This window comes from Prionailurus bengalensis, chromosome D2 (genome assembly GCF_016509475.1).
Source record: "Prionailurus bengalensis isolate Pbe53 chromosome D2, Fcat_Pben_1.1_paternal_pri, whole genome shotgun sequence".
NCBI lineage: Eukaryota > Metazoa > Chordata > Mammalia > Carnivora > Felidae > Prionailurus > Prionailurus bengalensis.
The window spans coordinates 30,780,799-30,922,198 of record NC_057351.1 but is presented as its reverse complement, the minus strand read 5'-3'; the positions used below and the strand labels follow the sequence as shown (position 1 = coordinate 30,922,198).

At 51.5% G+C, this 141,400-nt stretch overlaps 3 protein-coding genes across 5 annotated transcripts in view; 2 read left to right on the top strand and 1 right to left on the bottom strand.

Moving 5' to 3' along the window:
• EIF4EBP2 (eukaryotic translation initiation factor 4E binding protein 2) overlaps positions 1 to 3,075 on the bottom strand; it is a 20,583-nt gene extending 17,508 nt beyond the window's left edge. The window contains exon 1 of the mRNA XM_043596542.1: positions 2,649 to 3,075. Within this exon, the coding sequence (XP_043452477.1) occupies positions 2,649 to 2,793 (145 nt within the window). The 5' untranslated portion in view covers positions 2,794 to 3,075. The remainder of the gene's footprint in view (positions 1 to 2,648) is intronic.
• Positions 3,076 to 28,644: 25,569 nt separating this feature from the next.
• On the top strand, positions 28,645 to 115,767 carry LRRC20 (leucine rich repeat containing 20). 3 transcript variants are annotated; one of them, XM_043596539.1, is made up of 5 exons: positions 28,645 to 28,734; positions 34,317 to 34,461; positions 69,960 to 70,109; positions 90,223 to 90,390; positions 113,263 to 115,767. In XM_043596539.1, the coding sequence occupies exons 2-5, from the start codon at positions 34,380 to 34,382 to the stop codon at positions 113,415 to 113,417; spliced, it is 555 nt and encodes a 184-aa protein (XP_043452474.1). In that variant the 5' UTR covers positions 28,645 to 28,734; positions 34,317 to 34,379; the 3' UTR covers positions 113,418 to 115,767. The 3 variants fall into 3 exon arrangements, with proteins under 3 accessions (XP_043452474.1, XP_043452475.1, XP_043452476.1); XM_043596540.1 differs by lacking the exon at positions 69,960 to 70,109 and having other exon boundaries at positions 28,650 to 28,734; XM_043596541.1 differs by lacking the exons at positions 28,645 to 28,734; positions 34,317 to 34,461 and adding an exon at positions 56,456 to 56,561.
• Positions 115,768 to 139,033: 23,266 nt separating this feature from the next.
• Positions 139,034 to 141,400, top strand: part of NPFFR1 (neuropeptide FF receptor 1) — a 5,305-nt gene continuing 2,938 nt past the window's right edge. Inside the window, exons 1-3 of the mRNA XM_043596106.1 lie at positions 139,034 to 139,051; positions 139,148 to 139,202; positions 139,398 to 139,862. Coding sequence (XP_043452041.1) covers positions 139,034 to 139,051; positions 139,148 to 139,202; positions 139,398 to 139,862 — 538 coding nt within the window. The remainder of the gene's footprint in view (positions 139,052 to 139,147; positions 139,203 to 139,397; positions 139,863 to 141,400) is intronic.

The following is a 141,400-nucleotide window of genomic DNA, read 5'->3' as shown; positions in this document are numbered from 1 at the left end:
TTGTCTGTGGTCCTCTTTTGTGCAAAGCACTGCACGAAGCCCACAAAACTCATTTACGATACCTAACCACATTAATTCAGGTGCCTGGAAGAGACCAAATAACCAACTATCTTATCCTGGTTCAATTACATGGCGGGAGAGAGAGGAATGTAACAAGAGAGATGAACAAACCTTCAGAGGATGGGAAAATTTCCAAAGGGGGGAAATTTAATTAGTAAGTACTGTACATCTAAACAGCACTGAGTTAATAAGTGATTAAATCCAATCCCAACAGTGCTATATCCTATAAACACATTATGTAAGTCTTTGTGTTAAAAATCCAAAGAAGGGGCGCCTGGATGGCTGAGTCAGTTAAGTGTCCGACTCTTGATTTCGTCTCAGGTCATGATCTCACGGCATCAGACAGCCCCGAGTCAGGCTCCTCGCTGGGCAAGAAGCCTGCTTACGATTCTCTCTCTCTCCCTCTGCCCCTATAGACGCGTTCTCTTCAAAAAACAAACAACAAACATCCAAAGATTACAACCTGCTCTACCAACAAATGCAAGTTCAATATGATAAATAAGCCAAGATGACAAGTATTTAAATGAGACAAAAAAAACTGTGGGTATCGAAACTATCTGGAGACAGGCTAAGCGATATTTGAGAAAGCAGTAGTGGCTGTGTAAGTTGGGAGGAAGGGTAAATGAATCAGTATTTCTGGCGGACTCTTTCCAAGCATTTTAGGAACTAATCCAGACTATGAGACAGGCTTCTATCTTTAAAGCAATTCTTAAGGACTATGCCCTTATTTTTAAAAACATGGTAGCCTGGTTGGTTGAAATACGCCCAAAGGGTACCCCCTCTGTAAGTCTTCCTTCAGGGGAAAAATGATTAATATATAGCTAAAAGTTTAGTTCCTCTCCCACACAACTAATAGCTGAGTGCAGTTGTTACCATGACATATGTTCTCAACTGCTGAAGGCACAGGCATTTACTGACAAATAGCACAAAGAATCCTGCAAGAAGCCACATATCTCTATCACCTTGGAAAACAATACCCATTTCTTAAAAGCTGTCAGTTCAAGTTCAGGACAACTCTATATGGAGCAGATACTGGTCTGCAAAAATCTTTCAGGATCAAAAAGCAAGACCTCAGCACGCCCAGGGGCTGGCCTTGAACACATCAGGTCAGGAGAGAGGGTTGTCCAATGAGGCAAGTGGCCTCGCCAAGTCAGCTGACTGGCCTGCAAAGTTAAAACTTCTTTACTCCACACATATTGAGGAACTCCTCCTGTTTGGGTCATTTTAAAGTCTTCCATGCCCCCCTCTCCCCCCACAGTGGCCTGGATGGATTCCTCAGTAGAGTGCTCTTCCCAGATTTTTATCCCTTGTTGTTGGCAAGAAGGCCTTCCTACTCTATGGGCCTTGCTATGGTGCAACCAATTCAAGGATCGCCCAGGCCTAACTGCACCGGGTTGGTTGTAGTACAGCTGGTGAGCCGGCCCACGGGAACGAAGCTAGCAATCTCCTAGGGCAGGGGCTGCAGCAAAGTTCAACCCTCTCGAGAGGCCACGCCATCACCAAAAGAAGGCAAGGTTCCGAAGTTAAACTGAAGCGCCATTCCCTTCAATAAGGTCCCACGAGATCGCTCTCTAGTCTCCTCCTCCCTCTGGAGAACAGCCCAGGCAGGGTACAGACAACCTTTGAGCTCCCTTTTCCCGTGACCAATTCAACATGCTTCACCTCTACCCCAGTGTTCTTCCTTGTAAACAGTTCCTGGTCATACTTCCAAAAGCAATGCTCAGGAAACTCTACCTGCACTGCCCTTGCCCAGGGTCAAGCAATCCCATCGATCCGAATGCCCTTCCTGACAATGCCCTCTTCGTCTACCCCCAAAAGCGTCACCGCCAAAACCCTATCGTTAGGGCTGCCAAGTGCTCCACTACCCCCTTGGCTATTACTTGAGTTATTTCTTTAGCATTCTGTCATTCTCCCCCCCTAGCCTGGGGACTCCCCTCCCACCCCCCTCCGTGGGGCCTCGTCCAGCAAGTAAACAATGCTGTCAAAGCAGGATAACGCTGGGCGAGGCGTCCAAACACTGCATTCCAGCCTCCTCCCGCTGTTCTAAAAGCAGCAAAACAAGTCATCTCAGGGTCCCAGGAGCGAATTACTCTGCCCAACTTCCTTTCTAAAAAAGCCCGGGAGAGAGCTCCAAAACCAAGCCCTGGTGTGCACAAATGCACAATATGCAAGAAGCAGAGGCAATGCAGGGTGAGAGCAAGGCCAACTATAGACGAGTTTGCCCAGGAGGAGGCAGAGAGGGGGGAGAAAACTGGGTCGAGCGCGTAAAGCTGCCACGAAGCGGGAACAAGGGCTTTTTTTCACCGCCCCCCCCCGCCCCCAGCGACGGGAGAGCCACGTTCTCAGAGTCGGCGGCGCTGAATCGAGTTGCAGCCAAGAGATAATGCGAAGTTAAGGTTCCCAAAAGCAGTCTCCCGGGGGGCTTCCGCGGAGCTGGGGCGGGGGGGAGGGGTTGGGGGACTCCGGTAGAGCTGCGGTGGCCGAGGTGGCCCAGCGTGGACACGCCCTGAGTTAAAGGCCCGCGGCGGGAGAGCGGCGGAAGAAACCGGCTGCAGGCTCGGGGCCGCGGTTGGGCGGCCGGCGCTCACCTCCCGGCGTGGTGGAGAAGAGCGTCCCCCCGGGCGTGGTGCAATAGTCATGAGGTAGCTGCGCGGCGTCGCTGATGGGCACGGTGCGGGTGGGGATGGCGCGGCTCTGGCTGGGCTGGTGGCCGCTGCCGGAGGACGAGGACATGGCTCTGGGCGCGGGCTCTCGGGCTTTGTCCGGCGGGCGGGCGGGCAGGCGGCTGCGGCGGCGGCGGCGGCGGCGGCGGCGGCGGCTGGGGGCCGGGGCTGCTCGGGCTGCTCCGGCGAGCGGAAGGGCGGGCGGGGCTGGGCGCGCTCCGCTAGCTCCTCGCTCGCTTCCTCTCGCTCCCTCGTCCCGCTCCGCTCCCGCCGCCGCCCTCTCAGCCGCCGCCGCCGCCGCCGCCCGATCCTCCGGCCTCCGCCAGCAGCCTCAGCAGCAGCAGCAGCGGCAGCAGCGGCGACGACGACGACCGGAAGCGGGCGAAGGCGGGAGCCAGAGGGAGTTCGGGGAAGCGGATCGGCGGAGGTGACGTCGCGGGGGGCGGGGCGAGGCGGCGAGGGGCGGGGCGGGCGAGGGGGCGGGGCGAGGGCGAGGAGGGACCGAAGACAGGCGAGCCGGACGCAAGTGGGTGGGAATCTACGCCAAGCGTTTGGCAGCGGCTCGAAGGTCGGCCCGGAAAACTTAGGTGTTGTTTGTTGTTGTTGTTTTGTTTAGTTTCAAATTGCCAGTCAACACTACTTTACTTGAGCCAACTTCTGTTTTCTAGCCACGTAAACAAAAGTGTAAGTTTACTTTTAATTGCTTCGTATTAAATATAGGCAATGCCCGCACTATGTATTAGGAAAAAAATCAGAGCTGGAAGGTGAAGTACTGTCTCCCAGTTTCCCAATTTCCCTTTCCCGGGTAAACCATTGGTACCAGCTGTGTACTTGTGAATCCTTCCAGAGACAGTCCTTACACACACACATAATGCAACATATAAACATTAACAAAAGAAACATTAATAATTCTCCGTGTCGCAAGGATTATTATTATGTTAGAGAGAAAGGAACCGAAGCACAGAGAAAGGTTGAGAACACGAGGTACCTGAAAAATCTCGATTTGGAACGCCATTCTTTCCTCTAGGGGTTCTCAAACTTTTCAGTCTCAAAGTTTACATTCCTAAGAATTATTGAGGATCCTGAAGAGCTTTTGTCTGTGTGGATTATATCTGTTTATAATTGCTATATTAGAAATTAAAACTGAGAATTTTTTAAATGTTCATTAGTTTATAAAATAATGTCATTACATGTTAACATGACATGTGTATTTAAAAAAAATTCTATTTTCCAAAACAAAAAGAAATCACTGAGAAGCGTGGCATTGTTTTACTTTTTGGCAAACATTTGAATGTGTGTTCCATAGAAGTCAGCTGGAGCCTCACATCTGTTTCTGTACTCAGACTGTTGTGATGTATTATTTTGATTCGAGTCTGTGAAGGAAACCCAGACTCCTACAAGTATGTCCTTAAAAAGAGGAAACTTCACAGAACCTTGGAAGGGGTCTCAGGGACCCCCAAACTTCCAGACCACTCTTTGAGGACTGTTGCTCTAGGCAGCATTGTCTCTACCCGCAACATATCCAAGATGGAATTGAAAAGAGAATCATGACTACCATCAAATATCTACCATCATTCCCATTTTGCGAATAAGGAAATTGAAGCTACAAGATATTAAGTGTTTAGCCAGAGTAAAACGGCTACTACCTCACTACTGAGAGAGCCAAACAGTTGCTTAGTAAAGATGGAAACAAACAAACTTACATAGTGGAGCAAATACTGTGATTGGTGGTCAGGTTGGGCCAGAGCATGACATGGAACCAATTTTGTGGTGAGTGTCCAAGAATTCAGGAAGAAGAACCTTTGACGGTCCCCAGGGCTGAAGGGGATTGAGCTCAACCTTGGAAGTTCTATGGCTTTGCATATGTCAAGAAAGGAGGCACTTTCCAGGGGAAAGAAAAGGTGAGATACTCGTTTACATCTGTATAAAACAAAGTGTGTGATTACAGCGTGCATCCCTCCTCGATCTCGCTTTTGATGATAGATATTGGGATGTTCTGAGACGAACAGGGAGATGTTTCTGGCCAAAGATTGGGTTGGAATATGGAATGAAATGAAGTAAATAAGGTTGACACCAGGGTTCAATTTTGAAATTGCAGAGACAGGGAAGTATCATCTGTTTTTTAATTCATCTTGACAGGCAGGCTGGAGTGCAGGAAGGAGCTCTTCCATTAACAACTGTGTGACCCCAGGCAAGGTACTCACACTCTCTGGGCCTCATTCATGTTAACACCTTTACCTCACTGAGTAGTCCTGTGAATGAAGCATATAAGGTGTTTAACGAATAATCGTCTCCTAGGAAGGTCATATTGAAATTAATGGAGGTGTATTATTTTCCTCTTGGGAGCTCCGGTGTCTTCATTCCCCAAATGGAAGGTATCATAGCCACCTGTCCTGATTTCAGAAACCCCACAAAACTGCTTTCGTAAGGCTTTTGAAATTAAATGTGTGTGTGTGTGCACGTGGTCGTGTGTGTGCATGAATGGCTGGATATTATCACCTCTAGAATACCCTAAAACACACACACACACACACACACACACACACACACACAAACCCTCAACTAATTTTTTCACACCCTTTCGAAAAACTTGCTCTTTTTTGTGTGTAACAGCTTTATTGAGATATAATAGTTTACCATAAAATTCAGCCCTTTAAAGCTGTTTCAGTGGTTTTTAGTATAGTCACAAAATCATTCACCTATCATCACCACTGTCTAACATCGGAACATTTTTTCACCCCAAAAAGACATCCAGGATGCATTAGCCGTCGCTCATATTTACCTCCAACCTCCTCAGCCCTAGGCAATCACTACAGTACCACTACTAGGTTTCCCTATTGGGACATTTCATATAAATGAAATCAGAGATCATGTAGCCTTTTGCAACTGGTTTCTTCCATTTAGCGTGTTTGAAAAAAATTTGTTGTCAATGTTTATTTGTTTTTGACAGAGAGAGAAAGAGAAGGAGCATGAGCGGGGGAGGGGCAGAGAGCGAGGGAGACACACAATCCGAAGCAGGCTCCAGGCTCGGAGCCGTCAGCACAGAGCCCGACGCAGGGCTCGAACTCACAGACCGCGAGATGGTGACCTGAGCCGAAGTCGGATGCTCAACCGACTGAGCCACCCAGGTGCCCCTTTAGCATGTTTTTAAAGTTCAACTTTGGGTAGCATATATCAGTACTTTGTTCCTTCTTTTTTTAGACTCTTTTTAAAAAATGTTTATTTATTTTTGAGAGAGTGGCAAGAAGGGGAGAGGCAGAGAGAGGGGAACAGAGGATTTAAAGTGGGCTCTGCACTAACAGCAATGAGCCTGATGCGGGGATTGAACTCACGAACCCCGAGATCATGACCTGAGCCGAATGATGCTCAACCGACTGAGCCTTCCAGGTGCCCCAGTACTTTGTTCTTTTTAACGACTGATACTGTTCCGTTGCATGGATATACCTACCACATTTTGTTTATCCATTCATGAGTTGATGGAAATTTAGTTTGTTTCGATTTGGGGGCTGTTAGGATCACACTGCTATGAACATTTGTGTGCAAGTTTCGTGTGAGTATATGTTTTCAATTCTCTTGGGTGTACACCCAGGAATGGAATTGCGGGCTCATATTGTAACTCTAGACGTAACCATCTGGGGAACTGCCAGGCTGTTTTCCAGAGTGGCTGTACCATTTCACATTCCCACCAACGATGTATGAAGGTTCCAATTTCTCCCCATCTTTGCCAATACTTGTTATTATCTGTCTTCTTGATTATAGCCATCCCAGTGGGTGTGAAGAGGTATCTTATTATGGTTTTGATTTGCATTTCCCTGGTGACTAATGACGTTGAGCATCTTTTCATGTTCCTATTAATGCTCCAAAGTATATCTTCTTTGGGGAAATATCTCTTCATATAATTTGGCCATTTTAAAATTGGGTCGTCTTTTTATTGAATTTTACATGTTCTTTATAAACATTCCCAAAACTGCAACCTTATCAGACAGATGATTTGCAAATAATTTCTCTCATTCTGTGGGTTCCTTTCACTTTTTTTGATGGTTTCCTTGGAAGCACAAAAGTTGTTAATTTCAGTAAAGTCCTATTTATTGATTTTTTCCCCCTTTAGTTGCTTGTGCATTTGGTTTCCTAAGAAACCATTGCTTAATCCAAGACCACAAAAATTCATGCTTGTATTTCTTTCTAAGAGTTTTATACTTTTAGCTCTTACTTCTGGGTCTTTGCTGCATTATAAGTTAATTTTTATATATGGAGTGAGGTAGGGGTTCAACTGGCACCATTTGTTGAAAAGGTTATTCTTTCCCTGTTGAATTGTCTTGACAAAAACCTGCTTCTTAAACTAGCATTCTGTGGGGAAACGTACTTCTGAATGAGGAACTCGAGGAAGTGGGACCATTGTAGGTTGGCAGAGTACTTTTAGAATCAACAGAGCAATGACTGTCACCACAACTCACGTCCAATGTCTCACTCTTTTAAGTAATTTATGTATACCACTGCTTCATGTATTCCTGACAACAACCCTATACAGTAGCCTCCATTATTGTGTCCGTTTTACAGATGGGGAACTGAGGCTCAAAGAAGTAGAATAACTTCCTGTATTAGTTATATATTGCTGTGTCACGAATTACTCCAAAACTTGTGCTTAAAATTATGCATATTTATTTTTTTAATGTTTATTTATTTTTGAGAGAGAGAGAGAGAGAGAGAGAGAGAGAGACCGACCGAGCAGGGGAGGGGCAGAGAGAGAGGGAGATGCACAATCCGAAGCAGGCTCCAGGCTCCCAGCTGTCAGCATAGAGCCCGACACGGGGCTCGAACCCACGAACTGTGAGATCATGACCTGAGCCAACGTTGGACGCTCAACTGACTAAGCCACCCAGGCACCCCAACAATGCATATTTATTATCTGTCAGTCTTTGAGGGTCAGGAACGTGAAAGCCACTCTCTCATGAGGTTGCAAATGAGGATGCTTGCCAGGTCTGTAAGTATTTGAAGGCTTGACCGGGGTCAGAGGATTTACTTCCAAGCTCATTCACATGGCCAGAGGCAAGAGGCCTCAGTTCCTCACCATGTGGACCTCTCCAGTGTTGCTTGTGTGTCCTCATGACATAGCAGTTGGCTTCTCCCTGAGTGATTGAACTGAGAGGGAATAGGGAATGAGTTACAGTGAATCTCTTGACCTGACCTTGGAAATCACGTATCATACCGTTACGTCTGCCACATTCTATTCATTAGAATCAAGTCACTAAGTAAGGCCAGCATTCTCTGGGGAGGGAATTAGGCTCTACCTTTTGAAGGGTGACATATCCAAGGATTTGTAGACATATTTTAAAACCGTGACACTTGCCCAAGCTCACAAAGATTATAAGTGCTTTAACAAGAGAAACGCACTGTGCAAGCACTGCTAAATCCCTGCTTGCACCACACTTGTTAATGTCCCCTTGGCCAAAGCAAGTCACGTGGCCAAGCCCAAAAACAATGGGGAAGAGGACAAGAGCCTCTCAACTAGGAGTTGGAGTTCACTGGGGGCCAGCAATATTATAGTCTAGATAATGCACTTTTATCTCCCTGAAATGTTGGAGTCTTCTGGAATTGTCTTTTCCAACTTGCATTGTCTCTATTTCCTTGCGTTTACTTTCTCTGCCTGTTTTTAAGCCACCGTTTTTCAAGTTAGAAACATTCCTCACATGCCTGATGATCTTTGGCTCTCCATTCATGAAGGACTAAAATACTTAAGGAAGCCCTGGGGTGGAGAGTGAGGCTTGTCTCAGAAGGAGATTCTCTGTATGGTAATCAGACCCAGACCTGCTGTCTCATAGGACGGGGGGTGGGGGGTGGGAGTGGAGGAGAGTGGAGGGGTGGATCCCCAAACGTCAGTATCTATAGATGTTTTCTCTTCTGCTGGTCAGTGTTCCCCAAAAAAGCAGCCTCCATATTCCTGCCAGGGGAATGGAAGTCCAGGCCTGGGTTCTGAAAACCAAGCTGGGGCCAGGCAGGGAGTAGGGACTCTCTCCATTCAGAATGCAGACTTTCACTTGCTTTCAGTACAGCGCCTTCCCTAGGCCACAAGGCCACGCCTGGAGTACGTCTCTGAAGACCCCGGTGTCCCCCAAACCTCCTGTATCTATTGTTCAACCTCTCTCAGAGGTAAACCTCCCATCATCTGTGGGTGTCACGGAGGGAAAGGTGCGGTGCTTGGCTGGGCAGGATAGTGAAAGAGATTTGGGGGTCCCAGCTGTTCCTTTTATTTTTTTTTTTTATTATTTTTTTTTTTATTATTATTATTTTTTTCAACGTTTATTTATTTTTGGGACAGAGAGAGACAGAGCATGAACGGGGGAGGGGCAGAGAGAGAGGGAGACACAGAATCAGAAACAGGCTCCAGGCTCTGAGCCATCAGCCCAGAGCCTGATGCGGGGCTCGAACTCACAGACCGCGAGATCGTGACCTGGCTGAAGTCGGACGCTTAACCGACTGCGCCACCCAGGCGCCCCAACAGCTGTTCCTTTTAAAGACTTTAAGCTAGTCCTTCTCTCTCCAACACCACCTTGCTCTCCAACTTCCAGAATGTTGTAACTATCACGGGTCCTCTGCCGTATCCTTTCCTGACTTCTTAGTCCTTATGGATTTATGCTTTAAAAAAAAAATTCCTCTGCTCTCATTTAAGGGGGAATCTAATGGGAAAACATGTAAATAGCTAAACACGTATGTTTACATGGTTTCATTTAAAGAATACAACATGTTTTTATCTTTTTAAATGTTCATTTGTAGAGAGAGAGCAAGCAGGGGAGGGGCTGAGAGAGAGAGAGAGAGAGCAAGCAGGGGAGGGGGGGGAACCGAGGACAACATATGTTTTTAAACAGCCTATCAGTTAGGAGTCAGTTGTAGTAACAGAAGAGGTTTATTCAGAATAGTAGGTGCTTAAAACAAACTGCATGCACTAGAGGAATGGTTTCCAGGCTAGGCCTCCAGGGATGACCCTCAGAACCCTGCAGAACTTACCCTGCAGGAGAGCTGCTACCCGGACCAGAGTCAGGAAACTGGGGAGTAAGCAGCTGCTGTCCCAGCTGCCAGCCCCACCTTAGCCACGATGAAGGATCCGAGAGATGCCGTCAGACCGTTGGCCTCAAAGCCACACAGAGCTCACTAGATCCATCCAGAAAATGGATGCCTGGAGCAACAAAGCCGCCCCCCCCCCTCTACTTAACTCCATTCTGAATTCAAGTCTTGTGTGAAGGCGTCTGACTGGTGGAACCCCAACCCCTGACACGCATCTGGGGGGGCTTGCCATCTTTTAGCTTTCCAGCCCCTGCAGTGCAAGAAGGCACAGCGGAAAGAAGTTAGAACAGGTGTTGAGTGTACCAATCTACCTATCCACCACAAAGGGTAAGAAAATGTGGATATCTGTGTTGTAACTGGACACTAGGATTCATTCCCTTGTTCTTCTCACCTTACCTACTTCCTTCCTCCTAGCCTTGAGTTAAGGATTAAACTCCAGGGGTGCCTGGGTGGCCCAGTCAGCTAAACAATAGACTCTTGATTTCAGCTCAGGTCATGATTTCATGGTTCGTGGGATCAGGCTCCGCTTTGGACTCTGCTCTGATAGCACAGAGCCTGCTTGGGATTCTCTCTCTCCCTGTCTCTGCCCTTCCCTCACTCGCGTGCATGCTTGCACACACACACACACTCTCTCTCTCTCTCTCAAAATAAATAAATAAACTTAAAAAAAGGAGGGGGATTAAACTCCAGAAGCGTCCCCTCTTGCCTTTGGTCGGGGGTTAGCAAACTTGGAGAGTAAATACTTTAGGATTCGCAGGCTAGATGGGCTCTGTCACAAGTATTTGACTTTATTGCTATGGTGAGAGGGAAGCCATAGACAACATGTGCACAAATAAGTGTAGATCCAGTAAGACTTTCTTCACAGAAGCAGGCAGCCAGCCGGATTTGGCCTGCGGGCCATAGTTTGCAGACCCCCGTGTTTGCTGTTACTGTCTGTTGACTCAACAAATCCTTACTGAGCATCTACTATGTGTCAGGTGCTTTCTGGAGGAGGGGATATAGCAGTAAACAAGGCAGAGACGCCCCATGTCCCATAGAGTGAACATCCTACCTGGAGTAATTGTCTCCTCCCCTGCCCCTTCCCTGCCTAACACACACTCTTATTTAACACTCCATTTAAATGTTTTTTTTTTAACTGTTTGTTTTTGACAGGAGGGCAGGGAGGGGCAGAGAGAGAGGGAGGCGCAGAATCCAAAGCAGGCTCCAGGCTCTGAGCTATCAGCACAGGGCCCAACACAGGGCTCAAACTCACGAACCCTGAGATCAAGACCTGAGCCGAAGTCGGATGCTCAACTGCCCGAGCCCCTTTAATACTCCATTTAGGTCGACCTTCCTGGACTTTCCTCTCCCCAGCCAGGGTTGGCACCCTGCCTCTGAGCTCTGGCAGGTCCCTGTGCACACTGAGGTCACTTGTACCGACCTTGTGCAGGAGCATTGTCTGCTTCTGTATCTGGTCCCCTGCAGAACTGCTAACTCTACAAGGATAAGAACGTCCTTGCCTCAAATCCCACGGGGCCTGGCTCAGAAGCAGCCTGTGGTCCCTATGTGCTGAACTGACCTGAAAAACCTTTTGTGGAAGCTGAGAGATAAAACAGCAGACATAGTTGTGGGCACATTGGTCTGGCGTGGCCCTATTCAGATGAGAACTTTTGTTTCTCAGTTGAGCGATGGTGTAATTGACATGCTCCCTTCTCAAGTATGCTTGCTTATGAGTTTGGTCAAATGTTTCCATTCTTGTGAACACCACCACAATCAAATGTAGAATATTTCATCATACCCAGAAGTACCCCTGAACCTTTTTGCAATCAGCCATGCCCCTGTCAAAGCCCAAACCCCAGGCAATCACTGATCTGCTTCCTATGGCTGCTGATTAACTGTGTTCTAAAACTTTATATACGTGGAATCATACCGTATGTATTATTTAATGTCTCGCTTCTTCATGCATCACAATGTTTTGCTTGTATGAGTAGTCCGTTCCTTTTTATGGCAGAGTAATAGTCCACTTATGGACATACCACAGTCTGTTTGTCAGATGAGAATTTAAAGATATCTCTGCCTCTTCCCCCCAGAGCCTACCATGGGGGACTAGGAGAGTCTCATGTGGCCTCAAATGTACTAGTTGGGTATTATCTCTGAATGAGGTTATCTAGATAGTTGGGATTGGAAAGCTGCAGTGCAGTTGTGACCCCCCCCCCCCCCCGCCGCTGGCCAGATACAGGACCCCTAGGTCCATACCTGAGTTACTGCCATTGACCATGCAAATTATTGATGAAACATGCAAAATATACCACATTTCGGCAGCTCTTTCTTGGAATGTTTAACATTTGATAATATAATTGAAGTTGCAAAAAAAAAAAAAAAAATGGAAATGGCCTGGGTGTCTCTGACCCAGGGATACCCTCCCTGTAGTCTATTATTGTGGTTAGCCACCGTGGCTTTCCAAAACTCATTCCTTCTCCCTACATTTATCTGGTGCCTCTGTTCCCTCTAGTTCTGTCTCTCCCAAGGGTGGAGGGAGGCTGGCCCCACCTCCTGTAATGAGGCCATCCATACAAGATCTGTATCACCATAAGGATAATCACCCCTTATCTTTGGATAACACTTTTCCACTTTACAAAGCACTTTTGGACCATTATTTCACTTAAGCTGAGCCACAGCCCTGCGATGGAGGCAAGCTGCTTATTATTCTCACCTACGTTTTACAGATAAAGAAACTGAGGCTCAAAGAGGTTATGACTTCTCTGAGAGGCCAGGGAGCTGGGACTAGCGTTCCCGCTTCTGGCTGGCCATCATGTGCATTTTCTCCTGCCCCTGTGGCTTCCTGCATTGTAAAGAGGGCAAGATGTCCCTTGGGTTCCCATTCTTTTTTTTTTTCTTTTTTTTCAATGTTTATTTATTTTGGGGACAGAGAGAGACAGAGCATGAACGGGGGAGGGGCAGAGAGAGAGGGAGACACAGAATCGGAAACAGGCTCCAGGCTCCGAGCCATCAGCCCAGAGCCCGACGCGGGGCTCGAACTCCCGGACCGCGAGATCGTGACCTGGCTGAAGTCGGACGCTCAACCGACTGCGCCACCCAGGCGCCCCGGGTTCCCATTCTTTATCGTCACATTTCTGAATTCACTGGGCAATGAACAGCATCCATTTCCTGAGCTCCTGAAACATAAGAGACAGAATGTGTTCAGAAGGTGATAACAATCATAGATAATTTTGTAGGCATGCAGGCTGAGTCAGGTGCTGTACTAGGCCTTCTAGGGATCTTATCTCTGTATTCCCAACTGCCATACAAGGTAGATATTATTATGCATGTTTTACAGATGAGGGAGCAGCCTTAGAGAAGCTAACTTGCCCAAGGTCACCTGCTATATATCTAGAAATTCTCTAGCCTCTTGCCGCGGTTGGGAACAGTCTACTGTGCCTAGGCTTTGACATGCCTTGATTCAAATGCTGGCTTTCCCCCCTGCTTCTTATATGATCATGAACTTTGAAGCTATTCTGTCATCTGAAAGATGGGAGGACGAACCCCTCATTCACAGAGTGCTCTTCTGAGGATTACACGTCAGGCCCAGCCACGGTTCGGCCAATGAGAATGGTGGTTAGGCACCAATCTGATCCAAGAGGGTTCCAGGGGCCACGAGGCTGGAAAAAGAGGGGCAGGAGGCATAGCAGCATGTGTGACTGTTGGGTATGCCAGAGGGGCCATATTTCAGTCTCAGCATCTCCTCTTTTGGGAACCTCTTTTGGAGGTCTTGTCGGGTGATGCCAACAGAAGCTTGTAGTTGTCGCCTTCAGAGAACGAGGTTTGGTTTGTTCAGGGTCACTGCAGCGTAATAAAGTCCTCCACCCAAGGCGGTGCATTACCTGCCTGTTTGCTACAACTCAACACCTGGAGCTCCTGCCTTGCTCCCTCCCCATTCCAATATTAAGTGGAAGATTCTTCCTGGGTACAGCCCTCCCTGGATTCCCTGCAGGGGGAAAGAGGGCAGTACACTTAATGCCTCACCACATCTTTTGAAATGGAAAGGTACTGTCACCCAAACAGCGAATGGGGCGCCATGCCCTGTGCCCGCCATAGCCCAAAGGCAAGGCACATGGCGTACAGAGCCCGAGAGCCAAGAGTGGGTGCTTGCCATGTTGAAGCAAGAAGTACTCTGCCCCGAGGAGCTCCTGCTCTCTCTTGGGTGGAGCCCAGGGTTTTCAGGGGGAACCCTTTCATAATGACGAGGTAGGTGCTGTCAGATTCAGGGTAAAGAGTCTGACTCCGGGAATCTTATTCTCCACGTGGGTTCTAGACAAGGTACCTGACTTCCATCTCTCCATCAATTAATTCACTCAGAAGTATGTACCCCAGATGCTGGTATGGTCCCAACTCTGGGTTCGGCAGTAAACAAGGGCAAAGCTAATGGAGCTTCCATCTAGCTCTGGGACTCACCTGCCTTGGTGACAGCTCCTTGCACCCAGGCCTTCTGGCTGGATTTGCGTGGGGTTATTCATCCATCCACTCTGAATTCAGCTCAGAAGCCCTGGGGTAGCACCGACTGCCAGCGTATGTTGGATTACATCACCACCGTCCCTTCCGTGGCTTCCTATTATTCTTAGAATCTTGAGCGAGGCCTTCCATGGTCTCGCATCAGCCCCTACGTTTCTCCCTCTCATTTTCTGTGCTCCTGTTCCTCACATGGACCACACTCCCTCCCGTGTGCTTTTGCATGTGCTGTTCCCTTTGCCTGGTTGTTCTCTGTGGTGAACAGATTTTAAGGTGACCCCCATGATGTTCACCTCCTGGCCTTCACACTCTTGACTGTGGGGGAACCTGTGACTTGTTTCTAACCAACAGAATGTAGCTATGGAATGCTCCAAAGGCTATGGAATGTCACTCCTGTGATTAATGTAAGACTCCATCATGCTAACAGACTCACTTTAGAGCCCCCCACCTCACCCCTGCCTCTCTCACTCTTGCTCTCACTGGCTTTGAAGGAGCAGGCTTCTATGAGTTCTGCTGTGACAAGAAAATGAATCTGCCAAAGCCTGAATGAGCTTGGTAGTGGTTCCTTCCCCAGTCAAGCCTCCATGTGAGAATGCAGCCCCTGCATCACACCTTGATTACAACTTTGCAGAAGATCCAGCTAAGCCATGCCAGGACTCCTGACCCACAGGAACTGAGAGATAATAAATGCATTAAGTCACGAAGATTTTGTTTAAAACAAGGAAACTATATAAATGTGCTACTATTTTCTGTATGCGGCATAGAAAACCAATGTATTCTTTAATATTAATCTAGCTGACTTCTACTCATTCCTTTTCATCCCCATCCCCCTCAGATGCCTTTTCTCAGGGCAGCCTTCCCATCCCTCTCTGCCAAGGCCCAGTCTCCTGTTAGAGACTCTCAGGTCACTGTATGCCTCGCCTGCACATGATCTGTCCAGGTGTAGTTGTGTGATCAATTACTATGTGCCCCTCCGCTAGACTGTAAGATCCATGAAAGCAGTCTATCATGGTCTCTGCTTCTCCCCACAGACTAGCATGGTGCCTGGCACATGAGTGTGCTCAGTAACCATCTGGTGAATAAATAAAAATTTATCAGGAGGAGTCAGGATGAGTGCAGTGAGAGATGGGGATTGTGCAGTGGTTAAACTCGGGGGAAAGCAGATAATGGCATCCTAAAAACTCACTTTTGTCATGACTTATCTGGACAACGGAAGCTAACCTTGTATGTCGGGGCATCCTTGGTGGGAATAATGTTCCATACAGCAGTCACACTGAGCCACCCCCAGGGCTTGGCATGAGTGTGTTTCTCTTGGAAGTTTCAGACTCCTTCCTTCTTTCAGAAGAACATTTTGTATTTTGATCACCAGGCAACTCTCTTAACAATGCTGTCCCTTTGAGTTTCTGCTTTGAGGATGGAAAACACAAGGGGAGAGAAGAGGGACAGGTCAAGCAAAGGGAGCTTCACTTTGGCAGTTCGGGAAGGCCCACGCAATGCCAAATAGCCTGCTCCCATAATAGATAAACGGGCGAGTATGTGGCGCGAGGTGCTGGATGTGTCCCCTTTCCCCCCAATCCGTATGTTGAAGTTCTAACCTCAGGCACATGTTGTATTTGGAGATGGGGTGACTATACTTGGAGATGAGACCTAGAAGGAGGTAACCAAGGTTAAAAGAGGTCATAGGGGTAAGGCTTTAATCCATAGGGCTGGTGCCTTTATAAGAAGAGGAAGAGATACCAGAACTTTCTCTCTGCTATGTGAAGATAGAGTGAGAAGGTGTCCATCTACTGTCAGGAAGAGAGACCTCACCAGAAATCAAATCAACTGGCACCTTCCTCTTGAACTTCCCAGCTTCCAGGACTATAAAACAACAAACTTCCGTTGTTTCAGCCCGTCAATCTATGATATTTTTGTTATGGAAAGCTGAGAAGATTAAGACATGGAGTTATCCAGAAGGCTCTACTCTATGTTGTAAAAATAAGGTTGAGGAGCCTCAGAATTTAGTCTTGTGTTCTCCTGTATCTTCGACGGGATTTTTCCTGTCTCCTCGGGTGCATCCAAGTTTAAACGTGCCCAAGTCTCTACGGCTTTAAACACCCCTCTCTGGGGCCCAAGGCCCTTCCTCGCTACGGCCATGTTTTCCTCCCTACCTACCAGCCAAGCTTCCGGATTGTCTACACTTGCTGGCTTATCATGCTGTCATTTCCGTTTATTCACTCTTCAGTCGCCTCAGTGAGGCCTCCACCCTGCAGTAGCTCAGAAGCTGCTTTGATGTCCCATCCAGCAGACACGTTTTGGTCCCCGTCTGACTGTTCTCTTTTTCTCCGCCCTTTCTCCTCCTTTGAGTTTCTGGACACTGGTCCCTTCTGCTTCCTTCTGTCCCTTCCTGGAGTCTCCTTTGCGGTCTTTATCTGCCATCGGCTACTCTTCTGCCCTCATGGAAATGTTGATGTTCTCCAGGTTTTGCCGTTGGTCCCCTTCCCTTCTCACCCCACACCTCTGTCCATTAAGCTCCCCCAACTCCTTTATGCTCCAAGCATCCACTGCGGGCTGCCAAACCTATAGCTTCGGTCCAGATTCCTCACTGAACTCCCGGCCCAGATATCTAACTGCTGCCTCGGTGTCCCTCAGGCACCTCTAACTGTACATCTTGTAAGTCGAGCCTGCCGTCTGCCCCCTCCTCCCTCTCCACATCCTCCCCGCTCCCGCCTGCCCTTTCCCGGAACATGAGACCATCATCTTCTGCTCACTCCGGCCAGAGACTAAAGATCAGACTCCAATTCCTCTTTTCCTCACTCCTCAGCTCTAGTCAGTCCCATGACCTACCTTTTCTGCCTCCTAAATGTTCAGGTTCATCCACGCATTTCTATCTCCTCTGCCTCTTAATCCAATATGGAGAGCCTGAAAGACTCTGACGTGCCTGTTGCCTCCGTATGGCATTATTTTAACAGCCAAAGGGAAAGGTGCAATAGAGGTACCGAGGAAGAGGTCTTTGCTCCTTCTAAAGCTGCAGGAGAGAAGTGGATTGTGGGGTTTAGTGGATTTTTAATGAACGCTGCGTCATTGGAGGCACTCAAGGCAAGGATACTGTAGTGTGGTCTACTGCTTTGCGTGTGACATGGGGCTGGACCAGAGGTGGCACTCTGGTGACCACGGCTAGCTCACAGATGCATTCCGTTTGGCTCATATGTGGTTCAAAGTTGTTAACGAGTTTCCAATATTAAAGAGCTGGAGAGTTCAACATAAGAAAATGGACGTCTAGCTTTTCTGGAGAAATCCGATTTAGCAATTCTGGGCCCAGAGCGCAGGATCCAGACGGGTTGCTGACTGAGAGCTGCTGCATCCAGTGGCCTGTTCTCCGTGGTCTCCCCCTGCGGCTTTGCCTACTCATGCTACTGCCTGGACTCTAGAAGCATCCGAGTTTATTAAACCTGAGCTAGGTGTTCTCCGGTGTCCATCCAGCCTCTGCTTTTACACTATCTCATGTCAGCAACGGAGGAAGTTCCCTTGGGATTTTCTCTAGGCTCCGCTATGTCACTAATCCTGGAAAAGCCCCTTCCCTACTCGCCGCAGTAGGAAGCGTTACTGGACCTGTCTGCTTTTTCCTCTGCCTCCACTTCCCTTTCCTGTCCACCCCGCTGGTCTTAGTGCTTCGGATACACTTGTGGTTCAGCTCTTCGGTTCTCTGCGGCCCATTCGGTTCCAATATTGCATCTCTTCAAAGCCCGGCCTCTTCAGGCATTTCGGTAGAGGATGTGTGCCCGTGTCTCGCCATTGCTCTGGAAGTGACATGACTTGTAGAATAAGACATGGGAAGATAGGTGAATGGGAAGTTCTCATATAAAGGTTCTGAATGTCCCCTAACAGATGCAGAGGAACTAACAGCTGTCCAGGGAGATGCTGGGCTGGTTAGAAATGCTTTCAGCTGCAGATAAGAGGAAAATGTCCTCAAAATCCTGAATAAAAGCCATGTAAGCAGGTATCCAGAGCCTTGAGGTTGCTGGAGTTGGTTCAGGGCCCCTGTCACAGTCAGAGAACTATCGTAGTCACATTCAAGGCCGGAAGAAAGTTGCCTAATCAGGAAAGTAAATACTTTCCCGAATACCCCCAGTTGATTTCTGTTTTTATTCCACTGCTGTCACGGGTGTCCTTCCAAAAAGGATACGTTGGTATTCTAAGCATCAGTACCTCCGAAAGTGACCTTATTTGGGGATTGCATCTTTAAAGAATCAGCCAAGGTAAAAAGACGTTGTTAGAGTTCGTCCTAATCCAGTAAGACCGGTGTCTGTGTAAACACCAGGGGAATTTGGACAGAGACAGACACGCACAGAGGGAAGGCCACGTAAGGAAACAATGGAAGAAGGTGGCCATCTACAGGCCGAGGAGAGAGGCCTGGAGCAGAGCCTCCCCTCAACCCTCGAAAGGAACCCATCCTACCAACACTCTGCAGGTCTGTGAGACAAGAAATGTCCACTGGTTAAGCTACCCAGTCTGTGGTACCATGTTATGGCAGCTCTAAGACAGTAGGGTCAGGCAGACCATGACATATGGCTTCCTCTGGTTTCAAGAGAGACAGAGAAAGTAAGTATTTCATTGACATAGTGCTGCCCCAAACAAAATGGGATTCAATTGACTGAGAAGAAAGAAGGCAGCAGAATTTGGAATGGCCACCTATTGCATCAGCCAATATCCTGGGGAGTCAGAGATAAGAAAAGCTGATCCATAAGAAAGACTGCAGAGAAAGGATGCATTTCCTGGTCTGTTGATACACAAACAGTTGGTTAATAAACACTCCCTAAGCACGTAGGCTCTCCAGCCCTGTGCCATTTAGAGGCTACTTCCACAATCAGTCTCTGCCCTTCCCTCAAGTAGCTTGTAAGTAGACTATAAGTAGCTTGTAAGATAGACACAAAATCTGTATTTATGGATCATATTTTCTTGGGCCCCAGTAGTCTGCGCGTGAAAAACAAGATTTATTCCTTTTTTAAAGTTTTTTTTTTTTTTAAATTTTTTTTCAATGTTTATTTATTTTTGGGACAGAGAGAGACAGAGCATGAACGGGCGAGGGGCAGAGAGAAAGGGAGACACAGAAACGGAAACAGGCTCCAGGCTCTGAGCCATCAGCCCAGAGCCCGACGCGGGGCTCGAACTCACGGACCGCGAGATCGTGACCTGAGCTGAAGTCGGACGCTTAACCGACGGCGCCACCCAGGCGCCCCTATTTATTTATTTTGAGAGAGAGTGAGAAAGTGAGCACGAGCAGGGGGGGTGCAGAGAGGGAGGGAGAGAAAGAATCCCAAGCAGGCTCCGCACTATCAGCACGGAGCCTGACATGGGCTTGAACCCAGGAACCGTGAGATCATGACCTGAGCTGAAATCAAGAGTCAGACATCCAACCAACTGAGCCCAGCACCCCAGCATTTATTTCTTTGGCTTAGTCCCCACCTACTGAATTGTGGGAACCCCTACCTCAAACCTCCCTCTGTTAGAGACACTAGTTGTTCCCCAGTATCCATTGTCAGCTTCTTCTTTTCCATAATACAATTCACAAGTTTTAGTTCAGCATATGACCCCTCAGCCATGGACTGTATTTACCCCAGCCTCCCATGCAGTGAGGTGTGGTCCCATGAGCAAGCCAGGGCCGTGGGATGTGAACAAAAGCGATGCATGAAACATTCGGGTCATCTCCTTAAAGGCAAAGTGGCTTGCTCCGGACATTTTCTTTTCTCATTCCTGCCAGCTCAGAAATGTTCCAACTCCTGGAGCAGCCTGGGACCCAGAGGTGGAAGAAGCATACTGAGGATGACGCAGGAACTGGCCATCTGGTTTTTAGATGACCTTTGGAGCAGGCCTGTCAACCTTCCCTAGGTTACCGGTTTCAGGAGAGACAGAAACAGGTATTTTATTTCAGTGGAAGTATTTTTGGGTCTTTCTTAACAGCAGCCTAGCTATACCCTACTTGATGTACCCCCTGAGAATAAAGTGGGGGCATCCCATGTGTATTTGCAGACATAGTACGTTTAATGCAGTGTGCAGTGTGTGTGTGTGTGTGGGGGGGTGCCCTCACTGTGACATGTCTTACATGTGCTTTGTTCCCAAGTCACATAGCAGGCCTGTCTCTGGCTTTCGGTTTCTCACTAGGACCCAGGAGTTAGGGGCGGGACTAGGGTAAGGCCGCACCTAAAGAGGTACTTTGAGGCTGTGCAAGTGTGGGATTGGCAGTGGAGAGTGAGTGGCTCCTTAAATTCTGTACCCTGGGGGCCTCTGGCACCACTCCCCAGTCTAGGACTGCCAGAAGCTATAGCTTCATTGGGGCCACCCTCTTTGTCTCTGAGGGTTCTTCTCCTGTCACATGCTTTCGACCAGGGCCTTGGACTGGTGAGACTGCCTCCCGAGCTCCAGCCCTGGTCTGTCTCTGGACCTCCTGACTCTATCTCCAAGACCTTGTTGGAGAGCCCCCAATGGATGTGCTTCTCAATGTCCCCTGAATCTCCCTCATCTTTATTTACCCCTAGACCGCATGTCCTTTGTTCTGTACAGGGCATAGCCTGGTCCCCCACACCTCAGCTCTCGCCCACACACTTTTCTCCTTCATCTCCACATCCTTACCAAGTGCTGCCCAGTCTCTCTTGAAAGCGTGTCCTGAATCTGTCCCTTTTCTGTTCTCTCGACAGCTACCTTACATCAGGTCCTTGTCTTCCTCACGTGGACCACCATCTCACATGGGCCCTTCCAGAGTTTGGTCACTATACAAGCAGACTGTGGAGTTGGGCTACCAGAGGTTGAATTTGAATTCTACCACCGTGTGACCTCGGACAAGCTCTTTAACTGCTCTGTGCCTTAGTTTCCTCCTCTTTACTTATTTATTTTGTTTTGGTTTTGCTCAAGATGACTTTAAATTTTTTTTTTAATTTTTATTATGATTATTTTTAAAAATTGAAATCCAAGTTAGTTAACCTATAGTGTAATAATGATTTCAGGAAGAGAATTTAATGATTCATCACTTACATATACCCCCACCCAACAACCCGCCAGCAACCCTCAGTTTGTTCTCTGTATTAAGGGTCTCTTATGGTTTGTCTCCCTCTCTGTTTTTATCTTATCTTTGCTTCCCTTCCCCTTGTTCATCAGTTTTGTTTCTTACATTCCACATGTGAGTGAAATCATAGGATATTTGTCTTTCTCTCACTGACTTATTTTGCTTAGCATAATACACTTTAGGTCCATCCATGTTGTTGCAAATGGTAAGATTTCATTATTTTTGATCGCTGAGTAATATTAAATTATATATATGTATATTTTATATATATATATGGGTATATATATGTGTATATCTATATGTGTATATCTATATCTATATCTATCTATCTATCTATCTATCTATCTATCTATATAACATTTAGATGTTATGTATCTGTATATCTCTATCTCTCTCTATATATATATGCCCAGCACATTTTCTTTATCCGTTCATCAGCCTGTGGACATTTGGGCTCTTTGCATAATTTGGCTATTGTTGATAGTGCTGCTGTAAACATTGGGATGCATATGCCCCTTCAAATCAGCATTTTTGTGTCCTTTGGATAAATACCTAGTAGTGCAATTGCTCGGTCATAGAGTAGTTCTATTTGTAACCTTTTGAGGAACCTCCATACCGTTTTCCAGAGTGGCTACACCAGTTTGCATTCCCACCAGCAGTGCAAAAGGGTTCCTCTTTCTTTGCATCCTAGCAAACATCTGTTGTGTCCTGAGTTGTGAATGTTAGCCACTCTGATTGGTATGAGGTGGTTATCTCATTGTGGTTTTGATTTATATTTCCATGATGATGAGTGATGTTGAGCATTTTTTCATGTGTCCGTTGGCCATCTGGATGTCTTGTTTGGAAAAGTGTCTATTCATGTCTTCTCATTTCTTCACTGGATTATTTGTTTTTTGGGTGTTGAGTTTGATAAGTTCTTTATAGATTTTGGATACTAACCCCTGATATGTCGTTTGCAAATATCTTTTCTCGTTCCGTTGGTTGCCTTTTAGTTTTGTTGATTGTTTCCTTCGCTGTGCAGAAGGTTCTTATCTTGATGAGGTCCCAATAATTCATTTTTGCTTTTGTTAGTTACCCTTGCCTCTAGAGACACGTCATGTAAGAAGTTGCTGCAGCCGAGGTCACAGAGGTTGTTGCCTGTTTTCTCCTCTAGGATTTTGATGGCTTCTGTCTTACATTTAGGTCTTTCATTCATTTTGAGTTTATTTTTTTGTATGGTGTAAGAAAGTGGTCCAGTGTCATTTCTCTGCATGTTACTGTCCAGTTTTCCCAACACCATTTGCAGAAGAGACTGTCTTTATTCCATTGGATATGCTTTCCTGCTTTGTGGAAGGTTAGTTGGCCATACAGTTGTGGGTCCATTTCTGGGTCCTCTGATCTGTTCCGTTGATCTGAGTGTCTGTTCTTGTGCCAGTACCATACTGTCTTGATGATTACTGCTTTGTAATACAGCTTGAAGTCCAGGACTGTGATGCCTCCTGCTTTGGTTTTCTTTTCTTTTTTTTTTTTTTTAATTTTTTTTTCAACGTTTATTTATTTTTGGGACAGAGAGAGACAGAGCATGAATGGGGGAGGGGCAGAGAGAGAGGGAGACACAGAATCGGAAACAGGCTCCAGGCTCTGAGCCATCAGCCCAGAGCCCGACGCGGGGCTCGAACTCACCGACCGCGAGATCGTGACCTGGCTGAAGTCGGACGCTTAACCGACTGCGCCACCCAGGTGCCCCTGGTTTTCTTTTTCAAGATTTCTTTGGCTGTTTGGGGTCTTTTCTGGTTCCATACAAATTTTAGCATTATTTTTTCTAGCTCTGTGAAGAATGCTGGGGTTATTTTGATAGGGATTACAGTTTCCTCATCTTTAAAATGGGGCTGCTAACAGGTGTGTGTGTGTGTGTGTGTGTGTGTGTGTGTGTGTGTGTGTGTTTAAGACAGAATAGATAACATAAAGTGCCTGGTGGAAAAAGTGACATTTTAGGTATAAACTGTTTAGGTCTAAACTATATCCCATTTAGGTATAAGCTGTTGTTGTTGTTGTTATTATTTCACATCATCCCACGCTCTGTTCCTTCCTCCCAGAGTGCCTCTCTAATCAGGTCACTACCTTGCTTGTAGGTTTTCAAAGCTTTCCATTACGTGCTGGGGGGGGGGGGAGGGGGGATGGTTGCAGTTACGGTTGCAATGTGTTTACTCCTCTCTGTATCTACTCCCTTAGTGGCCCTGCCATATTGTCTCTGTGCTTGGCCATGTTTTGGCCAATGAGGTAATGGAAAGTTTGTGCCACTAGGCAGAGGCTTGAAAGGTGCTTTCACCATGGGCTTGTCTTTTAGACTGAGCTGGTCCCCTGGGTCGTAAGAGACCACGTAGAGCAAAGGTCCCAGTCTGTCCTCACTGAGGCCCCTCCACCAACAGCCTACCAGCGTGCCCTTCTTGGCCTTCTGTGCCTACTGGAATTCAGCTCCTCCTTTAAGACTTCTTCAAGGGGAATATTTTCCTGTGGTTGGTGGGAAAATTGGGAGCAGCCTTCCCCTGAAACAGTTTACTTGATATTGCTGAACCCCCAGTTCTCCATTGTAATAGGACAGTCTTTCCCAAGGTGGGAGCTGTACTCTTGGAGGTCCAGGAGCACTGCTTTGAGAGAGGGATTCCCTTTTTAAATTTCGTCCAATCATTGTGAATTAACCAAGGCACTGCCGCGTCTTTACTCTCTCCCTAGCACCTGCTGGCCTCCTTTTATAACAAAGAGAACAGCCTCTGGAGCAGGCCGTCAGCAGGCAACAATAATGCTATGTCATTTCAGTCATTTCATTATATGTAACATGTTTTTCCAGTTTTATTGGGATATAACTGACTTCACCATATTTATTTTTCTGGTTACTCTCTATCTATGACAAATGATACTACTTTCCATGTGTAGTAAGGATACAAAGTTTTCTTTTAAAATAAACATTAAAACATGAGTCAATTTAAAGGGGAAAAAAGTAAATCGTAGTATCGTGTGCTGGTAAACCACCTCTCCAAGAAAAAAAGTCCCAATTTAGAGCGTGTGCTGACTCCCATGGTATAAACCCTCCCATCATACAATTTCCAATAACGAAGGTGGCACCACTGAGTGCAGAGCTGGAAAGGAATGTGCACAATGAACTCTCTGAGTCTGTACAGCTGGCTCAAGTTCACTACCAGGCGGGTGGGTTCAGGGAAAGCAAATATCGGCCACAGCTGAAGCTTGAGAAACACTTTATTAAAGTCACTTTTGGGGGGCACCTGAGTGGCTCAGTCAGTTAAGCATCTGACTTTGGCTCAGAGCATGATCTCACTGCTTGTGAATTCGTGCCCCCGTGTCAGGCTCTGTGCTCAGAGCCTGGGGCCTGCTTCGGATTCTGCGTCTCCCTCTCTCTCTGCCCCTCCCCCCTCACACTCTGTCTCTCTCTCCTTCAAAAACAAAAAAATAAATAAACACCAAAAAAAATAAAGTCACGTTTTGTACCAATCGTACTTGTCATGGCAGAGTGCTTGTGTCCTGAGGGAAGCGACTGCTTCCTGCTCCTCTTTGCAAACCTTGCAGTCCTGGAGGGGTCCCCACGGTGGGTACCTCCGACCAGGCTGAAACTTCTGGAAGAGGGTCTGGGTGAACTGCTCTTCCGCTTAGGATGATAGTGATGTGTTGGGACCTCGAGTTCCTGCCTGTTGCTAACTCAGCTCCAGGCAGGGGCATGGCCCACCGTGGAGGACTCAGGAAGGCACAGGATGATACGCAGGCTCTGGCTCACACAGGTCAACGGGACTTCAGGTTTTGTTCCTACCTAAATGTACTTTTCCCTCAAGGGGTGTACAATAAAGACAAAGATGGGGAGAACCGGCTGGAGAAGGAGACATTAAAGGTCTTGTATTGGTTTTCTAGGGCTGCTGTAACAAAGTACCACAGTTGTCTCACAGCTCTGGAGGCCGGGAAGCGTGAAATCAACATGTTGGCGGGGCTGGTTCCTGCTGAGGGCTGAGAGGAGATCTGTTCCAGGCCTCAATCCTTGGCCTGTAGATGTCCCTCTTCTCCCTGTGTCTCTTCACATTGTCTTCCCTTTATGCATATTTGTTTGTGTCCAAATTTCCCCTTTTTATAAGGACACTAGTCGTATTGGATTAAGATTCATCCTACTTGACATTGATTGTAGTAATTTCTTGATGGGAAGTGGTCCCCCATTAGGGCTCTTAGTCATTGGAGTTGAGCTGCTGGCTTTGGCCACAGGATAGTGTCCACAGGTACGCTGAGAATTTATCCTGCTGAGCAAGGGGCACCCCCTCAGGAAATAGCCAGATAACGATTTGCCATTGCACAAGAGGTTTCCTATCTGGCAGGCAGCTGGGAGGCTTTCAGGAAAGCCACTGGGCCGTTTTTGAGCTCTGGCAAATACCCAAGCCTCTCTCTGTTTACAGGTGAAGGTGTATGGCTTCCATCTGGGTGACCACACTTGGACCAGGTCTCTATGGGGCCCAGACCTCCAAAGATGCTCTGTTTGGGAGCAGGAGCCTGTTTGGGGCCAGCTGAACTTCTTAACTGAGAAGCTTCAGTGGGGCTTTCCCTTGCCCAGCCTCGACCCTCTCATTTGTTATGCTGAAACTGAAGGTGGCAATGGATATCTTGTGAGTGAGAGATAACATTTTACCAATTCGCTGTGTTGAATGAGATCAGTAAACATCACGATTGAAAATCTTAGCACTGCCGATCGATATTGACCGAGCACCCACTGTGTGCTGGGTATCATGGGAATATTTATTGAGCACTGCAGTAGAATGCAAAACTAGCCTTGATTCTCTACCTGCCCCTGTAACCATGTTCCTTGCAATGGGACATTGCTGCTCTGGCCATCAGAAGATGGAGTCTATTTCCCTGCCCTTGAACCTGGGTTGGACTTGTGACTTGGTTTAGTCAATACGACTATGGAAGTGTTGTTTATGCCAGTTTTGAGCCTAGACCTCCAGAGACCTTCCTTGCATGATTCCACTCTTGCTCTAGGAACTACGTGGCTGTGTGTTAACCAGCCTGGGCTAGCCTGCTGGTGGATGAGAGACCTGTGGCCCAGTTACCTCAGTTGAGAGTGAACCATCTCCCCAGAAGCAGAGGCCTCTGGCTGCCTAGCTACTCTCCCCGGATGCATCAGGGAATCCAGCTGAGACCAGAAGAACTGCCCGGCTGAGCTCAACCTAAAATGCTGACCCGTAAAATCACGAACTAAATAAATATTTATTGCTTTAAGACACTTCTGCCTGTTGCGGTGCTTTATTAGACACGAAAACAAAGTGCTGACTGATACAAGCACTTACCGTGTGCCAAGCTCTGGTTGATTTGAAATCAGGCAGAGTCTTGGGAGAAAAGACTGGTGCAGAGATGGCAGAGTAATGGGCATGGCGCAGTAAGTGCAGAAGACGTGGTGTTTGAGCTGGGCAGGAGTCTTGCCCGTGTAGAGTTGGAGGGTCCAGGATGAAACTCCTGGGAGATGGGACTGAGTATGATAAGGCACGAATATGGGATGCCTTAGGCTGGGACCATCAGCCAATGGCATTTACTGAGACCTTACTATGTGCACAGAAGCACCGCACTGGCAATCTCAGATCTGTGTATGGCCTGGCAGGGAAGAGTAGACATCCACGTGTGGAAATTGGCCAGAGATGTAAGGCTGGTGGCTTTTTTTTTTAAAGTAAGCTTTATGATGATACCCAACATAGGACTAGAATTCCTGACCCCAAGATTAAGAGATGCATAGTCTACCGACTGAGCCAGCCAGGTGCCCTGTAAGGGTGGTTTTAAGTGAAACAAGTGGCTGGGGTTGCTCTGTCCAGAGTAGTGAGGATCTTGGCTTGGGCAGAACAGGACTTGATCCAATTATTATTTGTATCTTGTGCCTTCTATGTATGTGGCAGGGATAGAGTGATGACGAGTTTGGGGAAAGACTTCCATAGACAGTCTTCCTGAGAAGGAGTCAGAAAACATGGCCACTCAGGCATCCACCTGAGTGGTAACCCCTTGAAGGCGGGTCTGTGTCTGTTTGCTCTTGACATACCCTGAGACACAGGATCCTGCATACACAAGGCATTCAGGTTGAAAGACTTTCCTTGGAGGCATTTCTCCTCCCCTTCCCTTTATTCCTGCTCATCCATTGTATTCGTTTCCAAATTACCACAAACTGTGTGACTTAAAAGAAATATGTTTTCTCATAGTTCTGGAGGCTTGAAGTCCAAAATCAAGATGTCTGCAGAGTTACTTCCTTTCTTGCTTCTTCCTACCTTCGGGTCCTTGCCCACACAGTCCTTGGGGTTCCTTGGCTTCTAGGCACATCACTCCCATCTCTGCCTCTGTATTCACATGCCCTTCCCCCTGTGTGTGTCTGTCTTTTCCTATAACACCACTCACACCCTACTCCAGTATGATTTTATCTTACCTAGTATCTGCAATGATCCAAATAAAGTCACTTTCTGAGGTACTGGGGGTTAAGACTTCAGGATACCTCTTTTTGGGAAGACAATTCAACCGGTAACATCCATCAAGACCCAGGGGAATGTGTGTTCCTTATCTGACTGCCCCAGTCCCCGGAGGCCGAGTTGAATGTTCTTTCTTCAGAACTCCTACATATTTAATACACGCTTTTAGAGCATTTGGCATGTTGATCATTGCCATGGGTTGAGTCAGGAGCCTCGCTTCTTTGGTCGTCTCCATAGTGCCTTGTAAAGGGTATATGGTGAGTCCTCCATGAATAAAGACCTGTGAAGCAGCCACCTTTCCCTGAGCTGTCATGCTCAGCGCTGCCCGGAACATTTCATGTATTAATCCTCACAGTGATCCCCTGTAAAGTATTTATGTATTTTAATTCCTACTGTATAGAGGAGAATGCTGGAATTTAGAAAGGTGAGATAACTTAGTGCAGCCACAATTGTCTCTAACAACCCGAATGGGCAGCTGAAGTCATCACATGAAAAGTTTTCTATCCCCCCATCTTCACGTTTCTCAAAGTGCCCCTGATCTGGCTAATTCAACTCTATTCTGTCGAGAAGAATCTGGAGTCCTATTTATTGATTTCGGGGTCTGTGCGACACGTTCGAACCGTCTACACCCACGTTCGTTGTTTTCCCTCCAGAAGCCGCACACAAAGCGGATCCACCCTGCGGACGAGAGCGCGCGGGCCGCTTTTCCGCGCGCGCCGCTCCTGGGCGCAGCGTGAGGACCGGCTCACTGATTGGCTGCGCGCGGCCCGGGCCCGCGGCCTGCTCCCGCCCCGGCATCTATGCCCGCGCGGCGATTGGCCGAGCGGTCGTGCGCGCAGAGCCCGCGGTCCCGCGCTCCGCGCCCCGCCCGCTCCGGCGCGCCGCTGTTGCATGGGGCGCCGCCGGCGGCCGAGGGAGCGTGACTGCGCTGCGCAGGGCGCTAGGAGGCATTGTCGCTGTAAGTGGAGCAGAGAGCGGCCCAGAACGGGTCCCCACGCTTCGTGCCCCGCAAAGTAAATGTAGTCTGAGGCTGAGCGCTGGAGGGCTGGGGGCGAGAGGGAGAGAAGTGCCCCCGTTTCTGCAGCGTCCTCACCCCTCCCCCAGGTCACCGGGTGGAAAGAGCAGCGGTGCATCAGCTGCGGCTTCTGCAGTGCCAAGGGGCCCGGCGACGTGCCGGCTCCTGTTTGCAAACTGCTGCTGGACCCCGGTTGGCTCGCGGGAGTGGGCGCAGCGGTGGCAGGGAATAGGGAGCCGGGGGAAGCGGTGCCGGGCCTTGGTCCCCGCGGGAGGCGCCCTTGCCGGTAGAAGCTGTTGTGTATTTCGTTCCTGAAGCAGCGTTTTCTGGGCTTGCTTCCGTTCTGAGGGCCTGCAGACGCCTGCCTCGGAGCATGCCTCCTGGCCTCCGGGCAGCGCGGGAGTCCTCGGCCCTCGGCTAGCATCAGCGTTCCCCCACTGCCTGCTTTATTCTCCCAGTCCCCGCCTGCCGCGCGAGCCGGGGGCCGGCGACGAGGAGCCATTGGCTGCGGGCGCCGGGGGGTGGGGTAGACGAGTGAGGCGTTCCCCTTGTGCCAGGCGCGGGGACCCTGGCCTGGCTCCGGCGCACACACCTTGGAGACGCCGTCCCAGGGTGCCTGGGTGCCCGGAGCAGAGCGCGCACGGCGCTTCGAACCCCAAGGCTCAAAACCAGGCGCCGGCCCGTCCCGCTCATGCCCCAGCGGACTGCTTTCCCTTGGGTAGAAAAGTGGGTCAACCCTGTCCAGGTCTCGAGGGCTTTTGGGGCTATTTGGATACCATCCAGCCCTCAGCCTCTCACCTTCCCACCTGCTCCCCCGCTTGGCGTGGCCGGAAGGACCCGCAGGAGCCAGCGGTGGGGAAGCTTGCACACATGGCTCAAGAGGCTCGAGTTGCCCTTTGGAGCGGCTGCCAGGCTCTAAAGTTCCCAAGTGACCACACCAGTAACTAAATATAGGAGCAGCTGGTGCGGAAGGGGTGTCGCAGCAGCTCCTTTGCAGGGATCTCGGGGCTCCAGATAAGGTAGTATTCTCACTGGTGATGACAGGAGCCCCAGCAGCCGGCTGCAGTCAGGGTTTGAGCAAAAATCCTCCCTCCTCCAGACTTGTCTCCGGGTGAAGCTAGGTTATAGATCCAGGAGGGCCTGTTGCCAGCTCCCACAAAGGAAGACAACTTTTCTGGCATTCGGTTTATTATATCCTAACTTACCGTCTGTACTTGTTCAATCACCAACTCGTCATGCATCAGTGTGGGAAGTGCTTAAGGTTTGCAAAGACCTTTCTAGAAAATTATATCTCATTTTCTTTTCAAAACCCAGCAAGGGAGGTGGAATTTCCGTTTTACAAATGCGGCTGCTCACACACACTGATAACTTTCCAAACTCTGGTCTTAGGCTGTCCTCAAAAAACTTTCCCTAGCTCACTGCAGAAAAACGGAGGACAGAGTTCTAGGAGGTCCTACAGCTCCCTCCCCCAGCAGTCTGGGGACAGACAAATTAGCTACCTGTTCCCCTCTTTCTCTCATCTCTTTGGGTCCCTTTGCTCAGACCATGTCTCTCTCCCCTTCGTGCACGGGGCACACATGCTCCTTGGGCCTGGCATCATGGCCCTGCCGGCATCTGGCTCATTCTTCCTTTTGTCACTAAGTTTCTCCTAGTCAGGGGAGGCTCATTCTGGCGCATGCCCTGTGTCTGTAACTTGACTCCCCCCTGTGTGGGCCTTTTAGGAGGTGCCCAGAAGATATTTGCTGGATTTAAACATTTCCTGAGACTGTGATGCACACTCTGAGGAAAGGGGAGGTGGGGGTGTATGGAGAGGAATGTGTTGCTGGGGTAGCAGCAGCGAGTATGGCTTCGGACCCTGTGCTCCAGGGTCTCCACGATTTGGAGCACTCGCCTTGAAATTAGCTAAGGCTTCCCTTAGCAGAGGCAGTCCCTTGGGGACACTCTGACTTCCTTCTACCATCACCTCTGCCTGTGGGGTTGGCCAGATGCCTCAAGGAGCCCAGACTTGACCCTGTGGGGCTATCCTGGGGTCCTGTAGGTGGGTTCTGGTTCCAGGAGGGCTCCCTCGCATGCTGATTGCTTCCGCTGGCCAGCAGAACATTTCTTTTGTAGGATTGCAAGAGATTTGGTGGCCAGAATGGTGCTGACATGCAGATTTTGGCTGACTCATGTTGTTTATATAGACAGGGGCCCTGATACCCTGGGGGCAGCCATGCCCAGGGCCCTTTGCATTCAGTTAGAAGTAGGTCCATAGCTCTCTGTGCCACTTATGTGACCCAGAAAGTTTCCTATTTTTCTCAAAAACAGAAAACAGGAGCAACTTTATTTTTATCTCTACCTCCTTTTGGGGGTTGTTATATGCTAAATATATCTTCCTTTTTTTTTTCTTTTTTTTTTCTTTTGTCAAAGAGGACTAGTATTGGGTTGGATCTAAAGGGAGCAGTCAGTGCAGTTGGACAACCTTGCAGTGCCCTTTTAGGGACCCAGTACTGGCTCCCATCATCCCATCTGGTCTTCCCTCAGTCTGGGCCCGTTGCTCCCATCTTGGGCCTTCTGCCATACCTGGCCCCGCCAGGCTCCTATTTCACAGTCCTCTCTGTGCCAGAGGGACAAGCCTTTGTCGTCTGACCTGGGAGAGGGACAATCGGCTGGACTTTATGAAGGAATTCTCCCTTGAGAGGGGAGGGGAGGTGAGGGGAAGGGGGTTTCCTGGCCAGTTAGTGAGGGTGGCGATTTTAGGCAGCAGGAACTTCTTGGAGGTCTAGGGTACATCTGTGCTACCCAGAACATCCTCTGGATTGTACGGGGCCCTTCCTCCTAGTTACCTGCTCTGCCTCCCAGACTTTGCAGGTCACTCCTGTTCCTGCTTTGATGCCCATTCTCCGACCCACACCATAGAGTGTCTTAGCTTGCCACCAGGGGTGAGGTTTTCAATTTGACTGGTTTTCATCAGTGGGCTCAATGGCCTATGGCACCCCCGCCCTGTCCCCACCTTACCTGGTGACAGCTAGTAGAATTGTAAGTATAGGGCCTGGTTGGAAGTAAATCAGCCTAGGGAATCCCACTCAGGGCCAGCACAGACCCTGGGCGGCTTAGAGATCTACCTTCTCTTGCCCTTGTGCCGTGTGGCCAGGATTGCCTCGGTATGTTTCCTAGAAAGCTCTCCATGAAAATCACAAGTCAGAGCTATGTCCTGTATTTCTGTCCTCTTCATTCTTATGCCCGATACCTTAGTGGATGCTCAATACATGTTTGTGATTATTGATGACAAATACTGGAGATAGGGCAAGGAAGGAACATGGAACAGTAGGAAGACTCCTAGGCTGGGATTAGGAGGCCTAGGTTTCTGTTTGCATTTAGCTCATTTACCTCCCTTCTGGGACCCTCAGTTTTCCCATTCATAGGGGTTAGAGTAAGTCGCCAAGACCCCGACGACATTGCTATGACTCAGGCTTAAGGGATGGTCCTAAGGGCAGCATGGTGGAGGTGTTGGGTTTAGTCTGCCATAGTCACCACTATTCCCCACTGTCCCACCCTGGCCCACCTTATGCAAGTTGCCTACCTAGCACTTGTAGGCATTTGACTATAGGACCCTTCTCATTTAGACAGTGCCTTAGATTTATTATAAGAATCCACTGGCTTGTATGTAGATCTGAAACCCAAATGGTGGCTGTTGATCATCATCATCACCACCGAAGGATACTAACTAGGCATCTGTATTCAGCATGTGGTATAAAAATGCAGGGGGAAAGCACAGTGTAGATCTGCTCCCTGTCTCAAGCTGCACACAGGCTGACTGGGGAGACAAATATGTATACTGTAAAATGCTCATAAACAACCCAAGTGGCTTGTGCTAAGACCTTAAGTGCTGCTGAAACTCAGAGGGCGGAGAAAGCACTGAGGGCCGAGGCAATCAGGGAGGACTTCCTGGAGGTGGAGGGGGAGATTCTAGTCATTCCTCAAAGATGAGTTCCACTGAGTTGTTTGTTCAAAGTCACATGGGTATGAAACTGGGATTAGAGACCAGTGTCATGTCTGCATGTGTACTGTTTTATTCTCTTTATAAGTTGTTCAGACCTACATGTCCTGGGCCCTGGGCCCAGGAAAGATGTATGTATTTCTGTTCAGTCCTCATATGAATCCAGTGAGGTGGGTGTTACTAAGATCTCCTTCTCAGATGAAGAAACTACAGCTGAGAGTAGTTAGGAATCTTTCCCAGGGCTTCTGAACTAATAAATGGCAGAGTTGGGCACTAGACCTGTCTTCAAAAAACGGTCTTTTTCCGCTGCACTGGGTGTCTCAAACCTTCAGTGTCAGCCTCCTTGGTGAGATGCACCCGTACACGGAATTCACCCCTGTCACTCAGTGGAAGGGGGGCTTGGCCAGCCCCAGCTCAGCCTTGCCTGCCCTGCCTGTGTAGCTGAGCACATAGGGCCTTTTTCATGGTCTCTGTTAGCAGCTCCGAGCACTAGCCTCACCTCCTTCTCTCTGTCCTCACATGCTTCTGCCTCTGACCGTCAGGGCGAGTTCATTGAGCAACCTAGCTGTCTTTGAAGCTGGGAATGGGCACTGACCTTGGCCCCAAGTTCATTCTGTCCCTGGGGTGCTGCTGCCGGTGTTGGGGGCAACTTTTGTAAAGAGGTGAGCACTGGATGTGGAGCTGGGCTGGCCAGATTGTTGCCATTTACTCTCTTTGACCTTGGCCAGGTCATCTGGTCCCTCTCTGTGCCTCAGTTTCCTTCTCTGTAATAAACAGGGAGTTGGAGACCTGTCTAGTTTGCTCCTTCATGTCTTTGCCACCTAAGAATTTTGACTGTGTTCCACAACCTTCTTTAAGCCTTTTCTCCCCCAGTGATCCAATTTCCCTTCTCTTGTTTCCTCACCCCACCCCCTCTTTTTCCTTCTGGCTCTGGCGGATAAACTCTGCACCAGGCTGATCATCAGGTCTGCTGGCTAAAGCCGCATAAAACCGTAGCCTTCCCTCCATGTTGACAGGTGGGAAGGGAATTCTTAGAGGCCACAGACCAACCAGACTGAGCTCTGACTGGTCACACCGACTGCACTTGCCTCTGTGTCCCCACTCCCCAGCAAGCAAGAGGGACCCCGCAGAGGTACCGGGTGAGGTGAACTGGGAGCTAGGGGACCTGTCCTGGTGGTCGTGGACAGGGCACCAGCCCAGAGCTGTGCTCCGCCTCCTCCCCTCTGCTCCGCCTGTTAAGTGAGTCACAGGCAGCACATACCTGCGCCCTCACACCCGCCTGGCCACTGTTTCAGGCGCTTGCCCTGTGTTCGGTGAGGTCACACGTGTGGATCCACCCTCTGATGGGCACATCGGCTGCTCCGAAGGCCGAGCTGCATGTGGCCTGGTCTCTGGGCCCCTCGGGAGGAAGTGAGTGGCCTGGGCCGTTCCCTGCAGGCTTTCTGCAGCCTGGGTCCCACGGGAGGGTGGATTCAGGGATGGGTCCCTGGCTGGGGGGGTGGGGGGTGGGGTGGGCGGGCGCTTCATGGCCCTGTGTCTTCCCCAGGCACAGGCCCCCTTGTGAGCAGCAGACCGGCCTGGTGGCCGGCAGCAGGACCCCCTCGCCTGCATGCTGAAGAAGATGGGTGAGGCCGTGGCCAGAGTTGCAAGGAAGGTCAACGAGACCGTGGAGAGCGGCTCTGATACCCTGGGTGAGTGAGGGCACCCTGTAGGCGGTGTGCGAGATCAATTTAGATGTGAAATCGAAAGAGAAGAGCAAAGAGACCGTGTCCGTGTGCGCCCTCGTCACGAGGAGAAGCGTGCCGGGGAATCTCATTGTGGTCATTGTTCAGTTTGTGTATACCAGGCCGCAGTGCGAGACTTATCGTGGCCGCGGACAAAGAGGCTTGAAAAACACTACGTGAGGGCTCCCGCTTGCTGGGAGCCGATCTGCCTGCCCTGGCACTGCCGCTGACTCTTGAGTGTGTTATGTGCCCTTGACCCAGGTGACAATAGCTGGCACTGCCGAGTAGCCCCGTGTACCAGGCCCTGTGCAGGCGCCTCACGAGTGGTGCCGTATTGACTCTGCACAGTGGCCTTGTGATAGAGCGGGCACTCGCCAAGCATGACCAGCCTTGGTCTTCAGATGAGGACGTGAGGGTCGAAGGCAAAGTGGGCTTTTCCCAGGTCCCTCAGCCTGCAGGCCCCTTTTCACGCCACCGTTTTACCTCAGTTGTGTCTTACGTATTTCTTGCTTTGACTTGGTCGTGGCATTTTAGGCCAGACAGTTATGCCAAGACTTCAAGCATCTAAGCAAACCGTCCTATGTGACTGAATTCAGCTATTTATTGCCTGTTCGCGTGTACAAGGATTGTGTGCGTGTGCATGTGTGTGTATGCGTGTGTGTCTCCCGCTGGCATGTGTGTGCCCCCTTAGAGCCACTGACATGTTGTGAGAACCCAGAGGAGGGGAGCACACTCCTGCCTTGGGGATGACTGCATACACAGAGTGGGATTTGAGTTGGGTCTTTGGCACCCAGAGACGAATTCACAGGTAGGTCGGGATATCTGTGCCCATGCGTGTCTGTGTCTCTCCAAGGAGCGTTTCCATGGAGGTTATTGGCCGACCAACAGCCCAGGGACTGGGAAGATAGAGTATTTCTGTGCGCAGCCGTTGGTCCGGCGTGTCTGAGGCTCCCGGACAGGGCGTGGTAGCCCAGAAAGTGGAGGGTCACTCGGCCTTCAAGGTGAGCTAGGTCACTGCCTCTTTCAGGAAGCCCTCAGCCCTACACCATCCACCCCTGGCTCCCTTCTTCCTCTGTAGCAGTCATGCAGTGTCCCTAGAGGGCAGGGACTTTTGTCCCTGTGCCGCCAGAGCCAGAGCCATGCCAGACGCCTTGTGCGCACATAGCGTTTGCTAAACTGAGCTGAAGGGGGAGAGGCATCATCTGTGGCGGACGGTCTTGCGAGTTGTCGTCGGTTTTGGAGTCAAAGTTCTGGGGGAGGCTTCAGCTGGTGAGCTGATGGCCACAGGCCCTCAGGAAAAGCAGCCTGGATTGCTGTGCTGGCCGCTGAGGCGGTTGTACTTAGCCTGGTGTTCAAGACTCGCCACCTGTCATATGGCCTGGATTGGAATCCCCAGTCTACCACCAAATAGCCCAATACCCCAGCAGGCTGCTTAACCTCTGATTTAAGCTGGTTTTCTTCATGGATGTAACGGGGGTGTTAACTGTGCCCACCTCGTCAAGGGAGTTCAGGGGAATGGGGGGGTCTGTAAGGTGTTGCCTTCGGGTAGTTCAGCGAGTCTCTGAGGGCTAGGGGCGGGGCCTAAGTCCCTCTCGGCCACAAACACGCCTCCTGCAGCCGTCAGCCGGCCACCAAGCTGGGTGTCTTCACGCTGTCTTCAGATGGGGAGTTCGGTGCAAATCAGCAAGTCTCTGCAGTGAATAACCTACCCCTGCCTTAAAATGCTGCCGGGGAGAGGGACACGTGTGCAGCTCAGCCTCTTCCAGATGCGTCATGGGAGCAAGGATGGAGGGGCGGCAGAGGCGGGAGGACAAAATTCTGACTTCCTGGAGTCGGTGTTGTTAGCGCAAGGACTTTGGGAGGCTGATGTCCCAGGCAGCGCTGGGATCTCATGCATGGCAGCACCACAGAGTTGCCCCCGTGGCATGGAGGAGCCGGGGGGACGGTGCCCTGCAGCTGGGGAGCCTGGAAGGCCACATGGAGTCTCGACTTAAATGTCTGTGGACCAGAGACTGCAAATGCAGTTCTCTGTGCAGGCCAGGTGCGGATTTCTGTGAAGAGTGGCCGCCCTGCAGGGGTGCGGCGCACAGGGCGTCTAGAGTGGGGTGTGCTGTGACCAGCCCCTTTGCACTGCCTGGCGCCGTGTCCGTTAAAAACCCCGAGGCAGGCGTCTGCTGCCCTGCCTGGCTGCTATGGTACTGGGATTGAAACCCTGAGTGTCCGACCCCAGAGGCCGGGAACTTTCCCTGCCACGCTGTGTTGGGGTGGGGACCTGGGCAGTTGCTGGTCCCCGGCGTTGTGCACGCTGTAAAGCTTTAGTCATCTTGGGAGGGGAGTCGAACCTTTCAGCCTTGGCTGTCTTGACTGGAGCTCCAGACTTTCACGGGGAGATGACTGTGTCTTTAAAGTTAGGCTGGTTTATTACCTTTTTGGTGCCCAGTGAAGAAGCAAAATGTCAGACCAGGCCACTGGGGCACCTGCAACCCGGGCCCTTTGGCAAGTGGAGCTCATTGGGCTCCTGTGGTCTGAGGGGTCTGGAGTCTAAGCTGTCCGTATGTACTGATCATCCACTGTGTGCAGGGTGCTGGGGGGTTCCCTAGGGTTCTGTGCAGTAGAGTCGTGGAGTCCCAGCCCACCACTGTGGGACAGATTGCAGTGAGTGACACAAGGGCTCCATGCTGGCCCTGGTCAGACACACACTGCAGGTGGTTGGAGTTCACAGGTGGGAGATGTTGCCAGGTGTTGAAGGCATCCAGGAAGGCTTTCTGGAAGAGGTGGGAATGGAAGTGGGTCTTAAAAGATGCGTGAAGGAACCCAGTGTGGTTCTCATGTAAAACAGCAAACAACCTGAAACAGCCTAAAAAACCAGCAGCGGGTAATCACTTTAATAAATTTTGTTACAGCTGTACAATGTAATTTATGTAGCTGTTAAAAGTGGTGCATGAAATTTCATTACGTGCTTGAATGAAGACTGGCAAATCTTTCCGTATAAGATGACTTGGAAAAAAGCAAGGATCCCAAACGGTACAGACAGATACCAGTTATGTTAAGTGTGTGTATACTGGAAAAAAATTGAAAGGAAATAAAACGAGACACAAAATGGATGTTAGAAAATACTATCGTGCATTTTCAGAACATTCTGTGATACGCATATTACTCTTTTAAGTAGCGAAGATCGATTTTAGGGAGAGGACCACCCCCTTCCCAAAAACAGATGAGAGTTACGGAGGTAGCTCCTTGTGTAAGCCCTTGGGTGTGGAATGGGCTTTTCTGGCTTCTCCCTTCTGCTGGGTTCCCCTCCCTTCCTCCCCATGCGCAGGTCCGGGATGCAGCCCTGGGATGGCTGCTCAGAAGCCGCAGGTGTCTCTCTGCAGAGTGGAAGGTCCCAGTAGAGACCCGGCCGGGAGAGCTCAGTTACAGGTTCTCACCTTACTCGGGTAGGTCACCCTGGAAAGCACCGCACACGCTCGGCCAGGCGCCTGTGGCTGCCCTCCGGAGCCAGGCTCGCTCCTCCTGCAACCTGAGCTGGGGTTCCCAGCCCTTGTCTCCCCACTGCAGGCCTCTTCATCCTCCAAGAAGTGGGTTCCTTTCCCTCTGGCCCCTGGTCTGCCCCTCAGCTTGAGTCGAAGCCACTTTTCTCCAGCCCCTCACCTCTCCTTAGCATTTTCGATTGAGCTTGTGCAGAGTCAGGAACTCAGGCTTTCCTCTCCATCCACTCCTTGTGTCCTCAGGTTAGTTCTTTCTCTTGGTAAAGGCCTCATGCACATCTGGGCTTCCTGGGTCCTTGAACTCCTGGGGGCCTCTGTCTGACCTCACTGTTCCCTCTGGCCAGTAGACTGGCGGGCCTCGATGCCCTGCACCCCACTTCTCTCCAGGGGAGAGAATCCCAGGCCTTTGGGGATGACTTTTAAACACTGATCCTCATTGCCAAGGAACGGGGCTTGGAAAGGCCCGGCAGAGTGTGGGAAGGGAGGGCATGGCCGGCTGGGACAGAGGCCTGACAGAGCTGGCGGGAAGGCGTGCCCAGCACGAGCTGCAGAGGAAGGAGCCAGCGTTGCCCGGGGCCCGCTGTGTGCCGGGCACAGGTGTCTGAGACCACCTTTCTGTGGTCTTTGGTACTTTCTGCCTGCGGATTCCCATCTGTGTTCATTTCACAGAAGTCCCAAGTCATTAGCTCAGGGTGTGTGTCTGCCCCTTATCCCTCGGGGTCTCTTTGCCTGCACTTCCTCTTGGGGCTTCCATTCTGTGCGTCCGTCTGTTGCACTAGTATATTTCCTTTCTCTTCCTCTCTCTGCTGCATTTTGAGATCTGTCTGCTGGTTCACTATTTGCTTGTCCATCTGTGTTTAGTCTGCTCTCGAACCCCTCATTGAGTTTTAATTTTTAAGGCTACCTACTTTATTTTCAAAAGCTCTGTTTGGTTCTTTAAAAAACCTGATTTCATATACTCTGGTTTCTCTTCAGATCTGATAAATCTTTTACCTTTTCTTTTAAAAAAATCTGACTTAAGGGAATAATATCTTATTTCTGTTTTATGTGTTTAATCTCTTTTTTATTTCTTTAATCATTTGACTATACTTGTCTTTTTTCATCTTTTGTACTATCTTTATCACAGGGAGTTCTCAGCGGCCCACATCTCCTGCTCCTGTTGACTCTAGCTCACAGTGGGTTGTTCTGGGTGGATCTGATATAATAATTTGGGACTCTGTACTCCTGCCTGATGGAGCCTGGCCTGCATGACCCTGGACTGAGGGCATGTGCTTCTGAAGGGTTGTGTTTGCTTGCAGCAGATGCCTGCCTGCCGCTGGGTTAGAAACACATCTTTCTCGGCCCAAGGGGTGTCGGGGCCTCTAGGGAATTGAATATTCAAACCCTACACCCACCTGTGGTTTCCAAATCTCAGGGGGGTGATTTGTTGGTTGTTGTTTTTGGTTTTTTTAAAGTAGGCTCCGCGCCCAGCTCAGAGCCCAACGTGGGGCCTGAACTCACTACCCTGAGATCAAGACCTGAGCCGAGACCACGAGCTGGTGCTTAACCGACTGAGCCACCCAGGTGCCCCTGTTTTCTTTTTTTTAATTCAGTGCCCAGGCAAAGACAAAGCAGCCTTCTAATTATGAAAAAGCCGGTCTTATCCCTAGTCCAGTCTTTCTCTGAAGGGAATCCTTCAAAACCCCCGCTTTCCGCGGGGCTCCTGGCTTCAGCTTCCCTCAGACAGGCCAAGCGCTGCATTCCTGACCTCTTCTAGGCCTTTCAGCCTGAGCCCCTTGGGAATGCCGGCCCTGGCCAGCAGAGCATCGGTAGCCTCCTGCCCCCGGGTCTTTGACATTCCTCTCTGACTCGTGCAGCTTGCTCTTGTCACACACCAGGCCGGGTTGCCGGCTCGTCGTTGCGCCATTTAATCCTCACGCTGACTTTGTGAGAGGGGTGATGTTAATATCCCCGTGTTACAGATGCAGAAACCAAGCCACAGACCTTTCTAAGTCCAGGGTTTCTAAGTGTTTAGTAGCACGGAGGCATTCAGCTTGCCCCTCCGCCGTGCTGCTTTTGAATTAGGAGTTCCCTTGTTTTCGAGAAGCTGGAGCTAAGGCTGAGGGCGTGACACAGGTGTTGGGAGGTGGGGCCGGTTTCATCACAGCTCTAGGTGACCCTTCCCACTGAGGACTTGGGGAAGGAGATGGGGAGAACGTGGAGCCCCTGCTCCCCCTCATGCTGGCCTCTGGCTCACACCGGTTGGAACCACAGCGGGGCCAGCCCTGTTCCCTGAAAACGAGGAAAATTATCAGAGGCTAATATCTGCCTGGTCATTTAAGGTGTCGCCGGTGGTGATGGGGACAGCCGCCATGGGCTGCTTCTGTTTACATACAGATTCATGGAGCCCACGCTAGAGCTTTAAAGGTGACATCCCAGGGTGGGCTGGGTGACCTGCATTTTAACACGAATCCTGTATGATTCTCCCCTGCCTTGAATTTTGAGAACCGGTGGTTTATGAATTATATTCTAGAACTTCCTTCTCCTGGTAGGTTCTGGGTGGCTGGGCAGGGAAGGGCATTGTCTGGGCTGGCCTGGATGTGTGTGTGTGTGTGTGTGTGTGTGTGTGTGTGTGAGAGAGAGAGAGAGAGAGAGAGAGAGAGAGAGAGAGAGAAAGGGAGAGAGAGAAAGAATGAATATGAGTGTGGTGTGACCCATCCTCGGGGAACTGAGCAGCTGGGCCATGAGCTGTGAGATGGTCAGGTGGGCAGACCAAACTAGTGACAGAAGGGACACATCCCCCCTCTCCTACTTCCCCTGTCTCCTAGGCTCACCCCTACTTTGCTGGGGTGAGTGCTTGTCTCCTCCTGCTCCCACCAGCAGATGGCGCCCTGTCACCAGCCGAGAGCTGAGCGTCAACTGAGACCCAGACTTGACCAGAGTGTTCGCTGGGCATGAGTGCCTATGTCCTGGCGTCCTGACGGGGCTTCCACTCAGCCCAGCTCACGTCCTGTATTTACATTCCTAGCTGACTCGCACAGGATCTGAGTTTGCAGCTCCTTTCTTGAGCAGGGGTATTTAGGAAGCACTTAAATATACTCACTAAATCTGAAGAATGCCTTCTCTCAGGTCAGATACTGCCCCTTTTTAAGAAACACCACATTGAGCACCTACTGTGTGTATCTCACTTGGAGGAACCAAGTGGCCCAGGAGTGGCCAGTGCGGAGGGGAGGAAGATAGACACATGTAATCTCCCAGGCACACTGTCAGGGAGGGGAGTTCACGGCCCTGAGCCCAGGAGGCTGATGCTGGTGGAGATGACGGATGTGTGTGTTGCTCACCTGTCTCCTGGCCTGAGGGTCAGCCAGGCACAGGTCAGATGTGTGGAAGAGGGAGTGGGCCCTCACAGGGGAGCCCTCAGCCTGGCCGGGGCCACCTGTCCGTTCGCTACGAGGGCTGGAAGCCTCTGATCTGCTGTCCTCAGCTTCCTGCCTCTCAGTTGGGAAGGCAGGGTGCTATAGCTATATACATTTGATTAAAACACACAAACAAGAAACGATAGGTGTTACATGTGCCCAGTGTGCAACACATGAGACCCACCAGGTAAACAGTGGGAAGCCAGGCTTCCTCCGGCCCTGTCCTCTGTACCCTGACCCCTTCCTCCCTGGCATAGTGTCTTGTGGGAGCAGAGGGGGAGTTGTAAGGCCCTGCTGGGGTTACATTGGCAAGTTCTGGAATTGCTAGGGGTAAGGATGGTTAGCTGGTATCCTGAGGCTTTTTCAGGACTGTTTCTAGCCCTGGTGGGAGAGGACCCCAAAGCCCAAACGGATGTGGCCCAGGTCTCTCTATTGGGGTTCCCCAAATCCCCTTCTAGAACTTTGGGAGCTCCAATGACCAGAAGTCCCACCTGCCCCCACTCTAGCCCCACGGGGGATGGATGCCAAGAGTGGGGTTCACTGGTGGGCAACCTCCAGCACAGCCAACCCGTGTCTTGGGTCCCCAGTCACTGTGGTGCTGACACCGCAGCGCCCAGAATGCATCTGAGGGGTGGATGGACAGATGCCCTCAGCCTCTCAGGTGTGGGTGCAGAACACTTAGTGCTCCCCACTTAGTCCTCTCCCCTCATTCTTCTGTCTGCAGAAAGGAGATTGCCCATCTTGAGAGCTGGTCCAGCCCTGAGCGGCCTCTAGGGAGGCCCTGTGGGAGGTGGAGTGCCCTGTACAGGAAGGAGGCCATGAACGTATGAAATACTTGCAGAACGAAAAATGAATCAAGTGAGGAGGACTTCTGCCTCTCCTGTCTTCGGGTGTTTATGCCCTGGGCATTGCTTAGCGCCCGTGCTAAGGGGATTGCACGGAAGATGTGGCATTGTGGCTGAACCTTAAAGGATGGAGCAGGTTTAGGGGAGTGGGTGTGGGTCACGCATCAGGGGAAGGCCATCCTAGGTGAGGTGTCTGTGTGAGCAAAGACATGGCAGCATGCAAGCGGGCACTTGTGACAGGGACAGCCAGGCTGTGACACGGGAGGGTAAAGGGAGCCGAGGGTGGCTTCAGATCTGAGGGCCTCGAGTGTCACCTAAAGTAGTTTCTACAGTGGAGTCCTGTTGAGGCAAAATGAACAAACCTTTAGAAACTCTAAAAGTAAGAGAGAGGGGGCGCCTAGGTGGCTCAGTCGGTTGAGCGTTGAGCGTCCGACTTCGTCTCAGGTCATGATCTGGCGGCTCGTGGGTTTGAGCCCCGCGTTGGGCTCTGTGCTGACAGCTCGGAGCCTGGAGCTTGCCTGCTTCAGATTCTGTCTCCCTCTCTCTCTCTGCCCCTCCCTGCTCATGCTCTCTCTCTCTCTCAAAAATAAGTAAACATTCAAAAAAATGATGCGGGGCTCGAACTTACAAACCATGAGATAATGACCTGAGCCAAAGTCGGATGCTTAACACCCAGGCACTCCAATAGGAATGTGACTCTTGATCTCGGGCTTATGAGTTCAAGCTCCACATTGGGCATAGAGATTACTTAAAAATAAAATCTGAAAAGAAAACTGGCTTAAGCCTAGTTGTCCGTAAGTTTGGGCACTGAGACAGTAGTTGAACATTTATATAAGTTACAGGAATCTTTGGCAATTTTCCACAGATCGGGAGAGCTGTACATTCTGGGTTTCTGCAGTTAGTAAAGAAGACCATTGATTCATAGTTACCTCAGAATCTTCTGGATTCTATGGCAAAGTTAGATTTGGAAGGTGGCTAAATCCGCCAAGTCACTCCTAAATGAGAGTCACTGGTAGATAACCCCCCCCTTTTTTTTTTAATTTTGTCTTGAGCCATTCCATCCACTAAAATGTGGTTTGTGAGCACGTTGGATGTTTTGGCATGTTGGACAAGCTAAACTAAGCTCCTCCTGTTGTATGTAGCCGGGAGCTTTCATTGGCAATTGATAAATTGCCACCTAAGTTTATAGAAATGCAAGGGTCTATCGACTGAGTGTTATATATAATGCAGGTTACATTTGAGTCAGATGGTACTTCTGGAGAGGTTTTTCCTAATGGAGGCCCCTCATAGTGTATAAACACCAGAAAGAAAAAGAATATTAGAACCTGTCCAAGAGGTCATGAACATTTTAGCCAAGTTCCCGTCGGAATGAGGTACCAGGGACGTATTTGACATTATGTTAGTTACATTAGCGAGTAACCAGGATGTAATAAAGGCAGAGATGAAAGCCAACAAGTGGGTTTACTGTCTTCTAATACTAAAGTTTAAAAGGAAAGAAGCATAGAAACACAGGCCTGGTCCTGAATCTTGGGAGAGCAGTCTACCCTGATGCCATCTACTTCTGATCCTGGCTTGTGGTTCGGACGGCTCTGATGATCTTTGCGTGGCCCACTGGGCAATGGGCACAATGATTGCCTACGCATGAGCTATTGTAGCGATCTTTACATCCGGTTCAGTTTGCAGGGCTTCAGGAAAAAAGGGCAGTTTTAGTTCTCAAATGATTCCGGGTCAGAAAGACCCGGGGGAGAAAAATCAAAATGTTAGCTTGGAGAGGAGGATGTTAGCCAGGCATTGGAGGACACTAGAAGAAATCAGGATCGAGTGTAGTTTATAACGAGTAGTATTGAAATCTAATATCTAACACAAAGGTGTGTTACTGAAACGTCTTTTTTCTACAGTCACCCTGATTTTTACCAAAAATAGCCTTAAGACGAATTTGTTTGTAAAGCAAGTCTAGTTTTAACACATTTGGCCTCATTATGTTCATAAGCACTATTGATTAGTCATGTAAGTTTTTTTTAAAGTTTGTTTAGAGAGAAAGAGAGAGTGTGTGCACGAGGGAGGGGCAGAGAGAGAGGAAGAGTAAAAGAATCCCAAGCGCTGATAGCGCCCGATCCCATGAACCGTAAGGTCATGACCTGGGCCGAAATCAAGAGTCAGACACTTAACCTACTGAGCCACCCACGTGCCTCGGTCATGTAAGTTCACTGTAATCCGCTTTGTGCAACTTTTTCTAAGGAATTTTGGATTGAACTTTTAATAGCCTCTCAAGGCCAGAAGCCAAATCAAATACTTGCTGTCAGATTTTCCTGCAGTACCTATAGATTTGAGTATATTCCTCTTCTCAAGGTCCCCCAAATCTTCTGAGGTTCCTGCACCTGCCAGGAAGTGACATTCTTTACTTACCTGGTAAGGCTGCTGGGAACACTGTAAGCAAGTATCAGGCCAACATTTCCAAGGGGCTCCATTGGCTTCATAAAGTCCACCTTAGTTCCTTCAAGCTGTCCTTTTTGTTCATATTTTGTTCTAAGCCTTCTCTCTAAATAGCCAGTCTCAGGGCGCCTGGGTGGCGCAGTCGGTTAAGCGTCCGACTTCAGCCAGGTCACGATCTCGCGGTCCGTGAGTTCGAGCCCCGCGTCGGGCTCTGGGCTGATGGCTCAGAGCCTGGAGCCTGTTTCCGATTCTGTGTCTCCCTCTCTCTCTGCCCCTCCCCCGTTCATGCTCTATCTCTCTCTGTCCCAAAAATAAATAAACGTTGAAAAAAAAAATTAAAAAAATAAATAAATAAATAAATAAATAAATAGCCAGTCTCATTTTAGGACACATTTTTTTTTTTCCTTCATGAAAATGTATTCCCATTCCTCACACCTTTCTTATCAACAACACATCTTACGCTCCTTGCATTCCGAGTTGCTTTCCTTATCATTTCCCAGCAGTCCTAATTGCATTTATCAGAACTTTCACCTTTAGAAACCTCACACTCCAGTGAAGGCTAAGTGGTGACTGATGGCGAACTGTCTGTTCCACCGGAAGTCTTCAGATTGGAAACCTGTGGACACATTTCATCATTTCTAGAAACGTGTGTTGTTTTTCTCAGAGGACAACTTTCAGTGAAGCACAGAGCACATTTACCAACAGATCCAAGTATCTTGAGTTTCTCTGCAGTCAGAAGCCCAAAGCAGGCAAACCTACATTCAGGAATCAGCGCTTTAGTGTTCTCTCTTATTTGGAAAACACTTAGATATCCAGTGAATTCAACCCAGCTTATCATTTAACTTAGCAACACTTCGAAGTTTCAGGTTACCAAAGATTTTGAAAGCTATAAGCCTTTTTATTTATGCAACTTATTTTTAAAATTAATTAATTAATTCGTAAGTGCTCTCTATACCCAACGCGTGGCTCAAACTCATGACCCTGAGCTCAAGAGCTCAAGAGTCATGTGCTCTTCCAACTGAGCCAGCCAGGCACCCCTCAACCTGTTTATTTTTAACAGTTACCCATGAAAACTTCATGAGACGACGAAATTAACCATCATTTTAAGTCATTTTCTGCTGACCGATTGCAACAGATAAAACGTGAAGGTAACCAGTAAACTCAGTTAGAATAGGAGTTGGTTATCTGTATTGTATTCGATGTTGGTAACTCCAAAAGACATATGTATTTTAGTTGAACCTACAAACTGAAGCTAGTTTTAATACTGGATCTTTTCCCAGATCCAATGAATTTGAAAAACATTTGCATCAGCCTCCATCTTTCTGAGTTTTAGAATGCCCCGTTCTTATAAGCGCTTGCCTTTTAACCAGTTAGATAGAGCCCTTTTACCAATTAATTTTAGCAGTGCCATCTGAAGGTAGAAAAAAATCTCTCCCATTTATAACACACACGCACAAACGAGATGCGAACAAAATGTAGCCTTTGTTTCATTAATATTTGTGGAGAGGACATCAAAGGCCCGATTTCCAGATACCTCCCTTTTACGAAAACAAATCTCATTGCAAGATAGCATTATAATTTATAGATCCATTAGTTAGTTATTTCTCTTTTTTCAGTGAGAACACGACCAGTTCTGTCCAAAGATGCCAAGAGCTGCACCAACAAACAACCAGATGAAGCCCAGAGGGCCTCAGTGGGCATTGGTTCCCCCCAAAAGCCAGGAGCTTCACCGAGTGACCTGAACGCCTTTCGTTTTGGGTTGCTTAGTCTTAACAGCCGGCTCTCTCTAATTGTGCTTGCTAGAAAACTAGTTTAGACATGTCAGAAGAACCTTGTTTGGACCATCTGAACCTCAGGTTATCCAAAGTTACATTTTCCCATTTAAGTAAGCACTTGCATGTGGAGGCTCCCTAAGTGTTGCACCTACAGCCCGCTGGGGTTCCTGTGAGTGGTGGTTGGTTTTCCGGGAGCTGTTCCGCTTTTGAAGCGTGACTCCCCCATTCACTTTAGTTTCAGTTTGGGAATAAGGCTTGAGAAAAATCTAAGGGTATTAAGTGTGGTGGATCGAGAGGGTGGTGCTTGTGAACGTCACTTTCAAAGGGGCATGATACTCTCTATTATGTGTCTCAGTCTCTCCCAGCAAGGCCCAAGACCACCGAGGGGGCTCAAAGCGTTGGAGTGTGTGTTGGAGTCCTTATGTGTGTGTCCCCGGACAAGCCAATTGTTAATTACTTTATGCGATGGGGAATTCCTATAGAACTGCTACACATCTCAAAGAGTATCCTCAGACACTTTCCCCTAGGCTTTCAGTCACTGGAAAGCAGCATTTGGCCAGAAGGAGCAAGGGTCCTGTCTCTTCAGAGCTGAGTGGTTCAGTCTCTCGTATTTCTAGCCAGAAAATTGACTCAAGCCTTACATTAATAACATCAATTAGAACAATGGCAATTTAAAACAACCACCCCATCCACTCCAGCCACTCTAGGTTATTCCCACCTAAAGAACATTACCAGTAACCCTCAACAGCTCAAATGAAAGTCAGGACCATTAATGTGAGGAGGTCTGGATACCAGGAGAACTCACAGATTCCCCTGTGAGGTGCCCTGAAGTCAGAGGGGCGCAAGGGGCCCTTGCTGGCGCTGAGCGCACAATTCCACGGCACCCCCAGGTGACCTTGGGCACCTCGCTCTGCTATCCCGCCGTCTACGCCAGGAAATGTGGACACAAAATGAACAAGCCTTTAGAATCTCTAAAAGTAAGAGAGAGGGTTTTATTCCAGCCAAGTTAGGACAGCTGCCCGGGAAACATGCTCTTTACAGGGAAGAAAGTGCTCTAGAGAATGAACAGTTTCTACGGGGTCATGTAGTTTTTACATCTTGGAAAAGCTCCAAAGATTACAGATTAGCATATAGGCAGGGATTACGAGTTTTAAAGGAATGCAGGGAGTAGAGGCACTGATCACTATCTCAAGGTCAGGATGGTTTTTCTTTTTAGGCTACTCATTTACAAAGCAGATGTACAGTGCACGCGTGGTGGGCAATGAATGAAGCTTTTCAACAAAGTTTATATACAGTCGTGTTGACTGAGAAAGAAAGCTAAAGTGGCTTCCCTTGTATATCAGACCTTTAGACCGTTTTTCCCTCATCACTAGCTATGCAGGGGTTAGGTTCTCAAGACAGCCTAAGAATGAAAATCACCTAGAGTCAAAATGATCCACGAATAACGATGAGCCCACACTTACTTAATGCCCACGGTGTGCTAGACTGTCTCTGATATATGTCTTGTCCAGTCCTCCCTGTGAGCCTGTGATCTGTTCATCACTCAGCCTTGTGAGGTGGCTGCTATTATCCCTGATATTCAGAGAAAGAAACTGGCACAGAAGGGCTAAGCAGCAGCTCCACGGGAGGGGATTTGAACCCAAGCACTCCAACTGCCGAGTTCACGTTCTTACCCCTGTGTTAACCAACAGCATGGGATAGACTGTTTTGACGGCTGGGAATCCGGGGAAGTCACCGGCTGTGGACAGCAGACCCATGTTGTACGGAGACACGTGCCTTCAGATGCAAGAGTCACGCTCGGCATCTGCGGTCAGTACATTAAATGGGACCTGAGTGCCTCTGCTGTACTTGATCTGGTAGTTTCTGAGCAGGGAGTCACATGGTCCAGGTAAGGTTCGGGAGGGTCACCGCTGGGTCCAAGACAGATGTGTGAGCTGCAGGAGGGAAACCAGGGAACGGCACCTTCTGTGTGCCGGGCCTGTGCTGGTGTGGCTTTGTCCTGAGTGGGACCGGGGGGTAGGAGACCTGCACAGAAGGCTGTGGGAGGGGGTGCGCAGCTGATTGGTTGTGGGAGCGTGCAGTTTGAAGCCTGGTCATGCCTTAACAGAAATAGGGAGGTCTAGGCTGTTTGGAGGTGGATAAAGTGTTTCTGATGAGTTTGGGGGTCCCCCACCCCTGAAGAGGTGCACAGCAAGGGGACTGGAAATATTAGCACGACCATCTAGAAATGAAGATTTCTGTGGAGCCTGGGAGCAACCCTGTCTGTCTCAGCCCCCTCCCTAATTCTGGGTTCCCTCGCAGCCCTCAGAGCATCCTTCACCTCTCCCTCCAGCGTAGAGCCACCGACACCTGACTGCCCTAGTGTCACTGGCGCTTGAAGTAGGCTTTTTTTGAAGGTGAAGAGAAATATCAAAATCACTTGGATAATGTGCGACTTCAAAAAATACCTGTTGGCAGAAGACTTAAAAAGTTCTGCCTTGGGGCGCCTGGGTGGCTCAGTCGGTTGAGCGTCCGACTTCAGCTCAGGTCACGATCTCGAGGTCCGTGAGTTCGAGCCCCGCGTCGGGCTCTGGGCTGATGGCTCGGAGCCTGGAGCCTGCTTCCGATTCTGTGTCTCCCTCTCTCTCTGCCCCTCCCCCGTTCATGCTCTGTCTCTCTCTGTCTCAAAAATAAATAAACGTTAAAAAAAAAAAAAAGTTCTGCCTCAGAGAGATAACCAAATAGAACCTTCTGTGGCATCAAGAGCTTGTGTCGCTCAAGTAGGAAAGCGTTAGTGCCCTGGTTGTTCAGCGAGACTGAGGAGTTTATGGAAATCAAATGTTTCCAGAAACGCGGCCGTGGCTCTGGCTGATGAGGCAGCCAGGGACACAGCATACCCTGGAGGGGCCTGGCCCTGGAGCTCCGACAAACCCCGGGGCTGCAAATGTGGTGACTGGCTGAAACGAGTGATCTCTGCCTTCCTTTACAGGTTAGGAAATTGTGGTTTGTTCCGAGAGACCAGTGTGGCAGAAGGTCATTATCTTTGGAGGTGAGGTTGAATTCAATAGCCTTTTCACCGGCATCCGCCTCATCCTGGTTGAATGTGTTTCTCTAAGACACACGTTTTTGTCGTGCGCCAATTTATCCCCAGGATTCCTTATTCTGTCAGGTCGGTTTCGGCACACCTTTACTCACTGTGTGCTGTGCCTGTCTATGTAACGCGCTGCAGAGGAGGGAAGGTGAGGGAGGAGGAGGGAGCTAACGACTGAGCTCTGGCAGGTGTCCCATCAGACCGTGCCCTTGCCTGTGTTTCTGCCAGGCTGTCCTTTGCCCAGCTCTTTGCATCATGCCCTGCTCCTTCTTATTCTCGTCTCCGCTGAGCGTCGCCTCCTCTGAGAAGCCCTCCCTGACCACCCTAGGAAGTGGTCTTTGTCTCAATTACCTGGTCTGCCATTACACCATTTTCTTTTCCTGAGAGCAGTTTTCCTGCTTGACATGGTCGCAGGTATCTGTCTGTATTTACTGCTCCTCTCCCCACACGAGAGTGTAAGCTCGGGGCAGTCAGGGACTCTGTCTTGCTCACCACCATATCCTCAGACAGTGTGAGCGTGTACCAGATACTGAGGAGGTATTTGTGAAATGAATGACTGCATCTGATCTCCTCAACGGCTCTGGCCAGGCGGTGTTTTCACGTCACTCATAGAAGGGGAAAGTGAGGCTCTGTGAGCAGCACTGGTTTGCCTGGAGTTTCACAGCCAGCAAGTCTTGTCCTGGAGTGTGCACTTGAGTCTGTCGGCCTCCCAGGCCCTCTGTAATATGCCACCCCGCCTCTGTGGGACCCGATCCCTGCCCTCAGGGAGCTCTCCGCCTCGCCAGAAAGGGTGAGACAAACGGGTGACTAACTCTCACGTAAGACACAGACACGCAGAGCAGGCATCTGGACGGAGGGGCAGACACGTGACGGACAGGGGCCGGGGTGGGCTCGAGGCCAGAAGCTGAAGCTCACTTGAAGAATGAGCAGAGGTTTCGTGGAAAGGCAGCCTGCAAACAAAGCCTTGTAATAGGGTATTAGTGAGAGAGGTTTTTGAGGCTAAGGGAATAGGGCCAGGAAAAACACAGAGGTGGGAAAGTAAAGAGAGTTTGTAGGGAACAGTGAGCAGTCTGGCTTGGCTAGAGGGTGGGAACTTCGAGGAGTTGTATGAGGAGCTCCTGGAAAGGGAGGTCGGACCCAGATCCTTCGGTGGGAATGCCAGGTGGCAGAGGGTGGGTTCCACTTGTGGGGCATGGGGGTCCTGAAGGTTCTTGACTGGGAAGAGGTATTTGGGTGATGGGGATGGAAGCCTGGGGCAGGGCGCAGAGCCAGGGAAAGGGGCTCCTTAGCAAAGGAACAGCCGTGATCATCGTCAAGGTGGATTCCAGGGTTCAAGGCTGATTTCAGGCAACGGTAAGACCTTATTAGTTGGACTCATTACATCTTGGCCGCAGAGGGCATGGTTCTTGCTGTGAACACAAACATTAGGACAGATACTAGCTCACCGTTTACTGCATTCCCCAAAAGGGCCTCGGACCCCCATTTTACAAAGGGAGAATCCCAAGGCAAAGCTTTCTCGGTGGTGAAGGGTATAGTTAAGTTCGGAAGTGTTTGCCCAGCTCAGTGCCAGGCCCGAGGGGTTGTCAACATACCTCTCCTGTCAAGTTCACCTCACATGGGTCCCAGATACAAGTCTGCAGATGTTTACCAGTTGGGAGAGGATGATCCAGGACAAGCACTAAGGCAGGTGTCCTGAAGTTAGAGGTGAGGCATCCTTCCTGGGGGAGGTAGGGCTGGCCAGCCCAAGGATTTGTGGGGGCAGAGGAGAGAGGGAAGGGTGTTCCGGACTGTGGGAATGGCACTAATGAAGCCCAGGTAGTGAGCGAGCTCCACGACTGGCAGGTGGGTGAGGCAGGGTGTGCAGGCTGGAGGACAGGCACTGGTGTTTGACGGAGTCAGATGCTGAGCACAGATGCTGTTTCGAGGTGTTTGCTGCCCTTCCCTGAGTCCATTCATCCAGCCTGTGACTTCAAGAAGCCCAGTTACCGCTCAGAGAACTCATTCCTTACAGGGTGGATTCCTCATCGTCTCAAACCCTGAGCGATTGTTTGGGGGAGGAAAGGTGAAAATTCAAGGTAGTCAGTAACCATGCAGCTCTATTGTCGTGCAGTCCTGTTGTGCCCTGGGCCCTGCCTTTGTGGGTAAGTGCAGTCTCCCCACTGTCCACCACAGCCCCCTCACCATCTGCCCTGCTCAGAAGTGGGCTCCGGGCGAGCCGAGTTGTCTGGAGTCTCACCACCCCCAGAGATGTCCACCTGTACGTGTGTGCTCCTGCCCTGTGGCCAGCGCCTCAGCCGTGGCAGGGGTACCACTGTGTCAGACCCAAGGCTTCTGTGCCCGGCAAGTCAGACCAGGGAAATGTCTTCTGGGACGTGCACTGGCCCCTACTGTGGATGAGGCACTGGGCTGGGCGCTGCGGGTGTTGGGGACGATGGGAGGGCGCTAAGGACACTATTTTTGCCAGCAAGAAACAAGCGTGCACCTCCCTTCGACCGTGTTGCAGGTGACCTTCACAGTCCTTGCCATGTCGGAGGGCCAGCTGTCCTCTTCCGTAGGTGGAATAACGTGGTCGACTCTGAAGTTGGGCTGCCCTGATTGGAAACCTCGCTCTGCCCCTTGTGTGACCTTGGGCAAGTTACTTGATCTCTGTGATCAAGTTAAGTCTGATCTCAGTTAAGTTTCAGTGTTCTCGTCTCTAAAAGGTCCTCACTTTGTAGAGTTGTAAGGATGAAAATTATGTTATCCCGGTACACGTTGGAATGGAGGCCAGCATATACTCAGTGCTATAAAAGTATTAGTCATGATTATATTACTTAACATTTTTCTTTAAAGGAAATTAGCTTAATACAATTTTAAAAAGGCCTCTATATCATTACTACAAATGGAAAATCAATATAATTTTTCATAAATAGTTGATAACCATAAAAATAAATATGAAAACAAAATGCCATTACGAAATCTTAGGTATATGTGTTGGCTCACATCTGCTCCTTCGTTGAAAAGGGGGTAAAGCAGGGGTGCCCGGGTGGCTCAGTCGGTCGGATCCGCGTCTGACTCAATTTCGGCTCAGGTCGTGATCTCACAGTTCATGAGATCAAGCCCCACGTCGGGTTCTACGCTGACAGTGTGGAGCCTGCTTGGGATTCTCTCCCTCTCTCTCTGCCCCTCCCCCCCCCCAATAAAATTTTAAATAAGTTCTAAATAAAGTTAAAAAAATAAATAAATAAAAACAAATAAAATGAAAAAGGGGGAAAGCAAAGATGAAAGGGGTGATGAGCAGCTCTGGACTGAGAGTTTGAAATAGGAAATTTCACCACCTGGCTCATTGTCGTTTGTATTGTGATTACCATCCAAGTCCTGGTTCTCAAAGAAACAATATCGGCATCGCCAAGAAGTTCATTAGAAATGCAGATTCCTAGGGCCCACCCCAGACCCCCAGATTCAGGACAAGACCTCCAGGTGATTCATGGGTACACTGTGTTCAGAAGTCTGCTCTGTAGTCACCAATTTTGTGTGTTCCACACATGGAGAGAAACGAGCCAAGTTCATTCTTTGTATTTTACACATGAGGAGCTTAAGGTTCAAGTGACCTGCCCGAGGTGACTTGATAAGGGCAGCGGCATATCAGAATCCAGGTCTCCAGACTCACTCTGGAGGGCAACATCCTCAGAGGAAGTCAAGCTCCACCCCATCTTTACTTATTGTGTGACCCTGAACAAACTCTTAACCTCTCTGAGCCTTAGTTTCCTTATCTGCAAAAGGAAACTGATAACAACGGCCTCCCTCAGAGGTGGTTCTCGGGATTGTCCAGAGAGGGTGCTCAGTCGGTGTTGGCCGCTGCTATCTTTGCAGAAGACTTCAGGGCCTGTCCAGCCCTTCTCCAGGGCCTGGCTCAGCGTGTGGCCTCTGCTTGGGCCGGGTATGGTTGCTTCAGAGGTGTTGGTGACCACACCGTAGGCATCACTGTGACTGCTGTTTCTATTCCCTTTTGTCTCAACATGTTGGCAGTGAGTTATCTATTAAATTAAAACAATTTAATACCTCAGACGGTTACTGTGTGTCATTTGGTTGTATTCTGCGTGGGATTTATTTGCTTCTGATTTTAATTAAATATAGGTCTTTGTTGATTGGCTCGCTTGCCAGGAAGACGAGGGGTTGTTTTGGCAAGTCCCAGGCCCTGCAGCACCGTGCACGGTTGTCTCCTTGTTGTGAGGCTGTTCCAGCAGGGGACGGCCAGGCCTCCCTCCTGCGGCCGGGCACGGGCTGAAGCCCATGCTTGTAACGGATTCCCACATAGAAGCGGTGTCTGCATGCCCGCGGCAGCGCCTCCTGTCCCTTGAGCGAGGCCACCTGCCGCCCTCCGCGCTGAGCCCCTCGAGGACATTTTATTTCCTGCTCAGAACAACCCTATTAGTTAGTTGGGTTGTCTTGTTCTCATTTTTTCTTAACTGAGGAATAATTCATATTTGTCAAACCCTCCATCTTAAAGGGCAACATTCTGTTTTTTTGATCAGATTCACCATCACCCCCAAAAGAAACCCTGTACCCGTTAAGTGGTCATTCCCTGTTTTTCCCCTCTCACCGCCAGCCCCTGACGGTCTACTTCCTGTTTCGATGGATTCGCATATTCTCGACATTTTACAGCAATGGAATGATACAGTATGTGGCCTTTTGTGACTGGTTTCTTTTACGCAGCCTGCCGTTTTCAAGGTTCATCTGTGTCCTGTCAGTACTTTGTCCCTTTTTAGGGCCAAGTGATGTTGCGTTGTCTGGAGATAGCACATCTTGTCCATCCTTTGCTCCATTGATAGACGTTTGAGCTATTTCTGCTTTCTGGCTACTGCGAATAATGCTGCTGTGAATGTGCACATACAGGTTTTTGCATGAATTTTGTTCTCATTTTATTGAAGGGGAAACTGAGGCAGGGGTTAAGTAACTTGCCTGAGATCTCATGGCAGAAAAGACCCAGTAGAGGAAAGCCTTGCTTTGGATCCTGAGGAAGAGTGAGCTCTCAGGCCTCCCCTGCGGCCACCTCTTCCTTTTTAGGCTCTCGTGGGGCTAGAGCGTGTTCTGATGGTTGGTGTGATGGCTTCCGGCGGGGGGGGGGGGGGGGGGGACCAGAGGTTCACCCTGCGCTCGTGTTAAGGCTGGGGCTTCTGCAGTCGTCGGTGAGGAAGTACCTCTGAGATCTGGGTTCCCGTGTGTGCAGCGTCTTGCAGCCCCCGTCCCCTGGTCCCCCTCAGGACCATCTCCCCTGACTCGGCGCTCTTAGTACTTGAGGGAAGACGTTCCCATGGGTAGCTGGATGCTAAGGATGTCACTCTCTTTAAATTGAGGATATTAGTAAGAAGTAATGAGTGCTTGTTATAAAAATATCACACAACGTGGAGATCTATAAAGTAGGAAATAAAAGAAACAACTCCCCCAAACCCATAGCCACGTTCAAATTAAATGGTTTGCCCACGTCCCAGAAGATGCCATGCCCACTTCCCCCTTATCCTGAAGTGCCTTTCTGCTCTTCTCTGGCTACCGGCCAGGGCCCAGCATAAACGCTGTTGTGCTGGAACTTTCTGGACTTCTGCGGTCCTCTGTGATCTCCTCCTCCTGTGACCTTTTCTCTCCAGGGGGCATGACACAGGGAAAGACTAGAGATCAGGAGTTGAACAGCAGCAGAATCCCTGCACCTGAGAGTCGTCTGTGGAGAAGGGGGTTTGTGAAGAGAGAGTAGTGCCAGGCCTCCTTTCTCAAACCTTCCAGAGCTAGTTAGCTCGGTAAACACCATGCACAGGTAACTGTGAAAATCCCGGCAGATTGTGTGCAGTGGGGCGCCGGTGCCTGTCCTTGATGACTGGTGTGTTTTGCTGGCCCTTGGTGTCCCGCACCCCCCAGCCCTGGAGACCAAGTGGCATTTCAGGGACCGGCAGCCGAGTCACGGAGGCCCGGCCGTCTGTGGTTTTGCTTCTTGTTCCAGTATGCCGGCCCCCACCCCTGGCTCCTGAGCATACCTGGAGGTGCTGAGAGTTTGGTCTTCTGGAAGGGGTGCAGGCACCGGTCTACTTTTTCATTTTCGTGTTCCAGAAAAATCTTTTCTCCATCAGCCTCTTGGACGAGAGCCCCATGCCGCACCGGGCCTCTGTTCTGATGCCCTCACACGATCCCACGTCTTGTGCTGTTAAACTGAACTCTCTCAGGGCAGGGGAGCTGGACAGCCTGGCTTTGAGCTGTGGTTCTTCTCTTTATGCATTGTGCGTCAGTTTCCATGATGATAAAATGGGGATGAGCATAAGAATACCTATCTCGCGGGTTTTTAAATTAGAGTATGTCAGGTGCTTAGAAAAGTCTCAGGCTTAGGTGCACGGGTACATATGGTACATGGGAAGTACCATATGAGACAAGCTGTGATTAATAGGGCTCTTTGTTTCCAGGACTGTCTTCTGACCATGGTAGGGAGAGTAAGCATAGTATCGTAGTATAGTGTATAGTAATGTGTCGTGGAAAGACCGTGAGCTTTGGGGTTGGGTTACTCTGGATTCTAATTCCGGCTCTGTACTCGTGGGCATGGGTAACCAACTTCAGCAAGCCTCAGTTCTCCCCACTGCAGTGCACATTCTAGCATGTTCTAAGGCAGACAGTTCAGAAACATTTGATTGCAGCTTGCAGCCTGTCCTTTTTGACAGGAGCATTGGCCCAAGGGCCACTGTTTAGTAAAATCGTGGAGCCACAGAATGTCAGCCCGGCTGAAATGCCCCAAATCTCATAGTTCCAACTTTCCTTTTACAGAGAGGAGACAGGGCCCTTGGAGAAGCTGTTTCTCTCGGACTCCGTGGCTGAAAGCAGAGGGGCTGGGGCGAGAACGGGGGCCTCCTGAGTCTAGCCCATGGCTTCTTCCTCACCAAGGGTTGCCTGTGCCTCTTTCAGAGCTGGAAACATGAACAAGGCCAGAGAGAAGAATGAAGACAGTGGCTGTGTTTTGAAATAGCCTGGTCTAGGGGAAGCAGGAGGCACACAGGGCAAACCTCAGCTCCCTACACAAGCCCCGGACCGGCCAGCTCTCACTAACCGTGAGTGACTGTCACTATTGCTACCACATTGTCCTTAGTCAGGGCCAGTAACCGCTGCTGGTGGGAGGCCTAGGCCCTCTGTGCCAGCAGTTCTCGGACAGGAGCGGGCATCAGAGTTGGAGGGCTTGTTCAACCACAGGTGGCCGGGACCTGCTCCTAGAGCTTCTGATCCTATAGGTCTGGGCTGGGATCTGAGAATGTGCCTTTCTGACAAGTTCTGGGGTGATGCTGTTTCCATAGGTCCAGGGATCCCACTCTGAGAACCACTGTGTTGACCTGGCCCTTGCTACTGAAAGTGGTCCTTGGACATGCCTGGTAGAAATGCAGAATCCCAGGCCCCATCCCAGACCTGCAGCAACAGCAGCCTTGCCTTAGCAGGTGCCCAGTAGTCTGTGTGCACATCGTGGTTTGAGAGGCAGTGGAATAGTGTGGAGTTCCCCACTGTGGCTGCAGAGTGGAATCACCAGGAGAGCTTTGGAACCCGTGGATTCCCAAGCCCCAGCTCATACGAATTAGGTCAGAGTCTCTGGGAGTGAGACTCGCACATCAAGAGTCTATAAAGCTCCCCAGGTGACTCCTGTATCGCCACGTCTGAAAACCACCAGCTAGAATCCACAGTGGCAGCCACGAGGGGTCTCAGGGATGATGGGTTCCAAAGGTGGCATGGGATGCAAACCAAAGGCATGAGAGCGAGCCAGAGCAGCCTGCCTGCGGTCCCACGGCCGATAGTGACACATCCAGGCTCTGGATGTCAGATAATTCTTCTACTAGCTCTTTCAATTCTAAGTCCCCTTAGCACAGTTCATGTAGCTGCAGTGTACCAGTGTCCACAGGAATCCACCAGACCTTGGAAGATCGGTCTGCTCATTGGAAATACAGCCTCCGGTTGTATTTCAGAGCAGCCTTCTGTACTGAGAGTTCTCTGTTCTAGGCAGGCAGTGTGCGCGGTGGTCAGGGTCACGCACTGAAAGCCGGCTCTGCCACTTACTAGCCAAGACCTGTGGCTCTGCGCCCCAGACTCTTCCCCTAAAAACAGGGATGGTAATGATAGTGGCCACCATGGAGCTGGTTTGGAGATTAAGGGTTAATGTGACAATGCTGAGGTCAATGATTTGCACACAGGAAGCACTTTATAAATGTTAATTATTATCTCAGTAGCTGGGTGACCTTGGGTAAATCACATGACCTTGACCAATCCAGGCTTTTAACTTCTCTGTGACTCGGTTTCCTCCTCTGTTAAATAGAGGTAAGCCGCAGAATTATGAAGAGTAGATGAAATTGTGAATCTAAAGCCGTAAGCACAGTCTCCCGCACATGGTTGGCATCAAAGAATAGTGGCTCCGGTCGTGTGTTACAGACTAAAACACTGCGCAGGAGTAAGTTAGTTCTGGTTGGGGCAGGCTCTGAGTTGGGCCAGTCCTGACTCTCTAGAGGGAGCATCTAAGGCCATAGGGATTGAAGGCTTCTGGGATATTTTTGCCTGGAGAAAAGCTTATAATGCCCTTTATCCTCCTTGATGTAAAGGATTGTCATGCCAAGGCAGATCGACTATGTGTGATCCAAGAGGACAGAGTAGCAGTTATCATGTAGTTCATGAGAGAACTTTCTGATAGTTAAAACTATTCTGTAGAAGGGAGAGTGAGCTCTCCATCACCAGAGGTATTCAAGGAGAACTTTAAGTCCTCTGGTGGAAACATTATGAGAATTTCAAGTCTGTGATTAGAAGCTACATTAGTGTTTCCCAGGTTTGCTTATTGGTAAGAATCATTTGGGAGCATTTATTAAAAACACAGATTCCCTGGGGCACCTGGGTGGTTCAGTCGGTTGAGTGTCCAACTTTGGCTCAGGTCATGAACTTGCAGTTCGTGAGTTTAAGCCCCACATCGGGCTCTGTGCTGATAGCTCAGAGCCTGGAGCCTGCTTCGGATTCTGTGTCTCCCTCTGTTCCTCCCCGGCTTGCACTCTCTCTGTCTCTCAAAAATAAATAAAGATTTAAAAATACACACACACACACACACACACACACACACAGATTCCCTGCTGGTCATCCCAGACGAATTAAGCAGGCTAGTCCAGGACTAGCCCCTCCACATGATTCCTACTGGGAAGTTTGGAAAACATGGGCTAAATGACCTCCAGTCTCCTTCCAACTCTGAGATTCTTTGCAAAAGATTATGGGGAAACACATTCTGGGCGGGAATAGGTCACACTGGCCCCAGGTCTCCTCCTGTAGCTTTGGGAGTCCTGCTTCTTGGCCAGGCCACGGAGCCCATGGGCACACCAGCTTGAGTCCCTGACACTTGTTCCTTTGGGCCTGTACCTGGGTTGGCAGGGAGCGCCACCACCCTCTCTGCTCCCGCCCCCCTCCCACCCCTGAAGGGACCTGTCACCAGGCCCTGCTCTCAGCCCAGACTGCGCAGGGGTCAGAATCCTGTGTTTCTGAGAAACAACACGAATTTGTCCCAGCCCTCCTGGCTTCCTGCAGTAGGTTTTGTTTACTTGGATTTTGCTTCTTTTGCCCTGCTACTGCCTACAGTTACTTTTCATAGGCATTCATCAGAATTAACAAGATCACCATTAAAGGTTAAACCACAGGAAGACCTGTGCCTTGTGACTGAAAGTTGCTTTATTAACACAAAGCACTGTCCTAATTAGAAGTTTAGGGAGATGCAGTTTGGCCTCCTTGCAATAATAATTACAATTATGAAGATAATTTTGTCTCGTGTTTATTACAGTGCCTTTCTGCAAGCTTCCCTATTCTCTGCTGCAGCTCAGGTATCAGCACTGGGGGAGGGCCCCGGGGAAAGGCATGCTTGAACCCAGCTGCTGTCCAGATGCTGGTGTTGTCTCCTGTTGTTAGTCCCCCTGAGCTCCCGGTTGAGGTCTGTGGGCATGCACTCACCACCAAGTAGCATGAAGTGCTCCTATGCCAGAGCCTTCCCCTCTGAGGACTCGCTGAGCAAGAGTGAGGCTCCAGGAAGATATAGAACAAGGCAGGGCTCAAAGATGGGAGTCCCAGAGAATAAAAGGCCTCTGGGCCTTTGTTCATGCCTTTGCCCACACCTGGGTTGCCTTCCCTCTTTCCTCTCTGGCTCTCATAATCTCTCATCCATTAGCATCCAGCCTGAATCAAGGGTGACCAACTCTCCTGAATGGCCCGGACTGCAGAACGATCCCCCAGGATGCAGGGCTTTCAGTGCCAACATTGGGAATGTTCTGGGCAAACCAGGACAAGTTGGTCACCCTACTGGAATCTTCGCATTCACATTCTTTGTCCTTCAGTACCTTACCAAAATGACCCTGGGCAATTTACTGTCAACACGGGCCTCACTTTCCACCTGTGAGGATAGCTCATGGTTGTTACGAGAATTTAATGAGTTCATATATGAGAAGTGCCTATTACGTTTCTGGCACATACTAAACACTCAGTGACGTTAGCTATGTTTGTTTGGTTGAGTTGAGTGAAAATGAGATCTGTGAGATCCCCTGGCCTCCATGTGGTTCGCGAATCCTCTGTGCGGTGAGTGCTTGATCATACCCCAGCATGTGGCACTCACTTCCTCACGTGGGAGCCTTTTCTTTACGACTGGTGCACTATTCCTGTACTGTCAGCTCTGAGGATTCATAGAGAATGGGACCCCCTTCTTGAAGACATCCCATGGCTTCCTGAGGATTACTCACCTGTGTCCAGTCTGGGTCTTCTCTTTCCTGGGTGGGGTACCCCCTCCCTTAGGTGAGACCTGACTCCTAGCCATATGCTTGCTGTGTTCTCTGGGCCAGCTAAGGACGCTTTTCTCTACTGCAGACATGTGTAGCGGGGATAGATGGTGCCCATCCTCTGAATTAGACCTGAGATGAATTTCCTGAGAACAAAAGATGACTGGCCTCTGTCCCCAGAATCACAGGCTCTGAACTACAAAGATTTCTTTTAGGGAAGGCCCCGGTTTCCCTTTGAGATGCTCTGCATAGACTCCCCTTTCTTTGGCTCAGCCTACAGGCAGGTACCTAGGTACTTCTTAACTCAAGGGGGTAGGATAGTAGATTGGTTAGGACCCAGGGCTTCTGGAACAGCCTAACTATCCAAATCTTACTCCCCTGGGGTACCTGGGTGGCTCAGTAGGTTGGACATCCAAGTCTTGATTTAGGCTCAGGTCATGATCTCACGGTTCATGAGATCGAGCCCCGTATCGGGCCCTGCACTGACAGCATGGAGTCTGCTTGGGATTCTCTCTCTCCTCTCCCTCTGCCCCTCCCCACTCGCTTTCTCTGTCTCTCTCAAAATAAATAAATAAACTTAAATCTTACTTCCCTTTTAGCTGTATGACTTTGGCCAAGTCACTTAATTGCAGTTTCCTCATGAATATAGAGAGGAGATAGTTCTTAGAGCCTAGCATGTGTGAAATAGTAAGCGGTACTATCAATGGTTATTGTTAGCCCCACCCCCAAGGAACGAACATGAAGTATATTGCTCCTTGTGCACAGATAGGAAGATGACTGGGCAAGGCTGAGATCTGCTTCAGCATGTCTGGGACCTGGATCTCCATGTGTTTTTCCCAGGGACCACAGAGAACTGTTCCCGAGATCGTGGACCTGTCCTCTCAGCAGGGATTAGAGTCCCCATGCAGTGTTAGTGGCTGGTGATGTGGCCTGGATGGGGCGGGCATGTTTGCACCAGCCACTGGTGGGCAGTTCTGCGGTCAGAGGTTGGATGGAACATCCCTGAGAACGAAAAAGATCCTAGGGAAGTCACTAGGTACAGTGCAGAGCACTGCCTGGCACACAGTAGGGCTATTTGGGAGAGTAAATGAAAGCAGCAGGTGTGGATATATTCCAGGCCCCCTTGGCACCCTTCAGATGTGGTGGCCATATGCTTCTGTGACTTCGGCTGGTTGTCCAGAGGAGGCTGCACAGGCCCGTGTTACTTGAATTGGAGACTGGAAAGGGGGTGTGAGGTTGGAATGGTGTGTGGGTAGCCCGGGTGGGAGGAAGGAGGTTGTGGGACTGGATGTTTCTGGGCTGGATGTACTTGGGGAAGACAGCTGCTGTGAGGACCCTTGGAAGTAACTTGAATGGCCTTGTGGCTTTATGTTTCTTCCGCATGCATCGTGAACACTCTCTCACCACTGTGGGGAGCGAGGGTGCATTGCACAATTGATTCTCGGTGCCTGAGCCCCGAAAGTTCCATCTCATATCCAGTACAGTTCCATCTCCAATCCAGTAAAATCCAGTACAGAATTTCTTTCTTTTATGGAGCTTTCTTGTTTCTCTTACTGGTGAGGAGCTGGCTGCCCTCAGTTTATACTTGAATTTGCCAAGTTTTTTTTTTTCTAATAAAAGGTATGTTTATAATAAATAAATTTTGTTTTAAAAGTAAATTATCACTATATATACTTAAAATATTTTTATTTAAATATATAGTGGTACTTTGCTTATTTTAGGCAAAATAAGCAGCAGGACTATAAGTAATAATAAATTGCTCCCATCCTTTGTCATTGCTGTTGAACATTCTGGTTATTTTCCTTTTGATCTTATTTCCCAGGCATATGTACTTTTTTTTTTTTTTTTTACCTAGTTTTACATGTATTACAGTGCACATATAATTTTTTTTTATTCTGCTTTTTAAAATGGTATAACTTGAGGGGCACCTAGGTGGCTCAGTCGGTTGAGTGTCTGACTTCGGCTCAGGTCATGATCTCATGATTTGTGAGATCAGGCCCACATCTGGCTCTGTGCTGACAGTGCGGAGCCTTTTTGGGATTCTCTCTCTCTCCCCGCCCCTCCCCCACTCAAGCTCTAAATAAATAAATAGCTGTTTTTTTATATGCCATAACTTGAACCATTAAACAAGAAAAACCATGAATGAACATAGGTTGATAATACTCTTTAAGAAGCTTGGGGCACCTGGGTGGCTCAGTCGGTTAGGCGTCTGACTTCGGCTCAGGTTATGATCTCGCGGTGTGTGAGTTTGAGCCCTGCGTCGGGCTCTGTGCTGACAGCTCAGAGCCTGGAACCTGTTTCCGATTCTGTGCCTCCTTCTCTCTGCCCCTCCCCCACTTGTGCTCTGTCTCTATCAAAAATAAATAAATGAAAAAAAAAAATTTTTTTTTTTCAAAAAAAAGAAGCTCTAGCAACATTTGGGAGGTAGGGGTTGGAATGCAAGAACTCCAAATAGAAAAATAGCAAGAGACGTGAGCAAGCCTTGCCACAAGGGAGATAGAAATGGTTAATTAACCATGAATGATAATCAGTCTCATTATTGAAAGAGTTGATTAAAGCAAGGGATGTCATGTCCCCTGTTCATATTAGCAAAGATTTTTTTCTAATGATCCATTTACTTATTGGGCAGAATGTGTATTAATTGGCATAAATACTCTGGAAAGCAGTTTGGCAATACATTTCAAAAGCCATAGGTTTATCCGTTTACTAATTATATTCCCCTCGCCCCCCTCACCCCTTGTTAACATCTTATATTCTTTTCTTATCTCTCTCTTTGGTGGTCTTAATTTTCTAAATTGAATTACATTGAGAATTTTAAATAATATAATTTTTTTTAAAAGATAAATAATTTATAGATAGATCATTATCTTTTTAATAAAGATAAATTTATTTAAATAAAGATAATTTTTTTTTGAGAGAGAGAAATGGCGTGAGCGGGTAAGGACAGAGAGAGAGACACAGGATCCAAAACAGGCTCCAGGCTCTGAGCTGTCAGCACAGAGCCCAACGAGGGGCTCGAACCCACGAACCATGAGATTATGCATGGCCTGAGTTGAAGACAGACGCTTAACCGCTCAACCGGCTGAGCTGGCTGAGCCACCCAGGAGCCTCTAAAATTTTTTTTATTTATTTACATAATCTCTACACCCAGTGTGGTGGGACTTGAACTCATGACCTTAAGATCAAGAGTCATGTTCTCTTTCAACTGAGCCACCCAGACGCCCCTAAAGATAAATCTTTATTCTACTTATAGATCCTTTTCACAGTCTGTCTTATTTTTTTAAGTATCTGGGTGTTCTGTATGTTTTATACAGTTAGATTAGTTGATCTTTGTGACTTTTTTATGGCTCCTAGGTTTAGAAAATCATCTCCACTTCAGACGTTGTATAAATATTAAGTTCTGTTTACTTCTGATTTTTTTGTTGTTTGATTTCAAAAAATATTTCAAGTGTAATTCTCTGTAGAGTTTACTTTGATTCTTAGGTTAATCGAGAGTCTCTATTTTGTTTTCCCAGAACTATTTTTTTTATAAGTTTTTTTTTTTTACTTTTTAAATTTTTTTTTTTTAATTTTTTTTTCAACGTTTTATTTATTTTTGGGACAGAGAGAGACAGAGCATGAACAGGGGAGGGGCAGAGAGAGAGGGAAACACAGAATCGGAAACAGGCTCCAGGCTCTGAGCCATCAGCCCAGAGCCCGACGCGGGGCTCAAACTCACGGACCGCGAGATCGTGACCTGGCTGAAGTCGGACGCTTAACCGACTGCGCCACCCAGGCGCCCCTTAAATTTTTAAATAAATTATTTTTGAGAGAGAGACAGAGTCTGAGTGGGGGAGGAGGCAGAGTGAGAGAGGGAGACACAGAATCCGAAGCAGGCTCCAAGCTCTGAGCTGTCAGCACAGAGCTGGACTCAGGGCTCGAACTCATGAACTGTGAGATCATGACCTGAACTGAAGCCGGATGCTTAACCCACTGAGCCACCCAGGTGCCCCTTCCCAGAACTATTAATTGGTTATTCTGATATCAGTTATTAATCCTCCCATTCCCCAATTTATTTGTGAGGCCTTCTTTAGCACTTATTAAATCATGACATATTATTTATGGAGTACATTTTCTGGACTATTTTCTTTCTATAATCTATTTTTCTTTGTGCTTTATAATTTTATTTAAACTCAAGTTAGTTAACATATAGTGTAATAGTGGTTTCAGGAGTAGAATTTAGTGATTCATCACTTACATAGAACACCCAGTGCTCATCCCAACAAGTATCCTCATCAGTGCCCATCACCCTAAATTTAGCCCATGCCCCCAGCCACCTCCCCTCCAGCAACCCTCAGTTTGTCCTCTGTATTTAAGAGTCTCTTATGGTTTGCCTCCCTCTCTGTTTTTATCTTATTTTTCCTTCCTTTCCCCTCTGTTCATCTGTTGTGTTTCTTAAATTCCACATATGAGTGAAATCATATGGTATTTTGTCTTTCTCTGACTAACTTATTTCACTTAGCATAATACATTCTAGTTCTATCCACATTGTTGCAAATGGCAAGATTTCATTTAAAAAAATTTTTTTAATGTTTATTTATTTATTTATTTTTAAATTTTTTTTTTCAACGTTTTTATTTATTTTTGGGACAGAGAGAGACAGAGCATGAACGGGGGAGGGGCAAAGAGAGAGGGAGACACAGAATTCGAAGCAGGCTCCAGGCTCTGAGCCATCAGCCCAGAGCCCGACGCGGGGCTCGAACTCACGGACTGCGAGATCGTGACCTGGCTGAAGTCGGATGCTTAACTGACCGCGCCACCCAGGCGCCCCAATGTTTGTTTATTTTTGAGAGAAATAGAGCACAATCTGGGGAGGGACAGAGAGAGAGGGAGACACAGAATCCGAAACAGGCTTCAGGCTCTGAGCTGTCAACACAGAGCCTGATGTGGGTTCCAAACCCACGAACCACAAGGTCATGACCTGAGCTGAAGTTGAATGCTTAACTGACTGAGCCACCCAGGCACCCCTCATTCTTTTTCTTTTTTAATGTTTATTTTTTGAGAGAGAGAGAGAGAAGCAGAGGGAGAGGGGGACAGAGGATCCAAAACCGGCTCTGTGCTGACAGCAGTAGGCCCGATGTGGGACTCAAACTCATGAACTGTGAGATCATGACCTGAGCCGAAGTTGGACTCTCAACAAACTGAGCCACCCAGACACCCCAAGATTTCATTCTTTTTCATCAAATATTCCATTGTGTGTGTGTGTGCGTATACACACACACATATATATGTATACACATGTATATATGTATATGTATATGTGTATACGCACACACACATACATACGTACATACCACCTTTTCTTTATTCATCATTCGATGGATATTTGGGCTCTTTTCATATTTGGCTATTGTCGATAGCACTCCTATAAACATTGGGGTATATGTGCCCCTTCGAATCAGCATTTTGGTATCCTTTGGTTAAATACCTAGCAGTGCAATTGCTGGGTCATAGGGTAGTCTACTTTTAACCTTTTGAGGAACCTCCATACGGTTTCCCAGAGTGGCTGCACCAGTTTGCATTCCCGCCAGCAGTGCAAAAGAGATCCTCTTTCTCCGCATCCTCGCCAACACCTGTTGTTGCCTGAGTTGTTCATGTTAGCCATTCTGACAGGCGTGAGGTGGTATCTCATTGTGGTTTTGGTTTGTATTTCCCTGATGATGAGTGACGTTGAGCATCTTTTCATGCGTCTGCTAGCCATCTGGATATCTTCTTTGGAAAAGTGTCTATTCGTGTCTTCTGCCCATTTCTTCACTGGGTTGTTTGTTTTTGGGGTATTGAGTTTGAGAAGTTCTTTATAGATTTTGGATATTAGCCCTTTATCTGATATGTTATTTGCAAGTATCATCTCCCATTTTGGTTACCTTTTAGTTTTGTTGATGGTTTCCTTTGCTTTTTATCTTGATGAAGTCCCAGTCGTTAATTTTTGCTTTTGTTTCCCTTGCCTCTGGAGACAAGTGTAAGAAGTTTCTGCAGTCGAGGTCACAGAAGTTGTTGCCTGTTTTCTCCTCTAGGATTTTGATGGCTTCCTGTCTTATGTTTAGGTCTTTTGCCCATTTTGAGTTTATTTTTGTGTATGGTGTAGGGAGGTTGTTGTCCTCTGTTTAATTAATTGTAGCCTTATAATACTGGTTATGCTCTATCTTCTTCTTTTTTAGGGAGAACTTGCTTGCTTATTCCCCTAGATGAAATTTAAACCATTTCAAAAAATGGTTTTGGATTAAAAAAAATTTTTTTGATGTTTATTTATTCTTGAGAGAGAGAGAGAAAGAACATGAGTGAGGGAGGGGCAGAGAGAGAGAGGGAGACACAGAATCCGAAGCAGGCTCTAGGCTCCGAGCTGTCAACACAGAGCCCAATGCGGGTCTCGAACTCACAAGCCATGAGATCATGACCTGAGCTGATGTCAGATGCTTAACCAACTGAGCCACCCAGGCACCCCAAAAAGTGGTTTTGGATTTTAAAGTTAAAAAAACTTTATGACTTTTGAGCAGGAATTACATGAAACCATCTATAAACTGATTTCTGGAAAAAAAAATCTCATTTCAGTTGTTGGTCGTTAACGAGCATGTTCTGTATCTTCACATACAAATCTATTTTTAAAGATACCTTTGTGAACTTTTATACTTTTATTAATATTGGTCAGATACATTTTCCATTCTGATTATCTCTATATATTCTATATTATTATTGCTATTTGAAATAGGATCCTTAAAATTATATTTTATTGCTGGCATATGGGAATATTACTGAATCTTGTGCTTTTATTTTGATGAGCCATTTCGCTGAGACTTTTTTTCATTTGCATAGTTTGTCAGATGCCTACTTTGGTTTTTGGAGGTTATGCGGCCATTTCATGTGCACATAATAATCGTTCTGTTTCCAGTGTTTGTTTTCTGTTTCTTTGGCCAGAACTTCCAAGACCATATTCAGGGATACTGGTGTGGGAAGGCGTCCTTATTTTGCTCTTCATTTTATTTTTTTTTTTCAACGTGTCTTTATTTATTTGGGACAGAGAGAGACAGAGCATGAACGGGGGAGGGGCAGAGAGAGAGGGAGACACAGAATCGGAAACAGGCTCCAGGCTCCGAGCCATCAGCCCAGAGCCTGACGCGGGGCTCGAACTCCCGGACCGCAAGATCGTGACCTGGCTGAAGTCGGACGCTTAGCCGACTGCGCCACCCAGGCGCCCCACTTTGCTCCTCGTTTTAAAGGGAAAGCCTCTGACGTTTTCCTTGATGTTGCTTCTAGCTTGAAGGAGATCTGTCGCTTTTACCCAAAGGGGCTGTTGGATTTACAGGCACAACAAAGACTCCTTTCTAGCCCTTTGCGCATCTGGCACGAAGCGCTAGGGTACTCATTGTTTGGAAGTGTTTGCCCTTTCTAGAATCCCCAGCTTGCCCTAAACTTTGAGCCCACAGAGCCAGTCCATTTCCAGACCTTGGTCTCCCTGGACGGAAAGCCTGACTTGTGGGGATTCATTCCTCCCTGCCAGGACCTCTCACTCTCTTCTGCCAGCCCTACCAGCTGACGTAAGGGCCGGCACCTGACACTGGATGGCGGCAGGGCTAGAGGCACCTGGCACAGCCCTGGACCAGGGGAAGCAGTAAAGGCACTTCTTACCAGGACGCCCTGCAGAGGACTCCTGCAGATCCTCAGCCATCTGGACTTCTGCCCTTACCCCACCTGTCCTCTTTCTTTTCTCAGACCAGCTCAGTGAGGTCACCAGTACCCCTGCCTTGCCCTCCGAGCCTGCTGGGCACTGCTGGCCCTGTGCTCTGGAGGCCTTCCTGGTCCAGTGGGAAAGCAGACACAAAGAGAGAGGTGAACACAATCAGGATGAAGAGGTCCCATTCGTGCTCTGTGAGACTCAGAGGCTGGAGCAACTAACTGCTTCGAGCAGCCAGAGAAGGCTTCTTAGAGGAGGTGACATTTGAGCTGCTCTTAGAGCGAGAGTAGACAGTCTGTGAGGCAGATGAGGGAGAAGGGCTTCAATTATGATTATTTTGATAGACTTCGCATTATTGTTGCTGTTCAGAATGGGCTCTTTAAAAACTATATTTTATTGCTGGCATGTAGGAATATTAGTTGAATTTTGCATATTTATTTTGGAGCAATCTTTAGAGCCTTAGGGGCCTGGGGGTGTCTGGCCTCTTTGGGGACAAGACAAGAGTTTGCAGAGACATGGGACAGTGCTGTCTGAGTTGGGTGGTGCTCCTGGGGTTCAGAGGTGGGAGGGCGATCCCCAGTCACAGGGGTGATCCGGGCAGATTTTCAAAGAGGTGGGATGGGGGCTGGCCTTGAAGCCTAGAGAGGATTTGGCTAGAGGAAGGGGAGGGTAGACTGGAGGAGGTGCAGAGAAGCAGCATCGTCACTGTGCACCTGCCTGGTACTATGTCACCACACTTAGTACTTTTTATACTTAATTTTCCTGACAGTTCTGCCAGGTAGATGACAAGACCCCTGTTCCACAGATGAGGAAACGGGGGCTCAGGGAATTTAAGTGACTTAGGTGAGCCGGAGAGCCTAATTTCTGAGCTTCCATGCTTTCAGTGCCTCCCTTTTTAAAATGTAGGTCCCTAAAAAATTGCTTTATTGGGAAAGAACTCACACACCATACAATTCACCCATTTAAAGGGTACAATTCAGCGGCTTTTGTATATCCACAGAGTTGTGCAGCTGTCATTACAGTCCAGTTTTAGAACCCCCAGCCCTAGGTTGCCCCCCCGCCCAGGACCCCCAGCCCTGGGCAACCACTGCCCTCCATTCCGTGTCTATACACTAGCCTGTTCCAGACAGTTCACGTAAATGGCCTCATCAAGCGTGTGATCGTTTGTGACTGCTTCTTTCACTTAGTGTAACGTTTTCAAGGTTTACCCACGCCGTAGCATGTATTGGTACTTCGCGACTTTATATTGCCAAACAATATTCTTGTTTCTGGATAATACCACATTTTGCTTACCCATTCAGCTGTCGATGGACATTTGGGTTGTGTGCACTTCGGGGCTGTTGTGAATAATGCTGCCGCGAGTGTTCCCGTGCGACGTGTTTTGTGTGGACATATGTTTTCATTTCTCTCCGGTGTAGACCTAGGGGCGGAATGGCTGGCCGGGTCGTGTGGTGACTGCAGGTTTTACCATTTGGGAAACTGCCAGACTGTTCTCCACAGCGACTTCCCGGCTGCCTCTTGTGCATGCTTGCCTTCAGAGTGACAGGGCTGGGGAGAAGGTCAGACCACAAAGTCTGTGCGAGTCGCCTGTTTTCAAAGAAGATGGTGGGAAAGTAGCGTGAAGACTGCAGCTTCACTGTGGCGTCTTTGGTGATTCCAGAAGGAGGATTCTGCAGGAGCTCAAGGACGCTGCCACAAGTGCTGGTCGTGAGCTGCTCCTTCTGCTCATAGGCCATGCCACTAGACAAGGTGTTGAATAGAGCCAAAGGTTCGGGGTGCCAGAGAGGGACAAGCGCGACCCGTGGTGATGAAGGCTCTCGGAAGAGGGAGGGCAGGGTTTCGAGGCTGGCACAGGGGAGACGAGTGAGAGGAAAGGACTTGGGGAGGAGAGGCAGGGTTGGGGCCTTGTGGTTCAGGGCAAGTCCCTGAGCGGCTGTGGCCAACTGTCCTCTGTCTTTGTTCTTTGGCTGCAGATCTGGCCGAGTGCAAGCTGGTTGCTTTCCCCATTGGCCTCTACAAGGTCCTGCGGAATGTCACCGACCAGATCCAGCTCATCACGCTGGCCAACAACGAGCTCAAGTCCCTCACCAGCAAGTTTATGACCACGTTCTGTCAGCTCCGAGGTAGGCCCCGGTCCGCCAGACAGGAAATCATTCCCCAGGGGAGGCTTCGAGGATGGACCTGTGTCCTGCCTGCAGCCTGGAAGTCTCTAAGTGTCACTCCTCCCTCTCGCTGGCTGTGAATCAGACTGACTGATGGTCAAGGGTGTGGGCCCACTGGGGTGTTTGGGGTCCTGAGACCCACAAGTAGTCATTTCTCAGTAGACTTGAACGAGCCCCCGTCCTCCTCCCCAGCCTAGCACTGCTTTCCCGGTTCAGGAGTGACAGATGCCGGGGATGTTGGTGTTTCCTCTGCTGGGCCCACACAGGGCCGTGGACAAGGGTGCCTGGCAGGATGACGGGCAGGAGGCCAGCAGGTGGGCATAGTAGAGTCTCTTGAAACGGCTCCTCTGGGTAGGCCCGCAGGATACAGTGGCCACTGCGGTGCCGCACACACACCCCCCCCATCCTTCTGTGAGAGTCTGCTGCTGCTCAGTGAGCCGTGGGGTGGGAGAACCAGGGAGGGCACAGGAGGCATAGGAGAGGTGATTCCCACCTTCTGGAATTCTATCTGACAGGGGCATGAAAAAGGTCCAAGGGCCCGGTTAGAGAAATCCATATGTCAGATGCTGGTGGAGCGGGAGGGACATGAGCAAAAGCGTACCTCCCATGGCTGATTTCAGGCCTCCTAGAAGAGGTGGGGGCTTCGGGCAGAGGCAAGAGGGAGGCGTGAACTGGCAAACAGGTCCCAGGGACAGAAGGCAGCTTGTAGAATGCTCAGCAGCCAGCTATAGGCAGGACATGGATAGGCTACCGGCGGGGTGGGAGGGGGGCGTCCTGGGGCAGGACTCGGTTCCCCGGAGGCACTGTGGGTGCTTTTCACCAGGCTGTCCCGTCCTTCATTTTCTGGGGGCCACTTCTCTGCACAGATGAGACGGGCCCTCACGGCCAGCAGGCCCCATCGGCCGCAGTGGTCAGCCCTGGCAGAAATTAGACTCATCTGAGGAACTTTTCTACAAACACAGTTGCCTTGGCTCTACCCCCAGCCCAGTTGAATCAGAATGTCCGAGTATGGGCCTGGGCCTTGTACGCATCTTTTAAAACCTACATCAGTCATTCTGAAGTGGCAGCAGCCAAGGTTGAGGCCATGGGTCAGGGGTTATACATGCCAGTGCCTGAGAGACTAGCGTGCGAGTACTAAATGTCGCGGTTTGAGTGGTGGGGACCGTGGGACACGTACCCCTCTCCGCTCTGCCAGGTATGCCATGAGGATGTTGGGGTTTTGTCAGTAGAAGCTAGAAATACGGGTTTTGTGTGAATTTTTACCAGGTGTTCTATAACACGGAAGCCAATAAAACACCCTTGCACAGTAGATTTAGCCCATGGGCCATCAGTTGGAAGAATCTCCCATAATATATGAGGTCTGTCTCTGCCATCTCATTTCATGGATAGAAAAGGAAGGCCAGGGAGACTCAGGCTTATCGGGGATCTCGGAGCAGCACCCCCACGTCGTCCACCTTGCAGGCCAGGGCTGCCTCTCCAGGCCTCCCGCATTAGCCCAAGGGTCCCCTGGAGATGTTTGCTTTGCGGAGGAGGGTGGAAAGATCGAAAATGGGTGGTGGGGGTTGGCTGGGACCTCCAGGAAGGGCAATCAGGAAGGGTGCTTCCTTTGGGTAAGAGGAGAGTTCGTTTGTGCTTTCCTTCCTTGAACCTTCCCCGGAGCACCTGCCATATTCCAGACCTGTGTCTGGAGGCTGGGAGACAAAGACTGGCAGACCAGCTCCCTCCCGGAAGGAGCCCAGGGTCACAGAACAGACTTGTCAACCACACCAAGTCCTATGATGCCGGCGTGGACAACATGCTGGGAACAATGGGAAGAAAACTTAATTCTTCCGGCGAGTGCTGTGGGCAGTGGGTGGGCCGGGAAGCAAGGGCTTTCAAAGGACTTGCCACTGGGCATTGCCTTGTGAGATGAATAAATAAGCCCTCTCCAGGGGGCACAGCGACACATGCCAGAGAAATGCGCTAGAACCCATTGTGTTTGTGGCTTAGCTGCGGAAATATATTTATCATAAAATACCCTTCTGGTCAGAAGTCTGTGGAAGGATGCCGTTTGAACCCCCTCTGTGCGGCTGGCAGCTGCTGACTCCCCCACACCACCCTGGATTACAAATGAAAAGCTGCGATGTGCCCAGTAATTGGGTTTCACAAAGGCAGTGGCGCTGGTGACCAGGGGCAGGGAGGGGCTGGAGTCGAGAGTGGCTCCTGGCTCCTGAAGAGATGCTCCCAGCCCCAGCCTTTATTATATATAGTTTCTCTTTTAAATAGAAAAGTCCCCTCCTTTTATGTGTGAAGAGGAAACTTGAATAGGCTCTGCTGAACTTCCCCCAGGCCTGCCGGCTTCCCCTTCCCTGTTCGTGGCTCTTGACAGAGAAGGCGGGCTGCCTTGGTGCCAGGGAGAAAGGCATCCGCTTCCTCCCTCCCTGCCACACTGTCTCCTGTGGGAGCCCCGGGGAGTGTCTTCTGCTGGGCTCGTGGCCTCCTCGGGTTTGCGTCCCCTTGACACCCTTCACCCATTTTATAGAAGGAAGAAGCCAAACCCGAGGAAGCCAGTGGCACAGATGGAATCCGCGCAAAGGGCAGGTGCGCCCTGTGGAGTGGCGGGTTTCATTGTCGGACTCTGGCTCTTCTGTTCCCTCTTCTCCTGCGTGCCTGTCTCCCCACTTCCTCCTCTCATTCAAGTCATTCTGCTCCCGGACTGTGCCCGGGGTCTTCCAGGCCCCGGGTGTGCGAGAGACACCTGTGGAAATCCACAAAGAGCCCCCGGATGAGAAGCACAGGCTGTTTATTCAGAGCTGACTCCCGCAGGGGAGTGAGCAGCTGGCGGGCGGCATGGAGGAGAGACTCAAAGGCAGCGGAGGGGCGGGAAAGCTTTGTAGAGGATAAAAGGCGAAGCTGGAGGCAGGCCAGCTTGCAGGGGGCATCCTACGTGACTGGTTAGGGTGCATTTTGGCTTTCCGGAGTTAGCCCTAAGTTGGAAATTGGAATAAAAATCAGAGACGCTGTCAGTAGTCAAGTCCCGGCTGTTTGGGGCCAGTTGTTACGGGAGTGTTACAGGGCTTCCTGGACCGTCAGAAGAGATGGCAGTCTGACTCCCTGCAGGTCTGACCTGGAGCAGACTGGCCTCCTCGGCTGGTTACCGTGGCTAGTGGGTTGGCTCTCTGGGCAGGGTGCTGCAGGCTGTGGGCCACGGTTCTGTTTTTATGTTCGGTCTGGCCGTCGTCTGCGTGTATATTCAGTTGCTCACAGCCCGTCTTTCAACCCAGCTCAGCAGTTCCTCAGGAGCACCTGTCGTGGCCCGGCTGGGGGCATGAGCAGGTGAGCGGTGGCCCGGGGGTCCAGACGCACTGGGCGCTGAGCCCTCGCGGCTCCACACGGAGGGCTTTACACGTGTCATCTCAGTCACCCCCTCCTGACACCCGCCATTTAGGATGGGGTGAGACAACAGAGACCTAGACATGGTTCTTGAGGAGCTCCCAGGCTCTCGGGGCAGGTGGGCGTGTGAGTGGACGGCCACCTCGACGTGTGGGGGGTGACACAGCAGACATTTCCTTGAAGCCTGGCGTGCCAGGGGGCACAAGTCTATTCTGCTTTGGGTGGGTGGGTGGGTGGGTGTGTCGGTCTGCTAGGGTCACCACAACAGAGCACTGCGGCATGGGTCGGGGAGGGGGGCTTACATTTACTTCTCACAGTTCTGGGAGCTGCATGTCAGACACCAAGGTGTTGGAAGGTTTGGCTTCTTCTGCGACCTGTCTCCTCAGCTTGCCAGTGGCTGATTTCTCACTGTGTCCCCACGTGGCCTTCCTGTGGACACGTATTCCTGGGGTCTTTCTGTGTGTCCTGACTTCCTCTTCTAAGGACACCAAGCAGATTGGATTAGGGGCACCCTAACGGCCTCATTTGAACTTGGGCACCTCTTTGAAGACCTCACCTGCAAACATAGCCACACTGGGAGGTACTGGGAACTGGGACTTCCGCATAGGAATTTGGGAGGCGGGGGGAGACCTCACTCAGCCCAAAATACTGGGGAGTCGGAAGCCTCCAGAGGAAATGGCTTGGAGGGGCCATTGGACAGAAGGAAAAGGGGGAGTTCCCAAGGCCTCCTTTAGGAAGATGGGAGGTGTGTTTGGGAAATGGACTAAAATAAAAACAGTACCACATGGGACATTACAGAGCAGAGGATATGGCGTGTCATCGGCAACTGGTCTGAGCAAGTGAGTGGTCCTCAGAGAGTCCGTCAAGGAGGAGCCAGGGCAAGTGACCCCAAAGCAGGGGGAGATGGGGGCTGGTGGGGGGGGGGTGTCTCCCTCTGTTTCCTGCTTTGCCTCTGCCCACTGGCTTACTTTTCTTTTTGCTGATGGCACTGAGTGGATGAAGGAGGAGAGAAAAAGGCATCCAGAACTATTTGGGGAGAGCAGGGCAGACACTGAAGCCTTGCAGTGGTCAGTTAGGCGCTTTGGTTTTAGTCTGGGATCAGGCAGATCTCCTCTGTTGGGCACACATCTGGTTCCCCCTGCATAGCCCACCACCGGGATGGCGGGGCCTGGGAGGGTCCTTCTCACCTGAGTCATTCACAGGGGGCAGCTCCCCGTTGCTGACGATCAAGAGTTCCTACCTGATGCCAAGGTGGTGATTAGTTTGTGGCCTTTTACGTCAGTTTTCGCCATCAGTCTTCAAGGATGTCTGTCTCCTGGGGTTTCCTGGCCGAGCTCAGTGGGGCCAAGGCCAAGACTGTGTGCACGCTGTGGGCAGTGGGTCAGCCCTCCCTAGCAGAGAATGAAAAGAATCCCAAGTATTATGGGCTTTAGCATTCCTTAGGCTAGAATCCCAGAGATAGGATTACCAAGGCCACTGTTTCCAGGCTGTTGGTCTATACTATGAGGTCATCAAGCCCTGATGTCACCCTGAGCCTGGAGCCTGCCAGGTGAGGAGCCTTGTGGTCAGGCTGAACCAGGACCCATAAGATGAGAGGCTGGGCTGTTCGATGTTCAAAGCATAGACGCCCAGTTCTGGGGCGTGATGTTTTCTGTTTCCCTCTGGGTCGGCTCTCCATGCTGATCCTACCCTCACTCACCCTCTGGCTGTGGTCAGGTGGGGCCAGTGGGGAGCCCCCCAGGAGGTCAGGGGAAGAGAGAGAAGAACCTCAGTGAATTTATTCCCCTGGCACCGTGAGGTTCATCTCGGGCTGGCTGTGCCCCTCGTCCCAAGGTCACTTCTCTTGAGCCAGTGTTTACGTGACTGTCCTCCCAGGTTTCCTCTGGCTGGTGACAGCTCCCTGCTTCTAACCCGGGGTTCCCGCACAACCCCTTGAGATTTCCCTACTGCCTCCTATACCTTTGTAAACAGTTCATTGCAAATAAAGCCTCCTTGATTATCCTGAGTTGAGTGTTTCATCTGTTTCTGGTTGGGGCCCTGATGGATGCTCTTTGCCACTTATTAGCTCTGTCACCACAGGCAGGCTGTCTAACTGTTCTTTGCCTCAGTTTCCCCCGTGGTATCGTAGACTCATACTGGCAAAGCCTTCACCTCGTAGGGATCCCGTGAAGATTGAATGAGTTAGCGCATGCACAGCCCTGGGAGCCGCTGCGTCCCCAGCACTATCTAACACAGTCTTTGTACACGGCCGTAGGTGTTCAACACTACACACGGAATGGGCGAATGAATGACTTCTCACCGCACGGTCGGTCGGCGGAAGAGTGACCCCCCCACAGATGTCCACGTCCTAGTTCTTGCCACCTGCGATTATATTACCTCACATGGCAAAAGAGTCTTTGCAGATGTGAATAAGTTGAGATCCTTGACATGGATTAAGTGGGAGGTGGGTGGATGTCCTCGTAGGGTCTTCATGAGAAGGCAAGAGGACTAGGAAAGATGTGATGATAGACACAGCCACTGGAGTGATGTGGCCACAAGCTTCTAGAAGCCGTTTCCGGCTTCGGTCAAGGCACGGACTCTCCCCCTAGACCCTGCAGACGGTACATACCTCCCCGGCTTGGTTTTAGTCCTCTGAGACCATCTTGGCCTTCTGACCTCCAGCGCCGTAAGATGATACACTCGTGTTGTTTAAAGCCACCAAGTTGGGGGCAATTTGTCACAGCAGCAGTAGGAAACTGATACACAGCCGGAAGAGTTGGGAGGGGGGCTTCTGCCTCAGTGTCCCCACTTTGCTTGCTTACTCTGCTCTCCCGCTTGACCTCACTGTGGAGCCAGGGCTGGTGCCCCAGAGGGGAAACCTTCTCCAAAGAGCCACCATGCCTGCCTTCCTCAGCTGCCCCGTTTCCCTCGGCGCCTCCAGCTTTTGGTCCCTCCTATGGCACGCAGGCTAAAGGCGGGCAGGGCTCAAAACGACGCTCCGTGGGTCTTGTTCAGACCCCGAGTGGGAGCCACTACCCCCACCGCTGTGAAAGAGGAGGCTGAACGGTCCCGGTGGGGTGGAACCTGAGGCCTGCTTCCCTGTCCAGCGCAGCCCGGGCCTGGGACACTGGTGGGACGTGGCCGGCTCTCCTTGGAACATCCAGGCAAGCGTGTGCTGCTCCAAGGGTATTGCTGGCGGCAGAAGAGCTGTTTCTTGGCTCTGTTAACTGCACGTCAAACCACCCTACCACCTATTGGTTTAAAACAACAGCGTGCTATTTCCTCCAGCTCTGTGGGTCGGCTGGTCTCTGCTGGCGGTTCTGCTGGGGTCCCTCATCCTCCAGGGCCTCGCTCCCCGGGGCCTCTAACCTGCTTGGACTTCTTCACAGTGGCTGGGCTCCCAAGAGGAAGTGGCTGGTGCCGAGCTTGATGCCTGAACTTGGACATCTCCTGAATGTCATTTCTGCTGTATTCTGTTCATCAGAGTGGTCGCAGGGCCAGCCCAGAATCCAGAGGTGGGAACGGGTCTCTGCCTTGTGACGGGAGTTGCCCCAAAGTCTCAGCCCAAAAGGCCTACGGCCCTCTGTGGATGGCTTTTGTGGTTGATTAGCCAGACCTCTGATGGATGGCACTTCTGTCATTCTTTATGCGCTCAGCTACTTGTGGCCGCTCTTTGGCAGCCACTTTGCTAAGAGCTGTGAGGAACTACCAGACCCTGGCATTTCCAAGCTGTGTGACCTTGGGCAAATTATCGAACCACTTTGAGCTTTCATTTTCTCATCCTAAAATGGACATAATAGTAGTACATCGTGGAAAGTGTGTAAATCTCATAGGCTGTTAATTTGTTCACTTCATTTATAAATCCTTATAAACCAAACTGTGTCCTTTTTCCTGGAAGGTGACAATAAATAAATAAAATAAGTTACCTTTGGAGGGGTCTTAGAGGCACCCTGGAGAGCTATTCCTGCCACACAAGCAGGTGAACGTCTCTATCCTGCACCTCGTCAACCCCCGGAAGCCAGCAGACCCAGGACTCGTGTACGTACCTGGGGCCCTGGGACATCTGCAGCTCAGCATAGGCTCTGATGCCTCAGTCCCGCAGGGCCCCAGCGAACATGTCCCGCTCCCCGTGTGACAGGGGGCTTTGTCATTCCCCTTCATTTCCCTGTTCCGAGCCCTCCTTCGCTCCTGGCTCTGAGATTTAAGAGTTTCCATCCCTCCTCTGCCCTTCTTACCCACTTCTCGTACGTTTCTCTAGTTGGTATAAAACTCCAAGGCTTCATTTGAGGTTCCTGCTATTTGTTTTGAACGGGCAACGGATGTACACAGTATGGTATTCCAAGGCTCAGAGAGGGAAATAGCGAAACAGAAGTCTGCCTGTTCCTCCCCATCCCCAGATATCCATTTCCTGTACCCAGAGGTACCTGCTCTTACCAGTTCTAGAGAGGTTCTGTGCCAGTGTGAACACGCTAGTGTGAACACACGCGTACTTAATGTCGGTAGCACTTACAGGATGAGGTCAGTAGTGTTACCAGCTCTTTGTTTCAGATGAGGAACCCTGAGGCAAGAAAGGGTTTAATAAAATAACTTGCCCGAGGCCACGCCATGAGGACAAAGGGTCAGATCTGCGGGTCCACATCCAGAGCTCCTCTGTGAAGCTCCTTTGTAGGGTGTGTGAGCTGTTTTGCGATTGGTGTTTATCTCCTAGCAACGTATGTTAGAAAGTGGTTCATGTCAGTACAATGAGAGTCCCCTTATTCTTTTCACGAGGCAGATGGTTAGCACTTCGTTTTAGTTATTTCCAGACCTGGTTAGAAGAGTCTTCTCATCCCTTCCTTCCTTCCATCCACGTAGATGTGGCTTTTGGAAACTAGGCTCTTGTCTCTTCGCCCCTCTGCCCACTGTGGACAGCAGCTGTCTGTGCTGAGCATGGACCAATTGAAGGTCACCTACTGCCTCACTCCAGGAGCTGACTGCCCTACAGGGGGGCCCTCACAGGCAGCAAGCTACATGATTGCTCACTGACGCAGGGTCACAGCCACGGTGCTGGCTGATCCTCAGTGGGCAGGTATTTTTGGAGCTGGCACCATCCCTCACTGCCCGGCTACATAATTCCTACAGGCCAGCCTCATCTGTCCTTTAGTGGAACCAGTAGGCTTCCTCTGTCTGCTGGGGTCAGTCCTAGGCCTCTGAGTCACACTTGGCAACTGTCCAAGATACGGATGATACGGAAGTAATAAGAAGAACTTGGGGAAGGAGAGGTCCATTAAACAGACACCGGAAACCACAATTTACTAAGGATAACAAACAAGGGAATGTCACGATGGGCTGTTCTCAGGCTGTGGACAGTCTTGGGAGCCGGATGGAATAAGGTCTTCTCCCAGGGCCCCTGTCCATTCTGGGAGCCCAGGTTGTTTGACTCTGAACCCTGATGTAAGACAGCAGAAAGAAGCATGTGGAGTCCCATTAACGCAGCCCCCTGGGACCAGAGGACCTCCGCCCTCTCTGTCCAAGAGAGAGGCTGGCGGGGCCTGGGCATTGTTGTGACACCACCACGAAAAAGAGTATATCGTGGCCCCAGGGCTGAGAAGCAAAGCCAGCTTGGCTGCAGGTACGATTTCTTTTTGAAGCTTAGCCTACCAGCCGATCAGGTGGCTGGGGCTCTCGTCCACACTTCTGTTCTCCCTTTGAAGTGGAGATGGCAGAGAAAACCTCAAGTGCCAAGGGTAGGGTGACATAAAGTCCCGGGAGTTCAACAGGACTGGGACTTTAGGTGTGGTGGATTCGATCCCAAGAAACCTGTTTTCTTAGTCCTCCCATGGTGACGGGGGCCTGGAAGCTGTTCCACGGTTTGGTCCCCACTCAAAAGCTACCGAGTCTATTATGAACAGCATTGCACTCATAAATTTGACATAAATTCTCTAGGCCCAGATGATTTCACTGGAGAATTCGATCCAACTTTTAAACAAGAATTAACATCAGTTTTACATAGTCTCTGCCAGAAAATAGAAGAGAGGGGCATGTTCTCCAACCCATGCTACGAAGCCAGCAGTGCCTTGATGCCAAATTTAGATAAAGACGGTACGAAAAGAAAACTATAGGCCAACGTCTCTCATGAGCTAAGACACAAAAATTTTTAGCAAACAATTAGTGTTTGCTAAATACAGCAAAATACAGCAAATACAGCAGTATACAAAAGAACTGTATGCCGTGACCAAGTGGGGTTTACTCACTTTTCCAGAGGTGCAAGTTTGGCTCAACATTTGAAAACCTAGTCAGTGTTCCCCGTCCTATCAAAAGCTAACAAAGAAGGATCCTGTGGTTCTCTCTGTTGACAAAAAGGAAGCACTTGACCAACTAGGCAAACAAGAGAAGTACCTCAAGGTGGTAAAGAACATCTGTAAACATCCTATAGCTGACCTCAGACTTGCCGATGAAGCGTCTGTTTTCCCTGTAAATTTGAGAACGAGGCAAGGATGTCTGCCCTCATCCTGAAAGTTTCAACTACTGCAGCAAGACGGGAAAAAGAAATAAAAGTATAGATTGGAAGCGAAGAAATAAAACTGCCCGTTTGCAGACGACATGATTGTCGCATAGAAAACGCCGCGAAATCTACAAAAACAAAACCCTCCTAGGACTCATAAACGCGTTCAGCAAGTTCCCAGGGATACAAAGTCCACACAAAACGCGCACACGTTTTCCCAAAATGCTTTCCTTGGCTTCCTGTCTCACGAAGAGTCAACCCACGATCTTCCCGGGGTCTCAGACCCTGCCTAACCTGGTTCCAGCCTCACGTCTACCACTTTTCTCCTCGCAGTCCGAACTCTGGGCACACTGACCCCTTTTCTGTTCCTCAGATGTGTCAAGTTCTTTCCTACCTCGGGGCCTTTGTGCTTGTTATTCCTGATAGCTTTCCCCTGGACTCTTCACACACTAGTTCCTTCTCATTCTTCATTCTGGTCACAAATGCCTTCCTAGCAATCTGAAATAATCTTATTTCCTTATTTGTCTTTGTTCCTTACCCACCGCACCCACCCCCCACCCCGGCCCCACCGTTGGTGTGTAAATTGTTAAGGGAAGGAACTGGTGTTCTCCATGACTTCCCCCACAATCACGCAGGAGCTGCCATATGGGAGGTGCTGAGTGAGAGAGTGAAGGCTGTTTTGGTATCACTGTGTCTCAGTGACTTTCCCGTAAGTCATGTGTCCCAGCTCCATCCACCTCTTTGTGATTTTCCCTTTCTGTTTCTGCTTTAAAGTTAGCTTTCAATTTTGGTTCCCATAAAGGCTCCAGAATCCAAGAACTAAGCCCCATGGGTATTGTGCCTCCCTCACAGAAATTCCATTTATTGCATGCTTTTACTTTCCAAAGATTATCCTTTTTTCATGTTCAAGTGCTGGGCTGAGCGCCTAGGGGGTGCTTAATGACTATCACACGTCACACAGCACCTCTGCCATTCACAGCCCCCTCAGGGCATCCTCTCAGCCCTGCTGTAAATGGGCAGGGAAGACCTCCTCATGGGGCTGTCTGGGGGAGAGGGAGGGCCCACGGACACAGGAGGAGGTAGACTAGAACCAGCCCCTCCGGCTTCTGCCCCTTCCCTCATTCAGCACGACATAAACAGGTTTGCTGAGTACCCTGAGAAACAGATGTTGCAGAGATTCAGGATGCCACCCTGGAAAAAGCTGGGTACGCGAATGGCCCACTTCCTTTGGGGAGTGTGGCTGGGGTTCAAACCCTGGTATTGGGAGTTGGGAGAGGAAAGTCAAATATCTGGGGGGAGAGGTTGGGGTTTGACCTTGAGCAAGTCATTTCCTCTCTCTGCAAACTGGGGGTAATAGGTTATGATAAAATGAAACTGCTGCTTGGCTGTAAACCCTTAGAACAAGTACCCGGAACATACTAGCGTCCATAGGCGTTAGCTACCATTATTCATTTTTGTTAGAAGCCCCATACCCAGGGAGCTACACTTCTGGCGTCCAGCAGAAGAGCTCTTCCCTAGAATCCCTCCCCCACGAGCCGAGCGCTTTAGCACGTGCCGAATGCAGCAGGTTGCCGGGAGTGGACCGACACTGCCACACCAGAGCACCTCTGGGTCCCCTTTGAAGCTCCGTAATGGAGAGTCTCCCCTTCCCTGCCAAGGTTCAGTGCAGCCTCGTTGATGACCTTGCTGCAGTTAAGGACCTGAATGCCAAGGGCATGAGCCCTGCCCACCCAGCTGCTACTCCCTCTGCAACTTTTGCTCTTCAGAAAAGCTTCTGAACTGTGAGAGAGGCCGCCTTTCAGACAGATCCAGCCCCTCCTCCTCGCAGCTGAGTCTTTTCTCGGAGCCTGTTGCTGAAGAGACAGACTTCAGAGAGCAGCCTTCCCTGGGGAACATGAAGCCGGGACTAGGGGGTGATTTTGTATCCACAAGTCTGAATCTTTAGAGCAGCGATCTCCAGAGGATGCACCAAGCAATGACTTGGAAAGCTGCCTAAGTTCTCTTGAAGGAAAAAGGCAGGTCTCAAAAGAGTACATAGTCTATGATTGCATTTTTGTTTTTTGATGTTTTATTTATTTTTGAGAGAGCATGAGCAGGGGAGGGGCAGAGAGAGAGGGAGACAGAATCCGAAGCAGGCTCCAGGCTCTGAGCTTGTCGGCACAGAGCCTGATGCAGGGATTGAACTCGTGAAATAATGACCTGAGCTATAGACAGACGCTTAACCGACTGGGCCACCCAGGCGCCCCTGCCCTTCTGTTTTTTTAAAAAATGCTGGTCCATCCATTAGTCTACCCATCTGTCCATCCATCTGTTAGTACGTACCCAGAAAAATATGGAAGATTGAATACCAAACGACTCTGGTACTCCCTAGGGGTGGAAACACGTACAATTTTCATTTTTCTGTGTTCCATGTTTTTGTGATGTCTGTATTTCTACGGTGAGCATGCACTGCCTTTGTAAGCAGAAAATACATTTAAAGGTAAACCAGCCGTACCGGTCAGGGTAGGCCAGTCTCGAGTGAGGAACAAATAATCCCAAATCTCAGTGGCTGGAACAAGGATTGGAGTTACAGTTGGCACAGCGTCTGGTTTCTGTGAAAGCTATCAGCACCGCCCAGGGCTAGGCTTCCTGCCACCTTCAGTAGCGATTGAGGACTGGGCCGTGACTTTCCTCCAGCGTGTAGCTCCACAGTAGCACATACAAGGTCTGTGCACAGATGCCCCCTGTGTTCCAGGACATTCACAGATAAGGGAACGGGGAGATCCCACGACTGTCCCCTTTCCTCAGGGAATGGCAGGGTGGGGGGCATCGAGACACCAAGGTTGGGGCAAGGCTAGGTGGGGCCGCAGGGCAGCGGAATCTGAGGAAGGCTGAAGACACTTCCGTGTGAAGCTTCAGGACGGAAGAGCAACGCGAGCCACTCTGCTGGGGAGACGTACCAGCATCAGCCCGGGGCTTCTCCACCACCAGGTGGGGGAAGCTTTTCATCGGACTGATGTCATTTTCACCACTGCTCAGTGCGTCCCGCCGGGTCTCTTTCTTGCTATTCAGTAGCTTTTCTCTGCACCTCTTTATCTTGCTCCAGCTGTGAGTCAAGAGCTCTGCCTACCCCCTTCCCTTGCGTGCTGTTAGTGTGAACATCACCCAGAGGCTTTTGTGAGATCACAGCCACTCCTCTTAGGGCTGGGGGAGGAGCAGGACAGGAACCCCCTCTGCCCGCGGTGGAGCCCAGAACTGCTGAACAGAACTTCCAGGTCCAGTAGATGCAAAGACCTGCCCCTAATCAAACCTCTGCTTGCTCCAGTTCCCAGGCACCGTGGGCAGGCCGCCACGCTTCTATAAAATGATTTATGTCCTTTCTCTCTCCTTCACCTTAGGAAAGGACAGAGTTAGTGTTTATTGAACACCCACCACATGCCAAGTGCTATACACATATCCCCTCCTTCAGTGTTCCTGGCAACACAGAGGTTAAGTTTTATCATCTCATTTTTTTCGAGATGAAGCGACTCAGAGAGGTTTGGTGATAGGCCCACCATCACACAGCTAGTAAGTGGGGCAGCTAAAATCTGATACTGGATCTAGCTCCAAAAACATCATGGTTTGGAGCTGCCTCCAAAAGGGTAGGCAGAAGACTTTATAAGCAGTGTTGAATGGAGAGAATGATGGCTCAGATGGGAGAGGCTCAGACCGTGACAGATCCATGAAAGGCTCATTCGTCCAAGCTTTACAAAATGTCAAGTCCCTACATTTTGATGCCCCAGGTATCAGAAGACCAGGACTGCTCCGTCACCCAGCATGGTTAATTAAAAAGTACAAGCCCAACAAGGCATTCCTGCCTCCGGAAAGGTTTGCTCAAGAACCACCCTGAACGGAGGGCTCTTCTTCCTAAGCTCTTTGACCCTCGTAACTTTCCGTTTTGCCTCCGTTTGGTTGTTCTGGAAAAGGGCAACACTCACTCCTGTCAAATTACACCTGACTGCTCACATTCATGCACACCGTGCTGCGGGGTTAGCCCTGTGCTAGGCTGGGAGCAGCGGGAAGCATTTGAGGAGTTTCTGGCCTAATCAGCCTACGGCAGTTCCTTTGTTTCTTGTCAAGTCTTTCCCGAGTGCCCTCTCTGTGTCAGGCCTCGTGCTGGGCACACAGGATACGAGGATGCACCTCACGGGTCCTGGCCCTCGAGGGGCCTCTGGCCCGGCCTTGGGTCCTGGTTTGGTAACTCACTTGTCTTTTTCCTTGGAGTTCAACTTTAACGCTTGTTCTAACACCTTCCGTGTCCTCTTTGGTGGACCACGCCAACACCGCCCGCCTGCCTGCCTGGGGTTCTTGCACCTCAGCCGGCTCTGCCTGCTTCCCCGTTTGCTGGGTTCCTCTGGCCCCTTCCTTCTCTCCCTGGCCCAGCAGTACCTGGTTACCCACCGCAGAGGAGCATTGCCTCTTCGGCCTGGGCTGTATCGATGAGACACTGGAGCCGGGCCACACACATACCTACTTGCCATCCTCAGCATGATCTCCTCAAACCTGGACGTAAGCAGCAGGTACCCACCAGCCCACGAAGCAAACCTGTCTGAGGTGCAGGAAAGAAAGCCCCTCTGGTCATTCTGGATACCTCCGTTCAAGGATGGCGTGGCCCCTAAACTAGCCTCAGTAGTGATGTCCACGTTGCTACCTTGAAAAGGGGTGAACGACGGCTGAGGGCTTCCTAGACTGGCCGTACCCCTCAGTTTTTGTGTTCGGGGCACTGGGCGGAGCCTTCATGCAGCTCACCTTCCCAGACTAGATGGCCCGTCTCTACCATACCCGATTGACTGATGGCAGGGTGTTTTCATGCTGAGCAGCAGAGACAGCCGGCAAGTGAGGCTTCTGCTAGTCAGGGATGCTCCCTCGGGGTCCCTGCAGTGGGAGCAGGCTGTGGGGGTGGGGTGCCAGGTGAGGCCGCTGAGACCCCCAGGGAGCACCCCACCCACGGGCCCTGACTGTGCAGGCTGCACAGGGAGGCAGGCTCCTGCAAGGCTCTCGGAAGCTGTCTGTAGCGGTGGATGCTTCCCACGGTACCCAGCCATCTTGGGGCTGTCGTTAGACTCACGCCCCACAGGGTTTGATAAAAGGTTTTTTTTAAATAGCAGTTCTGAACATGTCAAAGACTCAGGATTACAAAGCCAAGAAAGGGAAGATTCTCTTGCCCATCCGCCGCAGCAGTTGTCCTGGTTGCCCCCCCTTCCCCCCCCGCTGTGGGGTCTGGCCCTGGGGTGTAAAGGGACAGGGCCAGCAGGTGGTGGGTCCCCTGAAGGCTCGTGTGCTGTGCGGCTGTGATGCTGGGACTGTACTTGTCAGCTCCCCACTGGTCGGTGCTCCAGACACCTGCTCCCCAGAGGCCTGGGGACCCTGAGAGGCTGCCTGAAGCAGGAGAGGATGGTCTTGTGTTCACTATAGCTTCAGGCGAAGAGCGTTCTCTTCTCTTCCAAGCCCACGTTTGGGCAGTTAGGAATACGAGCTTAGCAGGCAACTCATTACTGATTGGATTACTGCATTCACCAGGTACCCGGCATGGTGTGCCTAGCTGTCTGCCTACCCGTCTGTCTCACATACTTACATAGCACTTGCTGTGTGCCTAGCACTGTTCAAAGCCTTTTTCGTGCCTTCACTCACTGAATTCACAGCAGCCCTGTAGCAGAGTCTGGTACTGTCCTCATCCTACAGACGAAGAGACTGAGGCAGAGATAGATAAACAATTTGCCCAAGGTCACATAGTCTGGAAGGGGCAGAGTCCAACTCCGAACCCACAAACACCAGGCCCCAGAGCCTGGCTTTGTCACACCCCCGTGCCGTATGGCCACTTCGCTACGGGAGGGGGCGGGGCTGTACCCCGATCTCACCGGTGTGGCCCAGGCAGTGAGGTCTGCCGGAGGAATGCGGCGGTTCCAGCAAGGCAGGGTCCAGTGCCCGGGTGTGAGGAAGCCTTCCCAGAGTTGGCATTCCCTGCCATGGCAATGAAACAAACCTGGGGACAGTTGAGAACGTCGGCCACCTCCCCGTGCATAACACCGACTGGCACCTGCCAGCGAGCTCGGCAAATGGAGCACTGCCCTCAAAACTGCCCTCTTCGTTGCCAGCAGCGGCCCCGTGGAGGCCAGACCGGCTCCCTGAGTGGCCCACTGCAGGCCCCACCCGCACTTGGACTGTGAGTGGGGGATATGGGGGTGCGCTGGCAGCCAGACTGCCCAGAGTGTAGCAGGCACGTTCTTAGAAAAGGGGGGCTTAGGGAAACACACCCAACAGGAACTGAACAGCCGGGAAAACCGGGCCAGTTCTCGTCTGAGTACAAATGTCCGTTGCAGGCAGGTGGCTTCGGAGACACTTCATGAGGCAGCCACCCCCGCCCTGCCTGGGATGCTCTCCCCACACACCCCTCCGCCGGTGTAAGTGCGCCTGGGGCCCAGATCCCTCATTTGACAACAGCCTCCAGGGAGAAGTGAATAACACTGTTCTTCTGGAAAGTAATAAGTTTTTCTTCCCATTTTTATGTAATAACAAAGAACAACTCAGTTTGAGAAAAAACAATGTATAAGCGGAACGGAAGTTTGGCAGAATCGTGAGGCTGATACTCAGATTCGTTTATTTATTCATTCGTGCACTGGTCAGATACTGAGTACTCAGCATGTACCGGGCGCCGCGCTGTGGACACTTCTCTACGGCAGAGCAAAGCCCCGCTGTCGTGCGGCTCCCATTCTTGTGGACAGGTGGCCAGTGTACAAATAGGTCAGCAGAGTTAGGTGATGATGGTTGCTGTGGAGGTAAACACTGCAGGGGGAGAGGACCCTGCTTTAGACAGGGTGACATTTGAGCAAGGACACCCATGAAATGGTGCACAAGCACTGCGAATATACTGGTCAAGAACATTCTGGAAAGAGAAGACTACAAGTGCAAAGCAGCATGCTCGACGTGGCCGGCAGAGGCAAGCCCGGGAAGCACTGGACTGGACGCTTTCCCGCCTCTCTTCCAACACAGCGGCCTTATAACGGTGATCTGAATAGGGACATTTTCTGGTTTAAGGTGTGGCTGTCTAACAGCCTGGCCGCTAGGGGGGTGCTGAGTTTGTGGGGGGCAAGCAGTGGTTCTCTGGAGGTGGGAAAATGAGAGGCAGGCCAGCCAGGCCCCCTGCATTATCTGTTTGCTCCCTGGGTGAGGGGTGGGAAGAGTCATTGTGCATCAGGTATTTTCTGAGCGACCACAGGGTGCCCCTCAGAGGGCTGGATGTAGGGAACAAGATGAACCAGATACAGTTCTTGCCACCCTGAGGCCCAGCGTGGCAGAGCAGGGGCCTGCGGGTGGTGTGGGTGCAGAGAGCCCATGGGCCCGGGCTCTGCTCTCACTGCCAAACCTTGGGAGGAGGCGTTGGCACCTGAGGGCGGCTCATCCCCCACAGCTCAGGGCTCCAGCCTGGAGGGTCAGAGGGAGGAGCGTGGGGCACGGAGGGAGGAGCAGGGCCAGCCCGGTGGGGCCCGGTGCAAAATGAAAATACAGGATCCTCGTTCAGAAAGCAGTGCCATTAAAGGAACCATTAAAGGAACATAAGCTTTTTCTTTTTTCCGAGGTCTCTCTCAGGGTGTCGTGGTACTTGTTATTTGCTATTTAATGTCCTTCTAATTAAAGAGCAGTCAAAAACTCTAAATTATTAGCGTGGATTTTAACCATCTTTTTATTTATGTTCATTTATTTTTGAGAGAGAGAGAGACTGAGACAGAGCACGAGCTGGGCAGGGCCAGAGAGGGACGGAGACACGGAATCCGAAGCAGGCTGCAGGCTCTGAGCTGTCAGCGCAGAGCCCGACGCAGGGCTTGAACTCCCCAGCCGTGAGATCATGACCTGAGCCAAAGTCGGTCGCTTAACCGACTGAGCCACGCAGGCGCCCCTTACCATTCATCTTTATACAGTACAAGGCGAGTTTTAGATGTGCGTATCAGAGCATTTAACTTGTATGTAGTAAGATTACACAATTCATATTTTGTGACTCGTTTCTAGAGGGGGCCTTTTGTGGGCCAGGAGGACGAATTCAAGCCAGACTCAGGAAGGTTGTCAGGAGGAAGGCAGGAAGTGCAGCCTCTCGTCAGCGTCTAGGGTGTCCCTGCCCCCATGATGCAGGGCACGTGCACATGAACCTTCAGGCCTGACAGCCCCCACAGCACGCTGGACCTCCACGCTTTGTCCTGGCCAGGGACAGGATGCTGGGAGCTGCAGCCAGGCAGCTCAAGGACCTTTTTTTTTTTTTTAATTTTTTTTTTCCAACGTTTATTTATTTTTGGGACAGAGAGAGACAGAGCATGAACAGGGGAGGGGCAGAGAGAGAGGGAGACACAGAATCGGAAACAGGCTCCAGGCTCTGAGCCATCATCAGCCCAGAGCCCGACGCGGGGCTCGAACTCCCGGACCGCGAGATCGTGACCTGGCTGAAGTCGGACGCTTAACCGACTGCGCCACCCAGGCGCCCCTCAAGGATCTTTAAACCTCAGCCTCAGGATGTGTTCGAACCTGGGTCAGGGTGGGTGAGAGGCTCCCTCCTGCCTAAACTCATCCTCCAGCCGCCACCCACTGGACATACTTCGGTGATGCCAGCCAGGGGGCAGGGAGTGTGGGGGACAGCTGGCACCGTGCTCCAGCCGAGATGCCGTGGGCACACGTGCCCGGCTGATGTTCCTTGTGCCCAGACCCCTGCCGGGGACAGAGAGCTCACACAGTTGCAGAGCAGGGGTGAAGAGGGGATGACCAGCCTGCCTTGGGGCATCGGAGGCAGGAGAGCAGGCTGCTGAGAGGACCAGGCATGACCTGACACCCCATGACTCTGGCTCTTTGTAAGACACAGATTCCAGGATAAATTTATTAGGACTTTGAAGGTAGTTCAATCTCCAGTGTGGGACCCTCCTGAACCTAGGACCCCATGTGATTGCACTGGTCACAGACCCACGAAGCTGGCCCTGGGAAGAAGAGCTGAGGTCATTCCTCAGGTCACTTGGCATTTCTGGGCATCGGTTTCCTCTAGGTGAGACAAGATGACAGGGTTCACCTGAGTCATGTAGCAGAGGAGGGGCTCACTCAAGGTCACGTGTGGACAGGGGCTGGGAAAGCCCCAGAAACCAAGGCCTCCGCTGGCCCAGCCTCTTTATCTTGGGCTCACGGCAGTTCTGCTTCTCTGTCTCCCCCACAGTCCAGCCGCCAGCCGGCTTCCACTGCTCCCTTAGGTCCTTCCCTAATGTTAATTGAGCACCTACATGTGCCAGCCATGTGCTGGCGTATGCCTGGTCTTCACACAGCGCTGTGCTGTGATGGTAATAGCAGGGCATGTGAATGCGAACTTTGTCCTGGCCACCATGCCAGGTACTTGACCCATGCTCCCGGATTCAACCCTCCAACAACCCTGTGAGGCACTTACTATTATTAGTCCCTTCCTGCACATGAGCAAACTGAGACCTAATGTGGTTAGATAACTGAGTGAACAACTCTCAGGCAAGGTTTGAACCAGGCAGTGGGGACCTCCGATCCCCCCCACTCTTAAGCCCTGCGTTATGCTACCTCCCCGTTGACGCTTGGTTTCTGCCCCTCATGCCTGTCCTTGCCCAGGGCCCCCCAGGATCTCCCAAGGCTTCTCTCTGTAGAACACATTTCAGCTTCGGCTTCTACCATGGCCAGCCCTGGCCAGATCCCCAAGGGAGGGACTCCCATAGGCCCAGCTCGCCTTCTTCCCGGGTTCCTGCATGGGTCACTGGCTGGCTCTCGGAGCAGCCGCTGTCGGGTGGGAACCCACGCTCATCTGGCCAGTTGGGGCTGAATAGGGGAGTGGGGTCACGTGACATAGAAAGACCTTGGCTGCCCCTGGCTGCTCCTTGAGCAGGGAGGGTGGTAGAAAGTGGTGTCCCTCAGCTGGGCTGTGGGTGTGGGGAGTCCAGGGACCTGTCCTCTCGACGCCCAGAGTTGAGGCCTTGTCTGAGGAAGCGAGGAGACAGCCCGTCCTGACGCTTTGTCTAAGCCACGCTTTGGTTGGGAGAGCCTTCCATTCTAGAGCCCAAAGCGGGGAGCCCAGCCGGCATGGTGGGGTGGGCCCTCCTCCTGTGCACACATGGGGAAGCCCCTTGAGGGGTCTGCCTCCATGGCTGGGGTTGCCTCTCTTCCTTCCTGGCCCAGGTGCCGCTGTCCCTGTCATCTGCCCCCATTCACCCGTCCTTCTCTTCCTTCCTCACATGGCAGAGCTCCACCTGGAAGGGAACTTCCTGCACCGGCTCCCCAACGAGGTCAGTACCCTGCAGCACCTCAAGGCCATCGACCTCTCCCGGAACCAGTTCCGTGACTTCCCCGAGCAGCTCACTACCCTGCCAGCTCTAGAGACCATCAACCTGGAGGAGAACAACATCGTGGGTGAGCGGCCCCGGCCGTGTGGGCCCCGCGCCTCCCGCTGTCTGCAGTTCCTCCCTCTGCCCTCCCTTTCCTCAGGGGCTCACGGGGTCACGGGGCACAGACATGGGGCTCCGGGGTCAGACTTGCACAGACATAAAGGCCAGGGTGAGCCTTCCAGTCTGAGACACCTGAGCCCGGGGCACTGAGCCCGGGAAGGGGACCATTTTGAGGCCCTGCCACCTGCTGGGGCTGGGTTGCACACCTGGCAGGTAGAAGGCCTGGGCTTCCTCACAGCCTGCCCTGAACCAGCCGGCCACCCCGGTCTCCGAGCTCTCTCTCGCATCTCCGTCTGCTGGTCTGGGCTGCCTCCCAGGCCCTCCGGCTTGAACCTTATATACATCTCCTTCCACCTGAGTTCCCCATCTCCCTCCCTGGACTCCACAGTGAGCTCTTCACTGGTAGTGAGCAGGGGCCGCCAGGCAAATGTGTTCAGAGCAGGGCCTCTGTGCCTAACGTTGCACGCTTACACTCCCCCCAGGGAACCCGAGGGTCTCCGCCCTGGGTTCAGAGTGCCTTCTGCACCCGGCAGGCCCAGCGGGTGGTCCTTTCCTCCTTGTGGGCAGCTCCCCCGGGCATCCTCTCCAGCTGCTCACCAGGGCCCCTCTGCCCTCCTCCTCGGCTCCCTCGTCTGGCTGCCTTGGCTCCCTCAGAAGCCCCTCTTCAGCCCCGTTTCTCGGGCCCTCTCACGTCACGTCTGATGTTGACAGTGTCAGTAATAACCCCCTCTGGTTCTGCTTTTACTTTTGTAATTGCTTTCACAGCCATTATGCCATTTGACTAAAAGCAAGAGCTTTCTAGTGGTTTGGAGCTGGATGGAGAGCGCCTGCCTCCCGCACGTGCTGAGTATCCCCTCTGTCGGGGATGCTGCCTGCAGGACCCTGGCCGGGGCGGGGGGTCAGGACCAGGTAACCTCTGAGGTTTGGAATCCGTTCTTTTACAGATGAGTAAACTGAGGCTCAGAGAAGTCGTGAGAGCCCATCAGGTTGCACAGTGAGACTCCAGAAGTGCCAGGCCGAGTATACAAGACTTGGCTCCGTGTCTAGGATGGGGTTCCTTGTCTGGTCCCTGGGAAGGCCCTGGCGATGCGCTCTGGTTTGGACTTTTCCCTCCCAAGACCAGGATCCCTGAGTGCCTTTGGCCCCGAGGTGGCTCCCCAGTCCCTTAAGCCCTTGTGCTGTCTTTAGGTGGAAGGTACGTGCCCAGAAGTGCTCTCCCTCCTGCGCTGGTGTGACTGACTGTGGTCTCGCCCTAAGCCCTTCCTTCTCAGCAGGCTCTCCTCACTGGGCCTTTCCTCCCCTGCCTCCTGTTCTTCGAGGCCATTCCTAATGCCTCTGTTTCCTTCTGCCACTTACTGAATGGAGCGGTTACCAAAGAGGGGCTCCTATGAGCTGATGCGGAGACCAGGACTGGGTTCATAGCTGCAGGCAGGCAGGCCAGGACAGGTCCTGGCCATTGGCTTCCCCCCTTCCTGTCCGCAGCCTTGGAAGACTCCCATCACCTCTCTGTGCCTCAGCTTCTTCCCAGCTTTTAAACGGAGGTTCTCCCTCCACCCCCACTCCAGAAGGTAGCTTTGCCCTCATCAGGGGAGCAGGGTGTGGGGGCCTCTGTCTGGCTGTAGTGGCCTCTGTCTGGCTGTAGTACGAAGTGAGCAGTCCAGGGTGGTACAGATCCCCCACTCCTTCCCCTCCCACAGGCCACCCAGATCCCTCAGCAGCGACTGTTCCCGAAACAAAGATCGGCTGTTTTGACTCATTCTCCTGTATAGATATCTCTTCCTGTTTGTAAGGTGACAGTAATAACTACATGTGGGAGCTCCTTACAGTTTTCCAAGAATGCTCATGCACAGGCTCAAGGCCTATTTGATAGATGTAGAAACGCAGGTCTAAGAGATTTCCCCTAGCCTTCATGGCCAGGGGTATGTGGTATATCTGGCCAAGGGAAAGAGACATCAACCCCTGGGCTGTTTCCCAGCCAGTTCCACCTGTACAGAGCATCCTGCTGCCCAGCCTGGGTCCAGGCCCGGGGAATATGGACATGCTGGGGACTGCCCCTGTTCGGCAGAGGCCCCTGCTTTCCCCCAAGTGTGCAACAGCTCCCAGAGGTGCTCGACTGGGCCATGGCCTGCTCCACTGCGGGAGGCCTCGGGGGTTCTCCCACATGCCCCCCAGATGGAGAGAAGGGGCACATGGAGGCAACTGCTGTTCCCTTGCTGGAGTCTCCTCGCTTCCTTTTTCTCTCTCTGATCTATCCTAGTTACTTAGATTGCTTCTAACTCCCCAAAACAGCGGGAGGGCCAGGCCACAGTCTTCAGAGCCCGGCGGGATGGAGGAGGGCTTTAATCAGTGAGGAAGGTGAGGGCTACACTGTCCTTCATTACGGAAATAGCTTTGTACTTTTTGCCAGCTGTAGCTCGTCTGCAGGATCTCATTGGGATAATTGTAGTAGGAGCTTAGGATGCCTTAAGAGTGACATATTTTTCCCCTTCGGGGCCCACAGAGGGTGTTAGAAACTGTTTTTCCCTGAGAAATAAATTTGAGATGCGTGAGTTGCCTTTAGGCTTTAGTTCAGCAAGCAGAGAGCAGGCAGCTCTGAAGCAAGCCCCCAGTGCAGCACAAGGAGACTCGGTGTGAAGGGGCTGCCCCTGAGGATACCTCCAGCCTGGCCCTTGGAAGACCTGGAGGCTTGCAGCACCCTGGGAGGGGTCGAGGTCGACTCCTTTCATCTCCTGCTTTCTGGATAACGCCGCTGCCCGATATTCCTCCACTCTGGGCCAGAACCGGGGGGAGAGGAGAGAGGGCTGCAGTTCACAGAGGGGGAAGGGATGGGCTAGGAAGGACAGGGACACTCGTGTCTGCTTTCTGATGCCAGCTGCCAGCAGGTCACGGTGCCGCTCCTTGGTGCCCAGCCGGAGCTGAGTGCGCTCGGGTCGTGTATCTGGGTAGCATTGGTGGCCCCGTTGCCGCCTCCTGTACTGAGAGTCGTCTGGTCTGTGTGTATGATGTCTCCATACCCTCCTCTCGGAGCTGCCCTGCTCCCCATCCCCATCCAGCATCGAGCAACGTGTCTGCCATTCAGCAGGTGCTCGAGTGGTTGAGAGCGCTGAACTAGGCAGGAATTCCTAAGCCCCAAAGGCCCTCTGGAATTCCCGAGGCACGGCAGGGCAGATTGTTTCGAGTTGCCGGCTGTGACCCACTAACGAGCCCCGAAGCCAGATCAGATCCGAAGGTTGAGGCCAGAGCGTGATGGGGTGCGTCACCTGTAGCACAGTAATGCTGCTTTGTGACTTCTATTTCAGTTTCACGTACACACACAGACACGTGTACTGGGTTGTGATGTAAAAATGTATTTCTCACCGTGGGTCGTGATGAGGAAATGCCGGAAGCCACTCCCTTGAGTTGTCCTGCAGAGATCTGGGCTCTGTCTTCAGCCAGCCTAGCTACTTGTCCCCCGCAGCTCACACCGCCAGCCACACAATACAGCCCTCCCTTCGCTCTTCTCCACCCATGTCTCTGTCCATCACGGTCACCACCGTCTGCATCCTCCTGCTCACTAGTGGGGCTGGAGTGAGGACAGGCAGGGAGGCTTGGCTGAGGAGACGAGCTCACCACCCAAGTACGGAGTCAGGTAGATGACGGGTCCAGGGCCACCTGTTTATCCCCACCCATCCCCCCTCACCACCCTACTGGCCTGCACGCTCAGTCCGAAAGTCCCTCCTCATGTCTTATCATTTTCTCTGCCTGGCCACCCCCCACCCCGAGGCTGCAGGTCTGGGCCAGGTTCAGGTGAACGTGAGGTCATGCAGATCAAGGGGCCTCGACCCGCCCCGCTGGCCGCCAGGCACACACACAGCAGCAGATGCCCCCGTCCAAGGGGTGGCTGCCTGGGTCCCGGAGACAAGCCTACCAGGACATAGTTGTTTTCTCTAGGTGCTCCCGAGAGGAAGAAGAGGATTTGTAGCTCAGAGTGTTTATTCAGACAGCAGCGAGTTAACAGGTTTCTGGGATACGGGATGGCCCCTCTATTTTCGAAACCAGAAAGTGGCGGATGGGCGCTTCTAAGTTTTTATAGACAAGACTCCCTGGGGGAAAGTGGTCTCTGGAGAAAAAATAAAAGCTGCCAAGATGAATGAGGTGCAGGCCCTGACCTCAGGCCGCTTACAGGCCGTGAGGGAGGTGTGAGTGCAGGCAGGTGGTAAACCACCACACCAGAGAGAAGTCACGGTCAGGATGCCGAGTGTGCCAGGGGGAGGATCCGGGCAGAGGGTGGCCTGCCACGTGTCCTTGGAAGGTGGGGCTCCCAGGAGAGGCCGGGGGAGGGTTTCAGAGGAGGTGGAGACGCTTAGTCACCGTGGGCGGTGACATGAGGATGGGCCGGATCACTCCTCCTGTGAAACCCCGGGAACCAGCTCCCTCACCCTGGCAGCTGCCACCCATGACTCGAAGGTGGAGGCAGGAACCACAAAAAGGCCACGGGAGAACCTGCTCCCACACGGCAGTTGGTCGTACTCCTGGAACATGTGGGGGTGCGGACAAAATCAAGTAGTTAGGAGACTTCAATTTACTAAGCAGGGGGCTTTTTCAGTTAAGCTGGAATCAATTTTCCATAACCCTCAGTTCACTGGGGTTTTTCCCAGCGTTCCAGAGAGAGCCGGAGATCAGAGGAAGACAAGCTCCTGCTAAGAATTTAACAGGGCAGTAGCACTATGGAGGCAAAAGCCAAGTGTCTGTATCACGCAGAGCAGCTTTGGGCCTCATCTGCTTCATCCTCCCCTCAGGCTGTTTCACTTCTCACCATCGAAGCCAGTAGTTCTCAGAGTGGGGTCTCTGGGCAGCACCCGAGAACCTGTTAGAAATGCACAGCCTCCAGCCCCAGACCCCCTCAATCAGAAATGGGGAGAGGAGGGGGTAATTTGTGTTCACCGGCCCCCACCCACAGGCGATAGGGATGTGTGCTGAAGTTCAAGAACCCCTGCTCAAGGCTCCGGCTTCGCAAAATGTCATCTACTGACCCGCAGCGGGGGCATCACCTGGGAGCTCGTTAGAAGCGCAGACCCTCGGGCTCCACCTCGCTCCTCCAGGGTCAGGATCTGCACCTGAGCAAGGTCCCCAAGTGGTTTCTGTGCACAACGCAGGCTGGTCCAGGGCCGTTCCCGAAAGCCCCAGGTGCCATCTCAGGGCCGCTGTCCGTGCTGTTGGGCCCCCCAGTCCCCCCAAGCACTCCAAGGCTTGGCTCTCCAAGCCTCACAGAATCCCACAGGGCGCACGCCACAGACCCCACATCCGGACCCCCCTGGAGCGTTGGCGAAAGAGGAAGGCTGCCGGGTCCGCTGTCAGACCTACTGAATCACAGTTTCTGTGGACGGGCCAGGGGTCTCCATTTCTAACAAGTGACCTAGGCCGGGGCAGCAGCGTGTTCATTGAGAATCTGTGCCCCTGCCCCCCACCTCTGGACTTCAGTCTCTTGTAGTTTATCCGGGCCATGCGCCAGCCCTCAGACGTAAGGTTTCCACAAGTACAGGACGCTCGTCCTGCAGTACAAGGATGGGAGTGGGGGTGCCGTGGGGATTTGGAGGGAGCACGCCTGGCCTAAGGGGTCACCAGCACCCCTGCTGTGGCCCGGTGTGTCACAGGGGTCCTGGGCCCTGTATCATAGCATCCTCCCCCTTCTCTGACAGGCAGGGGCAGACAGATCCTTCCAGAGAGCCACAGCTGCACTCTGGCCTTCATCAAGAGAAGTCCTCCAGAACGCAGCCTCTGCTGTCCTCCTAGGCTGGGGGCACAGATGCCCGCCAAGACCTCAGGATCGCCCTCCCTTGATGTTCACACAGCTGTTCCAGCCTCACCCTGTTGCACAGAATAAACTGGTCAATGTCACAGGGGCAGAGGGAACACAACTTTGTTTTACTTGGGGGGCTCTAGCAGGCTGCCCAGCTGTGAGAGGTTCTGCAGGCTCCGGTTGCTGTGTGGGGGTGGGGTGGAAGCGCTGAGGGAGTGGTGGGCGTGGAGGTGGGCATAGGAGGACTTCCTGGAGGAGGGGACCCAGTGGGACTGGTCCTTCTCTACCGCACAGCCCCCTGTCCCTCTAGTGGGAAGAGAGGGAAGTCTCACTAGGTCTTCCCCTAGAACCCAGAAAAAAAAAATTTTTTTTTAAGTGTATTTATTTATTTTGGGAGAGAGAGAATGAGCAGGGGAGGGACAGAGAGAGGGAGACAAAATCCCAAGCAGGCTCCGTGCTATCAGCACAGAGCCTGACACTTGACCTGAACTAAAACCCAGAGTCTGACACTCAACCGACTGAGCCACCCAGGTGCCCCCAGAAAATGTTTTTATCTTTTTTATTTTTTAACGTTTATTTAGTTTTGAGAGAGAAAAAGAGAGAGCACGAGCCGGGGAGGGATAGAGAGAGGGGGAGACACAGAAACTGAAGCAGGCTCCAGGCTCTCAGGCTCTGAGCTGTCAACACAGAACCCAACGCGGGGCTTGAACCCACAAACCATGAGATCATGACCAGAGCCAAAGTCGGACACTTAACCAGCTGAGCCACCCAGGCGCCCCTGCCCCCCGCCCACCGAAAATGTTCTGTAAGCAGGGAAAACCCTGGAAGAGCAGAAGTGGAAATAATACTCTATTTGATCTAAAGAGACAAAAGTAGACAAACTTCTCATAACCTCATAGCTAGCACGCCTAGCACAGCTCCTCTGTAATTTACCTCGTTTAATTTGCTCAAGCCTGTCTTCTGGAAAGGAGGTGTTATCACCACTTGACAGCTGAGAAGAGAGGCTCACAGAGGGGACGCAGTCTGCACAAGGACGTGGTGGAGGTGGGATTTTAAGCCAGGTGTTTGGTCATCCCCGCCCATGTGTCTTTGGTGTTCCAGAGCCTGTCCAGTCTTCATTTGATGGGAGAGGAGGGGGTGGGTCGCTGTGTGAAGAAACAGGTGCCGGATGCCACGTGGCTGGTAGGCACCCGTAAACAAGTTGGCAGGTTGCAGAGGGATGGCTGTCCCCCACTGGCCTCACTCAGCCCTGAAAAGAGGGCGGAGCTGTAGAGAAAGCTCGCCTTGGGAGAGGGCACACCGCAAGGCCTCATTAGCTGGTGGTTTGCAAGAGGCTGGTTAGCAAACGTACTTCCTGTAGACGTGAAGGGCCTGTCAGCCCCTGAGACAGGTCAAAGCTGAGAAGTTGGCCTCTCGGCCTCCTCCTCCACGAAGCTGCCAGGCTCTGTTGGGGGTGGGGGCTGGTCTTATCTGAATAGGGATGAGTAACACGCTGCTTTTGTCAGCGGGCTGTGCCCAGAGCTGCAAAAGTAACTCGTGAAATCAGCAGGTTGTATCTTATGAGCGCCTCCATTTTCCACCTGGTACCACTTGGGGTTTAGCCAGGCCACGGTCCTGGTTGATCGGAACTGCCAGGCCAGGGAGAGACTGTGCCAAGGCCACAAGGGCTTTGAGAGGTCAGGCGTGCCGCCCACCCTGCAGGCCCACGGGCGCTCAATACGATGAGGAGGCAGCAAGTGGGGAATCTCGGCCAAAGCAAATGCGTCTGGACACCAGGCCCTGCCTGCGGGCAGACCAGGCAGCGGCATAAGTGGGGGGCTTGGCTCTCAGCTTTCCAGGGCAGGTGCTTGATCTGTCAGTGCCGGCTGCCCTCCGAACTCCCCCTGGGCCCAAGACGCAGCTTGAACCACAAGCAGGAAAGGCTTCCTAGAGTTTCCCCAGGCCTGCCTGCCTGTCTTCGCTCCGGAGAGAAGGGTGATATCACCCCATGGTGATAACAAAAGCAGAAGTCAGGGCAGACTCCTCTTCACCTCCTTCTGCCCCTCTCCTGGTGGGCTGGGACCCCCTCCAAGGTAAAGAGCCTCTGAATTGGACTCCACTCAACCCTGACTGTGCTCCCATCGTCCCTCCTCTCCTTTGGCCTCTCAGAGTTTCATAGCAGAAGTCCAAAGCCCCACTTACATCATTGGCATGAACACGTCCCCTCCCCTCTGCATGGCTCTGTTTCATCCCTGCTGCACAGTGGGGAGGATGGTTCCACCCTTTGGAGCTGGTGTCAGGGTCCACCGTGGTCACTTCCCACCAGCTGCTCGTCCTGGCATTCAGCCAGCCTGGAGTCCTGGCTGTGTGCTGCCTGCTCAGCCTCGTCCCCTACTCCTTGCCCTCCAGCCTGCTGGGCCTCCTGCACTTACCCAGGGACCAGGACAGAGGAGGCAGGGGATATTGCTAAAAGGTTGGATAGAGGCTAATTAGTGGGCCACAGCATCCAGGGCAGGGCTCAGCTGGCCAAGAAAGGTTTGCCAAAGTTGTCCTTGCAGAGGATTCTGAGAATTGCGGCACTTACCCAGGTCCCCAGGAACCCACCTCGCCTACCCTACCAGACACACACATACCCTGAAGCAGGCTGCTGTGCCATTTCTGGTCCCACTCTTGCTTCCGGGCAGGAAGGGATTTGAGACAGGCATGTAGTAGCTGAGAAGAGGGAGTGACCACTGTGTGCAGGCTTTAAGGCTGGCAGGTCTGGGAGGACCCTTTTCTCCTGAGCCTGGATCTAGGGCTCCAAACCTGTCTGGGGGAAAATGTAGCCAGTCCCCTCCCTGGGCACTGGGTTCGGACTTCTCTTGAGCACAGCTAGCTGAGAGCAGTCGGAGCCTTACCCTGTCCCCTCCCCTCCAAGCACTGTCAGGGGTCATGGAGGAGAATGACTTGCCCTCAAGGTGGCAGCTTGCCTGAGCGCCACCGCAGACTCATGCTGTCTCCCAGAATGCCCTTGTCCAGCGTGACAGTACCAGGCTGTGCCCGTGGGCAGCGAGCGGTGGTGCAGGCATCCCTCGAGCTGGCGAACAGCTTGGGGAGGTAATCATCACACAGCGCAGGGAGTGCTGGCCGCCCGTGGAGCCAGGAGGTGGGACAGGCTGGGAGTAAACAGGCTTTAGCAGCAATTAGTGCAAGTTAGACATGGCCCCAGATGTGATGGGAGGGAGCTCCTGTTTGCAACCCCTGCTCACGTGTCTGCCCACAGGGAACGAGCAAGTGGAGCTCTGAGCAAAAGACCTCTCACACACTTGGTCTCTGCCCAAATGGAATAGGATTCTCTGTGCCAGACACGGTGGTAAAGCCTTGGTTACTTGAAACCTCCAATTACCCGAGATGCTCTTGGCATTCTGTTCGTGGCACACAGGCGAACAGCAAGAAAAGAGTTATTTGATGTTTGTTTAAAACAAAAACACTTGCACGCTCCGCTAGGCAGCCAGCCAGTCTTCTGTCCCTGTCCAGAGTGCTGGAGAGTAGCTCCTGTGCTCCAAACCTCAGAGCTCCGGGAACAAGGCTTGCAGGGGCATAGGCATGAATTTAGGCAGTGGACCTGTTCATTCATTCACCAGTGGTCATTTTTTGGTTGAACAGCTTGCTGTGTGGCAGGCACTATGCTAGAGACAGATGGGATGCACAAGCCATGTTCCCCGGTCTCCTGGGGCTTGTGGCATGGTCAGTTACACTAGCTAATAACTCACTGACCATTAACTTCACATCTGATCCTCTCTAACGACTTTTTGAATATGCTCTTGGCTAATCCTCATGACAACCTTATAAGGCAGACGGTTATTCTCCCCAGGGGAGGAAACCAAGGCATAGGGAAGTTAAGTGCCTTGGCCACGCTCATGTTGCCTAGGCAGAGAGCCAGGGTTCCAACCCAAGCAGTCTTGCTCCAGAACTTCAGCTGTTCAGGACAGTGCTCAGCATAGAGAGAGATTTTTGCTGCAGGGAGATAGAAAGCCACAACAGAGTTACAGCGGAAGCACATAACTTTGGTTGGAAGGAAGCTCCCTTGGGGTGCATAGTAGGGTCTAAGATGATGAGGCAGGATTCCCCAGACCATGTAGGCTGTCAGCCCCGCTCCTGAAAGCTCTGCCTCACAGCACAACAGCTGGCAGCATCCCAGGACGGAAGGGCTGTACGCGTGCTTTCACTGGATTCTCCCGTCAAGCCTCATTCGTACGTCCAGCAGCGCTCGAGCCAGCTGCCCATTCACACCATCTGGGGAGCTTTTAAAAACCCTCACGTCCAGACCACACTCCACGCCAGTTAAAACAGAATCTCTCACGGTGGGCTTGGGCCTTGACGATTTTCTCAAACTCCCCAGTTGGTTCCAGTGTGCAGGCGTGATAGCACCGCTGAGCCAGAACCTTCCATCAGTACCCACATTCCGTCACGAGGAAGCCGCAACCTCCCTCCTCCTCCCGGTGTCTGTCTCTGTGTGTGTCTGTAGCTACATCAGGGTGAGAAAATCGACAGCCTGGCCCTGACCGCTGGGCTTGGCTGGGAGAGTGGCAGGGGTGAGCCCTGTGGACTTGCATCTTTCCCTTGGGGTTCTCCTTTCACACTGACCCTACTGTCCCCTGGACCCTGAGCATGGGGCCCCACTGCCCCAGTGCCCCTGAACCCTCTCTCCTCCCTGTAGCACAGCACGCATATCTAGCATTTTCCGAGGGAACTCCATCAATAAGCCAAAGGCAACTGAGGACGCACAGATAACAAAACAGTGGGCCCGTTCCCAAGGTACAAGTTTATGCCGGAGAATCCTAGTTGAAATGGGGACTTGGCCTGAGCTCCGGCACCTTTCACTCAGGGGCCTGCGGTCCTGCTGGGGCGGGCTGCTCAACACGGCTCTCCAGCAGGGTGCTGGCGGTGCACGGTCAGATTCAGTGGCCTCACCTTAGTAGCTTGGAATTGGCCATGGTGGGCGTATTTGCACCACAAACAAACAAACAAACACAAACAAAAACAGTAAATGCCACATATCGGATTTTTCCCACCTCAGGGAGTAGATTGTTAAACATTAGCCAGCACACCGCTGGCTCACATCTCCCCACTTCCTTGCTATTGTTAGCGTCTTGACCACTCTCTCCCACTACCAACTTCAGCTCGTTTTGTTTTTCTAGAAGCTGGTTTCCCTGGGGGTTGGGAGGTGGGGGCGGGGGCTACCTAGCTGCTTCTTACCTGGTGGTTATCTTAGGAGCTTTTCTTCTTTTTCCAATAGTAAGGGAGGACTTAATTCTCTGACAGTGGCCCTAAATCTGAGCAGAAGGGTTTGTAACGTTAGCATTAGCAACCTTCGTTTCCAAGCATGGAGGAGAATTTTCAAAGGAGCCATTTTCACATCTGCCCCCGCCCCTGGGAGAAGAACCTTTAGGGGAGGTGATTATACTCCTATCTGCATATCCGGTCACCCCTGCCCTGCCTGACACTTGCCATACACACAGCAGGTTCGACAGTTCTGGTCCCCCACGCCCGTGTTAGATACAGGAACACAGCCAGCTGGAGGGAGGGAGGGAGGGAGAGTCCACAACAGAATTGTCATTCTTTAGGCAGTTGGAAGAAAACTAAAAGAGACCAGCCTGGGGTTGTGGGTGCGTCGGGGGTGGTGGCTCTGGAGGCGGGGGGGGGGGCCTTCCAGTGGCCCACATGAGGGGGGTTGTGGGGGGAGAACAAAGACTTCGGCAGGGAGGAACAGTAGGCACAGTAGAGCAAAGACCGGAAGTCTGACCGGAAAGATAAATGCCAAGCAAGGGCCGGGCAATTTGATTTACTTATTAGCTGTCTCCAGAGCAGCCAGTAAGACTGTGTTATTTATTTATGAGAATTGTTATGATCCGTCTTTGATCGCCTATCAGAGCCGGGCCAAGGAGTGTGCGGGAGGAGAAACTCGTCAGCCCTCCTTTGCTGGCCAACCTGGGGACGTGGAGGAGGGAATCACAGCAGGGACTTTTCTCCTCCTTTGTTTCTCTTTCTCTGAAGCTTGTTGTGAAGGAAAAAAAAAAGCATGTCTAGGTTCATTAATGGATTCTTTCTTTCTTTCTTTTTTTTTTTTTTTTCGTACAGTTGACACTATTACGTTAGTTTTAGGTGTACGTTATTATAGTGATTAACAAGTCTACATGTTACCCTCTGCTCTGCTCACCACCAGAGAATCTACTGTCTGGCACCACAGTAGTGGATTCTTCTTTTTTTTTTTTTTAATGTTTATTTATTTTTGAGAGAGAGACAGCGCAAACAGGGGAGGGGCAGAGAGAGAGGGAGACACAGAATCCAAAGCAGGCTCCAGGCTCTGAGCTGTCAGCACAGAGCCTGATGTGGGGCTCAAGCTCATGAACCTTGAGATCATGACCTGAGGCCAAAGTCGGATGCTTAATCGACTGAGCCAACCTGGGCGCCCCACAGTAGTAGATTCTTAAAACACTCCGTGCTCCCCATCCTCTCCCTGAGGTGCCTACTACATTCTCCACAGCTTGGTAACCTTATCCTTGGGGAGTGGGGAGCACATTATGGTCCCCTCCATAATGGCCCCTGTGAACCCGTGAGGCTGAGGACCATTTTATAGATGAGAGGTTGAGGTTCAGGGAGGTTAAGGGGCCTGCCTGAGGTTGCACAAATTTATTTTTTTTTAAAGTTTATTTATACTGGGGGGATGCAGAGGGCAGAGAGAGAAAGAATCCCAAGCAGGCTGACAGCCCAGAGACTGACAAGGGGCCCGAACCCACAAACTATGAGATCATGACCTGAACCGAAATTGAGCTGGATGCTAAACCAACTGAGCCACCCAGGCACCCCGAGGTTGGAGCCACCCAGATGCCCCCGAGGTTGCACAATTTTAAATGGCAGGTCCGAGGTTAAGGACTGGGGGTCCCTGCCCTGTCCACTCCCCCAGATGGCCTGTCTTTCAGCAGGGGGCTCAGAACCCCCGATCCACACGGTGTTCCCTGAGGGCTGTGGAGCTCAGCTTGCAGGATCACCAGGGGCCTGCACTGTCCTCTGTGCCTCCTGAGGACAGGGGCTGCTTCTGTGTTCTTCCTGTACCCCTCTCCCTGCCTCCCACCCCTGCTAGGATGCTCGGTCCAAGGTCCTGTGGGAAGGGATAGGCTCAGACACTGTCCCCGTCTGGCTCCTTCCAAGCCTTCCGGAGGGAAGACCCAGCTGTGAGTGAGGGATGCACATGTGAATGTGCTTTCTTGTTACGGACATAATTCCCTGTCTTGCCAGGTTACCATAGTTTGCCTCCTTGTCTCTTGTGGCATTTTGAGTGGGGAATCGAAGCTCTGCCGAGCTTAGCACGACATCCTTGATCTTAGTATAAGTTTCCAGGCACCAAGGGTTGCGTCAAGGCTGAGGAATGGGGACAGGCCCGGCTGCCAGGCGAGCCTGGATTCTCGAGCACGAATGTGGCCACAGTCACCTGGAGAGGCTAAGATGGCTTCCCGGTCGCTGCCAATAGGCCTAAGGTGCCTGGCCTGGGGTGCTGCCCCTGCATCTTGACCCAGCACCTCCGAGGCCATTGTGAGGAGGTGTCCCAAAGGTGCAGACTCCACACTCCTCAGGGTCTTGGAAAATCAGGAATTCTGGCCAGAAGGAGATCATCCAGGTCAGAGGTGGGACAGCCAGCCATGTGTAAACTCTCCCGTGTGCTCCAGCCCGCGGCAGGCAACGGGCACCATGCTTAGTTTCTAAGCTGCCAGGGAAGCCAGAGAACTTGTACCCTGGGCCACCAGGAAAGGGAGCCCCGGACCCTAATTCCAGAAGGGACCTTAGATGTCACGGGGCCCAGCCCCACCCAAAGCAAGAATCCGAGGCTGCTGGTCCCTGCTGGGTTCTCTCTGTGCTGGGCGGGTCGCTCAATACCTTTTGCCCCTTCTCTGGGCCCAGACCCCTTCTCCTCTCAGGGTCCTTTTGGACCGTGGGTGCCACATGTATATGAAGAAGAGCCCTCCGGAGTGCTTGCGTTTATCATCCTGTCTCGAGCGGGTCCTTCTGGCACAGAACAAGTTTGCCAGTCGGTGGTGCTAATGATTAGCCAAGTAAGGTCAAGCCGACCTCGGGGAAGTAATTTCCTCTAAATACTGCCCACTCTGAGTCCGCTTTTATTGATTACTGCAAGCTGCCACAGACAGAGACAAGAGTCTGGGACGGCTGTCTGCAGCGGGAGGAGGAGGGTCAGACAGGGCCTGGAGGCACCACTGCAGCCCGGTGAGGTGACAGGAAGGTGCAGTGGACTGTGCCCCAGCCACGCGGCACTCCCGGTGTGGAGGCCAGGGTGGGGTCCTCCTTCTCTACCACCGGGCCTCCGTGTGGCTTTAGGCCTCACCGTGGAAGCTCATCACCACCACAGCCATGCACTGGGGGGGCCCTGGGAGAGTCAGAGGAGCGTTATTCGAGCTTCATAAAAGTACTCTCGGGGCCTCTGAGTGGCTGAGTCCGTTGGTTTCAGCTCAGGTCGTGATCTCGTGGTTCATGAGATCAAGCTCTCCGTGGGGCCCGGTGCTGACGGTGCAGTGCCTGCTTGGGATTCTCTTTCTCCCTCTCTCTCTGCCCCTCCCCTGCTTGCATGTTCTCTCTCTCTCTCAAAATAAAGAAATAAAACATTAAAAAAAAAAAAAAAAAGGATTCTGGAACTCCCATCCTACATTCTGCAGTCACAGGCTGAGAGGTGAGGTATCCCCAGAATGCCTTGCGGACTCTGCCTGTTCGTTATCTGTCATACTGCAGGTCGAAAACAACCTGAGTGTCCCTCTGCATACCACGGGCGGCCATGTAGGCATAAAAATGTCGCTGACTGGCAACCTGAAAAGCTGTTTACACTCCGTCATCGAGAAAAGCGCGTTATGGCATAGTATCTAGGAGGCCATTTTTGAGCTCTTGCTGCTCCTCACGCGCACATGCAAAGCGAAGATGCCGTAAGGCCACGTACTAACACGCTAAAGGTGATTGGCTCTAGATGGTGGGACGTGGGCGATTTTGGTTTTGCTCATCAGTGTTTTCTCATTTTCTAAATTGGATGCCTGGTGCTAAAGGGCCTGCGACCTGTAACAACCTTGGTCCACAGACGCCTGGTCCTGCCTGGAATATGTGCACAGAATGGGTCAGGCCAGGGGAAGGGCCCCAGCTCTTGAGTGTACTACGGTCGGAGTTGCTTAAGCAAGTGGTGGTGACAGTGGAGCCCAGCGCGGTCCCAAGCCTGAAAGAACTTAGGAGCTAGTTTAGGAGGCAAAACATTCATTCATTCATTCATTCACCCAGCACATAGTTGTTGAGCACCCTGTGGGCACTGTGCTAGGTATCGCATTTGCAGGGTGAACAAACATATCCATCGGTCTCAGAACGGGATCCACAGTACGTGTCTGGTGTGAAGTGTTATGGGAGTTTGGTTGTACACCGTAGAGAATGACAGGAGGTAGCCTGAGCTGGAATATGAGGACCTCGCCAGCAGGACCTCGCCAAGTGGTAACGAGAGCATGGCCCACGGGAGAGGGGAGAGTCGAGGCCCTCTTCCTCTCCAGATGCGCCAAAGTCCAGAGAATGGCTTCTGTTACCTCCGTGATGCCGATGTGCCTTGGTGGCCTTGGGAAGCGTACTTAACCTCTCCAGGTTTCTGTCTCCCCATCCACAAAATGCAGATCACTTCAGATCCTGCTCCACCCCGCAGCCGTCTCTGTCTCTCCTCAGGATGCTGCGAGCATACATTTTCCTCTTTAAGCCTTATCCGGAAACTTCTAGTTGGCCCCTTGGGCTTGCCGCTTCCTAGCTTGGCTGCTCCGGTTTGTCGACTCTGCTGTTTTTCAACGTTTATTTATTTTTGGGACAGAGAGAGACAGAGCATGAACCGGGGAGGGGCAGAGAGAGAGGGAGACACAGAATCGGAAACAGGCTCCAGGCTCTGAGCCATCAGCCCAGAGCCTGACGCGGGGCTCAAACTCACGGACCGCGAGATCGTGACCTGAGCTGAAGTCGGACGCTCAACCGACTGAGCCACCCAGGCGCCCCTCGACTCTGCTGTTTTTGACACGGTCTGCTGGCCCCACTGCGCCTTCCTCCAAGCTGCTTACACGGCTTGAACGGTTGAGTCAAGGCAAGGAGCCACGCCTAATCCCGGCTCTGCACCTGAGGGGGCATCACTGTCTGTCAGCAGAGTGGCTTGGAGAGCACCGTGGACCCTGGAGAGGCCGGCCCCGTGGTGGACTTGGAAATGACAGCTGGGAACTCAGGCAGCACTGCTGTCTCTAGGCCAGGAGTTGTGGGGATTTGCTCCAAGGCTGGGCCGCAACTGGTCTTCATGCCATGCCCAGCAGACCTGTGGCAGGGGCGTCGTTGGAAGACACCCCCTCCTCTGTCCCGCTCTCATGAGCACCAGTCGTTCTTCAGGCCCCTGGCCTCCCAGGCCCAGGGATGGAGTCAAGAGGCCAGAGAGAGAGAAATCCTAGTCCAACCCCCTCTGGAGAAAGTGAGGCAGGACCAGTGGTCCCCAGTGGCAGGTGGGGAGAAGGGGTGACTTAGCAGCTTGGAGCCTCAGTCCCCATCTCTGAAGTGAGGCTGTATTGACAGTCGAGGCTACGTTGCCCTCAACTCGGGGCCCGGCCCTTAGCGAGTTGCTCAGTGACACCTGCCTGCCATGATTCCCTTGCAGGGGCTGAAGGGCCGGTGGATGGAGACCAACTCTGGCCTTGGCCTTACCCCTCAGCGTTGTGGGACGAAACACAGGGATCTGGGGATTTAAGAATTGTCCTGCCTTCACCACTTACTGGGCCCTGTCAAAGAAAAATCAGAGCTGGTCAGTGATGAAAGCAGTAAAAACAGATTTTATTCGGACTGTTACACTAGAGAAGAGACTGCAGTGCAGAATCGGCTTGATCCCAAGTGCAGCCTGGACACGTGGGAATTGATAGCCAAGGAGCAGGGGGCGGGGAGGGGGGGATCAGTGGGCGGAAATTACAAAGAGTAGGTTATCAGGGGTGAGTGAGGCTGAACCGACCTCCCAGGATTCTTGCTGCAGGCAGGCCAGGGTGAGCAGACCCCACCTGGGGGTGGTGGAGGATGACGAATCCGATCAGATACCAAGGCTGGAGGATCCTGGCTAACCCAATTTATCAGGATTCTAAACTAGACAATGAGAGTCGAACACAGAAGTACAAAAGTCAGGCTCTTAATTTTAATTGAAGAATTCGGGGAAGCCGAAGAGAATCTCTGTCATCACCAGGAATCTGAGGCTCAGCTTCCTTATCTGCAAAATGGGTTATTGTGAGAAACCAGCCAGCACAGGGCCTCCAATATCAGTTCCCAGAAGCAGCCTCCTTTGCTGAGCCCACTTCCACAAGGTGCTCAGCCTCCCTGAGCCTTGATGTCCTGTGTCACGTGGGGGTTACAATACCCTGGGAAATGACTTTAGCTCTGAAAAGCCCAATGCAAAGGGGTTTTCCGATCTGGGTGAGCGGGGGGCAGAGAGCATGGTGTCTGTCCCCCACCCACATTGCTGGCTGTGTTGGTGGCCATGACCATGACAAAGCTGCTGCTAATTAGTGAAGAAGGTAAAGTTTCCAAGTAGCCCTTTTCAAAAAAAATTTTTTTAACATTTATTTTTGAGAGAGAGAGCATGAGTGGGGCAGGGGCAGAGAGAGAGGGAGACACAGAATCCGAAGGAGGCTCCAGGCTCAGAGCTGTCAGCACAGAGCCCGACGTGGGGCTCAAACCCATGAACTGTGAGATCATGACCTGAGCTGAAGTTGGACACTTAACCGACTGAACCACCCAGGTGCCCCTAGTTCTCTGTTTCTGATTTCAAAGCTCTGTTTAGCATCTTAACCATCTCCCCCACCCTGCACTGTGACCCAGCACAGAACAAGGAGGCGTGGGAGATTCTGGAATGATTCCGAGAAATCTCCAGGAAACCCTTGCTCTCAGGGCAGGTAAGCAAAGATGCCATGCCTGCCATGGGGACCTTAGAGGGCTCAGAGATTCTGTGCCCCTGGCTTCCCTCAGAGGGGGAGTCCCTGGGCTCTGGAAGGGACTATTCCCAGCTGGGTGGCCCAGAGAGCTCTGAGTGTCCTGGTCAGAAAGCTACACGCTCCTGCTGAGTCCCGGGAAGCCCCGTCGGAGGACTGTTCTCTGTCTCCTCAGGGCACCGTGGACAGTTCTCATGGTTGGTGGGGAGTTGGAGGAATGGATGCCAGGCTGGAGGGCCGGATAGGAGGTGGCCTGAAAAGCATGAACTCGGGCCAGCCGGCCTGGCTTCATATCCCAGCACTTTGCAGCTGCGTGACCATGGCCAGGTAACCTCTCCGTGGCTTTCCTCAACTATAAAGTGGAGGTAACAGTGGTACTCAGCCATGCAGCTGTTGTGGGGTTTGAGAAACTTAACACAAAGAGCCGAAATCACCAGCACTTGACACGGACGATCGTTAGTTAAGCAAAAAAAACTGCTGGGAATACAGGAATCCATATCGATAATAAATAGATAAATGCGGGAGAGGGAAGGCTCTTGCCTATGGTAAAATGCTGAGGGCCTGCCGGAGTTGGAACGTCAATTTGCAACCATCATAAAGAACAGATGAGGCAAGAATCAGCAGGTGTTCAATCTAAAGGCGATGGATTTTAATTTTCACGAGCAGGATATTTGCGTGCTCTCCAGCTGTGTCCCCACAGACTTCTTCTACATTGCAAGGGAGGAAAAAAGACAAAACAGTAATTATACAGTGGGGAAATCAAGTAACACCTCGACTCAGTGATGACAGTTAACATCACTTATGAAGGACAGATGGGTGATACCCCAAGACCATACCACCTCTGCAGTCTTTCAGCTGAGGACCCATAAAGCACCAGATAAACACAAACTGTGGGACTCTTTTTCTTTTTAACAGTTTTTTTTTTTTTAAAAAAAACAGGCTCCACACCCAACATCGGGCTTGAACTCATGACCCTGAGATCGAGGGTCACACGCTCTACTGACTGAACCAGCCAGGTACCCCAAAATGTGGGACTCTTTATCAAAAAGACAGATGATGGCCGTGATATTCTTCCAAAATGGTGGTGTCCTAAAAATGACAAATGAGCCCAAAGAAGACAACTAAATGCAATACCTGACCCTATACTGGACCCTGCACTGGAGGGAGGGAGGGACTGCTACAAAGGACATGGTTAGGTCACCTAAGAAAACTGAAATCTGGGCCGTTATGTTAGGTAACTGTCCTCTCAGTAGAAACTCATGAAATTGACAGCTATGTTTGCAACAGAGAATGTCTATTCTTAGGAAATACACAATGAAGTAGGGATAAAGGGCCATGATATATGTTTCCCTCAAGTCAGAAAAAAGGTGTGTGTGTGTGTGTGTGTGTGCGTGTGTGTGTGTGCGCGTGCGCGCGCGTGTGTAGAGAGAGAGACAGCGAGCGGGCATTTGCACAAATGATAAAGCAAAGAGGATAAAAGGTTAATTGGTGAATCTTGGTGAAAGCTATGTGCTATTCTCCGTACTGTTTTTACCTTTACAACTTTTTATAAGTAAGAAGTTATTTCCAGGTAAAAAGAGTAACCTGAGAAAATAATATTTAAAACGTCCCCAAGTAAAAATATTCTTACACTGAAGGTCTAAAGCTGGACACACACTAGTAGGTTCCACTTGTCTTAAGCTTAGGGATAGGCAAATGAATCAATGGTGAAAAAAGTCAGGGTGGGTTGGGGTGCCTGGGTGGCTCAGTCGGTAGGCGTCTGACCTCGGCTCAGGTCATGATCTTGCAGTTTGTGAGTTCGAGCCCTGCGTCGGGCTCTGGGCTGACAGCTCAGAGCCTGGAGCCTGCTTCGGGTTCTGTGTCTCCCTCTCTCTCTGCTCCTCCCCCACTCACATTCTGTCTCTCTCTCACAAATAAACATTAAAAAAGATTTTTTTTTTAAAAAAGTCAGGGTGGGGATAAACTGGAAAGAAGCACAAGAGAACCCTATGTGTTCTAGCTCGATCTGGATGGAGGTCACAGGAGTGCATACCTGATTGTACGCCTTCCTGTAACTGAGGCGTTTGCTTACATGTATATCAAAAAAAAAGTGGTGGTGCTCTGGGAAAAAACATAAATAGACTGAGATCTATAATATAGTACCATTGACCTAAGTTAAAATTATGTGGGGGCTCCTGGGTGGCTCAGTTGATTAAGTGTCCGACTCTTTTTTTTTTTTTTTTTTTTTTTTTTTTTAATTTTTTTTTTTCAACGTTTATTTATTTTTGGGACAGAGAGAAACAGAGCATGAACGGGGGAGGGGCAGAGAGAGAGGGAGACACAGAATCGGAAACAGGCTCCAGGCTCTGAGCCATCAGCCCAGAGCCCGATGCGGGGCTCGAACTCACGGACCGCGAGATCGTGACCTGGCTGAAGTCAGACGCTTAACCGACTGCGCCACCCAGGCGCCCCAAGTGTCCGACTCTTAATCTCAGCTCAGGTCTGGATCTCAGGGTCGTGAATTCAAGCCCCACGCTGGAGCCCACCTAAAAAAATACCTATATTGGGGGCACCTGGGTGGCTCAGTCGGTTGAGTGTCCGACTTCGGCTCAGGTCATGATCTCACAGTCTGTGAGTTCAAGCCCCGCATCGGGCTCTGTGCTGATGGCTCAGAGCCTGGAGCCTGCTTCCGATTCTGTGTCTCCCTCTCTCTCTGCCCCTTCCCTGCTCATGCTCTGTCTCTCTCTGTCTCAAAAATAAATAAAAACATTAAAAAAAAAAAAAACCTATATTGCTATATCATAACATGTCAAAGTGGTCTAAAATTAAAAACGAAACAACCACAGGAGCAGAAAACCCTCAATCTGCCCAACGCAAGGCACGCAAAAGAGGTAGGAGTTGATTTTTGTCATTACTAATGGCCTGGCCCCGTCCTGGCTGGAGTGGGAGGTCACACGGTGTGTGGGCTGCTTTGCAGAGTTGGATCAGGGCGGAGGGAATGTTTGCCTCCAGGGCGTCTGGGCCTGCGTGTCATGGCATTCGCTCCTGGTTGGTGGCCGGCTGTGTGCAGCCACTGTTCTGAGTGCCTTGTATTAACTCCTCTGAGCCTTAGGACGACCTTATTGGATAGGTGGTATTATTCCCCCCGTTTCACAGGTGAGGAAACTGAGTCACAGAAAGTTGGTTTAATTTGCCCAAGGATACACAGCTGGAAAAGGGCACAGCTGGGATTTGAACCCAGGTGGCTTGGAACATTCTCTAAACTACAACATGCCCTCTCCTAAGTAGACTGTCCCTTACAGTGCTCCAAAGTGGGGAACAGAAACACAGAGTGGTTGTCTCTCACGTCTCCCTGGGCCCCATGGGAGGGCCTGGCTCCCTGGGCTGAGAGGTCCTATAGGCCCTGGTGTTCCAAACTGCCTGCAGAGCTGTGCCCTCAGGATCTGGGCCTGAAAGATGCCATCTAGATGCCACTGACACAACCTCCCAGTCCCCTCACTGCGCCCAGCTCTCACTCTGGCACCCTGGTCCCATTCTTTCGCCCCTCCCTCCCTCCCTCCCGCCACAAATACGCCTTCCCCTCATTCAGATCCCACCTACCCTTCACGTCCTGGCTCGATTGCCATCTCTATGCCCAGCCTGGCGCCTTCCTCCCTGGACCCCTGCAGTCTTTTTGAGAACTCGGATTCCCACCTGGGCTCAGCTAATTATGAGTTTGGGACCTGGGGTTGCCTTGAGCAACTTACTGAATTTCTCTGGGCCTCGGTTCCTTTTCATAGTAGTCTCTGATGTTCATCAAGTACTGGGCGGAGTACATCTACTCTCCCGTTTGTCCTCAAGCCACCCGGCAAGGTATATCCTGTAATATTATTAGGATTAGTCATTTGCTCACAGCTGTTAACGTGGCCTGCGGGATCTTGACCTGAAGACTGAGTGATCCTAAAGGTTAGATATGAGACTCTAGTGGTAGCAAGAGCAAATATAGCTGCTGCCTTGTTCTTTCTTTTTTTAAAATCGAGGTAAATTTCTTGTATCATAAAATTAACCATTTTATTTAGTGACTTTTAAAAAAAAATTTTAATGTTTATTTTTGAGAGACAGAGAAAGACCATGAATGGGGGAGAAGCAGAGAGAGAGGGAGACACAGAATCCGAAGCAGGCTCCAGGCTCTGAGCTGTCAGCACGGGGCCCGATGCGGGGCTCGAACCCACGAACCGTGAGGTCATGATCTGAGCCAAAGTCGGATGCTCAACCGACTGAGCCACCCAGGCGCCCCGTATTGATTTATTTTTAAGTAGGCTTCATACCCAGCACAGAGCCCAACATGGGGCTTGAACTCACAACATGAAATCAAGACCTGAGCTGAGCTCAAGAGTCAGACACCTAACCGATGGAGCCACCCAGGCTCCCCATAAAATGAACCACTTTAAAGTGCCCAGTTCGGTGGTATTCGGTACATTCACGGTGTTCTGCAACCTTCACTTTACCTAGTTCCAAAGTATACTTTCCTCACCCCAAAGGAGGCCCTGCACCCACTCCCCCACCCCCGGCAACCACTAGTCTACTCTCTGTCTCCATGGAGTTGCCCGTTCTGGGCCTTTCCTATAAATGGAATCCTACGCCGTGTGACCTTTTGTGTCTGGCTTCTTTCATGGAGCGTGATGTTTCTGGGGCTCATCCCAGTCATGGCGTCTGTCAATGCTTCCTTCCTTTTCATGGCTGAATGGTATTCGGCTGTTGGGATTTAACCACACTCAGTGTATCCTCCCCCCTGTCGGTGGGCATTGGCTGCTGTGACTAGTGTCGCCGTGGACATTCGTACACAAGTGTTTGCTTGAGTTCCTGTTTTCAGTTCCAATTCTACCCGGGAGAGGCTTTGCTGGGACAAATGACAATCCTGGCGCTGAACTGGGTTTGGGGGCATGTTTCCTGGAGTGTGGTTGTAATGGGGTGATGGGCCCCGAGGGCCCCCCACCCCCCCCGGGGCTGGGAGCCAGCAGCTAAGCCCAAGTGCGGGCGCTGATGGAGAGCTGGATCGGCGTCTTCCTGTCCCTACCTACCTGGGCCCCCCTGACCTGTCCTCTCTTCTCAACAGACGTACCCGTGGAGAAGCTGGCCGCCATGTCCGCCTTGCGCCGCGTCAATCTCCGCTTCAACCCGCTGAACGCTGAGGTGCGCGCCATCGCTCCGCCACTCATCAAGTTTGACATGCTCGTGTCTCCTGAGGGCGCACGGCCCCCTCCACCTTAGGCCTCCCTCCTCGTGCCCACCCAGCAAGGGACAGAGGCCACCTGGCCTGGCACCCTGAGGGGAGGGAGTCCCACAGACCCGTGGGAGGCCGAGCCTGGGGGGCTGGGGGCGGGTGGGCCAAAGAGCACGTGGTGGGAGGGGGTGCAGCCGGCCCCGGATAGATAGCTTAGAGCAGTAGCGGGCCCTGGAATGCCCAGACGGAGGAGGTGAGGTGGGGCTGGAGCCTGGCCGCTCACAGCTTCTGTGCACACTTGGACAGGACCCCCACCCTCTCTGAGCCTTGTTACTTGGGGAAACGGGCAGTGGCGGAGAGGGCCTTTGCCTCCTCTGAGCTCTTTGGAGGCTTTTCGGGCAACGGATGCCTTCAAGTCACCTTCAAATCATCGGGCACCTTCTGAGCCCACAGATGGCCATCGCCGAGCGCTTTCTGGGTCCCTGTGGGTTTGAGACCTTGTTTCTGGTGTTGAGAACCAGCCTCTGCCCTGAGAGGACTAGAAGACAACCTCCATCCGTTTATCGTTTCCCGAGGACTGACCCACATGAGGCCCCCTCTGGGGCCCTATCCTCCGCCCTGTGGGTCTCTGGATTGGCAGGAGCCTGAACCGGGAGACACGGGAAAGCCGTGGCCAGAATGTGGTCGTGTGCTCTGGCCAGAGCTGAGAACGTGTATATAGGAGCCCAGTGGCCCATCGGGCCAGGAACCAGGAGGAGCAAATCAGGTCTGCCCTGTCCTTCCTCGTGATTAAGCAATCAGTGGCGTAGGAAGTTCTGAGGACAGACCAGGTGAGCCTGGCATCACCCCTTGAGCCCCAGGAGAGGTGACTTGAGAGAAACAAAGCCAATTGTGCCTGTGGCTCTGGTACAAGGTAGTTGGCTCTGGTGTCTCCCTCTGGCAGCAGCCCCACTGCCTCACCATTGGTCCACCGGGGGGCAGAAGGCTCTATGGACCATTGGATTTGTGGCTGGCCAGCTCCCAAGCTCCCACCCAAAGCCCGATGACCTAGTCATTCCTGGACCCTCCACCTGGAGTCTAGGATGTGGCCAGGCCACAGGGCTATCTACCACCCCTGTCTGCCCAGGACTGAGGGGTTTCCTGGGACACGGGATGTCAGTGCTACCACGGGGACAGTACCTGGCAAACAGGGACAACTGGCTTCCTACCAGGAGAGGGCCTGGGGCTCTTGATTTCTGATAGCATCTGTGGTTTGGAGAATCCCTGATCTCTCAATCCCCCAGGTATCTAGCTCCCGTCTACTCATCCGTGGAGCAGGCAGACTCACAGTCCACAGCCCATCTGGCCCGGACCTTCGTCTTGGTCGGGAGACACCCAAGGCTGCAGGACTTGGGGCAGGCCAGGCCACCAAACCCTACATCCATGCACTGGTAGCCACTCTTCCACCCCCAGGGCTAAGCCACTCCCAGCCCAGACCTTCATTCTCAGACTGCTGTGTTCCTTCCCCCCTGCCCAGGCCCCCTGTCTCTTGGCAAGGACTGTTGACCACCACTGTTGGCCCATCACTGAGCACTCAGTGTCCCGGGAGATGCTCATCTCATAAGGCCTGGCTTTCCAAGCTCTGGGAAAGGGGTTTGCAGGGCGAGGAGGAGGTCAGGGTGGGATTTTCGGGGCTGCAGGGTCCGCTGTGGATGAGCGAGAACTGTGGTCCAGGCCTTACCCGCCCTGTGCCCTGGGGTGGGCTTACTCCTTGTCAAAGAGGAGGTGCACTTTTCTGATACGCACAAAGGCGCTGTATGGCCAGAGCCTTGCAACTCAAAGTGTGGTCTGTGGACCAGCAGCACTGGCATCCATGGGAACTTGTTAGAAATGCAGAATCTCAGGCCCCACCCCAGAACTCCAGAATCAGCACCTGCATTCAACAAGAGCCCTAGGTGATTCCTGTAAGCACTTTACTGTTTGAGAAGTAACGGCCTAGGGGTGGCCCTGGGGCTGAGGTTCTCAGCCCTCCCCCTGCTACTCCAAGCCTCTGAGTCTGTGCTCACCCCCCTCCCTAAACTAGCTCTGGGAGACCCCGGGCCTTAGATCTTTTCAGAGTGTGTGTGACTCTCCCGGTGAAGGGAATGACCTGAAGTCACCAAGATATGAGGGTTGGGCTTGCCCGGCCCTCTGGACACTGCCTTTCTGGTTAACCTCTGCAGAGCTAGCTCCTGCTTCTAGGTCCTCACATCAGGCCCGTTGCAGGAGTTGCTTCTGGAAGTTCTTTTGTACTCCTCTTGGAGAGTTTGCCCTCGCCTGTCTGGGAAAGCTTGAGCAGTCAGAGAAACCCCCTAGTCACAGCCCCCAGTGTGAATGAGCCCTTAGCTTCAGTCTGCAATAAAGAATGCATTGGTTTCATCTGCCTGATTGGCGCTTCGTTCATTCTGTCCACACAGACCTCCCGTGGCCTGGGTGTTAAACCCCAGGGGCTGCCCCTCTTGTTGGAAACTTGAGATTTAAAAGGATGCCCTGGGGTGATACTCAGAATACTCCCAGATGGGTGCAGGCCCTGCCGGTAGGAGTGATACGTGCCCAAGAACCATGCTGCTGCAGGACAGACAGATGCCAGCCCTGGGGGTGCCACACACTTGGAAAAGGATGAAGGGACCTGCTGTTCCCTACTCGCGTGTGTGCTCTCTCTCTCTCTTTTTTTTTTTTTAATTTTTAATGTTTATTCATTTTTTGAGAGAGAGACAGAGAGCAAGCAGGGGAGGGGCAGAGAGAGAGCAAGACACAGAATCCAAAGCAGGCTCCAGGCTCTGAGCTGTCAGCACAGACCCTGACACAGGGCTCGAACCCACAAACTGGGAGATCATGACCTGAGCCGAAGTCAGACACTTAATCGCGTGAGCCACCCAGGTGCCCACGCCCCCTCTCTCTTAAAAATGTCTTTAAATGTTAACTTATTTTGAGAGAGAGGGAGTACGAGCAGGGTAGGAGCGGAGAGAGGGGAAGAGAAAGAAAGAATCCCAAATAGGCTATGCACCGTCAGCACAGAGCCAGATGCGGGGCTCGATCCCACAAACTGCAAGATCATGACCTGAACCAAAATGGAGACTTGGACGCACAAATGACTGAGCCACCCAGACACCACACGTTAAAAAAAAAATGTTTAAGTCCGATTTTGTTTTCTAAATCTGAAAGATCAACTCAGTTTGTCTTGAGTTTTGTGCCACAGACTCCATTATTTTTATTTAACAGAGTTTAGTGGCATCTATTCAGGTGGCAGATATTAACTCATTGAATCCCGTAACAACCCTAGCTAGTGCGGAGCTGGACAAAATCCCTTTCCTTCTCTGGGCCGTTTCCTGTCTATAAAGGGGCCTCACCAGAAGATCTCCAAGGGCCTTTCTGGAACATGCGATCCCTCTTTCTTCATGTTGGATCAACCTGGATACAGGCTGCCCACCCTCACCCCAAAGGCCAGACAGAGGGCTCCGTTTCTGCTGGCCCAATGCTGGCTCACCAAAAATAGCACCCGATCGGTCCGCTCATCAGACAAAGCTCGAGACTCCTCGCGGCAGAGAAGCTCTGCCTCGAGAGAGTCCGACTCGCGTCCTCCCTGCAGGAGGACAAAAGTCACGGTGGTTAGACTTCGGAGTCTGGTTTCAGGTGGGTTTTCAGTGTGGCGGAGACAGACACGTTGCCCGAGGCTGGGTGAAGATTATGGTCCGGTTTTAGGGATGGACGGCATTTGGAGGCAAGGAGTTCAAAGAGTCTTAAGACGTACACTCTTGGCTGATGCTATTCACTAAAGAATTGAGCAGTTGGTTCCTTTAAATGATTCGGGAAGCTCCCAGAATGAACAACAAACTTCTTTACAACTTTTACTTCCTGGGCAAGGGCTTCCTGGCATGGGACCATTATGCTGAAGAAGACGGTGGTATAACAAAGTCTTATTAACGTAGACAGTAAGCTGTGTGGGGCTGGAGGGGTTTTTAAATTACCGTTGAGATAGAGCTGACGTATAACCTTATATTAGCTTCAAGTGTCCAGCTCGATGATTCAGTCTACGTACACATTGTGAAAAGACCACCGCAATGGCTAGTTGACGTCCATCACCACACGTAGAGGGTATCGATCGTCAGTCTCTCCGGAACACCATGTCGGACCCCGCTTGGGTGCTGCCCTTTCTGTGAAACGTGCCGGCTGCTTCTCAGAAAGCCGGCCCTGGTGTGGGAGAAGTTTCTGGAAGGGTGATTGCTGGCGGCCGCCCCAGAAGGCCTGACCCGAGCCCCTGGAGAGATGCCAAGGCTGGGAAGGGCAGCCTGGGAGACCACGTGACTCGGGCCCAGGGGCAGCCAGACCATGCTGCGTCCAGACCTGTGTCTCAGGGCCCGGTGGGCCGGACCCTGCCCTCAGAGAAGGGCCAAAACCCAGCTGCTTTAGGTCTGAGCAAGAGCACCCAGTGAGCTCCTGCTGTTTACCAGCACCGGGCAGGCATGTGTGTGTTTCTCATTTACCATTGGCAATCAATCCCCCCCTCGGCACCCACCGAGCAGGTGAGGAGACAGCGTCAGTGAGGGGTTAGCAAGGGCCCAGAGAGGAACAGAGCTGGGGGGATTGAACTGGGAGGCCGGCTCGGGCAGGAGAAACGACGGCTTTCTCCAGCTCACACGCGGCTTTTCGCATCACAGTCCTGTGAAGAGGCCTCTCTGAGCCTCACTCTCCTCATCTGGGAAACGGGTGCTCCCGCTGCCTTCCTTCCCTAATGTCGGAGGGGTTAGCCACAGATGATGCGGGGAAGCAGCCCTCGGTGAGGAGCGCTGCACCCATTTCATACGCCCGAGAGCTTCCTCTCCCATCCGCGGACACCTGCCTTGTGTGAGCACCGCCCGAATGCTTCCGCAAGAACCTTCCGGCTCTCAGGGCACACGCGCCTGTCACGCATCGCTGGAGCACATCTGGATGCTGGGGGGAGACCGACTCCCACGGGGAATGAGAAGACCGACAGACACCCCCACCCCACCCCCTGCCGCCACCCGCCCACCCCACGCTCACCGGTTCAGGCATCTCTGAAACTCTGTCGCAGGCTCTAGAGGTCAACAGATGACTCAGGATGGTGAGGCCCTCAAGGCCTTGGCTCGGGGCCAGCTGGGGCTCACGATGCACCGTGTGTGTGCATCCAAATTCTTACAGCCACGGGACCCGGGCACCCTCTTTCCTGTAGACCGGAGGCACTTAAATTAGGGTGTCTTCGAGGTGGCCCCTGCGGGACTGCCACCTCGTACGGCCCCAGTGGGCGACATTCGTGATGCACTCTAGCTAACTGGCACCAGTTACACCGAGGACAATGCGAACGGGCTCCTGAAATCGTGCAAGGGACGGCCCTGGGTCTCTGGACCATACGAGAGAGTCACTTGGGCGTTTTTGGAATACGGGTTCCCAGGCCCGCTGGAGCCCCAGTAAGCCAGACTGGAAGCGGAGCCCACACCCCTGCACCTTGAAGGGCCTCTGTTCTCCCCTGCGCAGCACCCAGAGCGGCGTTCTAAATCCCAAGTCACTCATCCGCCCAAGCCCTGCGGCGGTTCTCCAATGCACTTCAACACAAGTCCTTATAATGGTCTTCAAGCCTGATGTTTTCCTCCTTCCATTACTGCTGTTTCGTGCTACCCGCTCCTTCACTGCACTCCGGGCACACTGGCTTCTGCTGTTCCTCTAATACTCCAGGCTGCTCGTGCCTCAGGGCCTTTGCATCTCACCAGGGAAGTCTGCCTCCCAAGGACTGACAAGTAGTAGGACATCCTCCTCACTGTGGTCCTCCCATCCCTCACAAGCCACGAGGTGCCGTGGCTGGGACTCTTCCTAAGTGGAGTGGCCGGTAGCTGGTACCCACAGGCCGCATGGGCAGTCCCCTAGCACCCCCCCCCCCCCCACCAGCCTGCCACTGTGCCTAAAGTCCCGCCACTATGAGACCACTGCTTATGTTTAGGCTCTCCCTGTGATCGATCTTATTCCGGCCCCTGTCAGGATGGCGAAGGGGGGTTCCCTAGAGAACCTCCCTGAGAGGTTGCCCGGGCCCTTGCCGCTCAAAGCGTAGTCCTTGAGCGGGCAGGATCGACAGCACCTGGGGACGTGTCGGAACTGCAGAGGCCTGGTCCCTCCCCAGAACCTCTGAGTCCGAGTCGCATTTTAACAAGACGCTCACGTGGTCTGCGGACCCCCTGAAGTTTGAGAGCCTGGCTTTCGCCGGCTGAGGCGCAGTCTCGCCACGTCAAAGTCCCTGTGGCCCGCAGCGCCCGAGTGTAATTTTCAGAAGCTAAAGACCTGTGTCTTCTGATAGCATGAACACGCGCCAAAGATTTCATTCAGTTTTATTAACTGATGAGGGAATCCGTAAGATGGTAAAGCTCATTCCCAGAGCACTTGAGGGACTGGGGTTTCTGTAGCTCTTTACGGAAGAAACAGCTGGGGCAAGAAATGGTCACCCGGGGCCGACGTTCCTTCCTGCTGTAAAACAAATCCACAAGTTCACTGGTAACTTCTTAAGAGCCTGTGCCCTTCGCTAACGGCAACTAACAAACCACCGTGGTACATTCACGTGGGCAAGCCTGTTGAACAGCACTTCGAGCGCGCACTTTCTGTCTTGGCCTCGTCTCTAGGTTTGGTAACATTGCCTAATAACAGATTCCCTTGGGAGGGTGTGACTGTTCCCCGGCCCCAGCAGATCACCAGCTCTGTGTTTCCGTTAAAGGATCCAAAACCTTGAGGGAAAGGAAAACCAACACTGCAAGAAAAGGAACAGAGTAAAAAAACAAAGAAACGACACCAAAAAAAAAAAAAAAAACCAGAGGAGGTGAAAAAAAGCAAAATAAAAATGCACACTAACAACTTACCACGTGTCTGTGACTTTGCCAAGTGCTTTCCATTTCTTTTCCCCCTTAGTCCCCACAACGACGTAGGAGATCGCTACTTTTTGTGTTTCCGTTTTCTAGATGAAGACACTGAGGACTGGAGGAGCCCGGGATCCTGGCCAAGGTCAGAGAGAATAACTGGCATGCAAACCCAGGCCTTTCGAACACGGTCGATGTTTCTTAGAATTGTCGTCCAGAGCCCAGGAAATGGTTTACAAAAGCGCCCCCCACCCCAACCTGGAGGAGGCCCCTGGGCGGCCTCCAGAAAGCTGCCCGCCTTCCCCAAGAAGCTTCAACACCTTTGCCAAACATGTGTTCTTCCTGACACTGTGGAACTTGACCTGAACCCCGCTTTGAGCCAGAAGCCTGCACGGCCACCACCCAGGGTGCTGGAGCCCACCCCGCCCCTCTTCCAGAAGAGACTTCTTCCAGAAGAGACTTCTCTTCCAGAGAGAGACTTCTCTCCCCAGAAGAGACTTACCTTCTCCAGAGGAGAAGGTAACTGTCAGAGTAAGAAAGTTCTTCTGGTCCAAACCTCTCTCATTTATTTTTGAGAGAGGCAGAGAGAAAGAGAGAATCCCAAGCAGGCTCCGCGCTGTCAGCACAGAACCCTGTGCTGGGCTCGATCTCATCAACCGTGAGATCGTGACCTGAGCCGAAATCAAGAGCCGGACATTTAACCCACTAGCCACCCACGTGCCCCAACCTCTCCCATTATCTAGATGGGAACACCGAGTTCCAGAGGGAGTGTTCCAAAGGGCACGTGGAGAGGCTTGCCCAAGACTGAGCAGGGAGCTGGGGGCAGAGCCCTAACAAATGCCCAGGCTTCCTGGCTCCTGCCTTGGGTTCTTTCTGGGGCCCTCCCTGGGGCCCGCGGTTGGGGGAGCTTGTCTGCCTCGCACTCCCCGCCTCTCCTCCAGGGCCATGCTGCTGTAGCCGAGCTGTGGGAGTGAGTCAGCCATTAGAGCCTTCACTCGTCATTTATAAATGCAGATAACAACTCGGACCTCCTTCCTTAGGGAGAGCTCACTAATCAGCATTTGAAAGCATTCTGAAGGAAGCACTCCTCAGAGGCTGACTGGGGAGAAGGAGGGGCACGTCCGGGCTCCCAGAAAGGGCCCCCACCTCGGTCTAGACCCCAGCCTCTCTGCAGCTCCCCTGGCCTTCAAGGGCATAGTCCCTCCTCCCCTAACCCCCTCCACGACCACCAAACAGATGCTGGAAACCCCAGCAGCGTGCTGGGGTCTGCTTCCCAGGGACTGTATTGCCACCAGGCTGAGACCCCTACCCCTTCCCTGTGGATCTGAACCTTTTCAAAATGATGGCTGTGCCATCGGCCTTCCTTGCCCTAAAGGCCAAGTGTGTTTTCATTTCCAGGCTGGGAAAGAGAGCCTGGGTCTCCCATCAGAGATGCTTGGCTTTCCCACCGCCCAGGATTTCCCACAGGGCACCCTGTAGCTTCATGCCAACCTCTCCTCAGGCTCCTATCAACTCTCTCAGGCAGCTCAAAACACACCTCCAATCCGGCTGAGCGGAGAAGGAGCTCATGTGAGGGGCCGGCCTGGGCCTGTGCATTCCATCCGTACCCACCCAAGGCCTGTGACCAGGACACTAAACCTCCAAGGCCTGGGGTGCCCGGGTGGCTTGGTCAGTTGAGCATCTGACTCTTGATTTGGGCTCAGGTCATGATCCCAAGGTCGTGGGATCGAGCCCCGCATTGGGCTCTGTGCTGAGAGTGGAGCCTGCTTAAGATTCTCCCCCTCTCTCTCAACACCCCCCCAACCATCTCCCTGTGTCCCTTTCCCCCACTTATATGCTCTGTCTAAAATAAATCTGAAAAATAGAGAAAATAAACTTCCAAGGAGAAAGGCGGTCCTTCGGGCACGATATTGTCTCCTTTGACCTCCCTCACTGCCCCCCCCCACCGAAAGCTTGATTCTAAGACGATCCCCCTCTACCTCCTCCCCTGCTCCCTTGAGACCCTTCTCCAAGCAGGTGTCCACATTGATTCTTCAGTACAGAAGGCTCTTCTCCTGTCAAGGAGCTTCTCCATCTCCCTGTCCTCATGCCTCCTCCTGGTACCCAGCTCTTCAGGTGGAAATCTGTTTCCAGGACAGTGGGGCTCTCCGTGAAAAGATTCCTTGCATTACAGCTGATGGGGGTGGGTCGGGATGGGGAGCAGCCCCCCTGAGGATGAGGGGCCAGCCCAAGAGCTGGGCCAGAATGGGCAGAGAAGGAAGCCCCGAAGGGCAGACCCCCTCAAGATGGACAGAGATCGCTTCTGTGCCCTGGTTGATTACACCCATAGTTTCTCAGATGCTGTCAGAGGGCCAAGACCCTCGAGGCTGGGGTGGGGGTGGCAGGGCCAATGCCCAAGGAGTCCAGAAGAGGGTTCTTTCTCTTTTAGCCAGCTGTGCAGTGTGGGGTAAGGAAGACATCGACTAATGCAGTGGCTTCACCTGCAAAATAGGAACAATGGTGCCTTGATTAAGGCACGGTGCGGTCAGGTGAACCTAGGAGAAACCAGAACGTTAAGGTGCCTCGGGTTTCCTGGGAGCCCCTTTGGGATAAGGAGGGGAGTGAAAGGGGGCACTTTTTTTTTTTTTTTAAATCTGCATGGAAAGATCTTTACCCAGTCTATCTGTTTGGCTTCTACCCATAGCTTTGGGGATAAGGAAGGGCGCCATATTATGGGCACCTGACTTCTAATCCCACAGCAGCCTTGACAAGAGGATCACAAATCTCGCTGTGCAGACGGGGAAGAGGAGGTTAGACGGCTTAAATGACTTACCCTGGGTCACGCGGGTAATAAATGGTGGAGGAAGAACTCACACGCAGGTCTTTCTATCCACGGCATTGCCCTCCCTGCCCCTCAGAGGCTGGACCCACTGAGATCGTTGTGGGTGGTGCTCGGGCGTGTTCGTGTGCTTAGGCATCGGGCAAAGGCGGAAGAAGGAAGTCTGTAGAACAGGAGGCAGAAGGAAGAAAAAAGAGGCTTTGTGATCCAGAACCATTCAAATAAAAAAGATGGGGAGTGTGCGAACTTGGCCACAAGCCTAAGTGAATGCCCTAGAACGATGTGGCTGCTGAGGAAAAGTGAAAGGCAGGGAAAAGCGAAAGAAGGGGGGCGGGAGTGAAAAAGTGGGCTTTTAGTCAAAGCCTAGTGCCCACATTAATTCAGCTCCTATTTATTGAGCACCTGCTATGTTCCAGGCACGGCTGTAAGTGCTTGACTGTATGGTGGGTACTGTTATTCTCCCTATTTTGTGGAACAGGGGAAACCGAGGCACAGAGAGGTTATATAACTTTCCCCGAAGTCACACCTACAGTGAATGGCAATGCCAGGCTATGCAGATGTCACAGCGGTGCCCTGACCTGCACGTTGATCAAGGCGGCTTGATAGGACCTGTCACAGTCAGAGGGACTCTAAGAACGGTGAGCACGTCCCTTGGAAGGTGGATGTGATGGGATCATTACTCAAGACGGTAATGATATGAGTAAGATTTATGGAGCACTTACATGTGCCAGGCACTATTTCAAGTGCGTCACATAGAGTAACTCCATTCATCTTCAACACGGCTTTAGGAGATAAGTACTATTTTTTGTCCCATTTAACAGATAAGCCTGAGGCAAGCCACAGGAAGAAAAAAAGCCCAAAGAAAATCAGATGTTAAGCCTGCGGCAGGGCGGCCTCGAGAGAGTGCTCTCCATCCCCCCTTTTCTCTAAGGGCCATCTACCCCGGGCAAAGAGAGGGTGATTTGAGGATCCAGACACCTGCCCCAGGGCGGGGTTAGACCCAGTGGCCTCTAAGGCCTTCCAGCCCTGAGACTGGGACAGCCACTCAGGGCAGAGGAGGAGCTGGAGGGAGGCTAGGAAGGAGCTGGATTCCAACCCTTTCCTCAAAACCCCGGATATAGACCCCACCCCAGCCCACCCCCAATACAGGATGGAATGGGCCATTCACTCTCATCTGCCTGGAAACCAGGATCTTCGTTCATGTGACAAAAGTCTATGGCGGTGACTACTGGGGGATGATGAGGGCTGGGATAACGGGAGGGCTCTCCCATCCTGCTCAAGGGACCATTTGTTGGACACCTACTAGGTGCTGGGCAGAAACTTTGACATCTCACGTACTCCCCTCGAAACCATTTCACAAACGCAGAAACGGAGACTAGGGTGCGGTCTTAGAAACTTGTCCCGGGGGAAAGCGGTGAACGCCTGGGCTCCCTGATTCCAAAGCTAGTGGCCATCTAGGAGACACATTGTGCCCACTCTCCTCGCAGAGCTCAGAGCTGATGGCGAGCCCCCACCTCCCTCCTTTGGCGCTCCTGTGTACTCACAGCTGCCTCTCATCCCCTTCTCAGCGGGGCCCCAAGGTCCTGGACACTAGGGTGGGTGACTAGGGGTCAGGCTGGGGTGGGATAAAGAGGAGGTGCGGGGCCGGGGGCCGGGATGTGTGGCACCGGAGAGAGGTACAGAGTTAGTGGACGTCGCTGGCAGAGCTGCAGTAGGTGGTGGGGAGTGTCCCCTACTTTGGAGGGGCGCTGGGTCCCTGCGGAGACAGCCTCGTCCACGAGGCGGGCCCGGCGCACAGCGGGCAGGGGGCGCTGCGGCTGGCACAGGCGTGCGGGTTGCCATGGCGACGGCGCCGCGCGCTGGCCCCCTCCCTCGCTCCAGCCTCGGGAGGCGAGGGGCAGCGGGCTGCCGGCTGCAGAGCCAGGCAGGCAGCAGCGCTGCGCGGGAGCCCGACCCCTGCCGGGCTCACTCTGGGCCCTGAGCGGGAGCGGGACCCCGCGAAGGACCGGGCCCTGCGGGCGCACGCCCCCTGCCCGCTTCTTCCCGGCCCCGGACTCGATCCGCTGAGCTCAGAGGTAGGGGCGCGGGCAGGCCGACCAACCCAGCGCCCGGAGACTTCCCCCCTGCCCTGCCAGGTCTGAGGGGCCCGCTGTGCCCTTCCCCAGAGCCGGCAGGAGTGGGCAGCATGGAGGGTGAGTGAGCCCGGAGCTGGGGCTGAGGGTGGGCTCAGGTACTGACTCAGGAGCAGCGAGCCAAGGGAGGGCAAAGGGGCTGGGGTATCTGATCACTGACAGCTGTCCAGAGCCAGGCACTGTGACAATGTGTGTGTGACAGCAGCAGAAAGACACTGAGAGAGGGAGAGAGAAAGACCTAGAGTGCTCCGTACTGTGTGTGCGTGTATGTGTGTGCCAGAGACAGAGACAGAGAGACAGGGCGGGAGAAAGAGATCTGGTGCCTCTCTGTCCGTGTGTGCATGCACCCTGCCTCCTGCGTGGGCAGGGGGTCATTTGAAACCAGGTGAGCTCAGCTATTGACCTCAGTGGAATTGTCACCCACCGACTTTGCTGGCTAGAAGGAGTGGGACTAGTGGGGGGAGGGGAGTGGCGATGGAATTCTAGACGAGACCTCTTCCACGCAGAGAGAATTTTTCTTTCTAGAAGAAAGGTGGATTTATGGACCTGACCCGCAGGACTCTGAAGGATAAGTCCCTGGTAGAAGACTGCTTGCTCCAACCTTAGCAAGTGGGGGGTCCAGAGCCCCATCTCAGCCATGGTGGGCAAGGGAAACCATATTTAGACTAAGAGCCTAGAGGACTGAGGACTGGTCCGCTGGTTTGCTGGGTGTCTTTGGGGTGGTGCCTAAACCTCTCTGGGTCACTGGTTACCCATCTGGTTTTTTTTTTTTTTTTAACATTTTATTTATTTTTGAGACAGGGAGAGACAGAGCATGAACAGGGGAGGGTCAGAGAGAGGGAGACACGGAATCTGAAACAGGCTCCAGGCTCCGAGCTGTCAGCACAGAGCCCGACGCGGGGCTCGAACTCACGGACCGTGAGATCATGACCTGAGCTGAAGTCGGCCACGTAACCGACTGAGCCACCCAGGCGCCCCTTTACCCATCTGTTGAAGGGAGAAACTTACATTTAGCCGGCTTCACAGGGTGGGTGTAAGGGTGAAATAAGGCAAGACGCGTTGAACAAATTCATACCGGTAAGAGAGGCTACTTCAAAAGATCATAAAACCTTGAAATTCCAAGGAAATGATTGGACTGCAGGCAAGAAAGAAAAGAGAGTTTCACAGAATGTCTTGCGCCGCTGCACTTGCAGGGTTTGAAAAGCGCACACACACAAAGATGCGGTGAGGAAGGCATAACCCAAGATGAATCTGGAAGGTTGGCAGGATCCGCAAGCACAGTGTTAGCAAAACAGCAAAGCTCGAGTGAAGAGAAGCCCGGGGAAATTAACAAAGGCAGAGCAAAGAGCTTTCGAAGGCTAAGGATAATAAGGAATTCGGCTCGGGGCTCGAGATAGGTGATACAAGCTTAACGCACAAGGGAGGGCAGGCGGAGCAGGGCACAGGCAATTTTACTCCAAATGATAGAATAAAGAGCAGAAGGAGGAAATTGAAGCCCAAGACAGGTGATGGGAAGAAGGCATCGAAGCCCAGACAAGTGACATCCCAGGGACGTGGAGGCAGATGTAATCATTGCCTTAAAAGAAATTACAAAGGATGAAAAAAATGCGAGAAAACTGAAGACGGGCACCTGTCCTGATTTTCAAAAAAGGAAGTAAAGGGAGATTTTTAAAAAAAGAAGAGAAATCTCTCACCTGCTAAGATTAATACCGGCCTCTATGAAAATGCCGAAATAGATTATCAAACACGTGGAGAAAACTTAGGAAACAATGACGCAATTCTGAAGATCTCAGAATTTTGTCAAACGATGCCGTCCTGAACACTTGCAAAGATATATGCATGAGCATTTTCATCGCAGTGCAAAACTGGAGACCATCTAGAGGCCCATAATTAAGCAAATTAAATGATGAAACACATCTGCCGTGGCATAGCATGTAGACATTAAGAACTGCATTGAGGATTGTATTTACAGGCATGAAAGTATGTTCCCTGCCCACCGTGAGTAATTTCATAAAAGTAGGTTTTAGAACCCACGTAGAGTACGATCCCCTTTACGCAAAATTACGTAGGCTTGTTATTGGCGATGTATGTAGAATGTCTGCAAAGAGATGGTCACTAACATCTTCGTTTGGATTCCCCCGCTTCTGAAAGTGTACCCTAAGACAAGGGCTCAGGTACGGGGAGTTTCTCTGATGCTTGAAAGCGGACGTCAAGAGAGCAGAGTGGCGGGGGGGGGGCGCCTGGGTGCCTCAGTCGGTTGAGCGTCTGACTTCGGCTCAGGTCATGATCTCACAGTTCGTGGGTTTGAGCCCCGCATCAGGCTCTGTGCTGAATGCTTGCTCAGAGCCTGGAGCCTGCTTCAGATTCTGTGTCTCCTTCTGTTTCTGCCCCTCACCCGCTCACGCTTTGCCTCTGTTTCTCAAAAATAAATAAATGTTAAAAAAAATTAAAAAAAAAAAAGAGAGAGCAGGGTGGGAGAGGGAGAAAAGACAAGAAATGGGTGCATGAACGAGCTGGGTTTAGCTGCGGGCACCTGAGGGCTCTGTCCCTCTCGGGACCCTCTGGGGAACGTGCAGAGAGCTGCACGTTTGCTCCTTTCCACTGGCTCTCCTCCTGCACTCCTAGAAGGTTCCTGTTCTTGGCTTCAAAGGAAGCAGAGCAGAGACACCCTCGGGTGCAGGCTTGGTGAGGTGCGGGAGGTGCCAGGAATGGTCCACCACAGCTGGACCTTCAGGCTGAAGGGGTCCACAGCAAGAGGCGTCACGGACACATTGGCCGCGGGGTTATCTCTGTGTGTGCGATTTCAGTGATGTTCACTCTCTTCTTTGGTAGTTAGTGCTCAGGACTGGTTTATAAGAAGTGCATCATGGTTTTCTAAAAAAAAAAACGTGTTTTTTTTTTTCAAGAAGAAGGGAAATAATGTAGTACTTGTGAGTAGCCCAATATTAGTGTTCTTTAAAAGCAAATTGGACTGGGGGGGGCTGGGGGGGGGCTCGATCAGTTGAGCCTCTGACTTGGGCTCAGGTCATGATCTCACGGTCTGTGGGCTCGAGCCCCGCGTGCGCGGCTCGAACTCACACACCGTGAGATCATGACCTGAGCTGAAGTCGGTTGCTCAGCCGACTCACCCACCCAGGTGCCCCCCAAATTTCTTCCTTCAGACTGGAACAAAGATGAATTGCAGCATTTCGGCAGGACACAGCAAAGATCTTTCGTGAGAGCCCTGGAAACTGATGGAAAGATGTGGGAAGGGCCTGGAGGACTGATGACAGGGCTTTCATTAAAGGCTTCAGTGCAACGTAAGGGTCCCTCGGGCTCCCACTTGGACCTGACATTAAGCAATTTAGAGGGAAATTGAAAGGCATCCTTATCAAATCCTTGGATAAGGACCACAAAACCCACATGGCAACAGACTGAAGATTTAAGGGTATCTCAACATGCAGATCGAAACCAAGAAAATGAAATGTAAATGTAAGTGAAATGCAAAGTCCTAAATTTCAGTCCAAAAAGTCAACTGTGTCCATTTACAGTGAGGGAGCCCTGGCTTGTACTCCTGAGGACAATTACTGGACAGAATAAAGCGGACCGTCAGTAAGATGGGCCTAGAACCCCTTTCCCTGGTTGTTCTGGTGGGACAAAGGTAGGGAGAGGGGGGTGATCCTGGGGACAGGGGCTCACTCTCATTCCATGTGGCCCCAGGGATCGGAACTCGGACAGGTGGAGGCAAGTTACATTAAGATGATTCAACTCAACCATCAGGAAGAACTTTCTAGCACTCAGAGCTGGCCTAGAAGCTAGCTGCTCACCACATCTCATTATCCAGCTTGGACGAGGGAGTGCTGATGGGAGCCTGAAGGGGGAATTCTTGGGTGGCTGGACCAAAAATATGGCCTGGAGGGGTCTCTGAGGGCCAAAAACCTTCTCCCAGGGCCTACAGATGGACGCCGCCGTCTGCTGAGCCTCCTGCAGACTTGCTGGGGCCCAGCCGGGCAGTAACCCCCATCTGACTTCCCACTGGCCTTGGCCGTGGTGTTCCGTGCTCTAAGTCAGCGGACCACAGCAAATCAGACCTATTCCCCACCCCCACTTCCAGCCCAGCCCCGTCTAGTGGCTTCCTTGGCACCCGTGGCAGCCTCCACAGCTGCCGCCTGGCCCGGGAGCTATGTGGCGGAGGGAGGCCCCCGGGGCTGGGAGGAGGTACGCGTCCAGTGGCTGGAGGTGGGAGTACTGTGGAGAAGTGGCCCAGGCAGCGGAAGAAGGTCATTGGAGAGAGGAGAGGAGTAAGCCAGCCATCTGCCTCCAGTGCAGGACACAGAAACGTCTTGTCCGGGTAGCTTCTGCTTTTCCAGGCCCCCTGGAAACGCTGCCAGAGGCATCGCGCCCTGTGCGTTTTTGCAAAACACTTCACCGCCTTGGAGCGGCTCATCCCGCCGGGGAAGTGGGCAGGGAGACCGCGTCACCTCCATTTAACAGACGATAAAATTGCGCTCAGGAGGTGCCGCTTGCCCTGGCTTGAGCTAAAGCAGGTCTGCTGGCTTCTGCACAAACGGCCCAGATTCTGGGGACACCTGGGGCTGCGGCCTCCATGGAGACCGGCTATCCGGCTTCGTGCTGATGACCCTTGGCACCTTCCTGGCTTGTGAGGAGTGGGGAATGGGAGGGGTCTCAGCTGCTGCTGGGAGGCAGAGGCCAGGCGGATGCCTGTCTGTTTCTCCCGGGAGCCAGGGTCTGTCTGACGGCAGTGTGTCCTGCTCCTACCAGTGAGTACTTCTGCTCCAATCATTGTGTGGCCATTCCACTGCAAAGACCCCAGGTTATTAGAGCCAGGAGAGGCCTGGGTGAGCAGGTGCTCAACCCTGGCCTTAGAAATGAGGGAACTGTAGCACAGAGGGTGGAACTCACAAACACCGCTAATTTCTACCAGATCGACTTAGGATCCAAATGCAAAATAATTAAATTCAGTCTCTCCTCAAAAACCTTTTGCCACTCTCTCTTTAGTAACTAAAATTGAACCATTGGAGCTTTTTCTTTTTTTTTCTGATTTAAGGTTTGACTCCCTTTGAAATGCAAACACCGAAAAGAGACACTGCACTTGAAGCTGTTCTGAGTCATTTCCTCATCTGTGTGAACCAAGTCATCAGGATTATTTCTGAAAGAAGATCGTGCTAGAGAGAGCACATAAGGATCTTGGGACAGGGATGCTGAAGCTTCAGGTGGTGATGCCTGGTTGGGAAGTACTGGTGGGGGACGAATGGAAACCAAGGGAGTTAAGCGTTCACCTTCCATTACTTCTCGATTGAGCTCAGGGTAGACCGGGTCTGGGTCCGGCCACTCGTGTGCCTGTTTCTTCAGGAAAGGTTTCAGATGACGCCTGCATCGTGTCGGCTTTGCAGGTGTAGCCTGGGGAAGGCAGGGACCCCTTGGATCCAAGATCCCCAGTTGCTGCAAAGGGACACTGGAGATCTTAACAGGTGGCCGGATGATACCAAGAGAAGAGGAGAAAATGATTGCAGGTGGCAGAACCAGAACCAGGGGCTCAGGCTCAGCCTGGGTCACCTGGCTTCCTTGATGGACTCTGAATCCTCGAGCCAAGCAAAACTGCCTCCTTTGCTCCAAGAGCATGTCTCTGCTTCTGAGCTTTGATTTCCTCTCTGTGCGATGAACAGTTCTTTCCTTGTCAGAGAGAGCTCGATGCTGTATCAAAAGTAGTTCGAGGGGCGCCTGGGTGGCGCCGTCGGTTAAGTGTCCGACTTCAGCCAGGTCACGATCTCGCGGTCCGGGAGTTCGAGCCCCGCGTCGGGCTCTGGGCTGATGGCTCAGAGCCTGGAGCCTGTTTCCGATTCTGTGTCTCCCTCTCTCTCTGCCCCTACCCCGTTCATGCTCTGTCTCTCTCTGTCCCCAAAATAAATAAAAAACGTTGAAAAAAATTAAAAAAAAAAAGTAGTTCGACAGTAATGGAAACGGTATATATCAGAGCCAATGGAATATAGCTAAAGCAGTGCTTAGAGGAAAATTGATAGCCTTCAGGACCTATATTAATTGCCACCATTTATTAATTGTCTGCATGTTCTGTGCCCTGTGCCTGATAGTGGGGATCTTTCTGAGATGGAACAGGCATTGTTTCTGCCCCTAAGGCATTTCTAGCTTCGTGGAAGAAAAAACATTTCTGCACATAGCTGAAGAGGAAACTGAATGTGACCAGTGCTACAGGTAGACCCTGGTGAAGAAATCAGAGAACCCAGAAAGGATGCTCCTGGCCATATGCTTAGCCTTACCCAGAGCGAGAGAGAGGAAAGTCCCTTCCCTTTATGCTCTCCCTGTAAATTCCTTCTACCCTTATATTCTAAGGTCTGAAATTCCTTCAAATGAGCTGGGAGTATAGGCTTAATATGTGAGTAAAGAGCAGCTCAGTGTCGTCAATTCTCACCGAGGGGTAAACGATTTGCATCAGAACCTTCTTTCCGGAATCTAGCTTTTGAATGAGTAAAACAGAGAAATCGGGAGGGCTCCAGGAGGAAGTGAGGAGAGATGCAAGGATTTCAGAGTAGAAGAGAAAGTGCAAAAAGAGGCTGGTTTGGCTCCTTCAGCTGCTGCAGAAACCCTTCAGCCCTCAACCTTGGCCTTTGCCAACCCAAAGGATTCTTGGAAGGCCTACCTGCTCTTACTCACCAGGAAGGGACCAGACTTGGGGCGCCTGGGTGGCTCAGTCGGTTGAGCGTCCAACTTTGGCTCAGGTCATGATCTCGCGGTCTGTGAGTTCGAGCCCCACGTCGGGCTCTGTGCTGACGGCTCGGAGCCTGGAGCCTGCTTCCGATTCTGTGTCTCCCTCTCTCTCGGCCCCTCCCCTGCTCATGCTCTGTCTCTCTCACTCTCAAAAATGAATAAATGTTAAAAAAAATGTTTTTTTTAAAAAGAAGGGCCAGACTTGCAAGATCTGTGTTGCTGCAGTGGGTGCCTGGGATGTGGTGGGCTTTAGCTCAGCTGCCAGGAGGGACAGAAATGAGGTCACAGGTCTCAGGAAGCCTCCTTCCTCAGTAGTGATTGCCTGACACACCCACCCTTCACTCCCCTGTGCGGCCCCAACACAGGGCTTGCCCAGGCTGGTCTCCTTGGGAACAAACCCAAATCAACTGGGACCTCGCTATAACCCCTTGGTCCCCTGCAGCTGCCTGACAGATAGCTGATATAGTCAAGATGCAGCCCTTAGGTCTATGAAACCCTTTAGCATTTACTCGGATATCTTGCTGAACCTGGGAACAACCCCCTGAGGTCGGGAGTCCAAGAAGCCCAGGCCATCTACCTTTGAAAGCCACGGAGAACACAGGGAAGTGAAGTGGGTCCCCCCAGTTCACAGAGGCGTACCAAGGGGTGATGTACAGGGATTAAGCTCCCCTATCAGCGGTCCTCAAACATCCCCAAACTACACATACCTCCTTGTAAAAACTGGCCAAAAGCAGCTTTAAGAGAAGTCCCCAAGCTTCGCCTTCAAATCAAATTCCCACACACACCCCCACGAGCCCCTCTTCCAGGCAAGTTTTGGAGTGACCACCCCTGGGCCAATTCTCAAGGCCATGTTTTCGGACTCCCGGGTCAGTGTCCTCTCCCGTCTGCACCGGCAAAGACTTCATGGAGGATGGCATGGCCTGGTAGAGGAAGCATACGGAGGGCTGATATCTAATCTGGAGAGCACGAACCTTGGGGCTCTGTCCCTACCCCTTCCAACTGTTCCTGGGGTTTTGAACCTGGACTCCACAGATTCCAAGGAGGCTCAAAGATGATCAACTTTGATGTCCTCGTATTAGTCAAGACGTTGAGCTACAAGCAACGGGAACGGTCTCTGGCTAACGTAATCAACAATGGGAACGCATTGGAAGAGTGGGGCTAGTTCATCCAACAGAAGGAGAAGCTGTGTTATTAGGATCCAGAGTCAACTCCAAAGCAGAAAAGGTCTGATTGGCCATCCGTTGGCCAGGGGCGAGTGCAGACACCCGACTGACAGTCCCTCTAAGGTTTCACGCAGAGAGGGCTTACTCCCCAAGACGAGAAGGGGTAAGGGGTACAAGGTGACTCACAGCCCCACACGCCCACCACTCCCCTGAAAGTGTGTGGATGATCGAGGGCACTTCCGGAGCTTTCAAAGACGGTGAGTTCTATCGGGACAGGGATCATTTCTTGGTATGTCAGGACAAAGCACTAGGAAAGCATCTGTAAAATGAATTCAAATGCACCAGGGTCTCAAAGAGTTTGGTGAATCCCACAGTGTTACGCACTGACCGTAAGCGCCTTGAAAGCGCGGACCGTGATGAACGTCAATGGTTCGCAAATTCGTAACACGTGAAAAATCACCAGGGGAGCTTTTTAAGAAAAACGCCAGGGCTTGGACCCCATTCCCAGAGATTCTGATTCATTCGGAGGCTGTGCGGTAGTGTTAAAAGCCAGGTGATTTTGATTTGAGTCAGAGGTTAGAACCACAGGTGTAATCGGTTTAAAATCACATTTAAAAATCAGAGCTTCTTCCTGATTGCAAAGGTCAAACTGCAAGTTAGTGAAAAGGAAAATAAAAAGCACTTGAAACATCCCTGTGGACAAACACTATTTTTTTTTTTTTGTCATTCGCACGCACACACATGCACACTTTTTTACACGGAATGCAGATTTGTCATAGATATTATTTTGTAGCTGCTACAACCCGTGGTCACTATTTCCCCCCACACCATTAGATCTTGTTCCCTAGAGCTGGATAAGTCTAGATAAGTCCCTAGAGCTGGAACAGCGGGATCCTGGAGCAAGTCCTCTGCAGGGTGCCGGATGGATGTGCCCCACTGTGAAGGTTGAGCTGCTGTGTGCCCTCCCCCTCCCCCCACCGACCCTCAGCCACTCTCTGGCCATCACCGAGCACTTTTCTTCCCCACCATCCTGCCCGATGAAAAGGGTGTCCTTTAAAACCGCACTTCTTTGATCACAAACGAATTTCAACTCTCCGTCTCATGTGTTCAGCAGCCATTTGTGCCATTTTGTGTCGTATTCTTCAGCAGGTCCCCAGAGCCTCCCGGCCCGGGTCATGTTCACTCAGGAGGGTCTCAGGAAGGGCTGTTGGATGGGGAGCCCCAGGTCTCCAGTGAGGGACGAAGCTCCCACGCGGTGCCAGGACGGATCGGCTGGTGGCGACAACGATGGCGTTCCTAGAGGGGACTGCTGTGGACTCAGGGAAACAAATACCCAGCCTGGTTCTGTGCTCAAGGCATTCGTTGTGGTGGTGTTTGCTCCCTCACACATCTCTCAGGCTTTGCGGGGTGGCCCAGACCAAGAAGATTATGAGGATCTCGTCCTCACATCCACTGTGTAACTTCCCATTGTCAACACTACCGATTACGGAGCTAAGGCGTGGGGTGAGCCATGTGCACAGCAGTGTGCCCAGGTCCTTTTATTCATTATCTTATTGGCTCACCACACCTCCTTTCGGGACGCATGAGCTTACCTCCATTTCACCAGAGAGAACTCTGGTTCCCAGGGTGGTGACGTGACCTACGCGAGGTCATAGCCAGGCGTGGTGTGTCTGGATTTTCAATATGGTAATGCTGAGTCCCCACAGGGGTGAGGCGGTGTTCCCGTCCTTCGGGGCTGCTGTAACAAAATACCACAGGGCGGGGCGCTGAGAAACCCCAGAAAGCCATCTCTCCATTCTGGAGGCAAGGAAGTCTAAGGTCAAGGCGCAGATTCGGTGTCTGGTGAGGGCCTGCTTCTTGGTTCCCGGACAGCCGTCTTTCCGCTGTGTCCTCACATGCTGGAAGGGAGGAGGGAGCTCGCTGGGGTCTCTTTACAAGTCACTAATTCCATTCGTGACAGCTGCCCAGCGTGATCTAATCACACCCCAAAGGCTCCATCTCCAAATCTCATCACATTGGGGATTAGGCTTCAGCTTGTGAATTTTGAGGAGACACAAATATCCAGCCTCTTGCCTGAAGTCACCGGGAAGAAGGCGGGGAGGAGGGCTGGGACTTTCCAGTCTGTGTGTGTCCACTATCTCCAGGGTCTTTGGTCCAAGTCCTTTAAATCTGTGGTTCTCAGACTAGACTGCATCGGAATCGCCTGGGGGAATGTGTTAAAACAGCTGGGCTTCTCGGTCCCCAGGGTTTCTGGCTCCCTAGATGAGAGGTGAGGCCTGAGAATTTGCATTTCTAACGAGTTCCAAGCTAATGCTGACGCTGCTGGCCGGGACCGCACAGGGAGCACCAGCTTACCCCCATCTTCTCTCTGGCCCTGGGCTTGCTCTCTGCGATTATCAGAATGCCTTGGAGGCAACCCTTATTATATCCTGAGACCTCCAGGAAGCTCCCCCAGTAGGGGAATGCTTTAATTGGGCTCAGCGGAAGAGATTTTCACAGGCTTTAATGTATCCACAAGGGCGCTGGGCAGATCCCAGAAAGGAATAGTCCAGGGTGCTAATGAGGTCTCTGGCTGCTGGCCTGGCTCAGCTGGGGTGGGAGGCCTGGCTGCTCCTCAACCCAGGGGAGTTGTCAGGAATCCTTCCTCTTCGAGAAAGGATCATCTTGCAATGCCGGAAGCTGCCCGGATGGTAGAGACGGAAGCCCGGCTCCGCCAAGGGTCTAGAGATGGGCAGGGTCGCTCCCGGGCGCCTCCCAGGGACAGACTGCAGAATATGAGCTCACTTAGCAGTTTTCTGAGGCCGAGGGAAGGGCAGAGGACAGACAGCCTGGAGTCTACCCATGCACATCCACGGATTTCTTCGAGTCATGGGGACTGGTTCAGAGCTGACCTGGTGCTCCGGAGGGGTGAGCTGCCTGGAGAGGCTCCCAACAGACACTGGGATGGGGGTTCCTTCCAGAGGAGCCTGTGAGGGCCCTCCGACACCAGCAATGCCAGCTTATAGCAGGACCCTATCACCTGGTGTCAGAATCCACCTTTCTTTCCTTTTCCCCTCATACAAATATTTATTCATTCAACAGGCATTTATTGAACCATTTACTATGGACAGGTGCTGCAGAGATGCTGGGGCTATCGCTACTAACTGGCTTCCAAGGGTGGGGGGGAAACCCAATAAACGTGAAAACAAATCAAATATTGACAGATGGAGGAAAATAAATAAGATGCTACGAGAGAAGATAAATGGGGGGGTGGGCACCTGCCTGAAACAGAGTGATCGGGTCGGGCTTCTCAGAGAAGACGGCCTTTAAGCCGAGGGCTAAAGAAGGGGCGGGGGGAGGCAGGAGCGACAAAGCATAGTGGGCAGAGGGGGATGTGGCAGGGAAGCGAGGTCAGAGATGGCAACAGGAAATCAGACCGCAGAGCGTTTGGGAGGCCAAGTAAAGACTTTGGATCTTATCTGAAAGACACTGAGGGTTCCGCGATAATCTTTAGTGGCTCCTGCCGAAAATATTGCTGAAAAGCGGATGGGACCCGACAGTGGAGGCATCGGGATGATGCATTGGAGTCCACTGGTCAAGCTTGGCATTAACAAAGAGACCACAAGTGTGTGTTGGTGGTTTAGTGGTGAGCATAGCTGCCTTCCCAAAAAAGCCCACGAGACACAATCTGATTGAGCCCTCAGATCTAATTGTCAATTACAGGAAATACAGCGGACAGAGTAAAACATGTAAAAATGACATCACAAGGGAGCACTCAGCAAAACCCAGTCTGCGAGAAATTCTACAAACGGCTCACTCAATTATGTGACAAAGTGTAGGGGGAGAGAGGCAGAGGGAGAACCTAGAAACTAAAAGAGATTCACCGCCACGTCAACCAAATGCAACGTGGAGGTGGCGGTCGAGTTTACAGTGATAGACCTTAATGAATCACATTTGCAACGTCACATTACCGTCCCTCCTACTGAGTGGTAGAAACCGTTTCTCCTGCAGCTTGAATCTGGGCTGACTCTGTGACATGCGTTGGCCAACTGATGGTGGCAGAAATAATGACGTGAAAATTCTGGAGCCTAGGTCTTAAGAAGTCTGTAGCTTCTCCTCTTGCTGGCTCGGAAGCCTATGGCCACCAAGCTGTAAAGAAGCCCCATCTAGCCTCCTGGAGGATGACAGAGCACGTGGAGGAGAATGAAGACACCCCAGCCAAGAGCGGGCACTAACCACCAGCCGCGTGAGGGAGGCCATCTTGGGCCTCCCAGCTCCGGTCAAGCCATCAGGTGACCACAGCTGTATGGGTGATCCCCAGAGAACCTGCAGAAGGGCCACCCAGATTGCCAAGCTCCAGTGCCACACCACTAAACTTTGGGGTAGTTTGCCGCATAATAACAGGTAACAGAAATCTTGTTTGGATCTTCACTCGAGCAAACCAACGATTTTAAAAAGCACATAACAGGGGTGCCTAGAGGGCTCCGTCAGAAGAGCATGCAACTCTTGATATCCGGGTCGTGAGTTCGAGCCCCGTGTTGGGTGTACGGATTGCAGCAAACAATGTTAAAAAAAAAGTATGTAACAATCAGGGAATTTGAGTACTGGATGCTGGGTAACTGATAATATTAGACACAACGGTCAATTTTGTTAGGTATCATAATGACACTGTGGTTATGTGGGGTTTTTTTTTTTTTGTCCTACTTTTTAGCAATACAAACTGGAAATGTTGGTGGATGTAAGGAAGTGATGTGATATTCCAAAGAGAGGTGGGGCTATGGGTGAAACAAGATTAGCCTTGAGTTGCCCATTGTCGGAGGTGGAGGATGTACACATGGCAGTTCCTTATACTCTACTCCCTTGTAATGGTTCCCTGAGCTATACGCTCTTGTGTGCACTCACTATAGTGTTCTCTCTTGTGCATGTCTGACATCTTCCATATTAAAATAAAGATGTTTGAGTGCAATTGGACGCCCCGGAATGCCTCAGCAGGGGGTATCAGCTCCTCCTCTCACCGTGCACCTGAGGTTTGCAGCGTCTCCACCCCCACCCCCACCCTGAGTGCCCCTGATACACCTGCTGGTCCCTCCAGCCCTGGTCACGCCAGCTCACTGGCCCTTAAGCGTCTCTAGCCTCCAGATCCCAAGCCTCCGTTGGGTCTCCAGGCTAGTGGCTGAGCTCTGGATGTGACAGAAGACTCCCCAAAGACTCTTCGTCCCCTGGAACAGACCACATTCAGTCCCAGAGGAAGGCAGGAGGAGAGTTTATGAGACAACATCATGAGTCACCACATCTAATGGCTTCCCAGAGGAGCTGTGGTTGGACACCGAACTGCTCCTTCCCAAAGGTGGCTGGGAAAGCACACGCCAAAGCCTGAAACTGACTCAGAGACACGCAGAGAAGGACCACCTCTGCTGCATACGCCTGAGCCACCTTGAGAATGTCACAGAACCCCTCTGATCTCAGTTCTCCCATTTCAAATGGGGCTAATACCTAACATGTTTACCTCGTGGGGTGATTGGGAGCGTTCGATAAAATAATACATATGCAAGTGCTTTGTTGGACGCTGTGCCAGTGAAGCACGATGGGACAGAGTGAAGGAGGCAGGGTAGCCTTGGCTTTGCGTGGTCTTCTGGTAAATTTAATGTGTGCCTTTGCTCTTACCCTGGTTCAGAGTCCTCTTTCACTGTCCCTTTGTCTACTGCCTTCTTGCCTTTCCCAGCTAAAGTTCTGTAGAGGCGATGCGGAGGGACAACAGAGATTCCGAGGGTATAATAGTCAGGGTCCCAGGAGAAAACAGGCGGTTGACTTAGAAAGTGTTTATATGAAGAGGTTAATGGGGGGGGTGCTATGGGGGTGGGAGGGGAGGTAAGAGAACCAGCAGGGATGGACGAGCACCCAGGACTGGCGATCCCAGGGAGCTGTCAGTGCAAGGAGAGAAAATAGTGTCACTGTGGCCCTCAAAGAGCTAGAGCCATGGAAGAGGGCCACCTGGTAGGAGCTGTATCCGTAAAGACAGCCCCACAGACAGAACTGGGCCAGGCATGGAGGGGGTCGGGAGATGAGTAACCTGCCTTCTGTCTTCTCCAGTCCTTCAATCTCCTTCAGCGCTTCCCATTGGCTGAACCTGGTCGGACACCAGAGGGCAAGGGAATCTGGCCGATGTAGTCCTTAGAGCTCAGCCTCTGGGGCAGACAGCGGGGCTTAGAAGGATGGAGCCCAGATGGGGCAGAGGCGGGGGAGTTGGATGGGAACGGAGGAGAGCCAACATCGGGAAGTGAGCTGCGGACGAGACAAGGTGGGGGCATGAGATGAGGGTTTGGCTGCTGTGGGTCGAAAGTGTACCCGGTTGCAACTGGAGTTGAACACACGATCGGGCGCGGTAGGGCATGGTCGGGATTGGGAGCACGGAAGGGTCGCACCCAATGGCAAGGAGTCAGTCAGCCCTTCTTTGCCAAGGCTCCTGACCTGTATGCTCCTTTGCTTCTAGGGGAGCCCGCCCAGCCTCCCAACAGCAGCTGGCCCCCAAGCCAGAATGGGAGTAATGCCAAGGCCACCCTGGCTGCAAACCTCACCTTCTCCTCCTACTACCAGCACTCCTCACCGGTGGCAGCTATGTTCATTGTGGCCTATGTGCTCATCTTCCTCCTGTGCATGGTGGGCAACGCCCTGGTCTGCTTCATCGTGCTCGCGAACCGGCACATGCGCACCGTCACCAACATGTTCATCCTCAACCTGGCTGTCAGCGACCTGCTGGTGGGCATCTTCTGTATGCCCACCACTCTCGTGGACAACCTCATCACTGGTGAGTGGAGGCAGCAGAGGCAGTGAGAGTCCCCTCCGCCCCCGAAAGCGTGGTTGGCTCGGTCTCTTGGCCAAGATGTCATTGCCTCAAACTTAAGACAGTCTTGTGGCTGAGGGACTCGGTTAGAAATAACAGTGAATTAATTATTCTCTTTGTCCCAGGCATTGTATGACCTACTCTTCCTGCATTACCTTCATGAATCCTTAGAGCAATCCAATGAGTTATGCATGAATCCTTAGAGCAATCCAATGAGTTATGCATGAATCCTTAGAGCAATCCAATGAGTTATGCATGAATCCTTAGAGCAATCCAATGAGTTATGCATGAATCCTTAGAGCAATCCAATGAGTTATGCATGAATCCTTAGAGCAATCCAATGAGTTATGCATGAATCCTTAGAGCAATCCAATGAGTTATGCATGAATCCTTAGAGCAATCCAATGAGTTATGCATGAATCCTTAGAGCAATCCAATGAGTTATGCATGAATCCTTAGAGCAATCCAATGAGCAATCCAATGAGCGTCCCACAAAATCCTGATTTTGGGGGACGGGGAAATTGATGCCCAGAGTGATTAAGGGACATGTGTGTTGTTATACCCAGCTAAGTGTCAATTCCCGTGGCCTCACGCCCATATTTCTAACCAGGGTTACTGTAGCTCCCCCGGGCAGGCCTAGAACCAGTGGGAAGAAGTCGTAGGGGGGCAGGTTTCCTCTGAATAAGAACCTAATAATCCCCACTTATTTGAGTTGTTCTCCAACGAAAGAGAGTTCTGTCCGACAGGTAGTGAACTGCCTGTCAATGGAGGTGTCCAAGTAGAGACGGGCTGGCCATTTAGCAGTGACTTGTTAGAAGTGATTCAGGCAGAACTAGACCACCGAACCTCTCAATTCCTACCTGTCCGTCTTCCAAATGTCAGAGGGATCACACTGTTGTCTACTCTCTCCCACGTGATTTGCCTGTCTTGTTTCAGAATTAGGCTCCACACACCCTGAGACTCTACATGGGGAAGGACTAGTTTCCAGGGCCAGGGAGACATCTAGAGATCTGAGCTCGTAGGCCCTGAGCTCGGGGCTCCTGAGCCCAGATCCAGAGCCTGAAAAGCCCCATCCAGGGGCTTACCAGTGACTGACCCGACTTGGGGAATCACAGCCTGTGATTCTATAGGTTTCGGGACCCGAGTAGTAGAGCCAGGGCAAACAATTTCCCCTCAGCTGCACTGGCTCAGCCTGGTGGGCCCTTCACTCACTGCTGGATCTCGAGTTCTTTCACAGCTGCTGAACATAAACTGCTCACCCTTCTCCTTCCCGGCACGCCTAGACCCGCGCGCATGCACGCACGCACACGCAGGTACAGGTGCACACACGTACAGGCACACACAAGCAGCAAGAACAGTGATAAGGCAAAGTCACTAGCTGGGTAGGGTGGTGTCTTCCAGTCCTTTTCACGTGCCTCAATTTTAAAAATTGTTGGAATGACCCATTCAGTGTGGAGCCTGCTTAGAATTCTCTCGCGTGCTCAAAAAAAAAAAAAAAGAAA

Coding starts and splice junctions, on each gene's coding strand:
- LRRC20 (XM_043596539.1), top strand. CDS start 34,380: ATGCTGAAGAAGATGGGTGAGGCCGTGGCCAGAGTTGCAAGGAAGGTC. Junction 34,462..69,959: donor GAGCGGCTCTGATACCCTGG/GTGAGTGAGGGC, acceptor CTTTGGCTGCAG/ATCTGGCCGAGTGCAAGCTG. Junction 90,391..113,262: donor GGAGGAGAACAACATCGTGG/GTGAGCGGCCCC, acceptor TCTTCTCAACAG/ACGTACCCGTGGAGAAGCTG.